General features: G+C 39.6%; 2 protein-coding genes and 2 long non-coding RNA genes across 9 annotated transcripts; 2 read left to right on the top strand and 2 right to left on the bottom strand.

The window, feature by feature from the left end:
• Positions 1-21816: 21816 nt before the first annotated feature.
• Positions 21817-27764, bottom strand: LOC139160842 (uncharacterized). Its single transcript, XR_011558023.1, has 3 exons — positions 27685-27764; positions 23782-23875; positions 21817-22168 (listed from the first exon to the last, which is right to left on the bottom strand). It is a non-coding gene; the product is annotated as an uncharacterized lncRNA (long non-coding RNA).
• Positions 27765-40016: 12252 nt separating this feature from the next.
• LOC139160840 (uncharacterized) lies at positions 40017-73199 on the bottom strand. Of its 2 annotated transcripts, XR_011558022.1 has the most exons (6): positions 72918-73199; positions 71918-71982; positions 70193-70301; positions 69773-69872; positions 68627-68769; positions 40017-40815 (listed from the first exon to the last, which is right to left on the bottom strand). It is a non-coding gene; the product is annotated as an uncharacterized lncRNA (long non-coding RNA). The 2 variants fall into 2 exon arrangements; XR_011558021.1 differs by lacking the exon at positions 40017-40815 and having other exon boundaries at positions 67792-68769.
• A 145-nt stretch (positions 73200-73344) lies between these two features.
• Positions 73345-110353, top strand: SLC25A48 (solute carrier family 25 member 48). Of its 4 annotated transcripts, none has more exons than XM_070739214.1 (8): positions 73345-73672; positions 81057-81100; positions 88116-88187; positions 95241-95493; positions 98866-99123; positions 104467-104600; positions 107556-107682; positions 108671-110353. In XM_070739214.1, the coding sequence occupies exons 1-7, from the start codon at positions 73567-73569 to the stop codon at positions 107673-107675; spliced, it is 987 nt and encodes a 328-aa protein (XP_070595315.1). In that variant the 5' UTR covers positions 73345-73566; the 3' UTR covers positions 107676-107682; positions 108671-110353. The 4 variants fall into 4 exon arrangements, with proteins under 4 accessions (XP_070595315.1, XP_070595317.1, XP_070595316.1 ...); XM_070739216.1 differs by lacking the exon at positions 108671-110353 and adding an exon at positions 92694-92839 and having other exon boundaries at positions 107556-108551; XM_070739215.1 differs by lacking the exon at positions 108671-110353 and having other exon boundaries at positions 73359-73621; positions 107556-108551.
• Positions 110354-120095: 9742 nt separating this feature from the next.
• LOC139160838 (F-box/LRR-repeat protein 21-like) lies at positions 120096-142650 on the top strand. Of its 2 annotated transcripts, none has more exons than XM_070739211.1 (6): positions 120096-120406; positions 122576-122682; positions 134827-135279; positions 137527-137649; positions 139196-139367; positions 141049-142650. In XM_070739211.1, exons 3-6 carry the CDS (start codon positions 134914-134916, stop codon positions 141690-141692), a joined length of 1305 nt encoding a protein of 434 aa, XP_070595312.1. In that variant the 5' UTR covers positions 120096-120406; positions 122576-122682; positions 134827-134913; the 3' UTR covers positions 141693-142650. The 2 variants fall into 2 exon arrangements, with proteins under 2 accessions (XP_070595312.1, XP_070595313.1); XM_070739212.1 differs by having other exon boundaries at positions 120392-120726.
• The last annotated feature ends 1529 nt before the right edge of the window (positions 142651-144179 follow it).

Here is a 144179-nt window from a genome sequence, read left to right as displayed (position 1 = left end):
GGTTGAGGATTTTCACTAATTCCTTGTAAATAGCTGAACTTGGCTTCTTTTTTTTCCCCAGGAAAAATTGAATAGATGTTTTAACTTACAAAGAGAGACTGAGGGAACTGGGCCTGGATAGCCTAGAGAAAAGGAGGGCCAGAGCGGACATGATAGCAGTCTACAAGTATACGAGGGGTTGCCACAGAGAGGTGGGGATCACTTTATTCTTCAGGGCACCAGAGGGCCGGACGAGGAACAATGGCTGGAAGCTGACCAAGGAGAGATTCAACATGGAGATAAGGAGGAACTTCCTGACGGTCAGAGCGATCAACCAATGGAACAACCTACCAGTGAATGTTGTGAACTCCAACACTCTGGACATTTTTAAGAGAAGATTCAACTGCCACTTGACTGGTGTACTATAGGGTTCCTGCTTGGGCAGGGGTTTGAACTCGATGGCCTTCATGGTCCCTTTCAACTCTAACAATAAATAAATAAAATAAATAAATAAATCTTCACCTTCTCTGTCCTTGCTTTAGCTTTTAAGGGCTCCTACTGTCCTTATCATGTAAATTACAACACTGACTGTAGTGGCTGTGTGGAAGTGTCATGAATTTACTTGTAAATGTTCATTCCCAGTCACATAATATACCATTTTTTTTATTTTAAGCCATAGGAATTGTTCATTTTAGCATATGTTCAAGAGCATTGCCTAATTTTAAGCAAAGCACTCCTTGTGTTCTTCATATTTTGCTCTTTGTGCTAAGTTAATCAAAGAAGTGCTTATTGGAAAGGATTTAGATATAGTCTAAGAATCTTCTTAATGAATCCTTAACTCAGAAAGTAATTGTGCAGCTACTTTGAATCGATTTGGTCATTCTTCCTCTTTCCCACTTCTGCAGTGTTACTCAGAAAAACTGATCTTTTTTCTTCCACAGAGTAGAGTTTTCCCATTATGAAAAAAACATAAATATAAAATAGAACTGATAATCTAAATAGACTCCCTTTCTGCAATGTTCCAAAACAGATAAACAAAAGAAAACAAAAACAAAACAAGAACTGGGAAACAGTTTAAAGCAAAAAAACAAACAAACCTCAGGGCAAACCTATCTCTAGCTTGTCTGAACTAGAAATCCTGTCTCCAACCATTTACTTGTTGTAACTGATTTGTATGTACAAGACTCCTTTTTGAATAAGAGGTCTTTCTGCTACCCAGGCTGCAATCCTATACAAATTTACATGAGAATAATTCTCCTACTGAATACCGTGTGATTTACTACTAAATTAACATGCTTGAACTGTGCAGGTCAAATTCTTTGTGGTCAAAGGGAAGATCCTATGAGGTTTAGGGAGGAAGTGAAGGGAGTGCTAGGGAAAATGATGATTACAAAACAGATGTGATAGCTATTGGCATATTATATGGTGCCACATTGTAGTAGAGAAGGTATAGCATGCAGAATGCCACCAATGACTCATGGCCCACACAGGTAACTGGTTGTAGTTTAACATTTAGGTATATATTGGTGACTAACCTGAAGGGCAATAATAGAAATGAAAGTGTCATCTTGACCAATGACCATGTAGCTAGATCCTCAATTCTCTGAAATTAAAGTAAACCACCACATGTTCATACCATCTGCTTTTTATCCCCAGCTAGCTGAATATTATAACAATCTGGAATCTCTTACTGCTACCTCAGAGACAGCAAGACAAAGAACGGCATTCCCAGAAAAGAAGTAAACAGGACAGCTCTTCTGGTTTTTGTTTCCTTTATAATAGGATATCTCAGAATTCTGAGTCTCCTTCCTGAAAACCAGGCTGTTTCTTATTTAGTGGGAACATGGAGGACTTCTGTTTGTTGTTTTTTCCGAATTTTGCTACTTATCCTAAATGTCACTAATTGTTTTTCCTGCATTTGTGACTACTTGAATACACAAACCAAAAACATTCAACTCCCTCGAGACCTCTTTTAATGCTTACTAAGATTCATGGTCAGATTCATCATACGATAGGTGCATGATAGATAATCCCATCTGGAGCATGAGATGAGCTATATGCAATAATGGGCAGCCAAAATTTTTACTACCACACTGTGGGTGTGGCTTGTTTTGTGGGTATGGCTTCATGGTCATGTGACTGGGTAGGAGTGGCTTGGTGGCCACGTGATCAGGTGGGAGTGGCTTGAATAATCATCATCATCGTTCAAGTGAATTGTTAAATCCTTGACTTGCAGCCTTACCAGTGTTGCTCGCTGAGGTGACAATTTGCTTCATGTTTCTCATGCTCACCTTCCTTGGTAGCCCTCTGCCTCAAGCTGGGTAGCTAGGCGAATGGGTGCTTCCAGAAGCATAAATGCTGCCAGCACCGCTTCCACCACGCTTTCTGCTTACACCTCAGGTGGGAGGTGGCCATGTGAGGCTGGAGGGGAGCAAGGCAGGAGAGAGGGAAACTTGTCCGAGGCCAGGAAGGAGGAAAGAGGAAAAAAGCAAGGAGTGCAGATGCAGTATCAGCAGAGAAAAAAAGGAGAGCTGAGCCCAGACCAGTAATCCAGGAAGTGACAGCCACTGATCAGCTGGAGCTGCACACGCACCTTCATTTCCGCTGGTGAAACTGCATTCCACCCCGTCCTGCCTGCCGTCCCACCCCTGGCTATATGGAATAAATGTGGATTGCACACAGGGATGGGTCCCACTTACCTTCACCACCGGTTTGCATAGAGACATTTTGTGCACATGCCCCTTGTGCAATTTTGCTTCTGTGAATGCTCAGTAACTGGAATTGGCCAAAAAACATGGCAGAGGAGATGATCAGCTTGCTTTGGGCAAAAAGATAAAGATCTAGAGGCAGGTAGGAGGCTCCTTTTTAAGCACTGAAAGAGGAGAAGCCATCCAAATAGGAAAATCCGCCCAAGAATTGCCAAAATAAATAAATAAATAAGTAAGTAGGTAAGTAGGTAAGTAAGAAAGTAAATAAGTAAGTAAGTAAGTAAGTAAGTAAGTAAGTAAGTAAGTAAGTAAGTAAGTAAGTAAGTAGATAGATAGATAGATAGATAGATAGATAGATAGATAGATGATAGATAGATAGATAGATAGATAGATAGATAGATAGATAAATGGTGGCCCATCCTTGATGTCCTACTATTATTGATGTGGTCTTGGAGGCAGATGTGAAGTTTTCCAAAAACAACTGAGACCAGGTGTTCTGACACCAGATGCCTAGGATTAGATAAAGGAGGTGAATAAAGGATTAGATAAAGGAGGTGAATAAAGGATTAGATAAAGGAGGTGAATAAAGGATTAGATAAAGGAGGTGAATCAGATCTGTGACATCACCAGCAGTTCACTTTCAGTTCGGGAGATCCAGGAACCCACCCCTGATTGCATAGAACATTATTGTCACAACTATATTTATTTCTTAAATTTATTTGTGGCCTATCTCATCATGGGGCTACTTTTAGGCAGATTATAATAATAAAGAGGAAGAAAAATGAAAAGAAATTAACCATAAGTAGAATAATAATAGAATAATAAAATAAACAATGACAAAGGAACACAATCATTGCTATATATTATTATTATTATTATTATTATTATTATTATTATTATTATTAATTAGATTTGCATGCCGCCCCTCTCCGAAGACTCGGGGCGGCTCACAAGAACAATAAAAAACAGTATAGATAATGGAACAAATCTAATAATAAGAATTATATAAAAACCCCAACTGTTAAAAAAACATACAACACATACATACCAGACATAGAATATAAGAGAGCCTGGGGGAGATGTAATGTAATAATTGTTAATAATTGTGACAACACAGTTGGTGGCTGTGGGTAAGAATTTGTTTACTGACCCTGCAGAAAGGACAATTGCTGCTTGAAGGATGTGAGCATAAGAGATATATCTTCTGGCAATTTGATAAGAATAAGATTTATGCCAAAAAGAAAAAAAGAAAGAAGATAAGTAGACTAGTAGAGCAGCTATGGAAAGGAAAGGTCCTGAGGGTGGCAGGCAGGATCGAACTACAAGTTCTTAAAATGCTTCTGTCACATTGCTGAAAGATTAGTGTCTAGGGATGATTTGTTTTTTCCCTGCTATCCAGTAACTGCTTTCTGTAAATAAACTGAGTCAAATGAAGCTTCTTTCTAGGTTAAGTAAATCTAACATTGCAAGTTTAGACCATTTTCTTCACTTTATGAACTGAATGTAAATCTTGGATGCTTACAAGCAGACTTAACCACTACATCAAACTGCCTCTATTGATTGCATTAGACTCCAAACAACTGGATTGCTTCTCCCAAAAGCTCCATATAAATAGTTCAGTGAGGTGAAGGGGAAGAGAATAGGCTTCTCCAATAATTAAAAGGGAGCAACCACTAAGCTGCACTTTTCCACCTAACTGACGGTTACCATTCTCTAAGGAAGGGCATCCAATCTTGGCAACTTTAAGGCCTGAGGACTTCAACTTCCAAAATTCCCCAGCCAGCCACAGGTGGTTAGGAAATTCTGGAAGTTGAAGTCTACCATTCTTAAAGTTGCCAAGGTTGGACATCCCTGTTGTAAGGAAATAGCAAAATAAACAGCTGATCAACAAGTCAGAAGCAGTGACTTCACACTGTTACTGATGTTCCAAATACAGTGATACCTCGTCTTACAAACGCCTCGTCATACAAACTTTCCGAGATACAAACCTGGGGTTTAAGATTTTTTTGCCTCTTCTTACAAACTATTTTCACCTTACAAACCCACCACCGCCACTGTGATGCCCCACCTCCAGACTTCCATTGCCAGCGAAGCATCTGTTTTTGCACTGCTGGGATTCCCCTGAGGCTCCCCTCCATGGAAAACCTCACCTCCGGACTTCCGTGTTTTTGTGATGCTGCAGGGGAATCCCAGCAGGGGAATCCCAGCAGTGCAAAAAAGGGCGCTTCGCTGGCAACGGAAGTCCGGAGGTGGGGTTTCCCTGCGAGGGGAGCCTCAGTGAAATCGCAGCATCGCAAAAACACAGAAGTCCGGAGGTGGGGTTTCCCATGGAGGGGAGCCTCAGGGGAATCCCAGCAGTGCAAAACAAGTGCTTCGGCTGGCAAAAGGGGTGAATTTTGGGCTTGCACGCATTAATCGCTTTTCCATTGATTCCTATGGGAAACATTGTTTCGTCTTACAAACTTTTCACCTTAAGAACCTCGTCCCGGAACCAATTAAGTTTGTAAGACAAGGTATCACTGTAGTTTCCCATGGGTGAATATGCCAGGTCAATAAGAATGCTCCACCTTGACTAGGAATATACATGTCCGAGAGGGAGCCACGGGCAAGGGGGTGCCAGGTGAAAGCTGTGATAAAGCTGAGGTTAGTTGGGGGAAAGATCAAAAGCAACATGAGAAAATATTATTTTACTGAAAGAGTAGTAGATCCTTGGAACAAACTTCCAGCAGACGTGGTAGATAAATCCACAGTAACTGAATTTAAACATGCCTGGGATAAACATATATCCATCCTAAGATAAAATACAGAAAATAGTATAAGGGCAGACTAGATGGACCATGGGGTCTTTTTCTGCCGTCAGACTTCTATGTTTCTATGTTTCTATAAAAATAAGAGCTAACGGGTGGAACTGGCATACATGATCAGAACATGAGGGGATATGTACCACTATAAGGGGTGTGATGAAGGCCTCATAAAAAGCTAGTAGGGAGGATTGGTTCACGGGCCATTGAGATGATCTTGAAAGTGTAACCAGTGGTTTCGTAAAAGGCACTGTGGGAGGAGTTACAATACATGGGTGTGAAAAGCGGGATTGCTATGCCTTACACTGAAAGATAGAGGATTTCTTGGGAGGGAATAAATCAGTTGGAACAGGATATTCATGAGTGTTAATAATAAGTAATCATGTCCCCAGACCTGCCATCGTTATTATCCCCAACTCATTAGACAATATACTTCTTAATGCCTACACTCAAGATGACCTCCCCCATTGGCCCACCCTTGACGTCCTACTAATATCGATGAGGTCTTGTTGGAGGCAGATGTGAAGTTTTCCAACAACAGCTGAGGCCAGGTGTTCTGATTCTAGATACCTGATACCAGATAAAGGAAGTGAATAAAGGAATTATTTTGATGATTTTCTCCTCTACTTCAAATACCCATAAATAGCAATATTTGGACCTCTTTTGTGAGTTAATATCAGAGAAGAGGAAAGGGAAGAGAACTTGGTTTTGTGTGTTTGTATCCCCAGTGTTTTAGTATGTATTTTTTTTTAAAGATAACACATAATAGAAACACAAGTGCTGTCCCACAAGGCATTTACCAACAATAGACTTTTGTTTGCCACAAATCTCGATCTCCTGCCTCTCTCTTGGGCGGTTACTCATAGACTTTGTGTTCTTCAGCCAGGTTTTACATTCTTGATATTGAATAAGTGTTGTTAAGAAACAAAACACACACTGAGACTTGACATCAAAGTCTAGGACTTCTAGCATTTGGGTGGTCATTTATAACTACTTAAGTCTTCAGGTATTTAAGACTTCTTTTATTAGGCACAAAATTCTTAAAGTTTAATGAGGAAGGCAGGTGAGTATTAATATTACACTGCTGAAATGGGTGATTTCTGGGGATTTAGTGGAGCAAAGTCCCAAATGCCTAGAGCTTTAGGCTAAATTTGGAATGATTAAAAAAAAAAATCCAGGGATTAATAGTAGGCTTGTCCCAGTTTATTTAAAATATTCAGATTTCTCCACTTTAAAATTATGGATAATTCAAGTAATTTACTGACAGGTCATGATGGAATTCAAAATAATAATTTTGTGTCAGCTTGTCCTTGATATAAAGATTAGTGAGTGAAATGCCTATTTACTGCATGACATAAATAGATTAACACTTCATAATATGCTGTGAAGAATTTCATTGGGTCTTTCCTTCTCTCTCCATCTCAGTATAACATAACATCTAAATACTGTGGAATTTAGGATCACAATTATCTTTATAATGCTGCTTTTAATATCAATACCTTTATTCTTTTTAACACACTTTGAGATGCATGAATCCACTTAAGGACTCAAAAATACCACTAGGTTATATAATGGTTAATACATTAATTATGAGAAGGGCAGCAGTCATAATATAGGAAAGATTCATGATATATACTTATATACTATGGAGAGGAGCGGCATACAAATCCAATAAATAAATGAATGAATGAATGAATGAATGAATGAATGAATGAATGAATAAATAAATAAAATAGATTTATAAATTATGATTTATAAATTATGATTCAGAGTGTAGGCTGACATGTTAATAATATGTATCTATCTTGAATTCCTGCCGAGTTAAGATGCATAGACTGTTTAATAACAGAATCTAGTAATGCTAGTGTAGTGTTTATAATTCTATTCATCCAGGAATACTTAATATTTGTTTTACTTTTAGAAGGATATACCTTATGTGGGCATTTGCATGAATGGAGATGTGTGTGAGAAAAAGACACAGACAGAGATTTGAAAATTGAAAATGGTCCCTAAAAATGGATGTGGCACTTTTCCAATGGCACTGCTGTTAGGATGATAAGAAAGCCATTTAAGTGAAATTGATTCCTCAATAAAAATACAGACATCTAGAAACATTAGTGGTTACATAGAGATCCGATCATGCTATTTCAGGCACGTTGTTAAAACTCTCAAGGGAAGTAGGAAAAATGTGGATACGGTATGTCTTCATTCTTTTTCTGAAGACTGCATTATAGATTGTCATTATGCCTGATAAATAAACATTAACCAAAAATAAATCTATAAACATCTTCAAGATGATTAAGACTGGTGACGTCTGCAAATGGTTTATTTTGGAAAAACAAATGTTATGCTATTTGAGGAAAACTTGTTTCTAGGTGATAGGAAGACTTGATTGATGAAAAAAGTCTCTTGGGCATTCAAAATCCAGCAGAATAGGGGCTTGGTCATGTCCAGCTTTAGCTCCTGTGCAAAACCATCACTAAATAATGCTGGTTAAGTTGAAATGTGATAATAATGCTGTCAAGTCAACAAGAAGCCAAAGGAAAGCTTTTCTTGCTGATGTTCCCAAGTGAAGCTTGACCATTATGTTGAAAACATGCTGTGGATGTTCATAGAAGTGGCCCAATGATAATTTGACACATGCCCAAATGTGATTGATTAACAGGTTGATTAACAGTGGAATTAAATTAGTATGCAAAATGATTTGTATACAAAATAACACAATTCTTCCTAAAGAAAGCTAATTTGAAACCTAGTGTGTACTGGATCTAGGTTTGAAAAGAAAAAGTACTTGCTGTTTTAAAAAGTTGCCGAAAATGTGCTGTTGTTTATGTGACATTACATCAGTGCAACCACATAGATTTTCTTCACAATAATGCATTCCAAATCTGATTCTTCGGGTCTTCCACAGCTATAGCTTTTCTTGCAAAATTGGAGAAACAATTTTCTAAACAGGTAGTCCTCACCTTACGATTACGGTTGAGCCTACCATTCCTGTTGCTAAGCAAAGCAGTTGTTCAATGAATTTTGCCCCATTTTGTGGGCTTTCTTTCCACAGTTTGTTTGTTTATTTATTTATTTATTTATTAAATTTGTATGCCGCCCCTCTCCGTAGACTCGGGGTGGCTCGGGGTGATAGAAACAATGTACAATACAAATCTAATAATACGAAGTTAAAAACCCATAATTTAAAAACATGCAGACAACACACCATACATAAATTATATAGGATTGGGGAAGATATTTCAATTCCCCCATGCCTGACGGCAGAGGTGGGTTTTGAGAAGTTTACGAAAGGCAAGGAGGGTGGGGGCAATTCTGATCTCTGGGGGGGAGTTGGTTCCAGAGGGTCGGGGCCGCCACAGAGAAGGCTCTTCCCCTGGGTCCTGCAAAATGACATTGTTTAGTCGACAGGACCCAGAGAAGGCCAACTCTGTGAGACCTAACCGGTCGCTGGGATTCGTGTGGCAGAAGGCGGTCCCGGAGATATTCTGGTCTGATGCCATGAAGTTGTTACGTGAATCGCTGCAGTTGCTGAGTGAATAACACAGTGAAGTGAATCTGGCTTCACTTCACTGAAGATTGACTTTGCAGTCAGAAAGTCACAAAAGATCACCAATCACCTGGCCCTGGGACACTTGCAAATGTCATAAATACATGACAGTTGGGAAGCATCTGAATTTTGATCCCATGGCCACGGGCATTCTGCAACAGCCATAAGTGTAAGAATTGTTACTCAGGGGTGGGTTCTAATTTACCTCCCTGCCGATTCGCTTCCTTCTGTGCTTCATGGGCCATGCCACATGCACAGTGCCTGAAACCAAGCTTCTGCACATGCGCAGAAGCAAAAAACAGCTTCTACACATGTGCAGATGCCAAAAACAAAATGGCTCTGCTGTAGGCCAGTTCCTGGGTGTGGTCTGTTCAGGGCAGGGCCAGGAGAGAGAGACAATTGAGGGGCATGGACAGCCAGCAATCACTTCCAGTTCAATGAGCGGGGAGAAATTTCTGCTACCGGTTCTATAGAACCAGAAGCAAACCACCTTTGCTTTGCATGGTCACTAAATGGATGATTGTAAGTCAAAGACTACCTGCAATGGTATGGATTGAAAATATTGTTTTCCAGGACTTCGGTGGGGTAGACCAAGCAAAGGAAACTGTAGATGCAAGGAAGCAGGATTCTATCCTTTCTCCCCTCAGGGTGATGATGCAACATACCATTTAAGAGCAGAGGTGGGTCAGTGGTTAGAGTGCAGCACTGCAGGCTACTTCAGCTAACTGCTAGCTGTAGTTCAGCAGTTCAAATCTCATCACCGACTCAAGGTTGATTCAGCCTTCCATCCTTCCAAGATGGGTAAAATGAGGACCCAGATTGTTGGAGGTAATATGCTGACTCTGTAAACTACTTAGAGAGAGCCATAAAAGCACTATGAAGCAGTATATAAGCCTAAATGCTATTGCTATTCAGGCCAAAAGTAAGAGAACCATCACTTCAGCAACCTCCTCAGTCAGTCAAAGCCTTTGCTTCTCCTGTACATTTATGAATTACATGGATAGAAAAAGATGCTGTAATGTAAGGTTTAATAGTTAAATGTTTCTTTCTTTTCTCTCTTAGCAGAGGATGGGCTTCAGGCATTGAGTTAATAGTTAAGAGCTGTTTTGTTTTGCCACCTTTGAGTCGGTGTCGATTCCTGTCAACTACCAGACAAGTAGTGGCAAGATTTCGGAAGTGGTTTGCCATTGCCTGCTTCCTAGGGCTGAAAGAAAGTGAGTGGCCCAAGGTCACCCACCTGGCTTTGCGCCTAAGGCGGGATTACAACTATTTCTGTAATGCATGAAGGAAATTAAGTTGCATTTCCTGTCAGTGAATAGATTGACACGAGCAGATCACAAGCCAAATGGTGCAGATGGCTTTTCTATTCACAGGTGTTATTTCCTACAAATAGGAAAAGAAGAAGAGGGAATGTGAAATCCCGAGAATGCCAAGATTGGGACCTGTGAAGATGCTTTTCCTGACAAGATGCCATGTCTCCTTGATGTCTTTGTGATTCAACACTTGCCTAAGATGGGTAGGCTACAAAGTTTTCAATGATTTTTGAAAAGCAAGGGCCACAACTGCTTACACCTATGTATGTTTATCATGTGGGAATTAAAGATGTACCGGTGGGCTATGATCTGCAAAAGTGGGATAGTACACTGGAAAAAAAACAGTATGAACTAGAGAAGTTAAATGACAGATATATATATGGGAACCACCAATCTAGGTCCATAATACTATACTCAACTGTATATCGAATCAGTGGTCACTTTTTTAAAAAATAAAGCTTTGCCCTCCCCCCTGCTTTCACCTTTAGGATGATACTTGGATTAATTAGTAATGAAGGTGACATTTTTCTCCTCCATCTCGGTGTCCTTGTCCTGGGATATTTATAATCCTGGGCCTAGAAAGTTTAGAACCAAGATGCCTTAAACAAGATCTAAGTATTGCCCACAAGATCATATGCTGCAACGTCCTGCCTGTCGGCGACTACTTCAGCTTCAACCACAACAACACAAGAGCACACAACAGATTTTAACTTAATATTAACCGCTCCAAACTTGACTGTAAAAAATATAACTTCAGTAACCGAGTTGTCGAAGCGTGGAACTCATTACCGGACTCCATAGTGTCATCCCCAAACCTCCAACACTATACTCTTAGATTATCTACGGTTGACCTATCCAGATTCCTAAGAGGTCAGTAAGGGGCGAGTACAAGTGCACTAGAGTGCCTTCCATCCCCTGTCCTATTGCTCTCCTATATCTCCTATAGCTTTCTTCTATTCCTATATCTCTTCTTCTATTTTCTCATTGATATGTTCTATTACTATATCTTATTTTCTATTATTTCTTAGATATATTTTACTATGAGTATCTCCTCTATAACCTTCATCATGTATTTTACTATGTGAATATAGATATATACCCACTAAAACCCTCATTGTGTATTGGACAAAATAAATAAATAAATAAATAAATAAATAATACTTCCATTTTCACTGCCATGGACCCTAAGGGCAAAGTATAAATTAAGTTTAGTGGATACTAATGAAAACAATTTTAAGGGAAATGATACTTTAAGATCCCAATGGATTTAAGATAAACATGGCCACATTTATTTGGTTGTCCCACAGAAGAACACCAATTTCATATGGCAATTATTATGGTAACTTCTTAATTACCAGGTTCCTATCTGGTTTCCGAAGAATAATATTTTCATTAATGGAATTGACAGTCATAAATACAGATCTACTTGCAAGTTTTTTTAAAAAAGGAATCCTTCCTTCTTTTCTCTATCTATCCACCCCCACCTTAATGGATATCAGATGAGTAATTACTTCTTTGATGTTAGAGTTCCTTTGGTCCACTTGCCAAAGAGGTGAGGAACAGTGGAATCATCTTTCCGCCTACACTCTGCCACTCACTCACCCTCTCTTTCTCATGTATTTTCTTTGAATTTGCTTTTTGGAAGAATGCCATTTTGTTGTTCATTGACGACGGTGTACTTAGTACATCATACCTATAATGGACAGCTGTGTAAATATAATTAAACATTTTACTATATGGGATTATGCTGGAGAAACATTCATTTCCACATTATTACAAAACAAAATGATTTTGGACGATCTGTCTTGTAATTGTGGGACAACCCCCCCCATGTATACAATTTTTGAATTTAATTGGGGGTTATTTTCCTCCTCTTCTTCCAGCTCCTTGTTCTTCGACCAGTAAGTTGAACATCTTCTGGGTACAGCCAAAGTTAGAGACAGAAAATGACCACCAGATCTGATTTGGGCATCCCATCTCAAACTCCAGATCTCTGGGGGTGGAGGCAATAAATGCACTCAGAGTCCCCTGGCCTGAGGGCTGCTTTACGCTTTCCCTCCAACCACGTCTGCTGGAAGTTTGTTGAAAGCATCTACTACTCTTTCAGTAAAATAATTTTTTCTCACATTATTTCTAATCTTCCACCAACTAACCTCAGATTGTGCCCCATTGTTCTTGTGTTCACTTTCCTATTGAAAACACTTCCCTCCTGAACCTTATTTAACCCTTTAACATATTTAAATGTTTCGATCATGTCCCCCCATTCCCTTCTGTCCTCCAGACTATACAGATTGAGTTCATTACTTCTTTCCTGATAAGTTTTATGCTTAAGACCTTCCACCATTTTTGTAGCCCGTCTTTGGACCCATTCAATTTTATCAATATCTTTTTGTAGATGAGGTCTCCAGAACTGAACACAGTATTCCCACTGTGATCTCACCAGCGCTCTATACAGTGGGATCACTGTCTCCCTCTTCCTACTTGTTATACATCTAGCTATACAGCCAAGCATTCTACTTGCTTTCCCTACCGCCTGACTGCACTGTTCACCCATTTTGAGACTGTCAGAAATCACTACCTCTAAATCCTTCTCTTCTGAAGTTTTTGCTAACACAGAACTGCCAATACAATACTCAGATTGAGGATTCCTTTTGCCCAAGTGCATTATTTTACATTTGGAAACATTAAACTGCAGTTTCCCTTGCTTTGACCACTTATCTAGTAAAGCAAAATCATTTGCCATATTACAGACGCCTCCAGGAATATCAACCCTATTGCACACTTTAGAGTCATCGGCAAATAGGCAAACCTTCCCTACCAAACCTTCCCCTATGTCACTCACAAAGATATTAAAAAGAATAGGACCCAGAACAGCTCCTTGTGGCACACCACTTGTAACCAGGCTCTGCTTAGAATACTAGCCATTAACAACAAACTGCAAATCCACTGAACTATCCAGGGATTAAGTCCAATCTTCACCAATTTATCTATCAGCTCTTTATGTGGAACTGTATCAAAGGCTTTGCTGAAGTCCAGATAGGCAATATCCACGGCACCACCTTCATCCAACACTTTTGTCACATAGTCAAAGAAATCAATGAGATTAGTCTGACATGATTTGCCCTCAGTAAAGCTATGTTAGTTTGGGTCCAAGAAGGTATTGGTTTTTAGGTGATGATTTATCCCCTTTTTGAGTAGAGTCTCCATCATTTTAACTATAACTGAAGTCAAGGTCCTCTATGGTGAGCAGTCTAAAGGAAAGCAATTGCATGGGGGACAAAGGAAGCATTACAAAGACAGCATTACAAAGTCCCTTGATATTGACACCACCTCCTGGGAAACCCTGGCACAAGATTGTTCAACATAGCACATGTTGATCCACCAAGGCTGCCAGACATCTGAGGCCAGAAGAACATTCAGAGCAGTAGAGAAACGAGCACTCCACAAAGCCAGGGCTGCAAATGCAAATGCTGTGACAATGGTGCCTACAATGTCTGCCCAACATGTGGCAGAACGTTTCATGCCCATATAGGCCTTACCAGCCATCTGCAGACACATCGTGTACAGCCCACAAACCATTAGATGTCAAGGTCCTCCTCGAACACGATAGATGAACATCATTCAACTCCTCCAAAGTGTATCAAGTAAATGATTAGCCTTTTATTGCCTTCTGGATGACAGATCTACTTCTCAGATTTTGTATATGATCCAGTCCCTCCCATGTGTAAAGAAGTTACTGCAAAGAAGAACCAGATGGTCCTGTGCATCTTTGTTTACTCAGGTTCTCAAGTAAACAAAGATAGCTTGGGCATTTGAGCCATGGCGGTGCAGTATTGAAGACTAATTCTTACAACTGCCATTGGTTTGATCCTGACCAGCTCAAGGTTGACTCAGATTTCCATCCTTTGAGACTGATAAAATGAGGACCCAGATTGGGGGCAATATGCTGACTCTGTAAACCGCTCAGAGAGGGCAGTAAGCATTATATAAGTCTAAATGGCATTGCTCTTTCTTGGGGTACTTGTCAATGTTACATCTGCATCAGACTGCATTTGAGAGCCTGTGAATTCTTGCTGAAAAGGTATGAAGGAATGCCGAGTCAGGCTAGCTTTTCTTCTTTTTGTTCTCTGCTGATTGGTCCTTCTACATTGGTCTTTCTAAATTGCCATCCAACAAGGAAAACCAGTACAACAAAGAACAGTATTCAAAGAGGTTGCAATTTTGGTTGAGGGACTAGGTCAGTAAATGTCCACAGTAATTATTAGCAAAAAGGTGGAATATTGCCAGATAGATGTAACATGCTTTATCAGGCTGGAGCTATAACCTATCCATAGTATATGAATACATGGATCTGCAAAAGCAAATTGCATGAAATAAGGAAGAGCCACCACATCATCAGTGTGAACTTAATAAATGGAATAAACTAAACCAAATATTATAGATGATCAGGTTGATCTTTTGTTTGTTTGTTTGTTTGTTTGTTTGTTTGTTTGTTTGTTTGTTTGTTTGTTTGTTTGTTTGTTTATTTATTTATTTATTTATTTATTTATTTATTTATTTATTTATTTATTTATTTATTTATTTATTTATTTATTTATTTATTTATTTATTTATTTATTTATTTATTTATTTATTTATTTATTTATTTATTTATTTATTTATTTATTTATTTATTTATTTATTTATTTATTTATTTATTTATTTATTTGATTTTTAGACTCAGGGCGGCTTACAACATGTTAGCAATAGCACTTCAATAGCATTAGGTCAACTTCAATCTAATCCAAATTTAGCCTTAAGAGGGACATCCCTTCAAGTCAGAAAATTATTTTTGAAAGGACATTATAAATTCCCATCCAGGAATAGTTGAAATATCTGAAACACAATATACATATGTACATTGTATACATTTATATACTGATTCATACACATGTATAATTGAAGAGTTCATATTTTCTCAATGAGGCCTCTCTACAAAAGTTTTTTATAAGCTTCTACATATTGTAATCAGATTCCTGCTGCAATGAGAGAAAACATAATAATGTAACAAAATATTTCTGGAGTTAGCCAGTTCTTTAAAGAACCCCAATGCAGACTACATTATGAATAAATGCCACAGGTTTTGTTATTGCACAAACGACATGTAAACATTGGTGGTTTATACAAGTGCTACCTTGTTTTGTTAGAAGCTGTTCCCATCGGTATCTGTTTACATCTAGAAATATTAACCTAATGTAAAATGAAGGCCTACACTTAAAAAAAAAAAAAATCAGTGGTACAAAGGCCAAAAGCTATTCAGCTATGTTTTTATAGGATTGGAATTTTTTAAAAAAATTCAATGATATTCCAGAGAGGTTTGACAAAATGTTTCTATAGCTGTTTCTATCCCCAGTCCAATCCTTCTGTCCACATGGAATACCTTTTGAAAGTTTGGAGAACAGAAACAGAGAAAGGTTTACTATACTGTATGTTGGCAGTCAAAAAGAAGTTTAAGCTTCCCATTCTACTGTGGTGATCAGTTGCTTTCATGACAAATTGAAGCTATATACAGGTTGACTCAGCCTTCCATCCTTCTGTGGTGGGTAAAATGAGGACCCAGATTGTTGGGGGAAATATACTGATTCTCTGTAAACTGCTTAGAGAAGGCTGTAAAGTACTGTGAAGCAGTATATAAGTCTAAATGCTATTGCTATTGCTATCTCATTATTCAAAATATTTCAAGGCTTTGAACAAAAAAGCACAACAAATTATTCTTTCTGCACCAACTCAGGAAACTCAAACTGCCCAAGCAGCTGCTGATGCAATTCTAAAGAGGAATTATTGAGTATGTCATCTGTACCTCTACAACTGTCTGGTTCAGTTCTGCAACTCAAAAAGACCAACACAGACTTCAGAAAATAATCAAAACTGCAGAAAAAACTATTAGTGCTAACCTGCCTTCCGTTGAGGACCTGTATACTGCACAAATAAAAAATGAGGGCCATGAAAATATTTACTGACCCTTTGCATCCTGGACATAAATTGTTTCAACTTATACCGTCAAAATTACACTATGGAGCACTACACACCAAGAAAACTAGACACAAGAACAGTTTTTTTCCAGAATGCCGTCACTCTGCTAAACTAATAATTCCTTAATCACTTTCAAACTATTCATTAAGGCTGCATTATCACTATCAGTCTTCTCATTATTCCCATCATCCATCTCCTCTCACTTATGACTGTATAATGTAATTTGTTGCTTGTATCCTTGAGATTTATATTAATATTTATTATTTCCTGATTGCTTATTTGTACCCTATCACAATTATGAAGTGCTATACCTCATGATTCTTGATAACTGTATTTTTTTCTTTTATGTACGCAGAGAGCATATGCACCAAAGACAAATTTCTTGTGTGTCCAATCACACTTGGCCAATAAAGAATTCTATTCTATTCTATTCTTTGCTAAGTGCGGTGTAGCAAAGCTGCAGAGGAATCCTCAAATGCAAACAGAATCGACAGGGCCATAAAATACAGGTCAAAATATTTTATTTATTTATTTATTTTTAAAAAGAACAAACAACTCCACCATTCTCACCACTACTAACAGGCTAAAGGGACTCAGAGGTCATGTTTTTCAACATACTGAGAAATAAGCTACATTTTTAACTGAATTGAATTTAAAACATTATGATGTGTCATGAGGACCAGCTATTGATAGAGGAAAGTGAAAACATCCTTTAATCTGGTCCAGACCTTTGGGCAGATCAAGCTAATCTTTAGGAGCCAATCTCATTAATGTTCTGTTTCACAATGATGGAGAGATGCTGAAAATATTTGAGAATAATGAGATATATAACACTTTTTTCCTACAAAAAATGATTAAAGAAGATCAGACTGTCTTGTTTGGATTTAGTTAGTGCTTTTGTTTTATTGCAATAAAATGTAAATTTATGTCAAATTTTTATTTGAACACAGATCTTTTTAACATTTATATTTTATTGTGTTGTACTAATCTAGGTGAAAAGTTAATATATATATATATTGCTAGTTCATCTATGAAATGCCATATGCTAAATAAATAAATGCTCATTCAAAAAGACTCCAGAATAATTTACATGTAAACAGTGGGAAGGGAAGAGGAAAAAAATAGAAATCTTAAAGTTTATCAGTTATTCTTGTTTGTTAAGGTAGAAGAAAAGCTAAAGAATTCTGATCTTAAAGCAGAAATGTTCTTTCTGGCAGGAATTTGAAATTTCTGTATCAATGGAAGATACTAGCATTTCAAGCCATCAAAAGCATTATCAAGATCAGCTGAGAGTATTGCTTGAAATAAAAGAATAATTCAAAGGCAACGAATGGCAGATTCCTCAGCTTCATTGCCCAGTTGATCCAACATAGGAAAACTATGTTCTCTTGTACAGATGTGTGTACTGGGTGGGTGAGTGAGTGGGTAGGTGGGTTAGGTGTTGACAGAATGCAGGTGAATGCTTGGTTAGAGGATTTAAGCCAATTGCCCAACTGGCAGAGGACTACCAAGGTGGGCTCTGTCCCTGGTACCTCTCAGTTGAGTGGTTTCTGAAAATAAACCTATTACTGTTTTGAGAAAGCATAAGACTGCCAGACAGATTGTAGGCAAGATTGAAGGGTGTGAGGTCAAGTACGATCAATGTCTACCACATTTATTTTTATTTTAGGATTTTCTTTTTTCTTGTTCACATTTACTACCCACTCAAACCAAAACATCTGCCAAGTGGTAAAATAAGATAAAATTCAGCTCAGCTAATGTTGCAGAAGTTACTCCCATTGTCTTGCCTTCTTTCTCCAAACCTTGATGCTCTACTATCTTTCCTCTCCACCAATCCTTGCTTTTGTGGTGTGTGTGTCTCTCTGTGTGTGCGTGTGACAGAGAGAGAGGGGGGAGGGAGGAGGAGAGGGAGAGAACAAACATGTATGTGCCCTTGATGGGGAGGGGGAGGAAATGTGTGGAAGCTCACCTGTGTGGAATCCACACTGTATATCAGATATTAATACAATCAAAGGAGTCCAGAAATACTTCACAAGAAGAGTCCTTTACTCCTCACGTAACAAATTACCCTACTCCTCCAGACTTCAAATACTAAATCTAGAAAATTTACAACTACCGAACTGATTTAACTGTTGTTCATAAAATCATACATCATAATGTACTCCCTGTCAGTGACTACTTCACCTTTAACAACAACAACAACAACAACACAAGAGCACGTAATAGATATAAACTGAATGTAAATCGCTCCAAACTTGACTGCAGAAAATACGATTTCAGCAATAGAGTGGTCAACGCCTGGAACTCATTACCTGACTCTGTTGTTGCTTCCCCCAATCCCAAAATCTTCAACCTTACATTATCAACAATAGACCTCTCCCCTTTTCTAAGAGGTCTGTAAGGGGCATGCATAAGTGCACTTTTGTGCCTAATGTCCCTGTCTTACTGTCTTATTATCCTTTCTATTACTATGTTCTACTTATGTTATGTTATGTTAATATGTACTATAATACTATACTTGTTTGACAAACAAACAAACAAACAGCAAACAAACAAACAAACAAACAACAAACACACAAACAAACAAACAAACAAATAAAATAAATCTGTGTGTATGTGTAATGTATTTCCTCCTCAACCAATCTCTTCTATTCCCGTTGTTTACATTTGAATTATTCTGAAACCATTTTTGACTGACGGTGGGGGCCAGAAAAGGTTGCTTAACAACCACAAGAACAGCCTCTAAAATGTGAGATGCCATAATTTCTGATCTGGATCTGCCATTAGGCAGTGATTGTATACATAGTCCCATCCACTCTCTTCCCTCCACCATTTCTTCTGCATGGGGAATCCTCACTGAGCTTTTCTTGAAAACCTGGATTTGTGGTAACCCAGGCAAGGAAGAAAAGGAAATCCAGGAAAGGACATCACAGCTATCCCTGCTTACCAACCATACTATTCATCAGCATTCTTCAGAATGATAAATGTATTTATCCCTGGTTAACCTGCAGGCAACAACATAGTCTGGGGCCCAAAACAATATGCAAATGTGAAGGGTTTCTGTAGAGGCCATTGGGAGTGTCAGGGTTCTAAATAACATCCAAAACTAAATCAGAGTCTGAGGCAAAGTATTCTTCAAAGTTCCAATTTATTAGCAGGGCCATGTTGGCACATCTGGGAGAAACCCAAATCTGAAGTTCCCAGGGGTTTCTCCATCCAGTTGAATGTTCAAGCCCTTGAAGTCCATCACATTGACCAATCTTCATCTGCCAACCTGGCAAGTATCCACCCATCCCCTTCAATGCAGGTGCAGGAGTGCGAAGACAAAGGATGACCTTGACTATCTAGAAAGAATTTGTAATGACAACAATGCTGATCCTTCTGCCCTGTGACAGCCCTTTAGATATTTATAGACAGCTATCAAGTCTCCTCTCAGTCTTCTCCTTTGCAGACTAAGCATCCCTAGATCCTTTAACCGTTCCTCATAGGACATGGTTTCCAGACCACTCACCATCCTTGTAACTTTCTTTTGAACTTGCTCTAGTTTATCAATGTCCTTTTTAAATTGGGGCCCCCAGAACTGAACACAGTATTCCAATTGTGGTCGTACCAAAGTACTGTAGAGATGAGTAATTACTATGAGATTCTATGTTCCTCTTGATACATCCCAGGATTGTGTTTGCTTTTTTTGCAGCTGCTTCACACTGTTGACTCATATTTAATCTGTGATCTACCAATACACTCAGGCCCTTCTCACCTGTGCTGTTGCTCAGATATTCCTCCCATTCTATATGTGCTTGTTGAGACTCTAGAAAAAGATGTTCTCTAGAAAAAGTGCAGAGGAGAACAACCAGGATGATTAGGGGACTGGAGACTGAGGACCCGGATTGTGGGGGCAATATGCTGGCTCTGTTAAAAAGTGCTATTGCTAACATGTTGTAAACCGCCCTGAGTCTAAGGAGAAGGGCGGCATAAAAATTGAAATAATAAATAAATAAATAAATAAATAAATAAATAAATAAATAAATAAATAAATAAATGAATGAATGAATGAATGAATGAATAAATAAATAAATAAATAAATAAATAAAACATATGATGAACAATTACAGGAATTGGGCATGGTAAGTCTGGTGAAGAGAAGGATTGGGGAGTCATGATAGAAGTGTTCCAATATTTGAGGGGCTGCCACTTGGAGGAGAGGGTCAAGCTATTTTCCAAAGCATCTGAAGGCGAAACAAGGAATAATGGATGGGAACTGTTCAAGGAGAAATAAGGAAGAACTTTCCGACAGTGAGAACGGTAAACCAATGAAACAGCATGCCTTCGGAAGTTGTGGGAGCTTGAGACTTTCCAGAAGAGATTGGACTGCCCTTTGTCAGAAATGGTGTAGGGCAGTGATGACGAACCTTTTTGGCGTTGCGTGCCAAAAGTCCAAGTGTGTGAGCACTGTTGTGCTTGCTTATGCTGGCACCCATAATGCAATCCACATCCCCACTTGTGCATGTGCAAATGTTCCTCCCATGCACTTCCCATGCACATGCGCCCTACACTGCACATGCACACATGCAAACCCATCACTGCGCATGTGTGTACCTCCATTCTCCTGCATGTACTCCCCACTTCTTCCCAAAGGACCGGTGCGCCTTTTACTGGAGGACAATCCATTCTCTTGCGAGACAAAGCAGCAGCCACTCCCAAGCGGGTGGCAGCTCTCTTAGCCTCACCGCCACGAAAGTGCCATTCTCTGGCCAGGGAAGCTCCAAATGTGTGGCCTTGCCTTGGCTCCTCCCTGCCGGGAACCATCGTTCCCCAGCCGGCAGTCCTTCCCCACCTCAGAACCGCTGGCCAGGAAACTTCAAAAGTATGGACTTGAACCATGCCTTGGAAACTCTGGACTTTTCTAGACTCATGAGTTTTCTTGTGCTGTGGATTTAAGTTTGCCTGGTGGATTTATTTTGTTTGAGAAACTTTCAGGGGCTTTGTGAACTTTTTGGACATTGCTCTGTGGATTAACATTAGCCTAGTTGTGGCTGCACTTATTTAAGAGAGTTCTGTGGGGGGGGGGTTGATGAAGGGAATTGTTTGGGAATATTAATAAACTCATCAACCATGGTTATGTTTGTGTGTGAGAGAGAGAGGGGGGAGGGAGGGAGAGAGAGAGGGAGAGGGAGAGGGAGGGAGAGGGAGAGAAGGACAGTGCACTATTAGTTACCTATACAAACAGATTCATTGTGCAGCAAGAAATGAGGCAAGGGGAGCCAGGCCCTAAGGCAGCTTCCTTTGTTGCTTCACTATTGGTATAATTCCCACTGGGTAGACTGGACCCAGTTATAGAAGTAATTTTATGGTTCCCTTCAGTTTTATTTTCCACGCAGTTAATAAAAAAGACCACAATCCATATATCTTGAGTTCCATGTCATTTGAATTCTTACAATATATTATAACCAGATAATGCAGGAAACATGTCTTCTAAATCTTACAAGGGAGTATATAAATCTCTTTTGATTTTGCACATGTCTTTTTGGGAGTAGGGGGGGGGTGAGTAACATGTTTCAACACATTTTTTTTCTATCTCAACTATCACCTGGCCCTTACCCCTAGCTATGCGAGGCCAGAAACACACACATGAAACAGCTTGTATGGATGCATCTCCTTGACAGCAATAAGACATGTATTTTCCTCAAGTCATCAGGACTCTCTTTGCGCTTTATCACTGATCTTCAGAGAATGCTTACTTTGATAAAGTTTTGTTTGGAGTAGGATCTGGGTTGAGTGAGGGACCTGGGAGGCAAAGAAGTCCTGGGAAACACAAAGCCAACAAACACTGATTAAATCTTGAAAGCATCATCACTCTGTACATGTGAGTAAAAGGATTCATCCTCTATGACAGGGGTGTCAAACTGGCATCCCGGGATGCATCACGCTCAGGCCAGGCCCACCCCAGGTCTATGAAGGGGGGAAATGTCACAATACGTCACATGATGGCACGACAGCATAAATTTGACACCCGTACTTTATGACCAACAATCTTTGCTCTTGATGTTTCCTTTTGCCTTCCATTAAGTCTTGGCATGCTTGCTTTTCTCCTAGTATGGGTAATCTTCAACTTACAATCACATTTGTACCCAACATTTACTGTATGTTGGTGAGTATCAACTTGTAAAGCACGTTTTGTCCCATTTTAGCACTTTTCTCACCTGATTTATTTGATTTATTTGATTTATTTGATTTATTTGATTTATTTGATTTATTTGATTTATTTGATTTATTTGATTTATTTGATTTACAATGGTCCCTTGACTTTCGCAGGTCTGACTGTCGCGGGTTTTCAAAAAATATTAATACTCCATGTTTTTTTGAACATTTTCCCATGGCCGCCTGATGTACAATACTGTGCATTTTAACTCTCGTCCTCCCCCCCACCCTAGCTGTCCTGCTTCTTTAAATAAAAGCTTTGCTTCCACCCCAGCCTCCTGATCCCTCCCCTTTAATTCTCAAAGCGTTGGTACGCTCCACTTGAAGCCGCCGCCTCTTCTTCTTCTTCCCCCACCCACCTAAGCCATCTCCCTTAGTGGTAGCGTCCGACCTCCCAGCTGACCAGCCTGGTAAACCAGGCTACAAGTCCTGGCCTGGATCCCTCTTGCCTTGAGCTTCCCCTTCCCCTGCCCTGACCCTGAGCATCGGTACTGCCACCGCCGCCATGGGAAATGCCAGCAGTGAGTGCAGAAAAGCCCCCAGCTTACTGCCCCGTTGTCCCTGCAGGTTCTGGGAATAAGTAAAACCAGGAATGGATGAGGGAGGGGGAGGAAGGAAGGAAGGAAGGAAGCATCTCTACTTCGTGAAAATTTGACTTTTGCAGTCGCTCTTGGAACGTATCCCCCGCACAAGGGACCACTGTATTTGATTTATATGCCACCCCTCTCCAAGGACTTGGGGCGGCTTACAACATATAAAAGAAAACAATACAAATATCCTAAATTCAATTAATTTAGATTAGTTAATCTAAAATCCCCAGTAACATTAAAAGTCAATCATTGCCATTCAAACAGCAGACATACATTACATTTGTTGACCAGGGGGCTAGAGTCTAGTGGCTGCATGGATGAGTCTTCAGATCCCACAATGCAATTAGATTGCATTGTGACACTATCTTACACTAGACATAAAACAGGCTGGAACTGTCTCAAGCCATATTTCTGCCTGAATGAGTCTCCTTATGTCCCCTTCATACTCTAAAGTTGAGATGAGTGATATGTAATATTAGTCATTTTAATTTCTGAAAGTCTAACAAGCATCTCTCCTTATATTTGCCCATAAAAATACATTAGGATGCAAAATTATAATATATTCAATAACACTTTTTAAGATAAATGAAATGAATATTATTAAAAATGTGTCTATTTGAAAACTACCTGCTTTGTAAATGTTAAAAAGCCATCTTCATTCTGGACATTATGTTCACAGTAGATTCTTTTCAACATTTGATCCTTGGAAAGATCCCACCTCCTAAAATCAAATAATTATAACATACTACATTGTACTCTGCTATTGAACAAATGCATAGTGGCTACACTGATAATACCAGAGGTCCTGGATTAGTATTCAGTGTTTTGCTTTGAATATTTAGTTTTGCAATACAAACAGATAGATAGTTGATGGGTAGAAGATGTGATCTAAACCAGTGTTTTTCAACCAGTGTGCCGCGGCACACTAGTGTGCCGTGGGATATGATCAGGTGTGCCGTGGGGAAATTAAACATGGGTCCCCAAACTACGGCCTGCATGCCAGATACGGTTCACGGAGGCCATTTATCCAGCCCACCACCAGCCGCCTCCATCCGAACATAAACATTCCTCTCACAATCCCTCCAGCTATCAGCGACAGGAAGAGTGGAGGCACAGGGAACACTCACTGATCAATCACCTTCTAGGATTCATTCCGACCACTAGCTATGAACCTCTCATCCACACCTCGAAAGGTCCTTGCTCGGGCTGCCATGCACTTGTCGTTGTGTGGCCACGGCGAGTAGTTGAAGCTGCTACTCCTCCCTATGGTCCCGATTTCTAATCCTGGTCAGGACTAGAGGTAAATGTTGCCACCACTAGATGAAGCCTCAACCTCAGCTGGTTATGTCTATTCTGATGGTGTATAATATGTACTGTGTTAGAGTGTCATTTTGGTTGGTGGTGTGCCCCAGGATTTTGTAAATGTAAAAAATGTGCCGCGGCTCAAAAAAGGTTGAAAATCACTGATCTAAACAATTAATGTTTTTCCCTTAAAACATCTGCTATTCAACAAATGGTGTTCTGGGAAACCATTTCCATAACAGTCTAAAATGCCTCCCTTAATTCTCATTGAAAACTTAACATGTTGTGGCAACAACTTTGTGCCCCAGCTAGCTTTATGGAAATTAAATTTGATGCATAAAAACATAATGCTAATCAGACCAAGTCCAGTTTCTTTTTTAAAAAAAGACTGTTGTATAGATAAAAATGCCATTCTTTGTTAAAGTGCATGTATTTAAATAAATAGCATGGTTTAACATGGAAAACATTACTGGAATTTATTGCAGCATGGAAAAAGTAAAATATGAGTTGGATTCAAGGCACCATTTCAGGGAATATTTTGCCTACAAATTTAATATTTAAAGATACAGTGAATTACTGTATTTTAGAGAGTAATTCAGTTGGAAATATTCAAAAGGGTTATAGATAAAGTCTTCCATAAAGCTAAAGTTACTTTGATGTATAGAAAATAAAGGGTTTCCTAATATCTATCAAATGATTAATGGGGAAATGGCACAAAAGATTTCAAAAATATACCCAAAGTTTTCATCTATGTATGAAGTCTGTACATCAAAATCAGATTCAAGTTGCTCTGAGTAGTTCTTTAGAAAACCATTGGGTGGTTTCCTCCCAGACTTGGGAAGTCCTCATGGCTACTTTAAAATTCAGAAAGAGATGCTTTGAAGGTTCACAAGGAAGAGAGAAGTGGGAGGCATGCTCAACCGCTTGGAAGTGAGTCCTCTCGCTTTGAAGTCAGCGCTGCAATCAGTTCACATGGAAGTATTGAGTCTGAGGGGCTATTGATTCCTGGCGCCGAGGTCAGCTTTGAGCTGAAGTGAGGATGGGAGGCAGCTCAACTATCCTAAGTTGACTAATTAAGTTGATTGCATGAGCAATTACAGCCCTTCCTAGGCATACACAGGTCTCGCCATCACTCTGTGAGCTGCATAGGTTACCAATTGGTCTCCAGACATAATTTAAAGTGTTGGTCATTGTCTATAAAGCTCTACATGGCTTAGGACCAGATTACTTATGGGACCGTCTTCTGCCTCATATATCCCAGCAGCCAGTTAGGTCCCACAGAGTTAGCCTTCTCCAGGTCCTGTCAGCTAAGCAATGCCAGTTGGCAGGCCCTAGGGAAAGACCATTCTCTGTGGCTGCCCCAGCCATCTGGAAACAACTCTTCCAGAGATCTGCAGTACCCCACCCTCCTGGTCTTTCACAAGGTTTAAAAAACTTACCTTTGCCAGCAGGCCTGGGGCCTTTGAGCTTAACATCTCACTCCAGTTGAAGATGTGATTGCATGATTGTATTGTATTACATTGTATTGTCACTTTTGTAAGCCACCCTGAGTCTGCGGAGAAGGGCAGCATAATAATCCAACCAACCAAATAGATAAATAAGTGAGTCCTCTCGCTTGAGATTCACAGCGGGACACTACGCAGTTCCTCTTGGTCACAGCCCACTTATATCCATTATTTATTTATTTATTTTTATTAATTGGACTTGTATGCCACCCGTCTCCGTGGACTCGGGGCGGCTCTCAACAATTATTTTATTTATTTATTTATTGGATTTGTATGCCGCCCCTCTCCATAGACTCGGGGGGGAATTATAAAATGTAGGTGGAGCAAAGAACCTATAGTCCAAGTGATACTGAACTGCAATTCCCAGCATTACTCTAACGCGTTAGCCATATTAGAACTTGCTAGTTCAGCAATATCTGGGTTTACTACCTTAAATATCAGCTTTCAATTAATTCAGAATAATTGGACAAATATATTTTGGACAAATACATTTAATTGCCTTGGACAAGATGGGCAGCATACAAGTTTGATAAATATTCACGTATTACATTTATAAGAATACTGCACCTAAATCGGAACATAAACTGAAAGAAAATGATAGCTTTTGAAGTTTTTAATCTCTTGATTTGAAATACAAGCTAGAATGAGATCTTAAACTTCCACTCTTGAACAATATGCTAATAAATAATGGTTCCAAAAGAAAAGTGTAACATTGGAAAGTTCTTGTTATAAAAATGCTCCCTGCTCATAAAGAAATAAAACCAGTCAGCTCCATCAACAGTATTACTTACTGAGACCAGTCATTTTAGAACTTCCTTGGAATTTTATTTATGACCTCACACAAGAATGCAAACTGCTTCTTTGATGTCACAGCTTAATCTTTCCATTATTCACAGGTTTGTGGCTTAACAGGAGGTACAGTAAGTATGAAAGAGGCTACTTACTTCTCTCTAAAGTACATGAAATAAAGTTACATAAGAAATGTAATGAGGTTATGTGATTAGAGTCTAAACCTCCCTTGAATTGAGATACCCTTTTAACGTCTTCATTCATAGTAGCATTTAAAAAGTGTGAATCTTCACTGCATAGTAAAATATTTACAGGATTAATTGAAACAACCTTCACTGAAATACTGCTCCAAAAATTATAATTGGTAGGGAAAATAAAGAGTTATTTAGGAATGGGTAAAAATCTTCAACTCAAATCCTATGTGAGGAAAAAAAAGGGATCTTTCAATGTTCCTGTAAAATACAGTGATATTTTCAAATTATTGTTATAGTTGAAAGATCAGTTTCATTTTGTTACCACTTAGAAAATAATACAGAAACTTTGTAAATGATTTAAAGATGGATTGAGCTATGCACATTTCTTAGCCTTCAGCTCATTTAAGCTCTCTCATTAGTAGACATAATGATTGAGTTCATTATGATTTAAGCATCTGCTAGGTTAAATCAATGGGCATGTTTAATCTGCAGTAAACTGTGACTTGCTTCCATTGCAAGTGCACTTTGGAGATGGATAGAAAGGCACCAAAGAATCTAATTTCCCTGCGTGCCTATTAAAATATTGAAATCTTTTGTAGGGCAAGGAAAAATTGCAAATAGGATTAAACAAATAAAGTATCCTGGAAAAAGTTACGAGATAATGTTTATAGGCATGGGTAAAACTGTTTTAAGTCAATAAGCAATGCACAATATGATACCATAAATAGATTTATACACACCTGATGGAAAAATGGAAATCTATATTCAGTATTCAGTAACCACCATTTCCATGAATGATTGAATTGAGTGCTGGAAACCTAAGAACAATGAAGGAAAGAGCCACAACAAATGGAAATATGAAATTAATTTAGAGTTAACAACGGCTGTATATTTTTCTGCTTTGCAAGTAATGATCAAGAATTGAATCCAGAAACATTCCTTGGTTGAAGTAGCAGGACGTAATTTCATGAAACACAAACACAAACACACAGAAAGACTTTTGAGATGCTAACAAGCCTTCTGTTTTGACCATATTGTTCTCCTCTATTTCACAAGGGAGTCCTACTGTTAAATCTTTATATCACTTAAATTCCTTGCTTATGTGAAGTTCACACTTACCGTATTCTTTTGGAGTATAAGACACACCTTAGTTTTGGGGGAGGAAAAGGGGGGGAATCTGCCTCTGCCTCCCAGCAATTTGCCTTCCAGCAAACAGCACAGATGATATACACTGCTGTGTATTTCTATGCATGTATGTCTGACCCATAGAAATAGCAAAGAAATGGAGAAACGTATATTATGGCAGTATATTAATGCCAGAAAGTTTTCTTAAATATAGTCACATTAACTCCTCCCAATTATTTAAATAGATCTATTCCAAACATGACTAAGTCAAGGTTTAACTCAGCAGGACACTTACATTTCAGATTATATTTTTACAGATCTTTAAAATTGGTTTGGATTTCTGGAAGTATAGTTATTCTCTGCTATTTAAAATAAGATACAATACCACTGGACCTTTTCAGATCAAGCTTTTATTTTAAAAAGCTTCTCCACTTTGATGTCTAGAACAATTAAAAATAAGTCTAATAATTTGAACATTCTACAGACATTTATAGTTATTGACTTACTTCCTTGCATCCAGTTCAGCCAAAAATAAAAATTGGCATGACTCTCCCAGCAATTTGCCTCCTTGCAGCTAGTTTCACTTTTAGTTTAGCACATGGCCTGCAGCTTAGATATCGTGCCTTTGTGTGGTCAGATCATTTTCTGCTATGGCTTGATTTTAAGGCGCCAATCCTTCCCCGCAGGGAGGCAGAACCAATAAGATGGTTCGCCCCAGATGCCTAATGGACTGACAGCTGGATTGATGGTAAAGACTCGCAGACTGTGATTTTGGCAACATGGAGGCATGTGATTATGAAGAGTTTGTAGTGTTTAAAAAAGATTATTGTGAGGATTTAAAGAGATGCTTTTCGGAGTTTGCAGATGGAGTCAGAAAAGAAAAAAGAGAAAGAGAAAACAAAGGTCTTTGAAATTGTTATATTGAATTTTATGATGATTACACTGGGGTTACCAGTGACAAAAAAAGAGGGTGATGATATAGGTATTGTATATGGCAAACTAAAAAAGAAAGATGAAATAGGGGAAAGGGATTAAGAAGAGATGAAGGAAAACCCATACAAGAGGAAAAAAGGAAAGAGGGAAAGAAGCTGGAGATACAAAGTTAAAAGAAAGTGAGGGTGAGATAAATTAATAAAAGGAGAATGCAAATTTAAAGAAAATGGATGATTATTTTTGGGGGAAAGAGAGAAATTCTTTTTTCCATTATTATACAATATTTGTTTATGATAATGAGTAGTAGTAGTGAAAAAAAGTTGACAGAGAGAAATGTATTTTTTAAAATACATTATTCAGCATGTTTGTGCATGAAAATTATCATTGATAGTGAATAAGATCTGTTTAAATAGTTAAACTTTTAACATAAATACTTATATGAACAGATGATACTTTTGGGAAATCACAACCATATTATAGATTGTTATAAATCATAACAAAAAATGATGAAATGAGTTAATGTGTGGAACTTATGGAATTGAATAATTATTATTTCCTTTTTCATTGTACAGGATACTAATTTAAAATAATATACAAAGAACTTAATATGAATCAATATCTTATTGCAACGTATATAAGTAAACATTGATTTTTTATGGGGCATTTAGTTATGAGAAAAATAGGGATTAAGAAAACTGAATGGTGAGTAAAGAAAATAAGGAAGAGAATGAAGCATTACAGCTTGGATTTAAGAAGCAAGAGATATAATAATTAACACAGGAAGTAAGTGATAGCGGTAATTTTAGTCTGAAGATTTGGAATTAATTAGTGGTATTTCCAGAAGACAAAACTAGATTTTTTAATGGAGGTAGCATTAGAAAGGTACATATATCTAATGCAAAGATATAACAAAATGGATATGGAATTAAGACCTAAGAACCATGATTATAAAGGGTAAAAATTTAGAGAAGTTTTCAGTCTATCATGATAGAAATAGAATTATCTACTCAGGGAAGGATTAGAGGGTGTAAGAGGAAGTAGAAAAGAAGGAGAGAAAGGAGAGAGAGAAGAAGGGGAGATAGAGAAGGAATGAGGAAGGAGGAAGAGGTGGTAGTAGAAAAAGGGAAACAAAGTGTAAGAAAGTAGGTAGCAGAGGTGGAATAGCCATCTGAGATAGAAAGACGGGAGTAGGAAGAGGAAAGATCGAGACAGATTGAATAATAAAAAGTAAAATTGGAATGTAATTTAGATTATTGTATTCAAGATTTGATTTGTTATTGATTTGTATTGAAAGTATATGTGATGTTGTGTATGATTCTAATGCTTGATTGTAAGGAAGACTTATAGATACAGGATCAACTCTTCTCCCAGATCTCTACTAAGGACTCAGTCCAGGGATTAATTTTGTGCAATTGATATAAAGTTTATATTTTTCCAACCCATATAGAATATCAGACATAATCCTTTCTACAATTCTATTTAATTGAGATGAATATACAAAAATGTTAAATATCCTGCACGATCCAATATGGAAGACTTTGAGACTAGGCAATACATTGTTATATACTGATGTCTAAATAAATTATTTGTTTTGATATTTTTGTCCACCTTAAAGCTGGTCAAGATGAAAAAGGAGAATAATGTAGAAGTGAATGAAAAGGCCTACAGCAAAAAAATGAGGTACAAATTAATGATGAGACAAACAAAAAATGGAATTTCTCCATGGCAGAAAATTGAGAATAAAAAGGTATGAAATATTTTCTCTAATTCAGTATTAGAAGGTCTTACTTTTTAAAAATTTCTCTATCAGCATTTAAAATATTTATTTGTAAGAATTATATTTTGCCTTTCCTTCAAGGGTGTAAAGTAGCCTGCTTAGCATACCTTTCTCTCAGGTTTTCCCACATCCATCACACTAGTTAGACTGGGTTGAAAGAGAGTAACTGGTACAAATTCACTTCTTGATCTCCTAACTCTAACTCTGACTACTGCTTTCTTGCTCAAAATGCTGCATCCTATTTATTGAAATCTTACTGACACTTATCAGCAAACAACAGATGATATCCTTTTTCAGAATTAATAGGACATATATGTTCTGTTTTAATTTCCCAGTGTACTTTCTCTTGTGCTATCTCACTCTCTGTGTCTCTCTTTCTCCAACATTATGAACATATATGATATTTGCACGATTGAATGCAGTTGCCCTCAATTTACAACCACCATGACCCTGAGACACTGTAACCATCATAAATGCGAGTCAGTTGTCAAGCATCCAAATTTAAATCATGTGACCACTGGGATGTTGCAATGGTCATAAATGAAAACGGGCATAAGTCATTTTGTTCAGTGCCATTGCAACTTCAAACAGTCACTAAGTGAACTATTGTAAATTGTACTGTTTATTGCTGTTGTGAGCTGTCCTGAGTCTTCGGAGAGGGGCGGCATACAAGTCTAATAAATTATTATCATTATCATTATCATTATCATTATCATTATCATTATTATCATCATCATCATCATCATCATCATCATCACCACCATCATCATCATCATTATCATGATCATCACCATCATCATCATACAGTATTTTGATACCCCTCAGTTTCCAATCAATAGAATATTTAGGATTCCACTGAAGAGAAATAACAGCATCAATAGTACAGTATATTGCAAGTAAAGCATTCTAGATTCAATGATTCATGACAAAAGCTGAAGAAAAGTTGGCTTCTTAACCAACTAATGTTGGAGCCTTCATCCCATACCAATGAACCAAGTCATTTATTCATTTTATAGGAAGACACTTATCATTAAACTAAATTAGATCTCCCAATGGCTTCTAAGGGAGAAGTGATACATAAACTCATTTGCCATCCCACTTCACACTTAATATAATAATAATAATACATTGCAGATGTTTGTCTTCATTTGTTAATATTTTCTAGAATGGCATCCATAATCTTCAGGAAAGAAATGAAATCACTCCAACATTAATCAATCCAGAAACTTCAAAACCCATACCAGTATCAACTGAAGACAGTGCTGAGGATTTCAATATTGAGTTGACACAATTTAATGATCTGGTGATTAGCTGTAACCCAACAACCTGTTCTGAATATATGCCTTATTATAGAACTGATACCAATCTTGTGAAAAGCCCTTCATGCATAAACTCAGAAATGAAAAAGAACAGCCCAGAAGGAGAAGATAGAGTTCAAAGCAATTGCTGTGTTTTAAAGTTAAAATACAAAGAAGAGTCCACAAATGAAAGCGACCTCGACTCTGAATATTTCCCATATTATCGAACATATGAAGAACATCTGACTAGCTCAAATCCCTCTGAAGAAATTAAAAGTAGAGAGCAGAATGAAGAGGCTAACGCTAACAGAGATGAAAAAATAAGGAATGAAGCTGTCTCGAATGCTGAGACTGAATATGCTAATACAGTAAGTTGCACAAGAATGGGAAAATTATTTATTTTGGATCCAATGGTGTAACTTTCCCAATGTGGTGATCTTCAGATGTGTTGCAGCTTAATTTATTATTAAATTTATTCTAGAATTAACAGCCAGCAAAGTTGCAAAATTGTATTACAACTGCTTTTTTCAAAGAAAAAATGAAAATTACCAATATGGAAAGTGTATTTTCTATTGACTTAGGGAATTAGAATTAAGGCATTCAATTATTTTTACAGATCATTCTTCATTTTCAAATTTGGCAGTCATGACAATATTTTATATTGTTATAACTATCAGAAATTATTTCAAAAATTTAAAAAAATTGAGCAATCACCTTCCAAGTTGAGTTAGACACTTATAGTTTGATAATCCTACTCTTTGAAAGATTGGCCCATTTTAATTTTAAAACACATTTTAAGAACTAGTTGTTAGTTCACATAAAACCCATTTTGACAATTTGTCCATTTTTTGTTTTTAGGACTTTCAGGAAAGCAGTATAACAAATGAAGATACTGGCCAATACCTTGAGAATTTTGATTTCACTGAAACCCTTTTATCCACTAAATCCACAATAGATTCTGGTGATTCTGAAAATTTTCTCTTAGAAGAAATATTAAGCCAGAATCAATTACCTCCTTCTTCCAATGGCTATTTTCCATACTATCGGACCTATGGTAAATTAATTGTTACTCCAAAACACTCAATTAACTTCAGCCCTAGTGGCAATACCTTGGGATAATTTGGGATGAAAAGGGAAGATATTAGAAAGGGAAGCTATTCCAGTTGTCCATTGTGTTGACTCCAGTGAGACAAAAGTCACAGACATTATTTTAAAGATGTTTGCCTTATTACAGGCCTAATTATAATTAGTATTTAAATCTTCATATATGAAATTGTTATAGAATCTCAGGGAATGTTTTTTTAAAGAACTTAGAGAGACATATGAGTTTTATCTTGCATGATCTTGATCTCAATCTCTTTTGCAGAACAGAGTGGAACAGACAACAGTAAAAAAAAATAAGCACTTTCTTTATCAAAAACTGTAGAAGACAAAATATCAGTTAACAAGGGAGAGAGGTTTGTTGTCCTGATTGGGCATGTTCTCAGAGAAAGATGATTTGAGGTTTTTAATTGTTTAAAATAATATGAAATTCCATAGAAAGGAAAGATACTGTAGCATGTTTTTAAAAAAATAATAAAATAAAAATAAAAGATAGAAAGTGAGATGCTGTAGGTGAAAACAAAGGTGCAATACATAATTCGGTAGCAACTTATTTTATTTTTGCATCATATTCTACATTATTTAATCTCATATATCAACAATTCCACAAAAATGGTCCCCGAAAGCCCATCTTTCTTTTATTCCACCAAATAAAAAAGAAACAAAAAAGAATTTTCTGTACATCAGCTATTTATTTGTGCTGACAAAAAGTCGCTTCCATAAATTTTGAACTTTTTTTTTCTATTTATTTTAATTTTGGCTATCACAAAGGGAATTAACCTTTCTGGGGAAAGATATGGTTTAGCTCCTGACACTCAACCAGAGGCTTGTCTAGATCAAGCTGTTTGCTGTTCCATCAACTGTTAGTACCTGGAGTAACTGTATCCAACCATATCCTTTAGGGCAGTATTCAACCTTGGGCTTCCTATAAACCGGACTCCGTGGTGTCAACCCCCAACCCCCAACATTTTCCACTTAGACTATCCACGATTGACCTCACCAGGTTCCTTAGAGGTCAGTAAGGGGCGAGCATAAGTGCACTAGTGTGCCTTCCGTCCCCTGTCCAATTGCCCCTCCTATATCTTTTGTATCTTTTCTTCCATTCATATATTTTTTCCTCTATTCTTCATTGGTGTATTCTATTCTCATATCTTTTCTTCTATCCTTTCCCTGATATTTACTACTACATGTTTTTATTCTCTTTAACTTTCAATTTGTATTGGAATAAATAAATAAAATAAAAAATAAATGACCAGAATTGACAATTCTGAAGATTGAAGCTCACATGTTTTATGTTGAGAAACATGCTCAATAGAAGAAAGAAGGCTTTTCATTACATTTTTCTTGGCATTTGTTTAGCTGAGTTTTGTCCCTGGGGTTTGCAAAATGTACAGAGGAAATTTGGTGGGAATTCTAATAAGGAGGTGAGACTGAAAAGATATTGTTAGTCCTCAACTTTTAAACCACTAATTTAGTGACCATTCAAAGTTACAAAAGCATTGAAAAAGTGGCTTCTGACTATTTTCACACTTACAATATTATTCATTCATTCATTCATTCATTCATTCATTCATTCATTTATTCGATTTCTAGGCTGCCCTTCTCCAGAGACTCAGGGTGGCTTACAACATAAAAATAAATGCATAAACATAGAAATAAAAGTTAAAAACTAAACCAGTTAAAAACCTAAAACCCATTAGACATACTAAAGTTCAACTTAAGCTACCCTAAAAACTCATGTCTTAAAAACCATTCAGTCACATTCATCCAAATCTCAGTCATAGCGTAGGCTGGAGCAAAATATCTATGTTCGACAGCACCAAGCCTGCCGGCAAAGATGTGTCTTCAGTATCTTCTGGAAGACCGGGAGAGTGGATGCAGTGTGGATCTCCAGGGGGAGTTGATTCCAAAGGGCCTGAGCCACCAGAGACGGGCATGACAGGAACTTTATAAGCCTCAAATGTTCCTTTCTCTTCCTTCTCACTAAGCAGGATGTAGCAACAACTCCCCAACTCACCCCTTTTAACATATGTGTTGATCATGTTGAAGAATGGAGATATTGCTTTTCTTCTTGCTGATTAAACTCTTGTTCAGAGTTTTGTTTTGTTGTTTACCTACTTCTACCTGAAGACTTAAAGTTAAGGGAATATTGTCCTTGCTAACATTTAATCATGTTATCACAGATAACTGGCAAAATGTGTCGGAGTAGTTAAGAGTTAATGGCATCTCATTTGGATCTCCATTGAGACTTTGAATCAGATTTCAAAGATGAGGTGGAAAACTCATATTTGTGCGTATGTTGCCTTTGGGATAGAGGCTTCAATTTGGATACCAAAGCACCAAGAGGGGCTTTGATTTGTTTAGAACCCGAGTTGCTAGGTACATGGAGAGAATGGAGGAGGGCTAGCTTGTACAAGCCCAATCTTTCTGACAATGTGTGCCAAACTTTCTACTTTCTGGGGATGAGCTCAGATTGTTCTTGTGGAAGCTGCAATCCATCGTGCGATGTTCTGTTGTAGAGTTTGGGCTTACTTTCCCACACCTTTGAAACATTAATTTTGGTAGCTACGTTTTTCATTTTAGGGCAGGACAGGACATGACTTCTTGCCCTTCTGGATTGCTTAACTCTATCCTTAACTTCAACTCCTCTTTCCATTCCTTTTTCTGCTGTTTCAACTCCTACTTGAAAAGTAGGATTCTTCATTGCCAGATTTGTCAATGGAATGAATAACCAAGGTTCAGACATTTGGGGAAATTAAAAAAAAAATGGTCCCAGTAATAATTATATTTTAATATAAAGTATAAAAATAAAATATTTATACTTTAAGTTTGTACTCTGCAAAATTAGTCCTATTTACTAATTTAGCTATTATCAAACAGATTAAGAAGTCCAAATCAGCTTGCATCTGGTTTGCAAACTATCCTGACATCCAAATGTTATATTTGGAATAATCTCTGCATAAAATTTCATTGTGTGCTGTAAACAGATCATTTTCTGGGCATACCCAATATGTACAAGTAGTTTTAAAGTGTTTGCACATCCTTATAAAACAAAACATGAAGGGGTTTGAGTCAATATTGTTAACTAGTTGTTTTCAATTATTGCGTCCAAATCCCTTACAGCTACTCCAAAATCCATCATACAAATGAGCTGGAAAAGCAAACAGTGTCTATTCTCATAGTATATTTCAAGGAGGTAATCATTTGTGTTTTTATTACATGTTCACCCTTTTAAGTGACACTTTGTTGTTTACAATAATTGTATCCTTCCTACAAAATCTCCATAGCTTCAAATATATAAGGACAACCTTTGAAAAAAAAATGAAACCTATTTTAAGATTATACTGTATCAGGGCAGCCCACCAAGATTCATTATGGTTTATGAGAAAGATTGTGCAAACTGATCTTTGACAATGAACTCATCAGCCAATTGTACAAAGTCGACATCTATTCAATAATCTTATTTATTTTATTTTATTTATTTATTTATTTTGTCCAATACACAATGAGGGTTTTAGTGGGTATATATCTATATACACAAAGTAAAATACATGATGAAGATTATAGAGGAGATGCTCATAGTAAAATATATCTAAGAAAGAATAGAAAAGAAGATATAGTAATAGAACATATCAATGAAAGAATAGAAGAAGAGATATAGGAATAGAAGAAAGGTATAGGAGATATAGGAGAGCAATAGGACAGGGGACGGAAGGCACTCTAGTGCACTTGTACTCTCCCCTTACTGACCTCTTAGGAATCTGGATAGGTCAACCGTAGATAATCTAAGGGTAAAGTGTTGGGGGTTTGGGGATGACACTATGGAGTCCGGTAATGAGTTCCACGCTTCGACAACTCAGTTACTGAAGTCATATTTTTTACAGTCAAGTTTGGAGCGCTTAATATTAAGTTTAAATCTGTTGTGTGCTCTTGTGTTGTTGTGGTTGAAGCTGAAGTAGTCGCCGACAGGCAGGATGTTGCAGCATATGATCTTGTGGGCAATACTTAGATCTTGTTTAAGGCGTCTTAGTTTTAAACTTTCTAGGCCCAGGATTGAAAGTCTAGTCTCATAGGGTATTCTATTTCGAGTGGAGGAGTGAAGGGCTCTTCTGGTGAAGTATCTTTGGACATTTTCAAGGGTGTTAATATCTGAGATGCGATATGGGTTCCAAACAGATGAGCTGTATTCTAGGATGGGTCTGGCAAAAGTTTTGTAAGCTCTGGTAAGTAGTGTGAGATTGCCAGAGCAGAAGCTACGTAGGATTAGGTTTACAACTCTTGAAGCCTTCGTGGCTATATTGTTGCAGTAGGCTTTGGCACTTAAATCTTTTGTTATTAGTATACCAAGCTCGTTAACTGAGTTGGGATTATCTGTGATAATTTGATTATTCAGTTCGTATTTGGAGTTCAGATTCTTCTTCCCAATGTGTAGGACAGAGCATTTGCTAGCTGAGATTTGGAGTTGCCATGTGTTACAGAGTGTTTTGTTCTAACTAATCAAGAAATACCTATTCCATGATGGAAAGTGAGGATGATCTTGGAAGACATGGAGGAAGAATTAGAGATGCTGCTTAGGAAATGATTAGATAAAAGGGAGCAGAGATCACAATTTTGCAGGAGAGGCGGAGTAACGACACGGACACAAGAGCTGGATTTAACTGGGTCATTTTTAATTAAATTAAATTAGCATAATTTATTCAAATAAATTAGCATAAAATTAGCATAACAACTATGACCCAAACAATGGACCTGCAGGGTCAAACAATTGCTTCCGGGGCGGAAAAGTTTATGTCACATAAACTTCCTGGGCAACTTATGGGCGTAGCTCGATGCTAGTCCAGGTGAGGGACCCCTCCCTCACCTGAGACCCTGCCATGCACTTGCATGAGGGGGGTCACGCTGGCTAACCCCTAACAGGGGACTTAAAGGTGCGTGACCCAAAGACAGGTTCCCCCCAACTGCTCGGGTCGCTTCCACCACAAGCTTGGAGAGAACCTGTCAATCATCCCCAAAGATGCCCAATGGAGAACGCGCAGTTGCTAAACCACCACCCAGTTTTCCGCCCCTAACCTGCCTACCCAAATGACCAAAGGTAAGCCAATCAGCCTAATAAGTGCAAGCACCCCCTAACCGCACATCCATCATCCCAGTGTGGAATGGGCAGGACCGCAAAAAATTCCCATTCGGCCCCCCTAGGGGCGACCCACCTAGCACACTGCAAAATAGGGAGGGCGGGCGGGTGTCTGCTCGGGGTGATGGTCCGGGCGAAAAGGCTGAGCCTCCGGCCTGCCCGCCCTTAAATAGGGCGAGCAAGCCCCGCCCGGACCAATCAGCAGCCGGGCCTATGCAGGCCCAACTCTCGGGCGAAGTCTCGCATCGCGAGACTTCGCCCAAGAACCAAGATGGCGGCTGCCATGGGGTCCGGTGTCTTCCCGGCCCCTCCCGCAAACACCGCCAGCGGGTAAGTCCGCCGGCGCTATAGTAATGAACAGAAAAAGAAAGTTACAAAGGACTCATTTTAACTACCAGGCAATAAAAAGAGACAGGAGAGACTTATAGTTTCAGACTTGCAAGATTCTATTAATGTAACCTCATAATAAAGTTTGTGTGTTTAGTTTGGCAAGCATATATGAGAAAACTATTATACGTATGAACATAACATATAAACATATGTATAAATAGGTAAATTATATGCATAAGAAATAAGTATGAATAATGGGATCATTAGGACAGGGATGGTAGGCAAGCAGGTGTGCTTATGCAGGCCCCCCTATAGACCTCTTAGGAATGGGGTGAGGTCCATGGTGGACAGATTAACTATCTTCTTGAATTTCTTGTCTGGTCCACTTGAGAGGCTGAAACATTCTTATCAATAATATTTAATGCTATTGACATTCTTAATATCATACAATCTATCTATCAATCAATAGTAACCTTGTTTTCCCGAAAATAAGACCCTGACTTAATTTTTTTTTTGAAGCCTGAAATAAGTGCTAGGCACTGAAAAGCCTGATTGGGCTTATTATCAGGGTATGTCTTATTTTGGAGGAAGCAGAGTATATGCTAAGTCTAAGTGTAAATGCTAAATATGCATAACCTGCTTTGAAATAATAGCAGCAGCAACAATAAGTTATCATTTTAAGTTTTGCAATTAAGCACTGAGATTGGGTGGAATGTGCAAAATGCAGTGGAAACATACAGTTTAAAAGACAAGCAAGTATTGCCGAAGAGACGGAGTAACGACACGGACACAAGAGCTGGATTTAAACTTGGGTCATTTTTATTAATAATAATTTGCATAATTTATTTAATTAAATTAGCATAAATTAGCATAAATCAGCATAAAATCAACATGCTTAACTATGACCCAAACAGTGGACCTGCAGGGTCAAACAAATACTTCCGGGGTGGAAATGACATAGCAATCAACATTCCTGGGCAACTATGGGTGTAGCTCGATGCTAGTCCAGGTGAGGGACCTCTCCCTCACCTGAGACCCTGCCATGCACTCGCATGAGGGGGGTCCCGCCGGCGCACCCCTACCCGGGGACTTCAATGTGTGGGACCCAAAGACAGGTTCCCCCCAACTGCTCAGGTAGCACCCCACCATGAGCTTGGAGAGAACCTGTCAATCATCCCCAAAGATGCCCAATGGAGAACGCGCTGTTGCTAACCACCACCCAGATTTCCGCCCCTAACCTGCCTACCCAAATGACCAAAGGTAAGCCAATCAACCTAATTAAATGCAAGCACCCCCTAACCGCACATCCATCTCCCCAGTGTGGAATGGGCGAAAAAACGGCCATGCCTAATGGGCGAAGACGCAAAAAAATCCCATTCGGCCCCCCTAGGGGCGACCCCATAGTAGCACACTGCAAAATAGGGAGGGCGGGCGGGTGTCTGCTCCAGCTGCCGGTCCGGGCGAAAAGGCTTGGCCCAAGGCCTGCAGGCCCTTAAATAGGGCCAGCAAGCCCCGCCCCCGACCGGCAGCAACGTCAGGCCTCGTAGGCCTGATTTTCAGCCGAAATCTCATCTCGCGAGATTTCGGCCGAAAAACAAGATGGCGGCCGCCATGAGGGAGTCCGGTGTCTGCCCGGTCCCTCCGGCAAATGCTGCCAGCCGGTAAGTCGACCAGCGCTATTTTCATTGCTACCAGGAAGAATTGGAGCATCTCTTAACCCCCTGCTTAAAATATCATGTCTTTGAGAATGAACTAAAACTTGACAAAACATATAGACAGCCTTTCTCCTCCAATATTAAATGTGTTTATTCTGGCATTGGAAATAGCATCATCATTTATGTTAAACATAATTTATGTTATGTTACATGAGCACTAGAAAATTAAGTTAGTTTGTTTTCCTTAGCACAGTGATCAGCAAGATCATTTAGCAATGATAGCAAGAGCTGAAGTTCAACCTCTTCACTTTCAGCAACCTTGCATTTGTAGAGCCAAAGTTCTCAACTTCTCTCTCCTTGTTTACCGTATATATTTACAAAACCTTTTAAAGAATTGGCAGTCTTCATCAGAAAAATTGGCAGAAGTCAAGTGGTAGGGCTGCAGCCATGGGTCTTTGGGGCTGGATTCCAAGACCAAGCTCATCTAATGAATTTTGTTGCAGAATTTCTTCACCAGCTTTCTATGATCAAAGGCAGATTAAACAGTTTTGGAGGGGGTTTAAACTACATTTATTTACCAAGGCATTTTAATTAGTCTAGTAGCAAATGTTTTCAACTGCTTTAATATTGACTGTTGTGTAATATGTGGAATCATTTGAATGTTTTAATATTTGGTTTAAAGTGCACTTTTGTTTTAATTGCTTTTCTGGATGCACCCTTGAGCCATTAAAGGCCATACATATGTTCAAAAGAAAGCAACCAGCCAACCAACCTGTTCTCCCAGTTGTAGTAGGAGTGATATCAATATAAGTAAAGAAGGCTGACTCCAATTCTCACTTCTTCAGGTTTGTTATAGTTGAAGACCATTTACAATGCTCAACTCTTGATGTATTAAATGCAAGGATTGAGGGGTCTGAAACCAAAGGAGAATTATTTATGTAATCACCAACCCCATTGAGAGAAATGCAGTATTTCATAGATTTGAGCAAAACCTAGAATTTGGAGTTTTGTCTCTTTAGAAACTTAGGTCTATGTGCCTTTGTCTCAGGGGATTTGTTTTTCTTGATATTAATCCAAGCAAGAGAATAATTCAGGATTTTGAGAATTCATCTTCCATCCCCATTCTTGAGATGGTTCCACATTTAATCCCATACTGTACATTTGTTATTTTATCTTCTGCATAGCATAGTTATTAAACAGTAGTTCCATTTTCAGATCAAGCAGGGCAGTTCCATTCTACTATACCACAGAAACATAGAAACATAGAAACAAAGAAGACTGATGGCAGAAAAAGACCTCGTGGTCCATCTAGTCTGCCCTTATACTATTTCCTGTATTTCATCTTACAATGGATATATGTTTATCCCAGGCATATTTAAATTCAGTTACTGTGGATTTACCAACCACGTCAGCTGGAAGTTTGTTCCAAGGATCTACTACTCTTTCAGTGAAATAATATTTTCTCACGTTGCTTTTGATCTTTCCCCCAACTAACTTCAGATTGTGTCCCCTTGTTCTTGTGTTCACTTTCCTATTAAAAACACTTCCCTCCTGAACCTTATTTAACCCTTTAACATATTTAAATGTTTCGATCATGTCCCCCCTTTTCCTTCTGTCCTCCAGACTATACAGATTGAGTTCATTAAGTCTACCATGGAGTTGAACTTAGGCTGGACAAACTATCCTGAAGATAGCAGATAATATGACAGTAATTACTTATTCAAGGAAGTCAGTTACATGTCCTTAGTATTCATAAAAATCTGTTTGCCAATTCCAGTACAGATTATGACAGAAGAGATGGTTTATGCTTAGCAAATTGTACTAGCTATACAGTAGTCCCTCGCTATACCGCGCTTCACCTACTGCGGCTTCACTTCATTGCCGGTTTCTGAGGAACTCGATCGGCAGGGGTTTTTTTTATATATATATATCTAAAATTGTAAATACTGTAATTAAATACTGTATCTAAAATAAATACTGTGTGGGAAGGGTTTATAAACACTTAAAACAATGAAAACGTACCAAACAATTACAATATAAATACTTAAATAAGTACTATCAGTCGATAAATTCCCCATCGCGGATTTCACCTATTGCGGCCAGGTCTGGAACATAACACCAGCAATAGGTGAGGGACTACTGTACACTAAAACAGTTTGGATTTGCCAGAATACAACCCAGGAAGACTCTTGTAAAGAGGTCAGGACAATTGGAGAGTGCAACAAAAATTGCAGTCTATCTTCTGTTCCTAACACAGAAAGAGTGGTGTACAATTCTGCTAATATGGTGTGATATGGCTTCCAGCTTAATTGGCCAATGGTAGGTGTGGCTGGCAGTTGTACTTTAAAGCCACATCTGAAGATCAGAACCTCATCTCTTCATCCCCAAGATTTGGATAGCCACAAGGTTTTCCAGGATCCTGCAAGTCACAGTGAGCAGATTTTTGGCAATTAATTGTTTTAGAAGGACAAAAGCTATAGCTTTTGCTTTTTTGCTGAAATGTCCTTCTCAAAATCCCATTTTTAAAGAATCCTTTCCCACTGTGTAGTTTATGCTCCAACATCAAATAAAAATATAGTGTGTAGCTATGAGATAGGTCTAAAATTAGTTTCCCTGCACCTGGAGTTAAATTTATTGCTAGTTTTCTCAATCAGGAAAAAAAAAGAAGAAGCAAAACTATTGCAATTTCTGCAATATAGAAGAAGCTATTTATTTCATCCATAGTTGTGCAGTGGAAGAACAGAAAAATAAACAAAGTGCAGTTAAGTTCCTTATTTTATTACCTAAATGTATTTGTATTCATATTTCCCCTTCCATTGTTTGTCACCTTCCATAGAATTTATGAACAACAATAAATACTCAATACACAAATACAACAATTTAACACAAATGTACTTCACTGGAGACAACGTTGAAAAAGCACTCCATGGCTTAAAACCTTCCCTGTCAATCAGACCTGATGGACTATGTGCATACTTCCTAAAAAAGCTATCCACAGCCATAGCTGAACCACTAAGCATAATCTTTGAAAAATCCTACAGGACCAGTTCATGGATTTGGGGCTGCCTATCTCATGCACTAATTTTGGCATCAATCCCAGGAATTGTCAGCCACTGAGGCGCTGAGGGCCAGCAGCAGGTTGCTTTAAATGCAGGGGATGAACTGGCCCATGTTGCAGATGCAGTAACACAATATGCAAGTGCTCCTAAATGATCTTTGGGATCACATTACAAGCAATTGTGTTCTTTTCGCCAATGATGTAAAACTCTTCAACACCATCGACAACACCGCTACCCTCCAAAAAGGCTTTGACTCTGTGTCAGAATGGTCAAATATCTGGCACTTCCAAATCTTAACCAACAAATGCTCTGTCCTGCACATTGGCAAACAGAATCAGAACACCAAATACAAGCTGAATAAACAAGACCTTGCAGATGACCTTCACTCTGTCAAAGATCTTGGAATATTCATATCAAATGACCTATGTGCCAAAGCCCACTGCAACAACATCACCAAAAAGGCTTCAAGAGGTAACCTAATCTTACATAGCTTCTTCTCCCGTAATATCACACTACTAACCAGAGCATACAAAACATTCGCCAAACCAATCCTTGAATATAGCTCATCTGTCTGGAATCCACACCACATATTGGACATAAATACATTTGATATGGTCCAGAGATACTTTATTAGAAGAGCTCTCCACTCCTCTACTTGTAACAGAACACCTTAGCAACCAGACTTGAAATCCTGGGCTTAGAAAGCATAGAACTATGTTACCTTCAGCATGACCTAAACATAGCTCATAAACTACTGTCAACAACTACTTCAGCTTCAATCACAACAATACATGAGGACCCAACAGATACAAATTCAAAGTGAACTGCCCCAAGCTTGACTGTAGAAAAGAAGACTTTAGCAACAGAGTGGTTAATATCTAGAACTCACTACCTGACTGTGGTTTCATCACCAAACCTTCAAAACTTTACCCTTAGACCATCCACTGTTGACCTTACCCAATTCCTAAGAGGTCAGTGAGGGGCATGCATGCCTACCATTCCTGTCCTATTATTCTCTCTTATCAATTGTTTATAAACAATGTTATATCTATATATATTACAAATAGGTACTTGACAAAGTAAATAAAAGAATGAATAAATGAATAAATAAGGCCTCAAAATTTTCTCCATTTGTTATGTTCAATCCAAAAGAATATCATGCATCCTTTTGCCAAAGAAAATGCCTCACTAAGGGAATGATAAATATTTTGGTAAAGGCTTGCCAGATGAAACATATTTACTTTTATGTTTCTATCTTAAATATCTACAATTATTACTCTGAGACCTCAATATTTTAATAGGGCCCTTTCATGTTTGCAAAACAATACACAATTGCTTAGGAACACATCATGTTGTTTTCATTGATCTTATATAATCCTTTAATTTCAGGATTCCATGACGTTCATTCTTCAAAACAAGCCTAAACAAAATATACTGTTTTAATAATGAATGGGACATAGGGTGTATTTGTATTTTAATAATGAAATTATTGATGTACATTGGCGAATCGTCAGACATCTTTTTCAAGAAGTTAGGTCAAACTATATTTTGAGACATATATAAAAAAATAATCTTTTGTTTTTGTATGGGATAATACTTTAACTAAACCTATCTCAAAGTTTCTGAAAAACTCTGCAGCGATTTGTCCAGAGTGACTCTGAGAACCAAACACAATTGAATGGAAGGATAAAAAAGAGATATCAGCATGGAATATATTTTAGAAGATATTCCTTAATTATAAGAAACTTTAGTACTAGAAGATGAAGTTTGATCAGCATTGCAATCATTATTAGGTTGGAGAGTTATAAGGATACCCATTGAAATAGGGAAAGCAACAGGAGAACCCATCAAGATTCTAACTAAATTATGCCAGAAAATTTAAGAAAGTCACATTGACCAACTGTTTGGGAGAGGTCAATCTACATTCCAATACCAAAAAAAGAGACATAATACTTTATCTCAGGGACCGCCTTCTGCTGCACGAATCCCAGTGACCAGTTAGGTCCCACAGAGTGGGTCTTCTCCGGGTCCCGTCAACTAAACAATGTCGCTTGGCGGGACCCAGGGGAAGAGCCTTCTCTGTGGTGGCCCCAGCCCTCTGGAACCAACTCCCCCCAGAGATTAGAATTGCTCCCACCCTCCTTGCCTTTCGTAAGCTGCTTAAAACCCACTTCTGCCGCCAGGCATGGGGGAATTGAGATACTCTTTCCCCCTAGGCCTTTACAATTTTATGCATGGTATGTCTGTACGTATGTTTGGTTTTATAATAAGGGTTTTTAACTGTTTTAGTATTGTATTATTATTATTTATTTATTTAGTTTATTTATTTATTAGATTTGTATGCCGCCCCTCTCCGAAGATATGCTGTTTTATTGCTGTTGTTATCCGCCCTGAGTCTGCGGAGAAGGGCAGCATACAAATCAAATCAAATCAAATCAAAATCAAATCAAATCAAATCAAATCAAATCAAATCAAATCAAATCAAATCAAATCAAATCAAATCAAATCAAATCAAATCAAATCAAATCAACAAACAAACAAACAAATAATGGCATGTGCAAACTACCATACAGTATCCTTAATTTCACATACTAGCAAAATAATGCTCAGGATCACCCATCACAGCTTACAGCCTACATGTTCAAGTTGGTTTTAGAAAACTCCAAGGAATACAAGACATTATTGATCATGCCTGCTAGATAATTGAGAAAGCCAAAAGAATAAAGTATACCCTACACAATTATAGAAAAATCCTCAACTGCGTCAACCACATCAAGCTTTGGCTCTGATGTTGGAAAAGGTGGAAAGCAAGTGGATATTCAGCAGCCAAATGGACTCAGTTGCAGCGGTAATGACCGCCCTGTTGGAAGCCCTGAAAGTTCAGGTATAAAGATGGATTGTCATGGAGAAAATCTAGGTTATCAATAGAAATTTTAAAAAATGGCACAAAAACATTGATATAAATAAGAAAGAGGAAATTGGGAACCATTGCAAATCAAGATATAGCTTCTTGCTTATGAAAACAGTAGATGCCATTGACGTTTATCAGATTTACTTTGCCAAAGATACTAATTAATTAATTAATTAATTAATTAATTAATTAATTAATAGAATTCTATGCCACCCTTCTCGAGGCGACTCAGAGTGGCATGCAACATTAAATATAACAATACTGTATATATATATATATATATATATATATATATATATATATATATATATATATATATATATTTAAAGAGCAAAAGAGATTTACATACTCCAATAAGTTCTGCAGCGGTCTGTTTGGGTTTAGTTTAGCATTGCATATGCATCTAGACAACCATGGTCTATTGAATAAACTCTGGTTTAAAATGATGTAGTAAGTCAGCAGAACTGTGGCTTGCAATATTTACCAAGAGAATGAAGTCCTCTCCAGCACAGACTCTACGTAGTCAAGCTAATCACTGCCCTTGCCCAGTGAGAAAGAGTTATGTATTAGACTTCAACTGACATTTAAACTGAGCAAGTATTGATTCCAATAGAGTTTAATGTAGTTTTCATTCTTTGGCACAACTGCTGAGAGTAACATAGGGAAGGCTTAGCTTTGGAATCACACACGACTGAACCACTTAGCTCAGATTGTTGTGGGCAGGGGTGGGTTCCACTTACCTTCATTACCGCTGGGCGCATCACGACATTTTGCGTGCACATCCTCTCATGCAATTTTACTTCCATGCATGTTCAGAAGGTGGTTTCAGCATGAAACACAGCTGAGGAACTGCTCAGCTGTGCTTTGGATGAAGAAATAAAGGTCAATATTAACCCGGGAATGGGTGGGAGGGTTTTCTTCAAAGCAGAGGACAAGAAGCCATTTAAACAACAAAAAGTTGCCCTAAATTTCAAAACAAAAATGGTGGCATGCATGGACCAGCATAGACAGACCTGGATCCGTGATGCCAAAATTACATCACCAGCAACTTGCTAATGGTTTGGGCGATCTGGTCTGAACTGGGAGGCACCCACCCCTGCAAGAGGATATTTCACTCTCACTCTGAATAGCATCAACAATTTTAACTTTTGTGTATAGAGTCCAGCAAATTGCCTGAATAATAATGACAAATAATTTAAAAACTTTGTTTTCTTATTATAATAGATTACTTCCTTCTATTCCTCTCCCTCCTGAATCGCTCAATCGGCTTTTCCTAAACTATTGCCTTCCAGATGTGCTAGAGGATAACCCAATCATCTCCAGCTCTGCATAGCTGCTGGGATCTGTAATCTAACATATCTGGAGGATAGGAGGCTGTGAGCGGGGTATGTGTAATGCTTCAGTGTACTGGGGCTTGAACATAGCACCTGCTTTTACTCCTTCAACAAAAGGATTTCCTCAGGATTGCAGAACAGCTGGGAAGAACAGGCATATAACTGAGGGAAGAAGCATGGCTCCTTGAAGGAATTAGAGGTCAATGGTATATTTGCACACTCCGAAGAACCTTTTCCAGCTTCAAATTGCTTCACAGGCTTTATTAATTCATTTCAATATCTATAGACTGTCCTTTATTAAGGGAGAAGGGTTTGTGTGCGATAAAACTGCAAAATGCAATCTCAAAACTCTATGAAAGGATATGAAATATGTTGCAGAACAAAGTACACTTATAATAACATAAGAGAATTGTCATCAAACCTCCCTCCCCTGCATTTTTTATGAATTTTCCCTTTCTCATCAAACTCTGGATTCCCATTCTAAGCAACTTTACTACCCACTGTTAACCTCTTCCGATTCCTAAGAAGTCAGTAAGAAACATGCATAAGTGCACCAGAGTGCCTTCCGCCCCCTGTCCTAATGTTTCTCTTTTGCTAGTATCATGTATATAAATATTGTTATATCTTTGTATATTACCAATACGTACTTGACAAAACAAATTAAATAAATAAATAAATAAATTTCACTACCTCTGTTCTGAATTAATGGCATATATCTGAATTAATGGCAGATATTCAGAACAGAGGTAATGAAATTTATTTATTTTTTAATTCTTCCATAATTATGCCTACTTACTGATCTTTTGTATCATCTCCACTTAATTGTCCAATCACATTTGGGCAATAAATAATTCTATTCTATTCTATTCTATTCCATTCCATTCCATTCTACCTTCCTGATTCTGGGAGAGATGATTACTCATATTGCAGATACATGAGTTTATTCAAAAGCATTTTATTTTCAGTAACGTGTCTAAGAAACGACATAGTGTGTTGGCTCTGTTTCCAATCATTAAAGGGAGATTTTTTGGGGGGAGGGGTTATTTGACATCCTTAAACCATATATCTAAAAGAGCATATTTCCATTCCAATAAGTACTGAAGTTAATCCCCCAAGCTTCAGTATTTCCCTCTTAACACCCCCCCACAAGTTTAAAAATTAAAAGCATAAAGACAATTGCAGTAGATTTTATTAAGGGCCAGCCTTGTCTGTTTTAAAGCAATTTAGACAACAACCCTGTGCCCATTTACACGGGAGGGAGCTGCACGGAGCTCTACAAGGCAAGCTGAGGCATTACGTTTAAAATTGTGCCTCACCTGCTGAATCCGATTTAATAACTTGGCTTTGAACTCTTGTTAGAAGCTCAGCTTTTGGCATTTTAAATTTATCACAGAACAACAGAACTTGACATTTAACAAAAGAGGCTTATAGAGATTTTTTGCCTTTTCATTTCATGCAAAAATGGAAATGATTCATTCTAAGGGAGTTAATTTGCTCCTGGAATTTTCCTTCCCAAGCTGATTTAAGAAACTCGCCAAGTTGATTTTTTTTAAAAAAAAACACACACCGTATAATACCATTTTATATATTCATTTATCCCTGAAATGTCTACATTGAGAACATTTCTGGCTTTCTTCACCAAGAGCTGCTTGAATATTTAAGTGAAGTACATAGTGACATATTCACCAAACCTCAATTTATAATAACATTCCCCTTTTAGTTCTTGTTCACATGAGTGATTTAGGTTTTCTCCTGAGAATGGTCATGCAAATGGCTACAATTTGAGTTTAAATCTGAGCCATTCCCCATATACATCTGTATGGAAAATCTGGCCTAATTCCCTAAAACCCTCATTAGGAAAGAGAGTTATTAAAATAGTACATGATCATTATTCCCATGAATTGTATTCACAGTATGAAGAAAGGTATAATTACCACTAGAAGAGAATATTTGTTACTCATGGTTGAACTGTGGAGTTGTCTCTGAGCTCGGCTGTTTTTTTGCAGAAATAAATGCACTGTTGATGTTACCTAGTTTGGTAATGAAATATCTGCAAGAGAACAGCTTAGCTCAGAGAGCTTCAAGAACCCCATAAGTTATGGCGGGAGCCACGGAGCTAGCCATTCCAGGGGAATGAGAGACTGCTGCTTATTTATTTATTTATTTATTACTTAGATTTGTATGCCGCCCCTCTCCGAAGACTCGGGGCGGCTTAATAGTGATCCCGCGTTCCGGCTCTGTGAACTCAACCCAGGGTACTGGTGACGAGTGTAATTCTGGCCCTGGGCTCAGACTGCTGCTATTCAATGCCAGGTCGGTGGTAAATAAAGCTCTCCTCATCTGGGATTTGATCCTGGATGAGGAGGCCGACCTGGCATGTGTGACTGAAACCTGGCTGGGCCCAGAGGGAGGAGTTCCAGCTGGGTTTCAGATATGGCGTCAGCCTCGACCCCAGGGAAGGGGGGGAGGAGTGGCTATTATAGCCAGGAGAGCCTCTGCCTACGTAGACTCATTGCTCCACAGCAGTGGTCCCCAAACTACAGCCCGGGGGCCGGATGCGGCCCGCTGAGGCAATTTATCCGGCCCGTGGCAGCCCACGAGATTTTATCAATAGATATAATAAGCTCCCGAATCTCCTGTCAACTCACCGCGGTCTGCTGCTGAGCGAGGAGGCAGTACAGAGGCAAAGGGCGGGGAGGATAGGAAGGAGATAGAGAGAGAGGGAGAGAGAGAAAGAGTGAAGATACAAAGAGGGAGAAAGAGAATGAGTGAGAGAAAGAGAGAGAAAGAGGGAGAGATAGAGAGGAAGAGAGAAAGGGGGATAGATGGAAAGAGTGAGTGAGAGAGAAAAGAGAAAAATGAGAAAATGATGGAGAGAAAACGAGGGAGAGGAAAATGAAACAAATGAGAGAGAAGGAAGAAAAGAGAGAGGGAAGAGAGAAATGGAGAGGAAGGAGGGAGGGAGGGAGAGAAGGAAGAATGGAGGGAGTTTGTTGATTTAAGTTTAAATTTACTTGTTAATAAAGAAGTATAAATTACTTTATTACTTAATTATTTAATTACTTCTTTATTTTAAATATTGTATTTGTTCCCATTTTGTTTTTTACTTTAAATAAGATTTGTGCAGTGTGCATAGGGATTTGTTCATAGGTTTTTCTTATAGTCCGGCCCTCCAACAGTCTGAGGGACAGTAAACTGGCCCCCTGTGTAAAAAGTTTGGGGACCCCTGCTCCACAGATTGCAGGTTGTGAGTCCCTCCTGATAAAGTTAGACTTAGGGGTTCAGGTGGGCTTGTTGCTCACGTACTTGCCTCCCAGCTGCGTGTCAACAGCCCTGCCTGTGCTGCTCAAGGAGGTAGCCTGGCTGGCGGTGGGTTTCCCCAGACTTATTGTCTTGGGGGACCATAACCTACCATCGCTCGGTGAAACCTCTGGGCTAGCACAGGAGTTCATGGCCACCATGACTCAAGTAGTACAGGGTTCAACTCACGAGGAGGGACACGCATCCGACATGGTATTCCTCTCTAAGCAACTGAGTAATGGTCTGAGACTAAGGGGCTTAAAAGTATTGCCTTTGTCATGGTCAGACCATTTTCTACTGTGGCTTGATTTCCTGGCTTCAATCCTCTCCCTCAGGGAGGCGGAATCAACTAGGTGGTTCCGCCCCAGATGCCTGATGGACCCAGAGGGCTTTCAGAAGGTGTTTGGGTTATTCCAGATGCACTCATCCACAGTTCGGCAGAGTCTCTTGCCGTGGCCTGAAATAAGGCTGTGACGGAGGCTCTTGACCGGATTGTGCCGTTGCGATCTCTCTGTGGCACTAGACCCCGTAGAGCTTCATGGTTCAACAAGGAGCTCTGGGAGTTGAAACGCCAGAAGAGACGTTTAAAGAACCGATGGAGGAAGAGTAAGTCCAAATCTGATTGAACACTTGTAAGAGCTCATATTAAGACTTACAAAGTGGTGCTCAAGACGGCAAGATGCGCGTATCATGCCACCTTGATTGCATCAGCGGAATCTCGCCTGGCCACTCTGTTTAGGGTGACCTGCTCCCTTCTTAACCAGGGGGGAGTTGGGGAGCCCTTACAGAGTAGTCCCGAGGATTTTAACACATTTTTCACTGATAAAGTCGCTCGGATCCGGGCAGACCTCGACTTCGATTGGATAACAGAGTCGACTGACAACGAATCAGTTGAGGTGACTGGGGCCCATCCTTGTCCATCTGTCTGGGAAGAGTTTGATCTGGTGACACCTGATGAAGTAGACAAGGCCATTGGAGCTGTGAGTTCCACCACCTGTCTGCTGGATCCGTGTCCCTCCTGGATGGTCTTGGCCAGCAGGGAGGTGACGTGGAGCTGGGTCCAGGAGATTGTCAATGCTTCTTTGAGGAAGGGGTCCTTCCTGGCTCCTTATAAGGAGGCACTTGTGCGCCCCCCCTCCTCAAGAAGCCTTCCCTGGACCCAGCTGTGCTTAATAACTACCATCCAGTCTCCAACCTTACCTTCATGGGGAAGGTTGTTGAGAAGGTGGTGGCGCTCCAGCTCCAGAGGTCCTTGGAAGAAGCCGATTATCTAGGCCCTCAATAGTCTGGTTTCAGGCCCGGCTACAGCACGGAAACTGCTTTGGTCACATTGATGGATGATCTCTGGTGGGCCCAGGACAGGGGTTTATCATCTGTCCTGGTGCTTGACCTTTCAGTTGCTTTCGATACCATTGACCATGGTATCCTTCTGCGCCAGCTGGAGGGGTTGGGAGTGGGAGGCACAGTTCTTCAGTGGTGCTCTTCCTACCTCTCCGGTTGGTCACAGTCGGTGTTAGTGGGGGGTCAGAGGTTGACTTCTAGGTTGCTCCCTTGTGGGGTGCCTCAGGGGTCGGTCCTCTCCCCCCTGCTATTTAATATCTACATGAAACCACTCGGTGAGATCATCCAGGGGCATGGGGTGAGGTATCATCAGTACACCGATGATACCCAGCTGTACATCTCCACTCCATGACCAGTCAACATAGTAGTGGAAGTGATGTGCTGGTGCCTGGAAGCTGTTAGGGTCGGGATGGGTGTCAACAGACTCAAACTCAACCCTGATAAGACAGAGTGGCTGTGGGTTTTGCCTCCCAGGGACAATTCCATCTGTCTGTCCATAACCCTGGGGGGGAATTATTGACCCCCTCAGAGACGGTCCACAACTTGGGTGTCCTCCTCGATCCACATCTTACATTAGAGAACCATCTTTCGGCTGTGGTGAGGGGGGTGTTTGCCCAGGTTCGCCTGGTGCACCAGTTGCGGCCCTATCTGGACTGGGACTCACTGCGCACAGTCACTCATGCTCTCATCACCTCGAGGTTCGACCACTGTAATGCTCTCTATATGGGGCTACCTTTGAAGAGTATTCGGAAACTTCAGATTGTGCAGAATGCAGCTGCGAGAGCAATCATGGGCTTCCCTAGTTATTGCTCATGTAACACCAACACTCCGCAGTCTGCATTGGTTGCCGATCAGTTTCCTGTCACAATTCAAAGTGTTGGTTATGACCTATAAATCCCCTCATGGCATCAGACCAGAATATCTCTGGGACCACCTTCTGCCGCACGGATCCCAGCGACCGGTTAGGTCCCACAGACTTGGCCTTCTCCGGGCCCTGTTGACTAAACAATGTCATTTGGCGGGACCCAGGGGAAGAGCCTTTTCTCTGGCATAAAGTTCGTCCGAACTTGCCAAACCCGAACACCATTGGGTTCGCCCATCACTAGTTGCGGGGCTCCAAGGCTGCCTGCAGTATCACATTTTGTGGAAAGAATATCCCATGATGGAGGCTTTATGGGTTCCTTGCCAGCACATAATGGACAGTAGCCTCATTTCCCAGTTTCACTGACAACATCCTCAGAAACCAGGTGTAATCACATAGTTGGCTCTTTTACTATCTATCCTTTTTTTTCAGGTTACATAGTGGTAGTGGGGTTGCGTGTCAGCTCTGAAATTGCTGAGCTGCCATTCAGGCAGGGAGAGGCTCTCATCGCCCACCAGCTTCCATAAATCATTGGCGGTTTTCGTGGAAGCTGTGTCTGTTCTAGATGCTTCATTGTGCTGCTGGGGAATGGTGACGAGCATGCACACAGCTCCCTGGAGACTAATGAATCGTGGCTTGTGTTGCGTAATGTCGGGGGAAGGGTGGAGTTGCACCATCACTCTGCAGTCTGCATTGGCTGCCGATCAATTTCCGGTCACAATTCAAAGTGTTGGTTATGACCTTTAAAGCCCTTCATGGCACTGGACCAGAATATCTCCGAGACCACCTTCTGCCGCACGAATCCCAGCGACCGATTAGGTCCCACAGAGTGGGCCTTCTCCGGGTCCCGTCAACTAAACAATGTTGGTTGGCGGGCCCCAGGGGAAGAGCCTTCTCTGTGGCGGCCCCGACTCTCTGGAACCAACTCCCCCCGGAGATTAGAACTGCCCCTACTCTCCCTGCCTTCCTTAAACTCCTTAAAACCCACCTTTGCCATCAGGCATGGGCGAACTAAAACACCCCCCCAGGCATGTACAATTTATGCATGGTATGTTTGTGTGTGTGTGTGTTAGTATATTGGGGTTCTTTTTAAATTTTTTAAATATTTAAATTTATTTGGATTTGTTACGATTTGTTTGTCTTGTTGTGAGCCGCCCCGAGTCTGCGGAGAGGGGTGGCATACAAATCTAAATAATAAATAAATAAATAAATAAATAAATAAATAAATGGGGAATGTGATATCTTTAAATTGGTGGCAGGAATACTGGGTGTTAGCTGCTGACAACAAACTCACTTGTGTGGAACACTGAATGATTGTTAATTAGTGCCAGAGGCTTGGAAATAAAGGTTGCATTTGACTTACTCCCTGGTCGAGCATTCCTTTCCAGTAGTTTTCCGGAACCTGAACATAGCATACAAGCCCAGTGTCCAAGGTTAAAACAATAATCACTCACATAGAAACACCTGAAGAAAATATTTAAAATCCTTTCTTTGGGGTATTATTTGAATTCACCAAATTCATGGATGCCAAGTGTATCGGTGGCTATTGAAATGGATGTCCAAGTGCCACCTCTATGTTGGTTGAGGCAGGCAGGATTCCCTTGGGTACCATTTGTTGAGGTCAGGGGAAAGGGAGGATTTTGCCTTCTCTTTCTGCTCAAGATCCCCAAAGACAATTGGTGGGCCACTGTGTGACATAGAATGCCCAGCCGGCGACTTAACACCAGCCAGGATTTGCGGCAGGGCCAGGGAAATGCGGCGCCTGGCCTCTGCCACCATCTTGAATGGCCAGGATCTCGCGAGATTTTGTGAGATCCCGGCCATGCCTGGTCATCGGTCATGGCCGATGACGTTGCCAGGGGTGGAGCCTGCCAGCCCTATAAAAAGGGCTGTGCAGGCTCGGGGCCTCCTTTTTACCCCTGACAATGAGCACACGAACACCTGCCCTCCCTCCCTATCTTTCAGTGTGCTACTGGGGTCACCCTTTGGGGGCCGAATAGGAATTTTTGGCGGTCTCGGTATTTTCTGCGACCGTTTTTCCGCCTATTCCACTCTGCGGTGCAGGATTGGATGGTTAGGGGGTGCTTCGCTCCCCGATTAGTTCTAATTGGCTTACCCCTGGTCATTGGGTTGGCAGGTTAGGGGCGGAAATTGGGAGGTGTTTAGCAACTGCGTGTTCTCCGTTGGGCATCTTTGGGGATGATTGGCAGACTCTCCAAGGGCTCATGGTGCCTTTTAAATCGATCTGAGCAATTGGGGAGAACCTGCCTTTGGGTCTCGCCCATTTCAATTCCCTTTCAGGGATTGGACCGCAAGACCTCCCACATGCATGGCATGGCTGGGATCCAGGTGAGGGCACGGCCCCTTCACCTGGATCAGCATGGAGCTACGCCCTATGTTGCCCCGGAAGTTTTTGTGATGTCATTTCCGCCCTGGAAGTATTTCAGTTGACCTCTGTGGGTCCATGTTAGGTTGAATTAAATTAATTTTAATTTAATTAATAAAAATGACCCAGTTTTAAATCCAGCTCTGTGTTCGCGTTGTCATTCCGCCTCTGCTGCAATGCTGGACTCAATGGGCTTTGGCCTGATTCAGCATGGCTCTTCTTATGTTCTTATGTCCCAAATAATATCCCAAAGGAAGGATTTTGAAGATTTTCTTCATTGTTAGCATCCAGATTTGGGGATTTTAAGTTCTGTAACCATCAGGGATTGCTACCAGCTCTCATTTGGGGTTATCTGGAATGCTTTCAAAGGCCACACTTTTCACTACATTGGATATGAGAGGAGCTTACAATTTCATTTGAATGAAGGAGGGCATGAATACATTGCAGACTTTCATCAAAGTCAAGGATGAAGCTTGGTGTTGGTTGGTTGGTTGATTGATCCCTCTGCTTCAGTCTGTTCCCCTTTGCCATGTCTGTTACCCTGACTGACAGCACACAAGCTTGAAGGAGGAGAAAGTACATCTGAACCTCTTAGCCAACCCCACTTCTACACCTGTGACCTGTCAGCTGGGCTATTTCATAACACAAGTCTAGAATTATTTGGAAATAATGCCAAAACCTCATCCAAAAATGACTGTTTCAAAAGTCCCACAAAGAGAAGTGAAGAGTGGGATGAAGTGAGAGCTCCAGATACAAAGTTATGACTTGGGCAACTTGAAAGGTGGCTGTGTCTTCAATTCCAAGCACCTGCCCTCTCTAGTCCAGGCCTGCTCTAGCTCCTATTAAAAACAAGAATTGGTGGTTATTTTCTAGCTGACAGGTGATGTATGTTGGGAGGGGAACCAAAAGTCAGGGAATCTACCAACTGCTTTTTAAAACTTTTTTTAACTTGCTTTAGAACAGTAAGGATCACATTAGTCACCAGTCTCATTATTGTGGCTTGGCAGTCAAGGCAGTGCAATATATTCTAATTCATGGACTGGAGGATAGCATGTTAACATGGACAACTAGCTGTGCCCATACAGAAAGAACACTCTCTCAGCCACAAAACCAAATGGAATCTGCAAGAACAGCCCTATTGAGCTAAGATGGATGGCAACCACACAAAAAAGCAATTGCCCGCAGGTTGCTTAACTCTTGTTATTTTGCTTTCTAAATAAATAAACGCTGGCTCTCGGAGTTATTGGTGAAAAATTAGTCTTATGTCTATCAGTCTTCATGACACTTAAATGTGATGTTATTGTATACTTGAAAAGAGACAACTGAGGAAAACATTCTTTTCTTCCACTGCACTATTCCACAGCCAAAATCAAGGAATAACCAAGAGGGTGCAGAAAAGAGCAATTAAAATGATAAAGGGACTAGAAACCAGGTCATACGAGGAAAGGTTGCTGGAACTGGGCATGGATAGTCTAGTAAAAAGAAGGGCTAGGGGGGACCTGATAGCTGTATACAGGTACTTAAGGGGTTGCCACAGAGAGGAGGGGGACACACTGTTTTCCAGGGCACCAGAGGGCCGGACGAGGAACAACGGTTGGAAACTGACCAAGGAAAGATTCAACCTGGAGATAAGAAAGAATTTCCTGACAGTGAGAGCGATCAACCAGTGGAACAGCCTGCCAGTGGAGGTTATGGACTCCCCAACTTTGGACACTTTCAAGAGGAGATTGGACTGCCATTTGGCTGGGGTGATGTAGGATTTCCTGCTCAGGCAGGGGGTTGAACTTGATGACCTGTAAGGTCCCTTTCAACTCTAATAATAAATAAATAAATAAATAAATGAGTGAGTGAGTGAGTGAGTGAGTGAGTGAGTGAGTGAGCGAGCGAGCGAGCGAATGAATGAACGAACAAACAAACAAACAAACAAACAAACAAACAAACAAACAAATAAATAAACATCTCCATAACCTCAGTATCAAGACCTTCCATCTACCCATAGGCTCCAGTTAATGATCATTCATAGCTTGGTTGTGCAATACACACAGGGTGTTTTATCAAAATTTAGATAGGTCAAGACAAAAGCTACCTTCTGCATTTTGGATCCTGCCATAGTCTTGAACTATTTACCACGTGAGGGGGGAAAGTGGCTGTGTTGTTACCTATCTTATTTGTAATTAAGGGCCTACCCCCATGATGTCAGAGAAATAAATACTTATACTGAACTGTCAAGACAAGCTGGATATTCTTCTTTTATTCTGGCTGCCCTGCTTCCCAGTGGAAACTTTCTTGGGGCTCCTTGACTTTGCCACTTGGCTGATATCCTTTGGTGATGAGTTACTACAATCTCATATCCTGAGGGAAAGAAAAGGAACAGCTATGCAGTTCAGAACCTTCATGGTAGCCATGCCTTGGTATAGATAATCTCTGGCCCATCACACATAGGTAGACACAATTTGAAACTTATTTCCTAAATAGAATATAATTCTTTATTGGCCAAGTGTGATTGGACGCACAAGGAATTTGTCTTGGTGCATATGCTTTCAGTGTACATAAAAGAAAATATAGATTTGTCAAGAAACATGTGGTACAACACTTAATGTTTGCCTCTCTTTTCCTCAAAGCTGTGATCTGGGAAAGGAGGACATCTTTGCCAGTCCATTGCATGGTCAGATAACTTCCTCATCCAACTGAGATCGCCAGCCATCTGAAAATTTGGTGGAACCGAAAGACCCCTTAGGAGGATTCTTTCCCCCCACTTGGGGTAGATCAAATTTAAAAGAAAAAGTTCCATTTTCTTACTTCAACATTCTTACTCCTAGAGCAGGAGTCAGCAACCCGGAACTCCAGAAGGGCATGTGGCTATTTGCCCCGCCCTGCTGTGGCTTCCTGTCCTGTCACTGGCTGGCCATGGCTCCCTCCCTCACTTAGCCTGAGAAGGTAAGGGTGATGTCATGAATGCAGAAGTGGCCATGGCTGATTCTCTGGCACTGGTTGAGGAACATAGCCACCCCCGGCTGAGGCTTCCCTTCGGGTGACCCTCCTCCCCCTATCATGACTCCTTTGCTGGCTGTGGTGGGGCCAGGAGTCTGCGTATGTACAGGGAGGCTCTCAAGCAAGTGTCAAGTACAGCAAAGGCACTCTCAGAGGGTGGGTGGTGGGTGGTTGCTTTCTTAAGGAGGATTTTTGGACATGGCTTATCTCTCGCCATAAGGATCTGGCCTTGCCATGTCCTATCCCGCCCCTTCCCCCTGCAGCTCTTCAGCCAAGCAGGGTGGGCATAAGCTCCAGCCCAAAGTGGCAGGAAGTGAAGGCTTCCTTTGCTCCAGTGATATTTCTCCCCCTCCTTCTCCTCTCATGTATGTGTGTGTGTGTTGGGAGGCATGGCAAGGTAATGACCAGATCCTTAGCGGAGGAGAAAAGCAGCCCTGTAGCTGCTTTCATGCCACATTTGCATGTAAGGCAGCCTTCACCTCCTGCCGCTTCAGGCTGGAGGTCATACTCTCCCCATCTCGGCCAAAGAACTGTGGCAGGGGAGACAGGACACAGCAAGGCAATGACTAAATCCTTAGGGCAGGAGAGAAGCCACAACCAAAGACCCTCCTTAAGTGATCAGCCGTCTGTCACCTACCCTCTGCACGCACCTTTGTCGCGAGAGGGGGAGGAGGGTCACCTGAAGAGAAGCTGGGGGTGGTGATCATTCCTCAGCAAACACAGAGAGAGAGAGAGAGAGAGAGGGAGAAAGAGAGATGGGAGAAAGACAGAGATGAGAGAGGGAGAGGGAGAGAGAAATGGGTGGGGAGGAAGGGAGAAAGAGATACCGAGTGAGATGGGGAGAGGGAAAAAGAAAGAAAGATGAAAGGGAGAGAAAGAAAGAGAGGAAATACACATACACACACACCTTTTTCTCACAGAAAACAGACACACAAAACTTGGATAGCTGTAGTTGGGTGGTGGTGGTCATGTGACTCAGTGGGAGGGATGTTGAGTCAGCCATGCCCACTCGGGTTTTGTGGCTCCAGGTGTTTTTTTCCTCTGGGAAATGGTGCCACATGGCTCTTTGAGTTTTTAAGGTTTCCAACTCCTGTCCTAGAGGAATACAGGTCTTATTGAAATAATAATAATTTAATAATAATTTATTGGATTTGTATGCCGCCCCTCTCCGTAGACTCGTAGAAATACTGTAAGCTGAATGACTAATCCGCGAACCAGTGTTTTTCCTATATTAAACATTCCTTCAATTAAAAATGCAAAGAGTTTTTCTTTTCTTTTTTCTTAAATTTCATTTTTTTAATGAAATTTAAGCACATACTGCTGCCTAAAGGAAATAAGTGGAATGACTCAGAGTTATGGAGAAAAAAAAAGTTCTCTGGAAAACTAAACATGAGAAGGTTGATACATCTGCATGTCATTTCTGAAATCAAACATGTTGGATTTCATTATGATAATTACACTGCCTTTAATTATTCTACCAATTGATACTTTAATTATACATCTCAAAAGTTATGGGGGCAATCTTAAATCTGCATATATTTTTCTTCAAACTGATCACATTTCCAAGAGTGTATTACACTTGATCACATGTTCTTGAATGATAATGTTCTTGTAAGTCAATACTTTTACATAAAATAGATTATTCAGTAAAAGCTGAAGTCTCCTTCATGGGACAGAATATGAGAAGAACTTTTTTGAACAGATCAGAACCTACCTAGATCAACAGTCCCCATTCCCCCACCCTAGTGGCTAACTAAATTTTCAGGGATGTTGACATTCCCTCCCTTGGTAACTAATATTCAGTATAAGCTTTGAATGTTGTGTAAGAAATTATGTATGAGGATGGAGTTAGAGAGGAGATTAAAATGCTAACTGCTTTGGGAATAGACAATGATAAATCTTAACTCTGTGTCTATCTATGTGAATAAACATTCATTTAAAAGTAAGGTAAGTGTTCTCGGGTAAGTGTTTTTGGGTGGGCTGCACGAAGGGAGGCTCATTCAATTTTATTATACACATGTTGTGCATTGTCAATAAAGGTTTGAATTGAATTGAATTGTAAACTATACCATTATCCCTAGCTCCAAATTTCAGGAAAAAACAGTCTCTGTAGGAGATGACCAGGCTCAGCCTGAGGGAGGGGTCAAACATGTCATCAGTCTCAAATCCCTTTGTGCCTACAGTCCACCGTAAATTCTACTGACTCTTATCTACTGCCCATTTGCTTGGACCATTAGCAGTTCAGATTCTTGTGGAGAACAAAAGCTTGCAATAAACCTTTATATTCATTTGAAATATCCGAAACTTGTGGTTTTCCTGGTGCTTGACACTAATATTATGACAACTTCAAGCTAACACTTACTCTCTAGGTTAATAAAGTGTATAACGACCTTTATCCAGAGATTTATCTAACCACCTTTAAAGCCATCCAAATGAGCAGTAGTGCTGCATCTTATCTAAACTCTGCATATTGACAATGTGTTTATGAAGAGATAAATTTTTCCTCTCTATCCTAAACTCTCCCATTCTTCATTACAGTGTTCCCTCGATTTTTGCGGGTTCGAACTTCGTGAAAAGTCTATACCACAGTTTTTCAAAAATATTAATTAAAAAATACTTTGTGGGTTTTTTTCCCCTATACCACGGTTTTTCCTGCCCAATGATGTCATATGTCATCACCAAACTTTCATCTGCCTTTAATAAATATTTTTTTAATAAACTTTAATAAATAAACATGGTGAGCAATAATCTAAATGGTTGCTAAGGGAATGGGAAATTGTAATTTAGGGGTTTAAAGTGTTAATGGAAGGCTTGAGATACTGTTCATAGCCAAAAATAGTGTATTTACTTCCCCATCTCTACTTCGCGGAAATTCTTTCGCAGGAAGTCTCGGAATGCATCCCCCGCAAAAGTCGAGGGAACACTGTATTGAGTATTTCCACAGTGGTGGTTAGAGTGCAGTACTGCAGGCTACTTCTGTTGATCACCAGCTTTCAAGCAGTTTGGCAGACTGAACCTCACCAGGCTCAAGGTTGACTCAGAGGTGGCACCAATTATTATTATTTTTTTGTGGGGACAGGGAGAAATCCTCTGAGGCATGCCCCTGAGTATGTGTTTTTAGTTCTATATAATAGCAATTTTGGCAGTGCGATGGTGAATGGCTGGGTCACATTAGTCCCAGAGCAAGAGTTATGATCATTTATATATGCCTGTGAACTAAATGATCCTCAGTGCCATTCTGCTTTGTATTTGTATGGAGCGTTTCTTCCCATGGACTGTAATTAAAGTAATACTTTTAAAAATATGTCAGCACATTTGTATTTTAAATACAAATAAAGTTCTCCCTTTTCTTTTCATTGAATTTTCAGTAAATTATCTCCAAATGTTTTGTCGTGGTTCATAAACCCTGAGCACTTTAGCCTGCAAAGCACATATTATGCTTTGTGGTAGAAATCAGCTGTTGTTTTTAATAGACACAGCATCTGTCAGGAGCGTTTCTTGTTAAAATTTCACAGATACACATACTTCTGGTTTTGCAATGACTTCCCATGAAAAAAGAATTGTTTCATTTGATGATGTATGGATTGGATTGGATTTTTTTAAAAATCAAAAACGTGGAAGAATTAAACTTATCCCTTCTTTACATTCTGATCATACAGTTGTATTTTAAATGCTATTTCATTCTTACAAAGTGCAAGGCACTGTGGGCAATGTTTATAACATTCTGAGTAATTACAATGCTGGGTATTTTAATTACATACACTCATCGTTTTAGCCACAAGTACTGTAGCAGTCCTGCCAGCAGCATTTGCAGAAAGAATAATATAAAAGATCATGATGCATACTGCTGTTTTTAGTATGATGGGAGGCAAAATTTACTATTAGCCCCAATCACAATTAATAAGTGCTAATTGACATGTTGGAAATGAACACTGATACTAGTGTTATGACAGCTCGCTCCCATATGGAGCGGACCAAATACTCTTTATTGAATTGCAATTCTATTCAGGTGATGTGCAATAAATGGAATTTTGCAACTGCTTGGAAAGGATCTTTTTCTTTGAAGTTTGATCATATTGCAGTATGATGTAATCTTTTGCTTGTTAAAGCAATATGTTCATGCTTTATCTCTTTGTAATCTTTGTGTTTCTCCTTAGAAAGAAAAGATTACTCTGAATTCTGCAAGGCACAAAGGGTTATATTAATCTATGTGTGTGAATCTACACAAGGTATGCTGCCAAAATTTGAAACAAAAAAGTTATTTAGTATTTTAACTGTGAAGTTAGTGACTATGTTCATGGGATGTGAATAATCTTGTTGCATTAAGCCACAGGCAGAAAAAAATGCTTCTGATAGATGAATTGGGGCTCTTGTTGCGATCCAGGTGGCTTGCTTCTTCCACTCTTGTCAAATTTCCAAATTTCTTGCCAACCGATTCAAGAGATTGTAAGAAAGGTGCTCCATAATAGCAAAAGGTATTGGTAATGAAGATAAATGCATTGTTAAAATGGAGGCTCAAAAACAGCTAGAATTCAAGAATTTTATATTGACAACCTGGCCTGGATTGGCTCACTCTATGACCCAGTAGGATGGTAGATACCCTCAAGGAGAAATGGTCCCACAAATAAACTGACCTTGTGTCATATAGGACTATAAAGGTAACAACTAGGAACTCTTTATCAGCATAAAGATGAGCAATAACTTTCTGTGTGCTTAAGTTTCAATTGGCTGTTTAAAATCGTTAATAGCAGTTCATACCTGTAACTACCCTTTGCATTTAATTCATCACATTTTAATTACATTTCCATTTGAATTTCACTTAATTGTTCTGTTCTGCCAGAAACAAACACTAATGTTGAAAGACAACCCCATGCATGATTAATTCTCTGCTCTGTGAATTTATTTCTTGCAATCTCATCTTGAAAGCTATTATTTCTCTTACCACCTCCATTTTCTCCTAGGCCAACTGGAACTAGCACAGATCAAGTTTTGTAATAAAGCACCCCCAGCAGGTAGATGTTATTGTTTCACTTTTCCATGAGCTGCATAAGGTAACAGTGGCTGGAAGAAGATAAGTCCCACAGAGTTGGCCTTCTCCAGGCCCCTGGCGGGACTCAGGGGAAGAGCCTTCTCTGTGGCAGCCCCAACCACTCCCCCCGGAGATTAGGAACGCCCTCCTTGCCTTTTGCAAACTCCTTAAAACCCACCTCTGCCCTCAGGCATGGGGAAATTGATTCCCCCGGGCCATTTCCGTTTTACACAAGGTTTGTCTGAGATGTATGATTGTTTTTATATTAAGGGTTTTAAATTGTTTTTATCATTAGATTTGTACTGTGTTTTGTGTTATGAGCCGTTCCGAGTCTCCGAAGAGGGGTGGCATACAAATCAAATCAAACCAAACCAAACCAAACCAAATCAAATTAAATCAAATCACTGATAGACAGACAGACAGACAGACAGACAGACAGACAGACAGACAGACAGACAGACAGACAGACAGAAAGACAGACAGACAGACAAACAAACAAACAAACAAATAAATTCTAAGTCATCTCAGTTGGAGCTCTTGCATAGCAACTGATATTTCTATGAGAAATTTGGGAACAGCAACATGAAGAAGATGTAACACTCTTTGTTCAGTTTGCCCTGATTAATAGCAACTGGAAGATTTGATTTTCTCAGACTTATATTTAAGTATTGTTTCTTTAAATTCCTAATATCTAATTGCAGAAGCCTTTCACTTTTCTGTTCTCAACTATTAACTTCTTATGAAAGGGATGGATAAACTCAAGATAAATTGATCTTGCCAACAGCAGATGGCAGTGTGATAACATTCTTCCTTTAAAAAAATGAATATGTAATTCATGTCTATATTCACAGAGGATTCAGAGCATGTGCTAAAAGTGAAAATTCAAAACATTAACTGATGACCTTTAATCTGTCATCATTGCATATTTCTTTTTCTAGAAGTGAACCATAAACTAAGGTTATAGATTTACACAAAGGGCAGGAAACTAATATCTAACCCTTTCTCTTTTCCAGGTTTTGAGAGGGAGGGTTGGAGATTAGTGGCCTGTGGTAACTCAACAAATATTTTTAAAGGATATCTTGAATTCTTAATTATTTGCATGCAGAAAAGTATAATCATAATTGTAAACACAATTCTAAAATATATATACCTGTTTCATGATGTATACATATGTTAATTATTTAACAGGATGAGTTATTTTAAATTTCTTAAAAATACCTACCTATTTGTACCCAGCAAATTATTTCAACCCAACAATGAGTTCAGGAATTATTTATTAGTAATAATTGGTGGTAAGTGATTTCTGACAGTCTCAGAATGGGTGAACAGTGCAGTCAGGCGGTAGGGAAAGCAAGTAGGATGCTTGGCTGCATAGCTAGAGGTATAACAAGCAGAAAGAGGGAGATTATGATCCCGCTATATAGAGTGCTGGTGAGACCACATTTGGAATAGTGTGTTCAGTTCTGGAGACCTCACTTACAAAAAGATATTGACAAAATTGATGGTCCAAAGACGGGCTACAAGAATGGTGGAAGGTCTTAAGCATAAAACGTATCAGGAAAGACTTAATGAACTCAATCTGTATAGTCTGGAGGAGAAGAAGGAAAAGGGGGGACAGAATCGAAACATTTAAATATGTTAAAGGGTTAAATAAGGTCCAGGAGGGAAGTGTTTTTAATAGGAAAGTGAACACAAGAACAAGGGGACACAATCTGAAGTTAGTTGGGGGAAAGATCAAAAGCAACATGAGAAAATATTATTTTACTGAAAGAGTAGTAGATCCTTGGAACAAACTTCCAGCAGACGTGGTTGGTAAATCCACAGTAACAGTAAATTCAGTAACTGAATTTAAACATGCCTGGGATAAACATATATCAATCCTAAGATAAAACACAGGAAATAGTATAAGGGCAGACTAGATGGACCATGAGGTCTTTTTCTGCTGTCAGTCTTCTATGTTTCTACCGTGTTTCCCCGATAGTAAGACCCCCCCGATTGTAAGACATATGGGGGTTTTCAGGGGGGTCGGCTAATATAAGCCATACCCCGAAAGTAAGACATATGTCTTACTTTCGGGGAAACATGGTACTAAAAGCGAGGGAGGCGTCGGAGCAGTTCGCGGCGCTGGCGAGGGAGCTTCGCGCCCAGGAGAGTCTCCCAAACCCGGCGCGGATAAGGACTCCTCGGCCGGTGGAGGAAGCGCGGCGGCGGCAGCAGGCTCCGGAGGGAGCTCGGGCGGTGGCGAGAAGACGGGATTCCAGGTGCTGAGCGCCACCTGCCCGCCGTTCACGCCAAGGACAGGCAGCCCCAGTACCAGCACCTCGGCCTGCTCGCCCAGCCTCTTGCCCGGCGGGGAGAGCAAAGGCAGCGGCGGGAGTAGTGGAGGCAAGGCGGAGAAGAAAGAAGCGTCAGATAGCTGGCGAGGCGCCGGCTAGAGGGCTGGACCCCGCCGCTTTGCCGCCGCTTCCGCCGCCGCCTTTGCCTCTTGCCCGGCGGGAAAGGTGACAAAAAGGGCTATCGGGTCCCTTCCAATTGCCCGGCCGGCGTCGTCTTAGTCAGCAGCGGAAAAGCAAAGGAAGCAGCAGGAGAAGCGAAGTTCTTGAATGGTGGCGGCGGCCCTTGATCGCAGCCGATGAGGTTCGGCCCTCTAGCCGGCACCTTGCCAGCTATCCGCCGCTTCTTTCTTCTCCGCCTCACCTCCACTACTCCCGCCGCCGCCGCCTTTGCTCTCCCTGCCGGGAAAGGTGACGAAAAGGGCTATCGGGTCCCTTCCAATTGCCCGGCCGGCATCGCCTTAGTCAGCAGCGGAAAAGCAAAGGAAGCAGCAGGAGAAGCGAAGAAAGCCGAACCTCATCGGCTGCGATCAAGGGCCGCCGCCACCATTCAAGAACTTCCGCGAAAGACGCAGGAGCGGTGGCGATGGCGGAACACTGCTTGAACCGCCCCGCCTTCTGCTTAAAACCCTCGGTTCGTGCCTTTCCTGCCCGCCTCCACTCACCCGCGCTTCTGCCACTTCTTTCATCAAGCTCCCCAAACCAAGGATGATGAGCAGCTCAAAGGACCAATCAGCACTTCCTAGCACCAGCTACGGTGGCCAAATAAGACCAAAATCTTCCCGCTTCTGAGTCCTTAAAAGAGGTACAGTACTGTATACTTAAATGATTTATCATGCAGGCTACATTGCCCCCCCCCCCCGGCAAATTGTAAAGTCTAGATTTTATTTATTACATATTTCAAAATAAGAAATTAAAAAATTGCCCGGGACAATATAAGACATACCCCCAAAGTAAGACACAGTGGGGCTTTTGGGGATAAAAAGAAAGTAAGACACTGCCTTACTTTCGGGGAAACACGGTATGTAAATTAGCACAAGCTTCAATGATGCATCTGCACAGAAAGTGCATTTAGTATTACAGTCTTGGAATATTTAAGACTAGCAAAACTTTTCTTTCAGCTTGAGGTTTCTCTGTCAACAGTCCTTCTCAGTCAATCTGGGTGACTTTAACTTTGGGAAACCTTTAATTCAAGGAAGTAATAAATTAAGCTTATTCAAAGTCTTATCTTGGTGCTTTTAATCTTCTTAGATATTCTTGTGATATTATCCTTGCCAATAACTATCAATAACAATAACTGTCATCAGGGCACTTGGGATACCATGTCCAAGAATTTCACAACTCACATCAAGAAATTGCAGCTTTCTGCAATAACATCAGAGCAACCAGTCAGTGGTATTTGTGATACTTTTTAAAATGTCCAGTTGACTGATTTTCACGAATTAAAGAGGTAATAATACTAATGATGATGATGATTATTATGATTATGATGTATGTAATTTATTGTCATGTGCAAAGAATCAGGGCCATTTTGTAAGATAGTAGCATAAATGATCTACTGAAGCCTATTCACAAAATTCTAGTCAACTATCTTATTTTATTCATTCATTCATTCATTCATTTATTAGATTTGTATGCCGCCCCTCTCCGCAGACTCGGGGCGGCTCACAACAACAATAAAAAACAATGTACAGTACAAATCTAATATTTAAAAATATCTAAAAACCCATAATTTAAAAGACATACACACAACAGCATTAAATGGATACTATATAAGAGTTGATGGAATACTATATATGAGTTGATGAAATACAAACCCATAATTTAAAAGACATACAGATATCAGCATTAAATTGACACTATATATGAGTTGATGGAATACAATCAGAGCTGGACTTGGATTGCTTTTGGCAATAAAAGAACGCTAAACTGATGATGGATTTAACTCCGCCATCCTGCTTCATCAGTTTAGCGTTCTTTTATTGCCAAAAGCAATAAAACACACTGGTTAGTGGTAACTGTAACTGGTTCACAAGTTACTCAAGACCCACCTATATCGCCAGTCATGGGGGAATTAAGACATCTCCCCCAGGCTTTCTTATATTTTATGTTTGGTATGTATGTGCTGTATGGTTTTTAAGTTTTTGGGGTTTTTTAATATAATTTTATTATTAGATTTGTTCCATTATTATACTGTTTTTATTATTGTTGTGAGCTGCCTCGAGTCTTCAGAGAGGGGCAGCATACAAATCTAATAAATTGAATTGAATTGAATTGAATAGTGACCCACACGACTTGTGATTATGATGGCAACCAGAGTTGCCATCACTAAATGATATGATTACATGACATCACACCAACTATGAACCTAGTCCTAATGCTACCTGTATCATCCCACAGGAGATGTACAAATCAGAAGAGTGGCTGCTGTTTATCATAGCATAGTATGGCCATATAATGGTTCACCTTTGGTGACAGATAGATACTTGAAAGCAAATCAAGTTCAATTATAGAACTTTTATCCATGGCTTTAAAACAGCTATTTCCAGTCCTATATCTCATGGCAAGTGCAGAGAGTAACCATATAAATCCGTTTTAAAGAATAAAGATGGATGTATATGTTTGCAGGGCCACCATCAGGAATTTTGGGGGCCCATACAGCCTAAGTGTCTGCCCCCCCCCAGCCATTTTAAAACTATTTTAAGTCGCCAAGCAACTCCATCCCCCGGGGATCATTTCCCGCTTCACTCCAAGTGAGGCGGTCCCATAGGCCAGTGTTTCCCAACCTTGGCAACTTGAAGATATCTGGACTTTAACTCCCATAATTCCCCAGCCAGTGAATGCCACCTGCGAGGAGCTGGAAAGGACGAGGGGAGAGAAAAAGCAGGGTACCAGCAGTCGGGCGGGTGTCTTGAGGGGGCACTCCCATCTGGAAGGAAGGGAAGAAACGTGAGGGCGAGCTATGAAGGAAGGAGGGAGGGTGGAAGGAAGGAAGGAAGGAATGTTAAAAGGGGTGATCAAGAGAGGAATGGGTGAATGAATGGATGGAGGGTGGGAAGGAAGGAAGGAAAGAGGGAAGGGACAGGAACAGAGGAAGGGTGCAAAGAAAGCAAGGAAAGGTGTGAAAGGGGAGAGTAAGAGAGGAAGGAGTGAAAGAAGGGAGGGAGGGAGGGAGGGAGGAAAGAAGGGAGGAAGGAGAAGGAAAGCAAGAAATGGAGGGAGGGAAGGAAAGAAAGAAAGAAAGAAAGAAAGAAAGAAAGAAAGAAAGAAAGAAAGGGGGAAGGGACAGGAACAGAGGAAGGAAGGAAGGAAACTTATGAAAGGGGAGAGTAAGAGAGGAAGGACTGAAGGAAGGGAGGGAGGGAAGAAGGTAGGAAGGAGAAAGAAAAGAAGAAATAGAGGAAGGGAAGGTAAAAGAGAAAGAAAAAGAAAGAAAGAAAGAAAGAAAGAGAATGAAAGAGAAATAAAAAGAGGGAGGGGGAATGAAAGAAATGGAAGGAGGGAAGGAAGGAGAAAAAGAAAGAGGAAGAAAGAAAGCAAGAGAAAGAAAAAAGAATGAAAGAGCAAGAGAGAAAGAGAGAAAGAAAGAAAAAATGAAAGAAAGAAAGAAAGAAAGAAGGAAAGAAAGAGGAAAGAAAGAGAATGAAAGAGAAATAAAAAGAGAGGGGGAATGAAAGAAATGGAAAGAGGGAAGGAAGGAGAGAAAGCAAGAGAAAGAAAGAAAGCAAGATAAAGAAAAAAGAATGAAAGAGCAAGAGAGAAATAGAGAAAGAAAGAAAAAGAAACGAGAGAAATTGTGATTTTGACTATGCCGGCTCCTTCCCTCCCCCGCTCCCCACAAACCACCTACCCCTCTACCGCAAGAGGGAAGCGCCCGAGGCGCCGGGTTCTTCCCTTTCTCCCTCGCCCGCATCCTTGCCGCGGTGACTCACCAGGAGAAGGCTGGAGACCCACGCGGCTCCTCGGGGGGCCTTGCAGAAGGTGGCGGCGGAAGCCCCCATGGCCGGTGCTGGGTGCGAGGAAGGATGCTTTCTGCACAGGCAAAGGTCGTTACGAAGCCATGGAGGCCGAGAGCTGAGAAGGGCGCGCCTTGCCCACCCTCGCCGGAAGAGCTGCCCATCTAGCAGCCCCACTGCCCCATTGCCCGGCAGGGGATGATGGGCAAGGGACGCCTCGGGGAAGGAGGGCAGGGCGGCGGGAAGGGAAGGAGGGGGCTGGCAGGGGTTTAGGAAAGGGGAGCTCGCCGGGCGTGCCACCCGGCCAGGGCCCGGATGAGGCGAGCGCCCGGCCGCCCAAAAGCCTCGTTTCCAATTCCCAACGCCGCGCCGCCGCCACCCCGAAGGGGCTCCTACCTTGCTTCGCCGCACGCACGGCATGCTTTATTTCGGGACTGGGACCGGGACCGGGAGGACCGCCGTGCTGCCAAAGGCTCCATGAGTCGGGGCTTCGAGTTCTGCCTCGCTACGAGGAGCAGAGCAGAGGGCGCGCCTTTTACTTTGCTGAGGCAGGCGGCCGGCAACAGAGGGAGGGTACAGTCTGCGCATGTACAAGGAGCTGCTGACTTGGCGCCAGGAGGCCAGCCGGCGGGGCCTCCTAATTGTTCAATTTGGCCGGGCCTTTTACTTTGCTGAGGTGAGGCCCTCACCTCAGCAAAGTAAAAGGCCTGGCCAAATTGAACAATTAGGGGGGCCCGCAGTCAGCAGCTCCTTGCACATGCGCAGACTGTACCCTCCCTCTTTTGCCGGCTGGGCCGCCTGCCTCACCGTGAGGCAGGCGGCCCGGCCGGCAAAAGAGGGAGGGTACAGTCTGCGCATGTGCAAGGAGCTGCTGACTGCGGGGCCCCCTAATTGTTCAATTTGGCCGGGCCCGTGACACCACTCCCAGTAGTACCGGTCTATCGGCGGCCCTGTATGTTTGCATACACACATGCCCTGCAGTATCATCTTAGAATCAAATTTAAAGATGGCACAGACCTATAATAAAAGGTCTTTTTACATCTAGGGCAATAAATTAACAGACTGAGTCGGTTACAAAATACAACTGAAGAACAATAAGGAAATACTACTACTATTGCTTAAAAAAACCCTACATGTGCCATAAGGCTTGATCCAGATGGTTATCAAATGATTAACTTGATAAACTCATAAACAAGATTATTTATGATATTCTGCCTGGAATCAGATATCAGAAAAGATTTAGGGCATGGCAATTAGAAAATCAGGGAACAGTGGAAACAGTTTAAAAGCAATAGTAATTAACAAGGTACTGGGAGATGGCTGCAATTTAAAAAAAACTATTATATTTTTAACCAATTGCTTTTATTCGAATTAAAACAGCTAAAATATAAGATAGACAATTTTAACTTCATATAGTCTGCTTTTGTATCTTACAACTTAATGTCAGATTCCATGATAGAATGGTAAAGAATAACTATGAAGAATGACAGATACCCTGTTTCCCCGAAAATAAGACACCCCCAAAAGTAAGACATAGGTGACGTATACCGTAGTTTTACAATTTGATATAATTGATTTCATAAGGTTAATTTAATCAATAAGTACTTATATGAATAAATAATAATAAATAAGATTTGCTTATTAAGATTTGCTAAGAACTATTATAATTTACAACTATAGTATTAGGAATCCTAGGGTATATCTAGTTTAATAATTCTTTCACACTGAAATAGATTACCTTTGGGAAAAATCATACAATGGAGATGATCATGCTATGAAATCCATTTTCCCTGTTTATGTGTCACTGAATCTGTACATGTTCGGCATAAGAAACTGTGAATGACATGATGAATTGTTTGAACAGTTTGTTTATTCCTACTTGCACAGAGACAGGACCTTGCCAGACTAAAGTACACTGTCCATAACTATAAGATTTATCCTGTGAAGGTTTAGGAAGAATCCCTCAAGGGCCTTTTTCCATATTCTAAGAGCTCAAGGCTGATTTGTCTCTTAGCCCCTTGGGAAAGAACCCCTCCCTCTTACAACTCAATGTCAGATTCCATGATAGAATGGTAAAGAATAACCATGAAGAATGACACTTCTGATAGGTTGGTTACTTACTGTAAGTCCATGAGGCACTGCCCTCTCCCATTCAAAGTACAGTATTATTTTAGAACTCTCTGGATCTTGTATGCACATATTTGGGCCACAGTAAGGTATAAAATTTTTAGATTGGAAAAGAAAGGGGAAAAAAAAGAAATTATCTTCAAGAAGATAGGTATTTTGTGAAAATTATGCAGATCGTTTATATCATTTTTAATACAAATTTAGTACAGATTGCTTTATCTCATTTTTTAGTTACCATATTTTTCAGAGTATAAGATGCATCCCCCCCCCCCCAAAAAAATGATGGAAATGTTGGTGTCCCAAATACAGCCATTTTTGCTGTCCTGAAGCCCCATCCCGGTCTAATTTTTGTGAAAAATAGGTTGGGTTTTTTGCAAAAATGGGGTGAGCAAAGGTTCTGGGAAGCCTGCGGACAGCTCCTGGTGAGTGGGGGAAGGCAAAAATGCCCCCATTTTTGTGGCAAAAAATCCAGGCAAAAAACAGCCCATACTGTATATAAGTCAGAGCCTCAGGTTCAAATCCCAGTAAGAGTGTGGCTACCTGATGAGGGCAAATAAGCCTGAAATAGATCTATAGTAGTCTCCTTCCTTTTCATTATCAGCAAAAATATGTTACACACACATACACACAGAGAGACAGAGATATATATCAGCAAAAATATGTTACACTTATAGATTATAGTTGTTGGCCATAAAAAAAACTTATCTGCCTTTAAATATGGCCCCTAGTGGGATTGAGAGGCAAAAAGGAAGCTGTAATGCTCCTTCAATATACCACGGTGATTTAACAAAAAAATTACAGAAGAATTAAAGAAATCTTTGAATTTTGGTATTAGAGAAAACTCCTGAGAGTACCATGGAGAGCTAAGAAAACAAATGAATGCACTATTATTTAACACAATTTGTATTGATATGCCTTTTTTCTCTTCAATTCCTATGAAAATACTGTCAAAATAGCATATCTTCTCAATGCTTTGGGCTACATCTTCCATTACCCAAGAAATCTTTTTTTCATCTTTTTTCTCCTATCCTTGGCGATTCTCAAAATCCGCTTTAAAAGTTCCTCAATTCAACAGAACAGTTTTGAAGAACACAGGCTTACTCTTTTCCAATAGCAGATGCTGTTCCATCACTGGATCCATTTCATCCATTGTAAATTCATCCTAGAGAGGAGTATCATAAAACCTTCAGGTTATAATATTTTTTTCATCATTCTTCTGAAATACGGTAGTCACTTGGATGTTTTCACTCTGAACGATTTAGTTTCCCCATATACCATTTTGGTTTGATTCGGTTTGGTTAGAAAACTAAATATACAAGACATAGTTCATTATTTTCTATGTTGACCATGGATTAGCTATTTGCCTTTAATTAGTAACATGCTAGAGTGACTTCTGGAACCTGTGGTTCTTATTGTACTGTCCCTTTAAGCTTTGTGACTATGAGGTCACTTTGTGCTTTGAAGGCACTTTTCCCGGGAAGAGAGAGAGAGAGAGACTGGAATCGAGTTGTTTGAGTTCTGAGCCTGTTGAAAGTTGTCAAAGAAACCACTGCTCTGCGGTCATAATAGGATATTAAAAAAAAAACAGATTTAAAGGAGGCACACTGAGACTCTCTTCTGTTGCTTGCCTGGTGCTGAAGGAGATGAATGTAACCACATCACCCAAGACTAAAACTGAACAGGACTGCTTAAAATATGGTAAAACGGGCAGCTTTCAGTTGGATGATTTTATAGCTGGATGGGTAGGAGGTAAGTGATTCATGTGAAAATGCAACAAAGGAGCATTAAAAAGGGGGCACAGATTTAGCTGAACGTTGAACAATTCTGAATTTAACAGTTTGCACACATAGAGCTCAGTGTATTTCTCAGCCATTTGTATGGATCTGTGAGTATAATTTACCCAAGTACTGAAGAAAATCTCTTCTGAATTAAGCAGTAATTCTCATTATTAACATTCAAAGATACTAGATCCATAAATTACAGTTGGTTCTGGAGAGAAAAACACAAGCAGGATTAAGTTTAATGGAAAATTGCTCCGGTTCCTTCCCCATTTTACTCATGCCTCCAATAAAGATTCAATAGAGATCTCCCATTTAATTGAGCTGTGGAGTCAGATCCTGATGTTTAGACAGCTGGTCTAATATTGACCAGTCAGAAACCTCCATAGAGCCCCTCCTTTCATTAACTGTTAGTTTCACTAGAGCTCGAGATAAGAAGATGTGGAAAAATACCAAGATTGTCTATTTTACTGCTGGTCCCCAACCTATTAACAATCTAATGCTCTTATGGATTCAAATTCTCTAAACTCCTTAACTCCTGGAGAATGACAACAGAGTATCACTTGGCAATCACAATGCATTTTCCGTAGTTCAAGTCTGTGTTGAAGAATTGCAAGGCATTTATAAAATCATTATATGATCTCCCAGCTATAGACTCATCTATTATGAAGTACATTCCTTCAGAGTTAAGGTTATAAATGCAGATAGCAAGCAGCAAATACTGTATAGGAGGTGTTAGTTTTAAATTCCCAAGTTGTATCATGGTTATTACAGAACTGAAAAAGATAAGTTGTATATTTATAAATCACAAAGGCTTTGGTGAAGAAGAATGCATCTGCCCATAGATCTAAGTATGGCAGAGGCAGGAGTTTATTTATTTATTTATTTATTTATTTATTTTATTATTTATTGGATTTGTATGCTGCCCCTCTCCGTAGACTCGGGGCGGCTAACAACAACAATAAAAACAGCATGTAAATCCAATACTACAACAACTAAATAACCCTTATTTTAAAACCAATCATACCTACAAACAAACATACCATGCATAAATTGTAAAAAGGCCTAGGGGGAAAGAGTATCTCAGTTCCCCCATGTCTGGTGGCAGAGGTGGGTTTTAAGGAGCTTACGAAAAGCGAGGAGGGTGGGGGCAATTCTAATCTCTGGGGGGAGTTGGTTCCAGAGGGCTGGGGCCACCACAGAGAAGGCTCTTCCTCTGGGCCCCACCAAACAACATTGTTTAGTTGATGGGACCCGGAGAAGGCCCACTCTGTGGGACCTAACTGGTCGCTGGGATTCCACATCTTTCATGTCAGGGGGGGGGGTTTCCACTTACCTGCCATTACCGATACGCCCACTGGGATCGTCACAGGCATGCATGTGCTTCTTGGCGTGAGATTTGGTTTCTGTGCATGCGCAGCAACCAAGATCTCGCACGAGGATGCTCTCACACACAAGATTTTGCCAATTTGTGGCGATGTTTTTGCTTCTGCGCATGCAAAATCAGTAACATCTCGCACAGGAGATCATCTTCACATGAGATTTCACTTGCTGAGCATGTGCAGAAGCCAAATCATGCATCGGGGGCATGAAGATGTGTGCGCATCTCAATTCCCGCCACTGGAACTTCGATCCCAGCCAACCCATTACTGATTCATGTGCTTTTCAAAAGGAACAAGTATTCTGGCATGTCCACTACAATCCATCCTTACCTCTTTCCAATTTTACTTTTTTACTGCTTTTTGTTGCTAGAATAGACACTGCATTCTAAGTTTATAACATTTTGAACTTAACATGTAATATATACTCCTAGTATTAATAGGACAGTTAATTCAATGCTACAATACTTCAAGATAGCATGCTATGATTAGGGCATTTTCAATTTGGAAATCTATCCTGTAAAGAAGTTTCATCTACAATGCAATTTTTAATATCTTTCCTTTATAGTTTTACTAGTAGTTTAGTTTTAATGTGTGAACGTTTTCAAACGAATTAGACTATCTGCAACACTAGATTCCATGGGGAATGTGAAGTTCTGTTTCTCCACTTTCACATTAATGTCTTCGATTTCATATTCAATAAAGCATTTAATATTCCACAGTGGTGTGGGTTGAGAAATATGACACACTCCTAAATTGTAATTTGGAAATCATTTCTATATTTTTTTCAGTTAAAACATATCCTTTTCTGTTATCAGTGATTCAGGGGAGATTTTTGTGTAATTAGATCCATATACATATGGAACAATTAAAGATAATTTGCAGAGTATTCAAATGGACCAGCATCTATGGGATTAGAGACTTTTTGGAAAGTCATAATGGTCATAATGCCAGTACTCTTGGTATCTAAATGTGAATTAAAATCCCATTTACTATATTTAGAAATATGAGGCAAGGGTAACTTTATGACCAATCCTTGCATTTATGACCTTTACAGATTGGTAGAGCAAAGGAAAGCTAAAATAAGATCATAAACACAGTTGCAGTTTCATTAACTTCTGCTTTGATTAAGAGCTGAATTGCTGGTCCCATTTGTGGTCACTAAACAAGGCCTTCCTGTGATGTTAAGTTAAAATTATCTATTACTCTCTGTACATCTTACTGAGATATAGCAGCCTTCCTAAAACATTTTATGTTATTTAGCCTTGGTTTTAATATTCTGGTCTAGTGCCGTGGTGGCGAACCTATGGCATGAGTGCCACAGGTAGCATGCAGAGCTCTCTCTATGGGCACATGGGCTGTTGCACCAACTCAGCTTCATCGCACATGTGCATGTGCATCCCACTGGCTAGATGGTTATTGGGTCCTGGCTGCACTGATTCTTGACAAATGTATCTTTTTCTTTTATGTACACTGAGAGCATATGCACCAAAGACACATTCCTTGTGTGTGTAATCACACTTGGCCAATAAAGAATTCTATTCTATTCACAAGTGTGGGGGGATGAATGCACGGGGGGAGTGGGCAAGGGGAGCACAGGGGGTTGCATGAATGGGGGGGCAGGGGGAACATGGGGGGGGGTCACACATGCATTGCAGCAACAAAAAAGTTAGCCATCACTAGCCTAGTGATTCCTTTTTCTTTCCCCTCCCAGCGCTTCTATTTTCTAGGGAGTCAACTATCCTAATTATAGTCCTGACTATCTACTCTACTATGTTTTCTGAATGTCTGCATATTTCTTCTCTTCAACTCAGAATTATACACAGGCATCACCCATATTGAGTTATATATTGAGCTTCAATGTTGGAAAAAGTAGAGTTGTACATGGTGACATGATAAATAGGTCCCTGAATAATTTCCATTACTTGATGAACTTGCTTCCTTAATAAAATAACTCTGGAGAGAGACAGTTATTAACACATGTGTTTGAATGAAGTCTACCTATAAAAATATATGGTCATGTTCATATGATTCTCTTTTAATCTTTTCACCTGAGAATTATTGTATCTTGTCCAGCATGCTTGGCGATACTGGTTATCCTTAGCTTTTTAAACTAATACTGGTAATAATAATTTACCAGTAATTTACTGGTAATAGTAATTTATGCTCTTTATCTATAAAGTCTGACATTAAAAGCTGGCAAGACTCATAGCTGGCTTGTGGCTTCATGATAGCATGCATTATGTATTAGACTCCAGCCCCCTGGCCCATGAATGTCATGTATGGTTGCTGTTTGAGTGGATATGACTGGTTTTTAATTAAATTGGGGGGTTTAGATTAATATATTTAGTTTCAAATTACTTGAAATTAGATTACTATATTGTATTGCTTTCTTTTACGGAGAGGGGCGGCATACAAATCTGATTAATAAATAAATAAATAAATGAATATATATTGTAAGCAGCCCTGAGTCCTTGGAGAGGGGCGGCATATAAATCCATCAAATAAGTAAGTAAGTAAGTAAGTAAGTAAGTAAGTAAGTAAGTAAGTAAGTAAGTAAGTAAGTAAGTAAGTAAGTAAGTAAGTAAACAAACAAACAAACAAACAAACAAACCCTTATTATTTAACAATCCCAGTAAGACTATTTTTTTAATAAATTGCCAGTTGCCTTTGATTGCAATTTATGTAGAGTTTCTAGCAGAAACTGTCAGAATATACTTAGGTTTGACTGCAGTGAATATAGAAAATTGGGAGAGAAATCTGGATTGTCTTAGCAAATGAAAAATTACTATTTTTCTGTTTCTTCTCTTCATTAAGCAGATGACCCATATTCCCCCATAAGTTTGGAAAGTAGGGATTCAAAGGCTCTTTTACTTTTGGGAGAGATAAGAAAATAATCCTTGTGTTTTCAAATCCAAGCTATATTACACACAGCAGTCTCAACTGCTCCTGATCTGTATTCATGCTGTTTTAACTTTAAGACGCTTTAAGACAATACTGTTTACTCTGAGATACTTTTTCAACATTCTTGCAGGGCAATCAGCCCAGACAGCAGATCAACATGCCCTTCCATTACACCAAGAGTTTCCAAACCTGGTCACTTTAAGACTTATAGACTTCAACTCCCAAAATTCCTCAGCCCAGTGAGGGTGACCCTTTTTTGCTGGGTGCCAAAAGGTGTGCGTACACAATATAGCATTTGTGACCATGCCCAAACCCATAATTTATTTGTTTGTTTGTTTGTTTATTATATTTGTATGCCGCCTTTCTCCAAGGACTCAGGGCGGCAATGCCCTCCCCCCGCACATGTGCACAAGCCCTGTGCTGCCACACTGAGTATGGGCACAGGCTGATTGAAGCCCATGGACTTCCGGTAGGCCCATTGGGCTGTTTTTCGCTCACCCCAAGATTCAGGAAAGCCTCCTGAAGCCTGGAGAGAGAGAAAAATGGCCAAATGGGCCAAACAGAAGTTTTCTTGGGAGATGTAATCGGGTTGTTGAAGTGTGGAACTCATAACCAGACTCCGTAGTATCATCCCCTAACCCCCAACATTTTACCCTTTGACTATCCATGGTTGGCCTCTCCAGATTCCTAAGAGGTTAGTAAGGGGCGTACATAAGCGCACTAGAGTGCCTTCTGTCCCCTGTCCTATAGTCTCTCCTATATCTCATATTTCTTCTCTACTATATCCTCTATAACCTTCATTGTGTATTATTATGTATCGGACTAAATAAAATAAATAAAATAAATAAAATAAATAAAATAAATAAAATAAATAAAATAAATAAAATAAATAAAATAAGTAAAATAAATAAAATAAATAAAATAAATAAAATAAATAAAATAAATAAAATAAATAAAATAAGTAAAATAAATAAAATAAATAAAATAAATAAAATAAATAAAATAAATAAAATAAATGTTGTATAGATGGCCTGTTTCTGGTATTCTGGATTGTTGCAAGGGAAATCCTAGAAGCTCAGCATTCAGATAAATCAGCCACCAAGCAGAGATGATCCAGACAAACAATCAAGGAAATTACTACCAAGAAGAAAAGTACACCAACACCAATGCTGGCTAGGCAACTTACTGTATATAAATAGGAAGCAAGTCTTATATTCACAAGCACTGATGATATTACCTAGTTGACTAATGAAACATCTGCAAACAAACAACCTATCAATCTAAACAGGTCACATTTATTAATACCTGGTGACTCCTTAGACAATAATACTGTCAAGATGTAAAATGCTGTGGAATGAATGCTTTGGAAAATATAAATGACCTATCACTTTTCCAATACAGGAGTGTTTCCCAACCTTGGCAACTTGAAGAGATCTGGACCTCGAATGCTGGCTGGGGAATTCTGGGAGTTGAAGTCCAGATCTCTTCAAGTTGCCAAGGTTGGGAAACACTGCAATACAGATAGCAACAGTTACATTGATCAGTCATTAACAGCAAATGTCTTTTACTCATATAGCCAGAAATAATCCTCTCCTTTATAGAAAAGGGTCTACCTTGAGGGTTATCCTTTATACAATAAACGTACTATGTTCTCATACAAAAAAGTAATACCCTCTTATAGATCAGATTAGGAAAGGCTAATCTAACCAATTAGATCTTTAATTAAAATTATGGGTAGTCATTTCTAAAGCTTACTAAAAGATTAAACATTACCCAGCAAATTACCTGAATCACAAATCCAAGAAAGGAAAATTTAAAGAACATGAGTAAAATTAAACAATGGAAAATTTATTTAGGGAACCTTCCTGCAGTGAATTAAAATTGACCATTTGTCCCTGATCATAGGAGTGGCTCTCCAACTGAGAACTGTAGGTGTGGAGAATGTTGTAGGTGGCAAAGAATCAATGAAAATAATCTTCATCCTTGTTCCAAAGTTGGCAAGTTGAAGTCAGCACCTAAGTTTTTTAAATTTTGAGTGGCAGAGTTGCAATTTCTTCTTAAAGTAATGCTTTGTGACAAACTTTCTGCATTTGGTTATGGACATTGTGTTACTGAACTCTCAGTGTGTATGCGTGTGTGTGTATATACAAACACACACACACACACACACACACACACGTACTGTATATATATAAATAAAATATTTCTGGTAAACATAAAAAGGAACAAGCTCACATGTTTCCTAAAAAAAGCTTTAAAAGCCACATGACCTTCCATACAAAAAACTTCCTTCTTTCATATTTCTTAGAAGTTAGGTGGAAACTACTGCTTGGGGGCTATAGCCCATATCTCAACATCACTCCGCGGACTGCACTGGCTGCCGATCGGTTTCCGGACACAATTCAAAGTATTGGTTATGACCTATAAAGCCCTACATGGCATTGGACCAGAATACCTCCGGGACCGCCTGCTGCCGCACAAATCCCAGTGACTAATTAGGTCCCACACAGTTGGCCTTCTCCGGGTCCTGTCGATGAAACAATGCTGTCTGGCGGGACCCAGGGGAAGAGCCTTCTCTGTGGCGGCCCCGGCCCTCTGGAATCAGCTCCCCCTGGAGATTAGGACTGCCCCCAACTTCCTGGCTTTCCGAAAAAGTTTGAAAACTCATCTTTGCCACCAGGCCTGGGGCTACTAGATCTCCCCCTCTGGCCAAGGAATGTGTTTAGAGTGACCTATTGAGTGAATGATAAATTGAATGTTTTTACAAATAAAATAAAATCAAGTCAAATAAAATAAATAAATAAACAAACAAATAGACAAATAAATAGACAAATAAATAAATAAATAAATAAACAAACAAACAAATAAATAACCTGTACTGGCTCCTATGGGCTTCTCTACTGGCCATCTATGGTTCCGATTGTTTCATCAGTCACATAATTCTGACAGTGGGAGCAGAACAAGGAAGAATTGTGATTATTATGTTGACAAAAATGCTGGGAGTTAATAAAAGAATGTTCTTTTGTTTCTTTCTTTTTCATGAAACTCTTTAACTGTTATTTTAAATTTCAGGAGCTGCAGGTGTTATTGTGGGACATCCTTTGGACACAGTAAAGGTTAGTGTATGTATGCATATAATTAATGCAATTCTTACACATGTAAAAAAAAATCATTTAGCATGAGGGAGAACTGAGATATTTTCTCTAGTAGGGCATATTTTGTGTGATTAAAACAACCCATAAAAATTCTGCCCTGATTTAATTACAGAGCACCTTCAAAAGGTCATATGTAGTATGTGATTGTGCACATTACTACTTTGAGGTAGATTGGGGGGATCTGATACTAAGGTAAATATTTAGAATTATTAAAAAAAAAATACTGGCAATGCAGAATACAGATAGGTCCAGAGTGACCTTGCATACGTTCTATGTTCTACGAAATTAATAAGCCTTTATTGCCTCTTTTCTGCCAAGGGGATTAAGTTTATGTTATATTGAAACTGATTTTTATTTGGAAGCTTATTCCTTTTGGGATGTTATTGTAATTATGTGAAATTTGTTTTTTACACTGGTAGTTACACTATACCCAGGAAGAAGTTTTCTTTCTTTCTTTCTTTCTTTCTTTCTTTCTTTCTTTCTTTCTTTCTTTCCTTACTTACTTACTTACTTACTTACTTACTTACTTACTTACTTACTTACTTACTTACTTACTTACTTACTTACTTACTTACTTACTTACTTATTTGGATTTGTATGTTGTCCCTCTCCGAGGACTCGGGGCGGCTCACAGCATATACAGAAAAACAAGAATAATAGCAATCCAATTAATACATTAAAAAACCAGTCTTTAAAATTCTAATTAAAAGTTGACTTCTGAATAAGTATGTTCCATCAGAGTTCAGATTCTTGATTTAGCAATTTAGCACCCTGACACCAGCAGTTTATTTGGATGTATTGTGGTACAACTGAAGAATCACTTTGGTGCATTTGGATGGCACCGCCGATTAGAAAGAAACGTTTATTAATGTGGGAATAAGTCCTGAGATTGTAACAAGCAGTTTATTTTCTTCATTCAGGGTCTCATACACTTTGTGGTGCACATTGATGCAATATGTAACAATTACTAGGTTCCCATGAATAGGACAGGGGTTCTGTGTGCTTGGAGGATTTTAAAGACAAAAGTGCCAAAGTACAGTGTTTGGTTGAATGCTCGCCTTTCCTGTAATAACTGTGCCAAAGAACTAATCACATTTGTGTATTTACAATTTGCTGTGCTGTCCGTGAATTTGTCTGGAAGGGAGGTCTGAAGGAATATGTGCCTCCCAATCCTGCCAAATGGATGGTTTTACTGTCATTGCTGGTAGCGCGTGCTAGGAGTCAACAATAGACCTTGTGGGAACATTTTTGCTACGTTTCCTACTTTTGCTTGGGCACAGCCAAGAAACAAGCCACACATCGTTCAATACAACTGTCAAGCTGGCCCCTTCTTTACTATTGGATCTCGATGCTGTTTGGGAATGGCAACTAGGCAGCTTTGTTCCATTTCCAAATCAGCAAGGGAAAGGGAAAGATCTTAAGCATTGAATTAAGAAGCAGAGTCACAGAGCAATTCAGTGCTTACTGATTAAGTAGCAAAGGTGCATCCTGAGGGAATAAGGGAATGAGAGCAGAGAGCTGTGCTGAATAGCTCAGTGTATTTGAATGTGGATTATGTCCTAGTACAGCAAGTCTCCTCAAATCAACAAATAAGGCATAGAGACCATACTCGAAGTGAGTACTTTGACTCTCTGCATAAAACTTTGAGCCCCGGTTAGAAACATGACAGATTTCAATAAACAAGAAAATAACATGATGGTCAGGGAATAAGAAGGATTTGGAAAGCACTTTAAGTATAACCTGGATTATAACATTGCTAGTTATACATTGTTTCACAATGATTGTGTTGATGATCTGATGAATAACAAACCTGCTTCCTAAAAATGTGCTGCTTTTTTTGGCATAGATCTCAGTGCAGTAGTTAATGTTTACATTTCTTGTAGGTCATCTGCGAATACCCTATACAAACATTCTGTGAAGTATTCTTTTCCTACATAAAAAAGGGGGTGGTGGCAGTGATGGCAATAAGTTTGCTTTTTCCAATATTGTGTCATTGCAAAAGCAGTAGAGTACAAATAACATTGATCACTAATTAGTTGAGTTAGTGCCAGTATCTGTCTAGCCCTGAACTCAGACCACCCACTCTGAGCAGCGAAACCCCTTGGCGCTGTTTCTCCTCCTTTGTTGCTGAAGTTTTCTGGCTGTTTCTCTCCTTCAGATATCTGGACAGCAATAAAGGCATAGCCCACATATATTCTCCTTTATAATGCGCGATGAGGGTTCAGGGATAGGGCAACAAACTGAGTGAAAACAAAAGGAGACAAGTTTGTTTTGTAGCTCTCCAGGATCTCAAACTGATTGGCTGCTTAGTACATTTTCCTTATTACTGCTGGCCTTCTGCTAATAAAACTTATTAATGGATTTTCTCTCCATAGATATATTGAGGTATTTCTTGATAAAGTCCAGGAAGACATTTGTATGCTTAAAGCAACCATTTTCTCTACTGGTATCTATCTCTCTCCATCTCTCTATCTTCTATCTATCTGTCTGTCTATCTATCATCCTTCCTTCCTTCCTTCCTTTTTTTTCTTTTTTTCTTTCTTTCTTTCTCGAATTCATTAAGTTTATATCAAATTTGTTTATCAGAACAGCTATTTGGATTAGTATGGTGATACACATCAGTATACAGATTTATTGTAAAACCAATGAAATGCTAGGTTAATCCTCCCAACTGTGAAGGCTATATAGCAATTTTGTACCTAACACAATGACATAATGGTCTATATGTAAAGAGAGGGAAAGAGGTTTATAGGCTTTGCAATGTCTGCTAGTGAAGCGGTTTTGCTGAGAAAACGATTCTTTTCTTTCCCACAATTTATCCCAGGAGTTTAAAATACATAGGCCTCCTTTTTATCCTCACAATCATTCTCTAAGATAAATTAGGCTGAGAATTGGTGATGAGCCCAAACTCACCAAAAGAGTTTTATGGCTGAATAGGAACTTGAACTGGGTCTCCTATTCTAAATCAAACTTTTCTAAAATAGCCAATTTTGCACTCATTGAAAGGATCAGCCTTAACTTGCAATTATTTGCCACTCAAACTAAGAAACTTGTTTTCAGAATGGCCCAAGATAAATGATTCTTGACTACAGAGGTCAGGGAGACATTCTGATAATGAAGCTTCTGTCCAATCCTTCCAGGCTCAATTTCAAATAATATTATTGTGAGCTGTCCCCAACCACTGCAGGAACTAGGGTGCTTAAGAGAGAGAGAAGACATACTCTGATGCCAGCCAATCTTCTCTTCAGTAAGAAAAAAGAAGCAAAACATTCTGGCAGTATTCTGCTTGCTGAGTGGCATTTCTTCATCTTCTGTGCTGTAATCATTGCTGATAGAAGTATTTCCTTTCAAACTAGTACCCCATGGGAAGCTGGGACTTGGGGAGCCAGCTTTTCCACCAATGGGAGCACAGACCATTTCTCATTATCATTATTGTTATTCTGCATATGACAAAAGAAATAGGAGCAATATGCATTTGCAAGAATGTCAACTATGGCAAATAATCTGATTGATAGGGCTTACTGCATTCTGTTATAGAGTTCAAATATCAATCTGCAACTGCTTCAAGATTTTTGCGTGATTCTTGCAGTTAAGAAGACTTGTTATTTATAGCTGTGCTATAATTTTATACCTTATTGATAATCTCACACAGGGATTTCTTTGAGGGTCGCATCAGGGTTGTGTTTGACCTTGGGGGGGCAGGGGAGGAGGGGTTGGTCAGGGTGGGTGTGTCCAGCTCTACACCACTTGTGTCAGAGGAACCTGTGCCCAAGTGCTGTGCCAGCAAAAACAGGCACCCGAGCTTCATTTTTGTCTATGACAGCCTCCTGCAAACCTCTTCTAAGCTCAGGATGGTCACGAACTCTGTTTTCACTGGTAGAGGCACTGCAAACCGGTCCTTTGCTGTTTCCATGGCGGCCCTGGGGGCCAGATCTGAGCACCTTGTTGGCCCTGCTCGTGGGCCTTGAGTTTGACCCCCCTGATCTAACAGAACAAATTTTCTCCCACCATTTATCTTTTCACCAATCCATTTTTAAATTAAGACTGTACTAATAATAAACATATTTTTTGCGTTACAAATTAAACCAAACATGGTATTCAACCATATTATAAATTCAAACTGTGAGGAAGGACATATTAATGTAGTAATAATGCAAGAATGGGCGATGAATTTCTCACAACCACTTTACTTGTATTTCCTTTGATAATGTCCCTACTCAGCATTTCATTCTTACCTTTTCCTTTTGTGTGAGCACATATTTTATTTTCTGCCCAAGTAAGGCAATTATTCTTGATCAGTTTTGGAATGAGATGTTTAGAAGGGTTTTCTATTTTTCCTTTCAAACCATGAGTCAATACATTAAATGGCACTAATTTTGGCCCACGGCTTTGGGGTGCCTCCTTTGTTTTAGAACTCTTGCCCATGAGCAAAACTCAACGCAGAGCATAAGATTTGCCTACAAAAAGTTGCAGGTTCAGTTCAGATTATGGCTGGATAAGACTCATAGCTAGAGGTCCCCTACTAGTGACTATAAAAAGTAGTGAGCTGGAAAAACAGTGATCTGGTTCAATGCAAATAATTTCCTATAGGGCCAATCATAATTTGCACTTATGTAGTGGAGAATATACAGGTGAAACTTGAAAAATTAGAATATCACCAAATCAACACAGACTGTGGAAACTTTTGCATCTCATTTGGAAACCAATGTCCCAGAGTATGGAGGAAGTCTGGAGAGGCACACACTGCAAGATGCAAGTCCAGTGTGAAGTTTCTACAGTTTATGTTGATTTGGGGAGCCATGTCATCTGCTGGTGTTGGTCCACTGTGCTTCATTAAGCCCAGGGTCAATGCAGCCATCTACCAGATTTTGGAGCACTTCATGTGTCCTTCCGCAGATGAGCTTTATGGGGATTATTATTATTTATTAGATTTGTATGCCGCCCCTCTCCGTAGACTCGATGCTGACTTCAATTTTCCAGCAGGACTTGGCACCTGCCCACACTGCCAAAAGCACCAAAACCTAATAGCCATGGGATTACTGTACTTGATTGGCCAGCAAGCTTGCCTGACCTGAACCCAATAGAGAATCTATGGAGCATTGCCAAAAGAAAGATAAGAGACATGAGACCAAAGAATGCAGAAGAGCTGAAGACCTCTATCTGAATCTTCCATAACACCTCAACAGTGTCACTGGCTGATAGCTTCCATGCCACACTGCACTGAGGCAGTAATTGCTGCAAAAGGGACCTAAAGTCCCTATGCATGCTTATATTTTTCAGTTGTCCGATATTGTTCCATGTACAATCCTTGTTCTATTGATTGTTTGAAATATTCTATTCTTTTCTGAGATAGTGGGTTTGGGGTTTTCATGAGATGTACCCCATAATCATCACAATTATGACAAATCTGGAACTATCTTGCTTTGCATGTAATAAGTCTCTCTCATATATTACTGCACAATATTCTAAATTTTTGAGTTTAACTTGACCTGAGCTGCCTTCCCTCTATAAATACTGGTGGGTGGGTGGGTGTGGATTGCTGGCTCAACAAGCTGTGTTGAAACTTCCTGGTCCACACAGCTTGCAGCTGCTGAGCCAGCACTCCACACCCACCCACCAGTATTTATAGAGGGAAGGCAGCTCAGGTCTGTGTTTGCTCTACCACAAGGACAAAAGCACCAGTCTAAAGATGACAAGTGGGACTTCGTCGAAATGTCAACAGAATTCTCTGAAGAAACCCGAATATACATTTAAATATGTTAAAGGGTTAAATAAGGTCCAGGAGGGAAGTGTTTTTTAATAGGAAAGTGAACACAAGAACAAGGGGACACAATCTGAAGTTAGTTGGGGGAAAGATCAAAAGCAACATGAGAAAATATTATTTTACTGAAAGAGTAGTGGATCCTTGGAACAAACTTTCAGCAGACGTGGTGGATAAATCCACAGTAACTGAATTTAAACATGCCTGGGATAAACATATATCCATCCTAAGATAGAATACAGAAAATAGTATAAGGGCAGACTAGATGGACCATGAGGTCTTTTTCTGCCATCAGACTTCTATGTTTCTATGTTTCTATGCCAAGACCTTCATACCTGTACCTGTGAAAATCTATGAAAACAAACAAATATATATATATTCTTCAACTGAATTTTAAGAAGAGTGGATTACAATAGAGATCATCTATCAAATGATGGGAATGTGCATAGGCTATTGTAGAGAATCATAGAATCATTGGAGGGGACTTCTGATGCAACGCCCTGCCAAAGATAGGAGCCCTTAGTCAAATGGTATCCAGACCTGGTTTTCCAATAGAGAGATGGCTACCTAGATCAGTGGTGTTAAACTTGCAGCATTACATTATCATCACATGAAGTATCACAACTCTCCCCACCCCCTTTGCTAAACTGGGGGTTGGCATGGCCAATGCATGATGCATCCCACTTGCGGGCTGGGAGTTTGACACTCCTGACCTAGATAGTTTCAGACCATCTGGTATTTGCAAGGAAGCTGTTTCTTTAAAATTGAATTAAATGTAATTAATCTGGATATTCTATGTAGAAGGGTATCCATGGAGTTCCCCAAACTTATGGATTCTACAAAATTTTACATTGCAGAAGTGACATTGTTTTACTAAACAACTGCAGTGATACTTGCCAATCATAGGAGGTGTTTAAGCATAATATTTATGAAAGCTGAACAGATTATTCTGAAACAGAAGTGTGCAAAAAAAAATTAGGAAAACAATCATAAATCAAGTATATTTGCATAATACTCACAAATGACAGTGAAGATTAAACTCTTATATACACTTTTTATCTTTGGCAGATACTTGATAGAATGCATGTTTTTCTTTCATTTCCTTGTTTTCTCCTCTTTTGGAACAAAGCAAAGATTGGAGTAAAATACAAGCCTTCTTTGTTTGTTAAATGTGAGCTCTCAGTAATTGCATTTCATAATTGTATTTTTCTGTAGACTCGTTTACAAGCTGGGCATGGCTATGGAAACACATTTAACTGTATCCGCACTGTATACAAAAATGAATCTGTAAGTATGCTCTTGTGTCTGAAACATAAACATACATAAACATACAGAACGGGAAGATTTTGATGTGCATTAATTTATAAGCATTGTTGCCAGACAAATAATATTCAACTAGGAATGAGATTCCTTTAAACCGGTATCACTTGTATAAATGTTTAAGCCTGGGAGTTCAAAACTGTTTGAATCTAAATTCTTGAAGGAATCCAGTCATCTAAAATATTCAGAGAAAGCATCAAGTAAAATTCTATATCATGGGTTAATACCATCTGTACTACTCCCTATATAAATGAAAAACTTTAATATATTAATCAACAAATTTATGTACCAATGGCACAGTGCTCAGATCATATAGCGAGAACACTCAAAAACAATTCTGATTTGCTATTTTGTTTGTACATTGTTTATCAAGTAGAAGATTTATGGCTTTCAAAATCTTTGTGATGACAAGTGCGATCTAGGTAAAATGTCCATGAAAAATTCTGAAGAACTGAAAACAATTCAGGTTTTTTGTATGATACTGACAGCTTAATTCCCTCGAAAACTTATCATAATGTAGATTTGAAAATATATTGATATTGTGCACACCTTTATCACACCTTTACATCATTTAGGATTTCTGAATGCCCAAACACATGAAGGAGTGAAGCATAGTGTGCCTTTTTATTAATATTTTCCATATTTGCTTGTTCCTGTTCTCTAGGAAACTCATGTAGTTTTACAATGTATTCTAATTGCATGAGTATTCTATGTAGTATAACATAAGTAATCGATCATGGTATAGATATGCAGTAAAACAATCTTTTCATTTCAACTGTAAGAGAGATTATGATTGATTGATTAATGGATAAATAGGATTTTGAACACAGTGTTTTCTCAGCTCTCTCCTGACCTGACTTACCCATGCAGTAAGTACTCTGGCATGCATTTTGCAGACTGTTGGCTCTCCCAGACAGGTGTTTAGATCTAATACATGAACTTCTGCTGCACGAATCCCAGCGACCAGTTAGGTCCCACAGAGTGGATCTTCTCCGGGTCCCGTCAACTAAAGAATGTCGCTTGGCGGGACCCAGGGGAAGAGCCTTCTCTGTGGCGGCCCCGGTCCTCTGGAGCCAACTCCCCCCAAAGATTAGAATTGCCCCCCCCCTCCTTGCCTTTCGTAAGCTGCTTAAAACCCACCTCTGCCATCAGGCATGGGGGAATTGAGACCCTCTTCCCCCTAGGCCTTTACAATTCTATGCATGGTATGTATGTATGTATGTATGTATGGTTTTTTTTATATTAATGGGTTTTTAATTGTTTCTAACATCAGACTCCTATTGTACACTGATTTATTGTTGCTGTTAGCCGCCCCGAGTCTCCAGAGACGGGCGGCATACAAATCCAATAAATAAATAAATGAATAAATAAATGAATAAATAAATAAATAAATAAATAAATAAATGAATGAATGAATGAATGAATGAATGAATGAATGAATAAATAAATAAATAAATAAATAAATAATTTCCCCTTCACATGCCACTATTGCTGGGTATAAGCAGTCTTTCAGGTTTCAGCTTTCTCCTGCTTTAGTTATAATAGTTTTGGCCAAATCGTACAACTGAAACAGAAGGAAAATAGAATACATTCAAATCTATTAATAATAATGGTGTATGTGGAGCCGTAGTGGTGCAATGATGCATTACTGAGGCTAATTCTGGAGTTTGCTTCTAATGGGTCTCGAGATTGACTCATACTTCCACCCTTCCTTGTTGGTAAAACGAGGAACCAGACTGTTGGAGGCAATATGCTGACTCTGCTCAGAGAGGGGTGTAGAGCACCATGAAGCAATATAAATCTAAGTGCTATTGCTAAGTGATATATGTGGAATAATGTCACATCTGGAAGGCCCAGGGGTGGGATTGAAAAATTTTAGCAACCGGTTTTCTTCCCAGTTTCTGAGTGATCACAGCCATGGGGGCATGGCCTACTCAGCCTCCTGTATTGTGGCAAGGAAAGTATGTTTTTCACCCTCCCCAGGCTCCAGGGGCTTTCCTTGTGCTTCTGGGAGGGTGAAAATGGCCTCCCCTGGGCTCCGGAGGACATACGAACGCCAGAAACAGGGCAGTTTCTGGATTTCTGGTAGGCCTGTTTTTCGCCCACTCAGAGCCTTCGCAGGGGCCCTGCACTTACTTGGCATCCAAAACGGGCTGTGTGAAGACTCCTGAGAGGGGCGGGGTGAGGTGAGTGAGGTCAGCCAATCCTTGCAACTACTGGTAAAATTAACATCTGGTTCGCCCGAACTGGTCCAAACCGGCTGGGAAGGCCCCTAATTTTTTCCTCACTATTGGGTAGCTAGTATTTTAGAACAAAAATCATAAACCATCATAGAGTTGAAAATCTTCACTATTTTTTGAGCAGCCTGCTCTACCATAAATAGTTGAGAGTGTTAGAAAAATTATTTTTAAACTTAAGCTGAATTACCCTTCCTTGACATTTGAAAGTCAGGAGCAGCAAATAAATTCATTCCGTCTTCCATGATTTCTTCCTTCAGATATGAAGATACCTACTACATTAGCAAACCTTAACAATCCCTTGAATATACAAAATATAATCAAGCTTCCCATATAATGTAAACTCAACACACTGTATAGTTTAATAGTTAAATATACAAACCTATCCACTATCTGTAGTATTATGAACATCCATAAAACATTTCCCTTTCCAGTTTAACAATACCATACAATGTACCTATTGTGTTTTTGTCTTCATTTTATGCAAAAGGCAGACTTACTGATAAAAGAAAAATTCAAAGCTTTTTATTTTACCTTAAATAGAACTATTACTTATCAATACATTCTATGCATGTCTGGGTTTCTCCCCTTGATATTATAATGCATCTTCTTCATTCTTTTTTCTTTTACTCTTAGCATATCTCATATATATATATATAACTAAGCTCACTCTGATGTGAAACACTCCTAACATGCTTTACAAGTTTCTGCTATCAGATTTTCTTTGTTAGTTTGTTCTTCCTCACTAGAATGGAATTGCACCTTCAATATGTACAATATGATTGATTGATTGATTGATTGATTGATTGACTGACTGACTGATTGACAGGAAGATATATTTCCCCACTTGAACAATAACAAAAAAGCTCATCAAAACAAAATTAAAACATAGAAAAATGAAAAGTGTAAAAATGAAAGTAAAGAAACAAAACAACTTTTCCCTATGAAGTTGTCTTGACAAAACATCCCATAAAAAGCAATGAAAAGAACTAGGAGCATTCAGTCTTGAGAAGATTAAGAGAGACAATAACTCACTTTGAATACCTGAAAGAATTCACATGGAAAGCATTGAACATCTCTATTGTTTCAAAGCATAAGACATGGAATAGATTATCCAATTAAATGCTATAAAACAAATTCTTAGAATTAAAATAAATTCCCCATAAAGAAGTGGACTCCCCTTTACTCAATAAGTTCAAGTAGAGGCTAGGCATCCTTCAGGATGATATTACTTTAATGTGGACTTTGCTTTGAGTAGGCAGCTGGATTGGATGGCTTAAATTGCCTCTTCTAATTCCATGATTCATACCGTAGTGACTTCTAAAGATGCAATCTGCTTTTCATTACTAATACTGCCATTCTTTCTGAAAGTTTGGAAATCTGGTACAATATGGCATCATTTTGCATTCTTAGTTATCTTTGATATTCTACAATACTCTATAGCTCTCTATAGGCACAATTTATTAATGCTTTTAAGTGTACACATCAACATCTGATTATAACATTAACCTTCCCTTTTCAACTGACCTATTCTTTTTTAATATGTCATTACGCTATTATAAGATTCAATTTCTACATTTAAATTCTACCTGTCATCCTACCATCTTGCTCTATTTATTACTGATGTATTTATAAACCATTCATCTTTTTTCAAACACATTGCATGCAATTGGGTGAAGGAGATGTGTTGGAAACCATATGTATTTATTACGGTAATTTTTCTTGCATTTTGGGAGTTCTTCCACTGTCCCTGTGGTTTTATACATGTTTCATTTTCCAACACTTAGAATCATGCTAGGGTAATTTTTCAAATTTCTTTACTCTTGATCAGCTCACGCCAAATGCATTTTTCTGGTCCTTGTAAGAAACAATTCTTCTTATGGTAAATATTTTTTCATCACAAATATACAAACACATCCAAGAAACAAAACTTTTTTGAACAATATTATTTGTGCAGTCCTCTACTCCAAGTGTTCCCCTATCATCTTAGAATATGCATATAATAGCATATTCAGAACCTAACATAAGGTGACATTCTGGCCAGTGGAATATTCCCTTGTCAATTAAGATCATATCCTCCTTGACAATTTATACAGATATTTTTTTTTTGCTGTTAATAAAAGACTGAAGACTATTTTAACTAGGTGACTATAAATTAGGTTTTAAGATAAAGCAATCCAGTAGCTGAGATCTCTGTAACCTTATTCTGTTCTCTTTCAATAAATCTTATTAAAAGAAACTCTGGGAGAATCTTGCTTTCTATGAAAGTGGATTGCCAAGAGCTTGACAGTGGCCTTCAACAAGAATGTCAAAGAATATGATTTCTGGAGTACTACAAAAAGAATTACAAAAAGAATTCAGAAAGATCTGCTAACATTTCAAGTAAGAAATCCTTCCTTAACAGAAGTCTATTTTCATGCTTTCCATTTTTAATACCTTATATATTTCTAATAGATAGTAGTGGTGCCTCTACTTAAGAACGCCTCTACTTAAGAACTTTTCTAGATAAGAACTGTGTGTTCAATATTTTTTTTGCCTCTACTTAAGAACCATTTTCTACTTAAGAACCTGAGCCCAGAAAAATTTCCCAGGAAATTTGAAAGTGGCACAAAGGCCCGGCCAGTTTCCTGCCATTCCCCCTTTAATCCTGGCCATCTCGGGCTTTTCTGGGCTGCCAGAGGAGCCTTTCGGTGGCGCTTAGGGAGGCTTTGGCAGACCAGAGTGAACAGAGCATTTTCATAAACCACTCCGCTGTGGTAACTCCCTCACACTGCCTCCCATACACCTGGCACGAGGTTTCCTCACAGAGCATCTGGGTGCAGAAAGGCAAAAGGGGGCACTTCGCCCCAGCCAGATCAAGTCAGCTTCAGCCAAACCGAGGAGTCATCACAGTGAAGGAAAGGCGCCGGCTACAAAGCGAACGAGCGAGAGGAGAGGAGAGCCCTTCAGCATGGGAAGGAAGAGGCAGCAGGTAGCAGCAGCAGCAGCCGCTTTTGGGTCAAAGGAGTGGGAGGTTACCCCCTCTCGCCTGCCTGGGTTTCTCTCTCTGGCACCGTGTATGAGAGGCAGCCTCGCACTGGGTATATGGGAGGTGCATGATCCTCCGCGCCGCCTCAGAGTCTCTCTTTTTTTTAAGCCATAAAGTTTTGCTTTTTTTTTAATTCCCCTCACCTCTCCTTCTTCCTTTGGCAGCAACTGCCCTCCTCCTCTTCTTCTTCCTCTTCCTCCTCCCACCCAAATTCCCAACTTTTATTTCTTTCCTAGTGGGTTTGCACGCATTATTTGCTCTTACATTGATTCCTATGGGAAAAATTGCTTGTACTTAAGAAGGTTTCTACTTAAGAACCTGGTCAGGGAACAAATTAAGTTCTTAAGTAGAGGTACCACTGTAGTTGTAATGCCAGAATGTACTGTATGTAGAGGTAAGCATATGTATCTTTCCCTTTCTTTTTCACATCCCCTTCCTTTCTTCTGCATCTCTTCAGAAGAAAGCACAACTGATGAAGAGAAAAAGGAAAGTTAGAGAAGCACAAGAGCATATATGATGATGCCATATAGTACAAAGAGGTAGTGACTATGTAAAGATCATTAATATGGACAATTAGGAACATATATTCTTTTCCTACCTCTGTTGTTGAAAACACTGTAGTTTCTAGCCCTCAGTCAGCACCTCTTCCTAAGTACATGAATGTTTTATGGTTTACAAATCAGAGGCCCTACACAAAAACTTACGTTCACATCAACTTCTGCTTTGTCATAAAAAATAATGTTAGGGAAATTCTTAGATAAATTCTTAATAATTTAACAAGTTAATATATAATTCCCCAATACAATGTATCCCCCAATATAATTAGGGGATGTCTGGATGAAAACCAGAAGTTCTCTAGAAACTACATAAACTACTAGAATCCAAGAAATCTGTTTCTTATATCCTCTATGTTGTTCCTATATGTAACTCACAGTAAATTAACTCATCACAATTTTCTATATTCCATCCACTTTCTATATACTTTTTGTTCCCATTAAGTCCAGCCTATTGATAACAGAGCAAACTAGAGGCAAATTTATTACAAACACTCATAGGCTACCTATTTCTACTAGATATAGAAGCTAACTCAGTTAACAAAACTCCGCATTGGTGACAGGAAGGGCATCCAGCCATTCAATCACTCTGCTAGCTCCATTTAGTTACCCAGATTCCACCCCTAACCCACAAGGGATTATGGGGTCATTAAATGATGATGATAGTGATGATGATGATGATGATAGACACTAACTTAGTGCGATGGTTCTACTAGTTCTCAATCCTTTCAAGATCTTTCTACATGTTTACCTTTAGAAAGAAATTTCATGTCTAACTATGTATATTTATTGAACCACTTTTTTTCTATTTTAATGTAAACAACACTTTCTGCTTTAGATGTGGGAAGGACTGTAATTAATCAATTCTTTGATATTGTTAAACTGCATTGACTGCAAACTTTATCCATCTATCATTAGCAATATTCAGTTCTTAGATTTTATATGTTTGTGCCCTTCAGAATCTCCTCTAGTTTGCTAATTTAAAATCTTAGTGGGGATAAAGATAGTATTTTTTAAAATTAAAAATTTTAAGGCAATATCCGGAATGTGGAATATAAGTTTTCCAGCAAGAATAAAAACCTATTTAAAAGCTGTCATTTGGATCTTAAAGAGGCAATTAAAGAAATGTTATTTATTTAAAGTTACAGGCTGCCCAACTCCAGTGGAGCCGTATTCACATCCTATTTTACTTTCCTTGCAGGTTACTGGGTTTTTTAAGGGAATGTCTTTCCCATTAATCAACATTGCTGCTTACAATTCATTGGTATTTGGTGTCTTCAGCAGTACCCAAAGGTTTATTTGCCAACATCGTTATGGGAAACCTAATCAACCTCCTGCACTTACAGATATAACTTTAGCAAGCATTGTAACTGGGGCTTTCTCAGTAGCAATTGGTTGCCCGGTTGACCTAGTAAAAATAAGGCTACAGATGCAGACACAGACTTTTCCTAAGGGTAAGTCCAGAATTTACCATTGCTTTTTATCATACCAGTTTAGAAAACTTTCTTTTTACCACCCTGGAATTCCTACATTTAGGATAGAATTGGGGCAACTGGTTGGAGCTGAACATTTACTGGCTAAATGCAGAGTTCTGAGCAGACATTTTTCTTTGTGCCCATCTGCCACTACCTAGGATTGAACACTCAACCTTCTGAAAGAGAGGCAAGCATCTTTCCCACTAGGCCACCACACTTCTCTTTTCTCTTACGAGTTATGTATAATATAATACAGTGATACCTCGTCTTACAAACGCCCCTTCATACGAACTTTCCGTGATACGAACCCGGGTTTTACGATTTGTTTGCCTTGTCTTAAGAACCATTTTCATTTTACGAACCTGAGCCCAGGAGTGTGGGTTCTCTTACTGCGTGTGCGCTCTCGTACTGTGCATACGCTCTATGACTGCCATAGGGATTTCCATGCCTTGTGATGTCACCCCCGGGATTTCCCATTTGATTACAGCCCCCGCCGGGATTCCACGTTCGGAGAAAGCCTTCTCGCAGCCGCTTCGCTGGGAGCACTTTCTCCGAGCAATTCTGGAATGCCTGCCCTGCCCCTCTCGCAGCCCCTTCGCTGGGAGCTTTCATCAAGGGCTGTCAGCAAAGGGGCTGCAGGAGAGGTGGGGTGGGCATTCCCAAAGTGCTCAGAGAAAGCGCTCTCATAGCTGCTTTGCTGGGAGTGCTTTTGTCCAGGGCTGTCAGCGAAGGGGCTGCAGGAGAGGCAGGGCGGGGCATTCTGAAAGCGCTCAGAGAAAGCACTCCCAGCGAAGCGGCTGTGAGAGAGTTTTCTCCGAGCACTTTGGGAACGCCCGCCCTGCCTCTCTTGCAGCCCCTTCACTGACAGCCCTGGACAAAAGCGCTCCCAGCGAAGGCGCTGCGAGAGGGGCGGGGTGGGCTTTTTCATTGATTTCTATGGGAAACATTGTTTCATCTTATGAACTTTTCACCTTACGAACCTCGTCCCGGAACCAATTAAGTTTGTAAGACGAGGTAGTACTGTATAATGGCAGGACAGGACAGTGATGGCAAACCTTTTTGGCACTGAGTGCCCAAACCAAAACGCATGTTCATGTGGATGCATGTAAGCATGTCAGCGTGCCAGAAACCCAAAGACCAGCTGGCCAGTGCGCACATGGCTATTTTGGGGGCAGTTTTCAGGCTGTTTTTTGGCTAGTTTTTGGAAGGAAATGGGCAGAAATCAGCCAGGAAATTGGCCTATTTTGGGGGTATTTGGGGGCAATTTTCCCAAACCTGTTTTTCAGCGTTTGGCCTGAAAAACAGCCCCCAAATGGCTTGAATATGACCCTCAGCTCCATCATGGGTTTTGGCCATTTCCAGGCCATTTTCCACTGCTCTGGAGCAGCAAAGATCAGCTGACGATGGTGGGGGGCACCCTCAGAGAGGGCTCTGTGTGTCACCTCTGGCATGCGTGCCATATATTTGCCATACCGGGGATAGGATGTAACATGTTATGACATTATGACAGAAAACCCAAAATTTATATATTTCTATCCAATGCCAGAATACAAGTTTGTATGGGCAGAATTTGCATCCTAATATCACAAAAACATGTGTCATCATTTTAACATAACTTTACTTTGATTTGCACCTTGATTATTCCATACAATTATTCCTAAAGCAATAATGCAATTATCTCTGAAAGAATTGACTTTTGCAATTCTTAGTATATAAACAATATTGAACTTATTAAATAAACCTTATTTAATGAGATTTGCCAGTTGTAACACAATTACACTTTTTATTCAGTGTGAATATTGCCATATTGGGTTAAAATCGCATATCATTTATTTTTAAAAAGGTTATATTGACCTTTATTTTAAAATATTTACCTTTTTTTTAATATGAGTAACCAATTGTATTGAATAAAACAAATTTTATACACAACCAGATTTCTTTGAGAGAGAAACAGGAATGGAAGAAATAAACAAACAAATATACTATCACTTGCATGGGTACAATTGATACCTAAAGTCAAAAGGAAATTAGTTCGTTAAAAGCAGTTCTAAATGAAGTGACAAGTATGAAAGGATGAAATGTTGGTGTTTGAATTCCATGAATCATTTTCCTTTTTCTGATTTCTGGTAGCACAAAACTAGGTAGAGCCTTAAAATAGAAGCTATCAATCATCAATTCACTGTTATATCTCCCTTCTTGCAGAGGTATCCTTACTCTTTTAGGTTTCTGGAAGGCTGTAAAGATCTGGCATCTTTCCCCCAACCCCACCAGCCCAAGGATGCTAGGATGGGAGTTTAGCTGGAAGCCTGGTTGGTAGGGCCCTGGGAAGAAGGGTACTTAGGTTTTCATCATTGTTTATATGGATTGTGTTGTGGTTAGCTCTGGCCCAGCTCCTGCCCCAAGGACTGTGGATGTGGGGGAGACATCCACATGCTGCAGGCCTGTTTTGCCCCCACCGGTGGAATCTGCTGATGAAGGCTCCTCTGACCAAGAAGACATGAGTGACAGGGAGGAGGAGAGTGTGGCAGACAGCTCAGAAGGAGATCAATTATCTAGCTCCTCCTTGGATTCAGAACAAGAGTTAATGATACAGCCACGCATGCGGAGAGCGATGCATAGGCAACAACAACTGAGAGATTATTATCAAAGAAAATGAGGCCACCTGTGGTTGGGTGGGGCTGTGGTAATTAGTGAGGCTGCTATAAAGAGCAGCCTGTGGGTTTGGCCATTGTGGAGGATTATCTGATCGTTGTGCTTCATGACTGCTTTACTGACTTTGACTTTTTGGGTGCTGATTTTTCCCCGCTTTGAAACTAAACCAGAGCAAAGTGTGTTTCACTTTGTGAAAGAAGAAGGACTGTGAATTGCCTCACAGCTGCAAGCTAAGTATCACAGAACTGATAAGGGACTTGTACAAATTACCAGTTTGGTTGGAGACGAGTGCTCTTTGCTATACCAAAAGAATTTTCATTATAAAGAACATTGTTTTGAATTTTCAAACGTGTGTGTGTGTGTCTGAAATTTGTACCTGTGAATTTTTGGAAGGAGTCTACCAGAGAGCCTGACAGAACATATTGTTGTGAACTTCTTGGAATAATTGTATGAGATAAGTGACTACATAAGCAAATAAGCAAAATGAATACATATGCAAACCAGCTTTCAGTTATTATAAAGTAGTGATATGAAATTCCCTTTGCCTCCATGGGTATTAGGCAGAAGAAGAAGAAAGCAATAGGAAAGAAGAAGAAATCAAAACAAATCTACCCCCTTCCCACTAAGCCAATATACATAGCAAATCTCTGAGGAATTATTTGTGTCTGGTCCTGAAATCTCATTTTACTTCTTTTCTAGCCAACCTGGAAATAAAGCACCGAGCAACTGGATTTTCAATACAGGCTGCCTACCGAGGTCCAATTCACTGTGTCGCTACCATTCTTCAGCAGGAAGGTTTGCCAGGACTCTTTCGAGGTGCGACAGCCATGCTTCTGAGGGACGTCCCAGGATACTGCCTCTACTTTATCCCTTATGCACTGGTTTCTGATTGGATGACTGCAGAAGAATGTCTTTCTCCCACTCCCTTTGCAGCATGGATGGCTGGTGGCATTGCAGGTATGAACTTATCTCTCCATATGTTATTTGGCTGGGTTCACGTCATCATATAGGACCTTTATATGGTTGGTTTGCTCTTGCATTGGAATGATGCATAAACTAGAACAAATTAAAATATTATTTAAAGCTCTTAGCACAGCATTATGTATGCATGAATGAATGCAGGTGCTGAGCTTTTTGCCATTTGTTTTGGAGGACTGTTTTTGGGAAGGATGCTCCATGTACTCGAAAAGCATGTTTCCTCCTCCTCCTCCTCCTCTTCTTTTTCTCCTCCTCCTCCTCCTTTTCTCCTCCTCCTCCTTCTTTTCTCCTCCTCCTCCTTTTCTCCTCCTCCTCCTCCTCCTTTTCTCCTCCTCCTCCTCCTCCTCCTCCTTTTCTCCTCCTCCTCCTCCTCCTTCTTTTCTCCTCCTCCTCCTCCTTCTTTTCTCCTCCTCCTCCTCCTCCTCCTTTTCTCCTCCTCCTCCTCTTCTCCTCCTCCTCCTCTTCCTTTTCTCCTCCTTCTCCTCCTCCTTTTTTTCCTCCTCCTCCTCCTCCTTTTCTCCTCCTCCTCCTCCTTCTTTTCTCCTCCTCCTCCTCCTTTTCTCCTCCTCCTCCTCCTTTTCTCCTCCTCCTCCTCCTCCTCTTCCTTTTCTCCTCCTCCTCCTCCTCCTTCTTTTCTCCTCCTCCTCTCACTTTCTCCTCTTCTTCTTGTTTTAAATATTATATCACCACTAAGGGTCACAGCAATATTTCTTTTTCCTCCAAATTTCCTTAAATGTTTTGTAGGAAGAAAATCACAATTTAAAAGCAGGGAGGATATGAAGGAAGAGAAAAATCTACTGACCTATCTCAGAAATAGAGGCTCAAGGGATGTGAGAATGGCAGGTTTTACATGATATACTGTTTTTGGTTATTTTTTTTTCAGAGGGCAGGCGGCACCACAACTCTTATTAAAAATGTAAATTTATTTAAACAAAATTTTCAAGGCCTGGACTGCTCCCTGAATGCTTGAAGGAAGTTTCTTCTTTGTGTTTTATTTTGAATTGGTCATTCACGACAGAAATGAAAAAGTATCTTTTCACCCTTCTATCTTACTTCTCATCTCCTTGCTGCAATTTATGCACAATATTCTTAGCTTTAAAAAGGAGAACCCGTTGAAAAAAAAAGACCTGAGTTTCAGTTTTTAACATGGATTTTTAAACAGCTTCTAGCATGACTGTACAAAGATCTCTGTGATAAATTGAATGAAAAAAGGATAGCTACAAAAAATGGAAAGAGGGACACATAAGGCAGAATATCAGTAGATGCTTGGAAGAAACTTCCAGCAGACGTGGTTGGTAAATCCACAGTAACTGAATTTAAAATGCCTGGGATAAACATATATCCATGCTAAGATAAAATACAGGAAATAGTATAATGGCAGACTAGGTGGACCATGAGGTCTTTTTCTGCCATCAATCTTCTATGTTTCTAACAATTTCTATTAAAGGATGGTAATTTCTGGTATATGCCATTGCAGGTTGGTCTACTAATATATTAAATAACACGAAACTATTTGACTACTTCTCTCTTTTGCTGTGTCTACTAATTTACTTTGAATGATAAATAGGAGTTCTACTAAAGTCAGTATTTAACCAGGCAATCATTTTCAAACCTTGGCACTGTCTCACATAAAAGCAAAGCCAGTTATTGGTTAACATGAATAGATTTTTTTCCAAAATTTCACAAGAGTAGCACAACCTAACCGCATTCCTCCAAGCCAGTGCTCTGTAAAAACATTCATGGACATAGAGCAATGTGCAAAACATAGGTTAACTTATAACATACCCACCATTTATTTGAAACTCTAGGGGAATTGTGTTTAAGGTATGTGGAAGTCTAAGATTATACCGTGTTTGAGTGCCACTCATTTATTTTGAATGTAAAACTTTTACAGGTAGTCATCAACTTACAACCAAAATTTATTTATTTATTTATTTATTACTTAGATTTGTATGCCGCCCCTCTCCGAAGACTCGGGGCGGCTCACAACATGTAAAAACAAATCATAAGTAAACAGACAATTTAAAAAATATTTAAATATTTTAAAAAGCCCCATATGCTAACAGACACACACACAGACATACCATGCATAAATTAAACATGCCCAGGGGGAGATGTTTCAGTTCCCCCATGACTGACGGCAAAGGTGGGTTTTAAGGAGTTTACGGAAGGCAGGAATAATAGGGGCAGTCCTAATCTCCGGGGGGAGTTGGTTCCAGAGGGCCGGTGCCGCCACAGAGAAGGCTCTTCCCCTGGGGCCCGCCAACCGACATTGTTTAGTTGACGGGACCCGGAGAAGGCCCACTCTGTGGGACCTAATCGGTCGCTGGGATTCGTGCGGCAGGAGGCGGTCTCGGAGATATTCTGGTCCAATGCCATGAAGGGCTTTAAAGGTCATGACCAACACTTTGAATTGTGACCGGAAACTGATCGGCAACCAATGCAGACTGCGGAGTGATGATGAAATATGGGCATACCTAGGTAAGCCCATGACTGCTCTCGCAGCTGCATTCTGCACGATCTGAAGTTTCCGAACACTTTTCAAAGGTAGCCCCATGTAGAGAGCATTACAGTAGTCGAACCTCGAGGTGATGAGGGCATGAGTGACTGTGAGCAATGAGTCCCGGTCCAGATAGGGCCGCAACTGGTGCACCAGGCGAACCTGGGCAAACGCCCCCCTCGCCACAGCTGAGAGATGTTGTTCTAATGTGAGCTGTGGATCGAGGAGGACGCCCAAGTTGCGGACCCTCTCTGAGGGGGTCAATAATTCCCCCCCCAGGGTAATGGATGGACAGATGGGGTTGTCCTTGGGAGGCAAAACCCACAGCCACTCCGTCTTATCCGGGTTGAGCTTGAGTCTGTTGACACCCATCCAGGCCCCGACAGCCTCCAGGCACCGGCACATCACTTCCACCGCTTCGTTGACTGGGCATGGGGTGGAGATGTAAAGCTGGGTATCATCCACATATTGATGATACCTCACCCCATGTCCTTGGATGATCTCGCCCAGCGGTTTCATGTAGATGTTAAATAGCAGGGGGGAGAGGACCGACCCCTGAGGCACCCCACAAGGGAGAGACCTAGGAGTCGACCTCTGACCCCCCACTAACACCGACTGCGACCGGCCAGAGAGGTAGGAGGAGAACCACTGCAGAACAGTGCCTCCCATCCCCAGCCCCTCCAGCCTAAAATTTCTGTTGCTAAGCAAGACTGAGTTTTGTCCCACTTTACTTGTTACAGTTATTAAACAAATCACTGCAGTTGTTAAGTTAGTAACACACTTGTTAAGTGAATCTTAAGTCTTCCCCATTGACTTTGCTAGTCAGATGGTCACAACAGGACTAGTGTCCCTAGTCTGGTAGGCTTCAGCACATTATTCCATTCCCTGTTAAGGCTTTATAAATGGTTTTAGACCATTCAGCTATGTGGTCAAGGTCTTTTTGAAGGGTAGCAATATTATCAGTTGTATTAAATAGTTTAACATAATCTGCAAAGAGAACACAATTGCTAGTGATGCAATCACAAATATCATTTGAATAGTGTTGGTCCTAAAACATTGCCTTGAGGAACACCAATGTTGACAGGAGCAGGAAGGGAAGTGGCACTTCCTATTTTGACCACTTGTTGTCTGTTAGATAGGAATGCTGTTAACCAATCATGTAGTAGTCCAGAGATGCCATAGGATTTAAGTTTCAGAAGTTTATTGTGAACAACTGAGTGAAAGGCTTTGCAAAAGTCGATATAGATTGCATCAATTGAATTACCTTGGTCAAGTTGAGTGGTCCAAATGTTTTTACAGTGTAAGAGTTGTAGATTACAGGATTATTTTTTCTGAAACCAAATTGTTTATTGGAAAGTAAGTTATTAGCTTCAAGGTGGAGTGTAACGGATTGGTTTATGATTGATTCCATGACTTTGCAGATGACACAACACAAAGAGATAGGTCTGTAATTTTCAACGTTGCTTGGATCTCCTTTTTTGAAGATAGGTATGACTGTGGCAAGTGACCGTAGTGTGGGTAGGGAGATAGTACTGAAAGATTTATTAAAAATTATGCTCAGAGGTTCAGCCAAGGTGGAGGAGAGCTTTTTTAAGAAGTATGCACAGTCCATCTGGTCCAATAGATAAAGATGGTTTTAAGTTGTGTAATGTCTTTTTAACATTATCTTCTGTAAAATCAATTTGTGTAAAATCATTGAGGTTATTTGTGGGGCGAGTAGGAAATGTTGGGCATGAGCCATTGTTGTTAACAAAGACTGAGCTGAAGAAGGTGTAAAAGAGGTTGGCTTTGACTGATTCATCATTACGGTCTATGCTGTTTGGTCTTTTAAGTGCCCTTTAAGAGTCCTTCTAAAAGTATGCTTAAACATTTCAAGTTGTGTCCCATCAGAACACAGCCAATACAAAATAGTCTGAGAACCTGAAACAAACAAGGTTAACATATTGAATAGATGGTTTTTCTAATAAAGCATTATCTAAAGAGGCATTGTTGAGATTCTAGAGAACTTTTAGCTATATTTCAATATAAATTAATTCTCTCAATTATACAGACTTAGATTAATGACCACAATTGGGACCATCAATTTGATAGCTAAATGATGTAATCAATAAGCAAAACATCACTTCACTATGATGGACTCATCTCCTGTCAAAAATGCAGGAACTAAAAAGGAAATATTGAAATTTTAAAAGATTGAAAATTTTAATAAAAACATAAATTTACATAATTCTAGCATAATGCTAGGGCATGATGAGGGCAGGAATATTTCCAAACAGCAAGTCATTAATGGTGACTGTGATGGACTAATGACCTCACTATTCTGCAGTCATTAAATGTGTCACCTACCATCATTAAGAGAGACATCATATAATTGCAACTTGGAATTTTACTGCCAGGTTCTCCATTGATAGTTTGACAGAAGCCAGCTATGAAGCATGCAAGTGGTGGTCACATCACTGAGAGTCATTACAATGGTTGCAAAAGTACCCACCAATTGTGTGGTGTCCAAATAGTGATCCTATAATTGTGAAATGCTGAGATGGTTGGTTGTAAAGTAACTTTTTAATTGCCATCGTAACTTTGAATGGTTGTTAAACAGGGCAATCATTAAACAAGGATTACCTATAGCAATTTCACTATTCTTTCCCCACCTTAGCAAACATGCTTCAAAAACAAAATGTTTTGCTCTTACTATTCTCCCATTTTTTAAAAATTCTCCAATTCTTTCATTCCAAAAGATACTAACTCAGCTATTCTGTTTCATAAATGAATTCAAAATGTATTGTCCATGTAATGACTAACATCTACCAATTTCTCCCTAGGAATAATATCTTGGGGAACAGCAACTCCTATGGATGTTGTGAAATGTCGTATCCAAGCAGATGGAGTTTATGTAAACAAATACAAAGGAGCCATTGACTGTATCTATCAAAGTTACAACACTGAAGGTTTAAAAGTAAGCACTAACCTTTTCAGAATGCCACCTTATTATTGGTAACAAACTTAATATGTATAAATCATCAATGGGAAGTGGGGGAGCACATGGGTTCAGATTGACAAAAGCACAAACTTTAGGCATGCATGAATATCATGTAGGGAAAAAAATGATACCAAAATGATTTCATTGGTCCGATCCCTTTATTATCCAACCCATGTTCTTGGTGAAAGAATGCCATTTCCCTATTAGACAAATCCTAACATGGAATGTGATAAATTGTTTAAAATAACATGATTGTACCTGTCTGGCAGGTGGCCTTGGAAAAGTTAAGTTTAATTTTGGATGGGTGGATAGATAGATGGATACATGGATGGATGGATGATCTTCAGCATTCAAAGGTGTTCCAGATATTTTGGACTAAATATTCCAGAAATCTTATTCAGCATGTTTACTTTGGAATTGTAAACAGTGGAAATCACCAGGTTGAGTAAAATTGGTATGTACCTGAAAATGCAGCTGCCTCCTCCTGAATTCCCACAGGAGAGAAGTGCAGGGGGGAACAGGTGACTGGATTTATATGAGGAAGACAAAGGTGCTAATCTCGCCCTGATCACTTTGCAGCATCATGGTTTTAATCTGAACCTTTTTGAAGGCAAAACATTGCTTTCTGGCTCATATTTTGATTACAGTGATTCATCAAACAAGTCACAGCAACAATATTTATGATGTGGTTTACAGAGTTATTTCTAATATTATGTCTACATCTGATTTATACTTGCTCTGTCCTGAGGGTAGCTGTTTCTCTTTTTTATCTTCACTTCACTTCCCCTATCCCCTTAGGGCTTCACAATCTTTTGATAAATTAGTCCCTACTGAAAATCAGAAACATGGAGACATTGTTTCTTACAATTCTTAGGCAGTAAATTAACCCCTACACACATACACCACAACCCTCCCCCCCCAAAACAAGAAATACTAGAAAGTAGATCCTAAGCATATATATACAGTGTGTGTATATATACCCATATACAGTGGTACCTCAAGATACGAACCCCTCGTCTTACGAACAACTCGAGATACGAACCCGGGGTTAAGAAAAAAATTGCCTCTTCTTACGAACTTTTTTCGTGTTACGAATGCCAAACCCAAACTTCCGGGTTTGGCGTTCAGAGGCTGCTGGGAAGCCCCCCGGCTGTTTTAAAAGGTCACAGCCGGGCAGCGGGGCTTCCCAGCAGCCTCTGAACGCCGAACCCAGAGGTTCGGGTTTGGCGTTCGTAACACGAAAAAAGTTTGTAAGAAGAGGCAATTTTTTCTGAACCGTTCGGAGGCTGCTGGGAAGCCGCGCGGCTGTTTTAAAAGGTCACAGCCGGGCTGGGGGGCTTCCCAGCAACCTCCCGAACCCCGAGCTTTTGCCGAACTTCCAGGTTCGGGGTTCGGGGGGTTACTGGGAAGCCCCACAGCCCGGCTGTGACCTTTTAAAACAGCCGTGCGGCTTCCCAGCAGCCGCCGAACGCCGAACGTGGAAGTTCGGGTTTGGCGTTCGGCTTCGGGAGACAGCTGGGAAGCCGCGTGGTTGTTTTAAAAGGTCACAGCCGGGCTGGGGGGCTTCCCAGCAACCTCCCGAACCCCGAACTTTTGCCGAACTTCCAGGTTCGGGGTTCAGGAGGTTGCTGGGAAGCCCCCCCAGCCTGGTTGTCACCTTTTAAAACAGCCACGCGGCTTCCCAGCAGCCTCCGAACGCCGAACGCCAAACCCGAACTTCCACGTTCAGCGTTTGGAGGCTGCTGGGAAGCTGCGCAGCTGTTTTAAAAGGTGACAGCTGGGCTGGGGGGCTTCCCAGCAACCTCCTGAACCCCGAACCTGGAAGTTCAGCAAAAGTTCGGCGTTCGGAGACTGCTGGGAAGCCCCGCCGCCCGGCTGTCACCTTTTAAAACAGCCTGGGGGCTTCTTGGCGGCCTCCCGAACGCCGAACCCGGAAGTTCGGTTTTGGTGTTCGGCGTTCGGGAGGTCGCTGAGAAGCCCCCAGGCTGTTTTAAAAGGTGACAGCCAGGTGGCAGCGGTTTTTTTTGCATCTTTTTTTTTTGGTTGTACGGATTAATTGACTTTACATTGTTTCCTATGGGAAACAATGTTTCGTCTTACGAACCTTTTGTCTTACGAACCTCCCCCTGGAACCAATTAGGTTCGTAAGACGAGGTATGACTGTATATACAGTGTGTGTGTGTGTGTGTGTGTATATATACACACACACACACATATATATTCATAGATTTATACGAAATTTATACTTTGTTATATATATATATATATATATATATATATATATATATATATATATATATATATAACAAAGAGAATGATTAAAAACAACTCTCCTGAACTGTAACACCTTTCAGACACCAAAAAATCTTTGCCTCCTTCACATCTGTGATCAAGTTCTTCTCTTTGCTCAGCTAGCTTGTGTGTGTGTGACTCTTGCCTCCCAAATCCACCCCTACTCTAAAGGATATTTTAGAGAAAAATCTGAGGAAATAATTGCTGATATATTCTGCTTTCCTTTTATTTTTAATCAGTAAATAAGGATGGCCGATTCCCCTTCCATTTATTTGGAATTAGATCAGCAAATTATTTCCTCAAAACACTAGAGCCAAGAAGAAAAAATTATTTCCTCAAAACACTAGAGCCAAGAAGAAAAAATTCAATTATAGGGTTTTATAGGTTTATAGAATTATAGGTTGCATATTTTCCCCTTGTAATTGTAATATTGGATGTTAAAAGGACAGGAATTTATGCCAATACATACAATGCAGAAACTTGTGGAAAATCATTTAGCTAAGCCCACTTTTCGTGTTTCTTGTAAAATAATGACGGAAAAAATAGACCTTTCTCGATATCTAGGTTTTCTTTCCTGTTCAAATAATTTCTTCAAAAAATATCTGATGGACATAACATTCTCTTTTTTCTTATAATCAGGTCTTTTTCAGAGGTCTTACAGTGAATACAGTGCGAGGATTCCCTGTAAGTGCTGCCACATTCCTTGGATATGAACTTTCACTCAAAGCCTTAAGAAAAGAAGCAGAGACAAATCCTTAAATTCCAGGTCAGTTTCACGGAACCTCCAGCACTTCCAAATATGCTCCATCAGTACAATCATCTGAAAAAGATGAATGATGGGGTAGGTATCATGGACAGTATCCAGTTGTTCTTCATTCTCACAAACCATGTCTTCAGCACTTTAAAAAAACTTTTTAATTGTTTGAAATTGTGTTATTTGTGGGGGAGGGAGAACACACAAAGGTAATTTAACAATAGTTACTTCTAGGCACCTTGCCGACCCTCAAGAAATTTTTTAAAAGTAATACAGTGATACCTTGTCTTATGAACTTAATTGGTTCCAGGATGAGGTTCGTAAGGTGAAAATTTTGTAAGACGAAACAATGCTTCCCATAGGAATGAATGAAAAAGCGATTAATGCGTGCAAGCCCAAAATTCACCCTTTTTGCCAGCCGAAGCGCCCGTTAAATGCTGCGATTTCGCTGAGGCTTCCCTCACTGGGAAACCCCACCTCCGGACTTCTGTTGCCAGCGGAAGCGCTCATTTTCGAACTGGTGGGATTCCCCTGCTGGGATTTCCCTGCAGCATCGCAAAATCCAGAGGTGGGATTTCCGATGGAGGGGAGCCTCAGGAGAATCCCACCAGTGCAAAAACAGGCATTTTGGCTGGCAACGGAAGTCTGGAGGCGGGGCATCCCAGTGGCGGCAGGTTCGTAAGGTGAAAATAGTTTGGAAGACGAGGCAAAAAAATCTTAAACCCCGGGTTCATATCTCGAAAAGTTCGTATGACGAGGGGTTTGTAAGACGAGGTATCACTGTATATGAAGGTTAATGAAAAGCAACATCTCTACATTCACAATTTTAATTTAATTAGTAATACTGTAATTAATAAAACAGAGATTATTCTTGAAATGAATCCTTTTGTTATCAGTATTTATTAATAACCACCATTTGCTGCCTACTTCTACCATTGATGTGATAAGCTGCTTAAAAAAATAAACAAAACATCTCATACTTTTTTGTCTCTGGAACCAGATCCTGGCAGTCTTTTCCATTTCTTGAGACAAACAGATGCCAACTGTTCCTTCGATTTGGGAACAAAGGTGGAGGTCAAATGGTACTAAATCTACTCTGATATGAATACCATATCCAGAGCTGTATCTACTATCCTGCATTGGGCTCTGGATGACCTAAGATAGGCCCATAGCTGCCCTGAAGCCCATGAACGCCCAAGCCATCTCAGACCTCATTCCTAGGAAAGCCAGATTTAAGTTTTCCCCAAAACTGTAAGTCTGAAAAACTCCCATCACCAAACCAGATATGGATTCAAGGAACAGCAGATAAGAAAGCTGCTATGCAGAAGAGAGGCAAATACAACAGCAACAGTTTTGTCTGATCACTAGAACCCAACTTAATGAACAAGGATTCAAATCTGGAAATAGCACCCATGAAAACAATAAGGAACTCTCAGATGAAAATAGCTTCACTTTTCTAAGGAGTCAACAGAATCATCACTATAAACCATAAAGTCACCATAAAGTCATATGTTGAAGTCATACAAAAGAAAGGACTCTCAAAATTCAACTGTGTCAGATTCAATTGTAATTGTTGTTGAAAGCACAGTGATATAAAAAATATTTTTTTTAAAAATCTACCAAGATTTTGTTTTACATATAGAGAAAACGTATGGACCTATATTGATAAAGGAACAGGGGTAGGTTCTAATTTACTTAGCTTCCAGTTTGCCTTCTCACATACTGTGTGGTATGCGCAGCATAAAAAATTTCAAAAAAATTCCCTCAAAGAAAGCTAAAAACCAGATGGCAGCACATGCACAGTGTCAGGAACTCAGTTTCTGCACATGCACAGAAGAAAAAAAATTAAATAAAATTTTAAAAATAAAAAAGATGGCGGCGTCCACTGGCACCAACCAATCTGGTGCTGTAACATAATTATGATGTCACCAACAGGTTGCTACTGGTTCAGATGAACCGGTCCAAACCAGGAGGAACCCACCTCTGTAAAGGAACTCTCAGAAACAATTAGAAAAGAGCAAATCATTAAAGTTTGGGTGAAAGACTGGGTAGTGTTAACTTAAACATCCGAAGAGCCATTTGGATCCGTTTCCCACAGAAAAAACCCCCACCAGGAGCCACAAAACCTGGGTGGGAGTGATCCACTTGCCATCACTCACTTCTACCCAGTCACATGACCCCACCCCTAGCCATGCTTACTCAGACAGTCAGTTGGACACAAAACTGGGAACCAAAAAACCCTTTTCTCTTTCTCTCCCCTTCTATGTCACTCTCTCCCCCCCATCTCTATATATCTCCCCCCCTCTATATCTCCTTCCTCTCTCTGTATTTCTCCCCTTCTTTGTATCTCTGTATCTCTGTCTCTCTTCCCCTCTCTCTGTATCTATGTCTCTCTCCCCCCTCTGTTTGTATCTCTCTCCCCCTCTCCCTCTCTCTGTCTCCCCCTCTCTCTATATCTCTATCTCTCCCCCTCTCTTCCCCTCTCTCTGTATCTCTCTGTATTTCTGTCTCTCTCTCTCCCCCTCTGACAGATAACATTACAAACATTGGTTTTTCTCAGCATGCAGTTCATATATGAAATGTGTCACAAAGCAGTTCTGATATGTGTTTCCCTTATTCAATAACATTGTAATATATTGAAAACCGGTGTTTCAATTAGGAAGGTCCACTGCAATTATTGAAACAAATATCCAAAAAATAAGTCTTAAACTATTGTTTTAAATGGTGTTTAAAATAAATACAGTGATTAAGATGCATCTTTCTCTCTTTTCTGAACAGTCCTTTGTTGGTGCTCTCTGAAGTTTGTTTTCTTGCAGACATTTAATTATCTAACCAGGTAAAAGCATCAGCGCGATCTCATTTTAATCAGGTCAGCTGTGATTTGGCCTTGCAGGCTATTTGATCACAGTCACTGGACTATCAGCATAGATGCGTCTGCAAAATTCAATTTTGAAGCCAAATTGTGGGCATTTCATTATGCTCCTCACAAACTACCCATCTCCCTTAGCAGCCCAATTTTAGACAGGCTACCCTCATTCTGTGAGCCCCCTCCCAATATAATTTAAAATCAAGACTTGACTTGTTTCTGACAAATGTTGATAGATTAGGCTCAGATGTAGCATAAAGCTCTCAAGGCAAGAGCTAATCAGAATGAAGCAAAATCCTCCACTGTTTCCTGGCAGAAGACCTCCTGATCTCTAGCAAGTGCCACTTTTGAACAAGCAGAAAGTCTTCCAAATAAATTGGAAGATATCTGGCTGCAAATGGATCCAAAAGATCAAAACCACCAGCAATTTCCTCCCTCCCTCCCTCCTCTTTCCAACTGAAGAAGCTTCTTTGATGAAAGTGAAAAATTTCCAAAGAAAAAACCAAGAAAGACATATTTCCTTTTGGAAAAGCACTTTTAGGACAACCATAACCTTGTTGACTGAAAATCTCCATCGACATTAGAGATTCTCTTTTCAACGCAATGCAGCATAGCCGTGAAACTAAAACACTCCTGCATTTTATTAAAATACAAGGTTTGGACTCAGGAAATGGGAATCACTTCAATTCAAACTTCATGTATGCTACCCATGGCACAGCTCCTTGCTTTATTTCATCTTTTCTTTCCAAGTAGTGCTTTTGTCACTACTTGGTGAACTTTGTCACCACTTTGTGAACTAAACTCGGACTACATTTCCCAGCATGCAAAGCCGTGCACCTGCCCTTTTTGCTCCTGTGGGCTTCATGAGCAAGGGAGGGAATGTTAGCAACAAAACTTAGATGGTGGACTTAAAACCGGGTTCAGTCCAGCCGTTCAGGAATTATACCTCCGTGGGTGCATGACAAGAGGCAGAAAGACAGCAAGGCGTTCTGAGGAGAAATGTAGGAAGAGCAACGGGGCTGGGAATGTGGGATGTGTGTACAGAGAGGAAGAGAGCCTCGGCAGCTTGCATGTGTGGGGTAAGAGTTAGTGGGGTATAGAAGTTTATTCGAAGTTTATTGGATTTGGAAAGACATAATCTGAGACTTGAGTAGCGTGATATGGTATGGTAAAGCTGAATGTAGACTTAATCCATCATTACGTTGGGTGAGCTATTTTTAGAATGTAGAATAAATATAAATTCAAGGCTCTGCTCCAAAACACCCTTATAATTTTCACCTCAAGAAACATTTTAAAATCAAGAAATGACACCCTAACTAGAATTTTCTCAACGGGATTTTAAAATGAAATTAAGAGAAGATTTGATAATACAAAGATATTGTTGTCAATGGCTTCCTTATGTACAATTATCAAAGGATTAAAGGGGGATACAGGATTTTATGGTTTTGAACAAAGTAAGACTGAGTTGGAAATATCATTATGTACTAATGATGAACATGTTATAATAGAAGGGAAACTTACCAAAATTGCAGATGATGCTAGACTGGCAGGAATAGCTAACACCTAGAACCGTGATGGAGAACTTATGGCATGCATGCCACAAGTGACACACAGAGCCGTATTGGTTGGCACGCCAGCTGAAGTCCGGCACCATGCATGTACCAGCCAGTTGATTTTTGGGCCTTCTGGGCCCACTAGGAGTTGGGAAACAGCCTGCGTTCAGCCTCTAGAGGCAGTGGAGAAGGTTTTTTGCTCTCCCCAAGCTCCAGAGTCTTTCTAGGAGCCTGGGGATGGTGAAAATGGCCTTCCTCACCCCTCCTGAGGTCCTCCGGAGGCTGGAAATGTTCCATGCAATAATTCAGAAGATTTTGAAATACCACTGAAATCAGATAATTTTCTTCTGGGACTAGCAGAGAAGGTTTATCATTACATATAATGGAAGTTTGGATAAGCTTTTATGGCTTAATTGGTCCAAACATCACGAGAGATAAGGTTATCCTTATCCACATTTCCTGTAATTTATTATAACTATCAGGTTAAAGCTCTGTAGGAATTTAGTACCCACCCTTTGCTAAAAGAATGAAATATTCTAGGAAATATTAAAAAGGTAGAATATTATACTGCCCTGGATGAGAAAATAAAAGACATGTTGGTGGAAAGCCACCCCCACCTTTGCTAACAGCCCCAGAAAGACTGGTACCAATCTATCTACAAGATAGATTGGGCCAGTTTATCTACAAAACAAAAGACCTTCATCCTCAGGATAGGATAGGATTAACCATCACTCAAGATCCAAATCAGGACAAAGCCATTAAGCCATAATATGAATTGCCTCTTCATTACATCACACAGCAAGATTCAACTAGTTACCCCTGCGTGGCTCCATGGGAGTCTGGCTACCAATCAGAATTTCTTTTACAGGAACAGGAAGCAAGTTCAAAGCCCAAAAGAGGGTATAAATCTCTCTCTTTCTCTCACTCATGTACTCAATTGCCCAGGACCTCAAACCTTGTGGTCCTGTCCACCATTAAACCATCTTACTAGTCTCCATGTTTCCAGTGTCTTTCTTCCCACTTGGAACTGAACCCAGATGGACATTTCTTCCAATAGCTCATTCATTGTACTTTTTTTTTCCCTTAGCAGATCTGCTACAATTGACTAACAGATTTGATTGACTTTTTTGTGCATAATATATCCATGCCAAAAAACAAAAACACATGTAGGAAAATTGTTATGGTGGGGTTTTTTTGTGGGAAGGGAGGACAGTGGGGCAGAATGTAGAAATCTATAGATTTATCCTCATATATAAGAATACAGTAGTTCTATTCATTCATTCATTCAATTTCTAGGCCACCCTTCTCCTGAGACTAGGCCAACTCTGCTTGTTCCAATTTGGAATTAAGAAATTAAGAAATAACAGTTATCTTGAGTTGTGCATAGGATCTATCAAACAGTCAACTAGTTTCTCAATCTGGGAAAAATTGTACAATGAAATTTTGCAAACTGCACGCGGCTGAAGGGAGTCTGGATTCCCAGGAGGGCGGGAGTATATTCCAAGAGAACAAAATACTGAATTTTATATAGTTTTAGTGGGACAAAAAGAGTCAGAACAGGTCCTTCCTAAGAGTTCTCAAGTACACCTTTAATGATGCAAATAATTTGTATTAGGTTTTAGTTCAGTTTTGCAAAAACACTTGAGAAGATAGGAACAAAATACAGAAGAATCTTGACAAACTTGAATAATAGGTGCTATCTAACAAAATGAAATTCAATGGTGAAAAAATGTAAGATTCTACATTTAAGCAAGAAAAGCAAAATGCACAGGTACAGTATATGTGGTACCTTGCTCAACAGTAGTAAGTATGAGAGGGATCTTAGAGTCGTAATGGACAACCATTTAAAAATGAGCCAGCAGTGTGCAGCAGCTGCCAAAAAAGCCAACACAGTGATTGGTCTAGTTTTCCCAAAGAATAGATCAGTTCAAACTTCCAACTTTTTCTTAGTGATTATAAAGCAAAGGCAGAGTAATTGCTAGCTGTAAATGTACTAACTGAAATATAATACTGACATCTATTGGTTTCCACCTATTATAGCACCCTTTGTTAGAGTTTGGCAATTAGAAGGTGGCAATTTTAATACTTTGTTTTACTATATACATTGCAAAAAAAAAATGAATACGCTAATAGCTATAGAAAAATAGGTGTTAAATGAGAATGCCCTTTAACAGAGATAGTGAAACAAGAGAAAGACACTATTAATCAAATTTGGCTGCTTATGCAAAGCTGTTTGATTTAAATACTTTGTTGTCTTGCATCAGGAACTTTTTTGTTACAAATTACTCATGTTTTTAATGTAGCAGCATTGAAAAATTGCCTAATTACATTAATAATATGGCAGTACCCTCCTGTGATCTAACACAGCATTACTGTTTGTAACAGGAAAAGAAGAACAGAAAAAGATCAGATGTCTGGATGAATTGTTGTATAGAAGAAAAGTTAGGAAACTTTTATGAGTATTCTTTGCCAGATTAACACAGTTCCAAATCTCTGTGTTCCCAATATCAGCAGAACTGAAAAGCTAAAATGGTTTATTTGAAAATAGGACAGAAAACATATTTAAAATTAATCAAAAATGCTTCTGACCTCAAATGAGCACATCTTTCAGATTTTATTAAAACAATTGTCTTTTTTCTTTTCTCTTTCTTTCTTTCTTTCTTTCTTTCTTTCTTTCTTTCTTTCTTTCTTTCTTTTTTGCAGAATTCCATTTGAATATCATTAAAACAGCTACATCTCTTTTTAGGTCATGTGTTAATTAATGGTCCCGGACTACTGAATACTTCCCCACTTTTCTCCTCTCTCTTTTGAAATTGGGGGTGCAAGGCTTTTTATTGCATCTGAACCTGAAGTAGTTTGGGCCAGAGAGATAATTTCCATTATTCTTGATATTTCAAGCTAACGGAAGACAATTACTATTCAAAGAACTTCTGAAGTTTTCAAGAATGAAAAGCATAGGACAGATTAAAGAGACCTAAACATTATAGAAGAGGTAGAACTGTGTACAGTGATCCCTCGAGTTTCGCGATCTCGATCTTCGCGAAACGCTATATCGCGATTTTAAAAAAAAATATTAATTTAAAAAAAAACCACTTCCGGGTTTGGCTTCGGGAGTCAGCCGGGAAGCGGCGCGGCTGTTTTAAAAGGTTGCAGCCGACCCCTCGAGTATCGCGAGGGGTCTTGGAACGTAACCCTCGCGATACTCGAGGGATCACTGTATATCATAGATAACTCATCTTCAAGTTAAATGAGAAACTTAAACGTAGTACTGTATCTTGAATTTAAATGAGAAATTCATTCTCTTTGTTATGCTGAGAATATTGCAAGGACTCAACATGAACAGCCCGGGTAAACTGCCAACAACAGATGCAAGGCCAATATGACTTGACTGGCTATTTCACATAGATGGAATTGTAGAATCATAGGGCTGGAAGGGATCTCGGAGATCTTCTAGTCCAATCCTGTCCTAGACAGGAATCCTTATTCCATTCCAATCTTTTCTTGAAAACCATCAGCGATGGAGCACCTATAACTCTAGGAAGCAAGGTGCTTCCTTTTATGTTATATGCTACCCAACCCGGGTTCGGGGGGGTGCTGGGAAGCCCCCCAGGCCGGCTGCGACCTTTTAAAACAGCCGCGCCGCTTCCCAGCTGAGTCCTGAAGCCAAACGCGGAAGTTCGGCGGACGGACAAGCGGCGGACAAGCGGCGGACGGACAAGCGGCGGACGGACAAGCGGCGGACGGACAAGCGGCGGACGGACAAGCGGCGGATGGACAAGCAGCGGACAAGCGGTGGGCGGACAAGCAGCGGACAAGCGGTGGGCGGACAAGCAGCGGACGGACAAGCGGCGGATGGACAAGCAGCGGACAAGCGGTGGGCGGACAAGCGGTGGGCGGACAAGCGGTGGGCGGACAAGCAGCGGACGGACAAGCGGCAGACGGACAAGCGGCGGACAAGCGGCGGCCGGACAAGCGGCGGACAAGCGGCGGGCGGACAAGCGGCGGGCGGACAAGCGGCGGGCGGACAAGCGGCGGGCAGACAAGCGGCGGGCGGACAAGCGGCGGGCGGAAAAGCGGCGGGCGCGGCAGCAGCGAGGAGCCGAAGATCGGAGTTTCCCCTTTGCTGCGCTGCCGAGCAGATCAGCTGCTGGGCGGCGGAAGGAACCTTCCCTGGGCCAGGTGCGGAAGTAAAAACACCATCTGCGCATGCGCGGCCATGGAAAAAAAGGGCGCGCATGCGCAGATGGTGTTTTTACTTCCGCACCACTATATTGCGAAAAATCGAGTATCGCGAGGGGTCTTGGAACGTAACCCTCGCGATACTCGAGGGATCACTGTATATCATAGATAACTCATCTTCAAGTTAAATGAGAAACTTAAACGTAGTACTGTATCTTGAATTTAAATGAGAAATTCATTCTCTTTGTTATGCTGAGAATATTGCAAGGACTCAACATGAACAGCCCGGGTAAACTGCCAACAACAGATGCAAGGCCAATATGACTTGACTGGCTATTTCACATAGATGGAATTGTAGAATCATAGAGCTGGAAGGGATCTCGGAAATCTTCTAGTCCAATCCTGTCCTAGACAGGAATCCTTATTCCATTCCAATCTTTTCTTGAAAACCATCAGCGATGGAGCACCTATAACTCTAGGAAGCAAGGTGCTTCCTTTTATGTTATATGCTACCTACTCAGCTGACTGAGTTGGGTGGCCTTATAAATCCTAGAATAATTTAATTTATCCTCACTTCTATGAGTGAAGAGACATTTTTCACATATTCCTAAGCTTTTTCACTTCAAATGCTGCATTTCTTGCATGAATATACTCAAAAATTATATTACTGCCAACCTAATCCATTTTAAAATATGGGAAAGTATGGCAATTATTTTCAAAAACAGGTCAAGACGAAATAACATCAATTTTACAAATAAAACCTTTTTTTTTCTAAAAAGCTATTCAGAACTTATACAAGGTTGGGTATTTTAAATCTTGACAAGCAATCCAAATACTTGCCTAGGTTTTTGTTTTTTTAAATAGAAGCAATTGTTTCTTCTAAAAATAAAGACCAAAACAAATTGCCTAAACCATTTGAAGAATATTTCTAGTCACAGGGTCTTGAAAATTGCTTGGTGACTAATAACTCTATTAGGTACCTTCTTGAATGTGACATACTAACCTACTTCAAGGATATTTATGTTGTTCCCATTTCTATCTCTGACAATTCTAACCCAGTAGAACTGCAGTATCTAATTATGGTAAGATTTAGTTATCAAGAATTGGATTGATATTTTAAGTTAATTCTGCTACTGTTAAGTAGAATAAAATGATACAAAGTAGAATAAAATGATACAATTTTGCACAAACATGCATTGCTTTCCTATTCCAGCCCAATAATGAGCATTTGTATTACTAAGATTTGTCTAGTTTACAATACACCCCATTCTATGACTTGTACCCAAATATACATCATTGGTGTATTGAGGATGTCAAGGAAGTTCTTTTTTTGCAATGTATTTGCAGTAGAAAGTACAGGTTTTTTTCTAATTTCAAAATTCAAGAGAAAGCTGAGACCATTTTTTTTAAGTGGTTTGTGTTAGATACAGTGGTTCTCAACCTGGGGGTCAGGACTCCTTTGGGGGTCAATCAACCGTTTCACAGGGGTCGCCTAAGACCATGGGAAAAGACAAATTTCCCATGTTGTTAGGAACTAAAGCTTCTATTCTGGAGCCTTTGAACATATTTTCACAATCCGACCAATCAGGTGTTTACAGTGGGGGTGTCCCTCTGATCTTCCTGCCAATCAGCTTAAAGCTTTGTTGGGAGAATTGGCGCTAGACTTATGGTCGGGGGTCACCACAACATGAGGAACTGTGTTAAGGGGTTGTAGCATAAGAAAGGTTGAGAAATTAGAAGAATAAAATGAAGCTATTCTGTAAGAAATCCTAGGATACTGCAAAATGTCCTAGAAATCTGTAACTAATAAACACTCATTTTATGTTCAGCATGTATAACTGAATAAATAAATATTGTCTTCAGTGACCTGCTTCCAAGGAAAGCCAAGTGCCGGCACTACTGAAGCTCCTCACAATTCAGAGATGAATGTACAAATTTAGCTATTCCGACTGGAGTAACCCAGAAACCCATATAAATATTCACTGACCTTTTAAATGTGTAATAAATACAAAGTAACCCTCCCACCTCCAAAATGCAGACAAAATGCTCTGTTAAAAAGTGCTATTGCTAACATGTTGTAAGCCGCCCTAAGTCTAAGGAGAAGGGCGGCATAAAAATCGAAAAAATAAAATAATCTGGGTCATGTAAGGTTGTTTGTTCATCAATACAGGTTTCCTGAGGTTCTTCCTCAACTATGAAAGATTCAGGCGCTTTTGGAATCGGTAGTCCTTCTCCATGTGGTACTGGACGTATTGCTGATAGAATGTTTGGATACTCCACAAACAACTTTTTTTTCCTTAGTAAGACCTTTCTCAATTGGCGGCGCCATATAAAAATAACAATTACTGATATGGTCTGTTGCTTCTCTCCAAATCATTGGCACTGTGAAAGGCATAGAAGGCTTATTCTCATTCAACCACTGGACAAGTCTTGATCCACATGAATTAAAGCATATGTGTGGCATCTAGTTTGTGGCCCGGTCACCTATTTTGCAACCGAAATACAAGTTGTAGGGTTTCCTTATCACGGTTGTGATCCATCGTTTTTGGGATGTACTTTATCTGTAAAGCAGATAAACAAATTATCTGCTTTATTTAAACAGGTTCAAGGCATAACTAAATTTACTAGCATAAAACAATGTTTAAAACACTGTCTAACTTGCCAATCAATAGCTAATATTACATCATGTGACTGTTTTTACTTGTTGTGAACCGCCCCGAGTCTTCGGAGAGGGGCGGCATACAAGTCCAACTAATAAATAAATAAATAAATAAATAAATAAATAAATCATCTTGGTATGTGTGGTAGTTTTCTATTGGTCACCAATACTAGCTATGTAATCTATGTTGTAAGTTGCATCAGGCATTTTATAACCCTTACTTCATTAGCTGTTGCTTATATTATGGAAACTAGAGCCAATATACATTTTTAAATGTTATTTATATTTTCAGCATCCCAAAATTATGTAAGAACAACTGGTGCAAAAAAGGTTGGGGACCTCTGCCCCATAGGGTAGAAGTTTGATTTTTAATGGGGGCAATTGGAACCTTGTTTACACCATGTTATTGGCCTTTTAGGTTTGCTTCGCACCAGTAGGAGTTACTTTTTGAATAATATATGGCATGGCATGGATGGGCATCAGGATTTTAGAGATGCTTAGGTGGGGCATGGCCAAAAAGTTTGGGAACTACTGATAGCCTCAATTTTTTGAAGGCTCCCTATAAATCAGGTTTGACTCTTGGCAAATGACTGGAATAATTCATATGGTTTTCTGGGCAATGTTTTTGGAAGTGCTTTGCCATTGCCTACTATCTAGGACTAAAAGCCAGAGGGACATACTAACCGCTTTCTCCTTTCTAGTCTGACACCAAACTGGTTCTCTTATAACCTAAATTACCAGCGACAATTTTACAATAGCGTAAGGCTTGCAAGCTAATTCATGAGTAAACCCCCTGAACTTAACAGGTGTTTTTTTAAAAAATATGCAATTTACTGGTTTTTAAAACAAGGCCCGCCTTTGAGTCTTGACGTTTTCATTCCCTCTTTACTATCACATTAGTATTTATTTGGATTTATTTTTGAACTGCTCAGCATATTCCCCTTACTTCTCATGTTTGTTTACAGATTCTAACCTCACTTTAAAAAGGGGGGGAGCAAGGCGACCCGCTAAGTTTCCCGACGGGACAAAAGCGCGCTACCATCTTAAAACGCCCACAAAAAACCCACTTCGAGCCCAAAATGGTAGCAACGGTCACGTGACGACTTGACCCCCCTCCTCCTCCCATCCCCGAGCTGCGCGCATGCGTTGTCTTTCTCTCCTTTCTACCGGAAAAGAAGCCGAGGCGGCGGCGGTAGTTGGGAGAACATAGTTACCTTGGACGTCCGCAAGGGAGCGGAAGCGAGCGTCGAGAAGCTCGAGCTCCCGAATCTGGGTCAACCCAGATGCGTTATCAGGCAAGCGCCTGCGCGGAAAGAACACGTCGGTGGGCGGGGGCAACGGCTGTCAAACGGCAACGCCTACTCCTCTCCGTAGTCGCGGAAGTGGGTCTCGGTGGCGTCGCGTAAGGCTCCTTTGCACTCCCCCCTTTCTCAACCGGTATACTGCCTGCATCCCGGCGGACCAGGAGCGCCGATCAACGTAAGTTGCGGGGAGTGGGGGGGGGGGGGGAGAGGCTATCGTCGTAGGCGAGAAGATCTGGCTTCTGCGCAGAAGCCTGGGCCTGGCTCTGGGTCCGCGGGGGCCGGTGAGGTCAGCAGAGATTGGAGGGTAGCGAAGGAGCCCCGGGATGCCTTTGGTCATCGCCAGTTGGCTTGGAAGTCCGGGATAGCGGCGGTGAACGTAGCTCGGGTGGGAAACTCTCATCCTGATGTTGATGAGCTTTCCTTGCCAGGCTTCCAGGTCTAAGGGGTTTCGTTGCACTCTGCCTTGGCGGCTGTCATTGGTGGATGGCCAGTAAGGTAAGCCATCCCTAAGAATAGCTTCGAGGTGGTGGGAGGGGGAAGCAAATAATTTCAAAGTCGTGGTTTGCAAGAGAGGCCTGGGACGCTTTGTGTGGCTCGTCGGATGCCTGCCTTCTTTGCGATGATGTCTCCCCGCCAGGAGAAGAGAAGGTAAAAACGGTAAACCCAAAACGAACGGCTGAAATGGGGCATCTCTAGCCTAGAAGCTTGTCCTTGGCACCTGTTGTTTTGTTTAATATCCCTATTAGGTTATTAAACGGGAGGGGGGAAGCAAACAATCAAATAAGGCCAAAATTGTGAGTTTTGAGTGTTGTGGTGACATTTGCACACTGACAGCATGGGCACCAAGACAAATTTCTTGTGGGTCCAATCAGACTTGGACAATAAAATTCTGTTCTATTTTATTCCCTATTCCTATTTATTTATTGCTTGTTTGTATTTATATGCTGCTCACTCCAAAACAAACTCAGAGCGGCTAACAGCAATAATAAATACAATAGTAATAAAAGGAGCAATAAAATACTGTACAACAATAAAATCTACAATGCGATAAAAGCTATCATATAATAAAAAACCATACATACTTGCAGTCAATACTAATTTCTATTCTATTCCCTATTCTATTCTATTCCCTATTCTATTTTATTCTAGTCCCTAATCCATTCTATTCTATTTCCTATTCCTACTTTTCCTATTTCTTATTCTTATTCTATTTCTTATTCTATTTCATTCCCTATTCCTATTCTATTCTATATTCTATATTCCATATTCCTATTCTATTCCTATTACTGTATTCCTATTTTTATTCCTATTTCTTATTCTATTTCTTATCCTATCCTCAGAACCCTAATAAGTGTCCAAGAAGTGGCAGGGAGGCCTCCATGGGGCTCATGGAGGGAAAAAAAGAAAAGTCATGCAGTAGCTTAAATAAGCAGTAGCCTGTCAGCAATCATCGCAGTCTGTGATTCATTATGAATTGAAAATCTGCTTGGTGTAAAATTCCATGTGTGTGGCTATGCTTTACGCAGCTGTTTGTAAACACTGGTACAGCTGCTAGACATAACTCTGTTTTCCTTCCCATGGGTCAGTGCATCTTGAAGATGGGTAAAGACAATACTTGGGTGCTTTCATTTTTATGTCTTTTATTGCTAGCATGTTACAAAGGTTCATGGTGCCATTGTACGGTATTATTTTGAAATATACATATGTATATGCATATACAAAGATATAGACATAGACATTTTCATCATGAAAGAATACATCTAAAATGGTGGATACTGTTTGTCCTGGCAGTTTTTGAAAAGGTGCAAACGAAGGAATAATCCAATGCAGATTGGAGTATGCAAACAGACCTTGAGAGAAAATTTGTGCTTAGTTTATCAGACAGTGTCAATACAGATGTATATAGATATAATTTGTTTTAAAACGCACTTTCAATTTTTTTAAAAAAACTGAACTGCCCTTTTAACACAAATTACAGTTATTGAAGATAAACAATTACTCCAGTAATCCATTTAGTTCTCCCCAGGGAGGGTGCAGAAAGAGATGACGCCAAATGCCAGAACAGAGTGAGGCCAGTAATATGAAATAACTATGGGGCAGTACAGTTTGTATCAATCTGCTTGCCTGCTATCTCAGATATAACAGGCTAGCATATTAACCTGGCTGTAAGGAAGAAATTATAGAATTTATTTTTTCAAGATGAAAAAAAAAAGAATTCTTTATGTAAATGAGACTTGAGTCAGTTGTAATGATGATTACATTCTTGCATTTTCTGAAAAGTTGAGACACTTTTGAAGTAACATTTTGGGAGATTATAATATAATTTCTTTACTGTTTTATATAGCATAGAAGTGCAAGCAGGCAGATGCAGGTGATCGTCTCATGGCCACAATTAACCATTGGGATGAACATCATTCATCCAGCATTGTGTAACGTGGACCAACATTTTAGGTAAGGAAAAACTTCTACAGAGTTTCAAAGCCTCACTTGAATTTAATTTAATTTTACTTTACTTTATTTTATTTATTTATATTTATATTTATTTATTTATAATTATATTTATTTATATTTTAATTAATTAATTAATTAATTAATTAATTAGATTTGTATGCCGCCCCTCTCCGCAGACTCGGGGTGGCTCACAGCAATCATAAGAACAATATATAGTAACAAATCTAATATTAAAATCTAAAATAACAATTTTACATTAAAAAGCCTAAAAAGCCCAGTATATAAAAAACATACACACAAACATATCATACATAAAACTACATAGGCAAGGGGGAGATGTCTCAGTTCCCCCATGCCTGACAGCAGAGGTGGGTTTTAAGAAGTTTACGAAAGGCAAGGAGGGTGGGGGCAGTCCTAATCTCTGGGGGGAGCTGGTTTTAGAGGGTCGGGGCCGCCACAGAGAAGGCTCTTCCCCTGGGTCCCGCCAGGCGACACTGTTTAGTCGACGGGACCCGGAGAAGGCCAACTCTGTGGGACCTAACCGGCCGCTGGGATTCGTGCGGCAGAAGGCGGTCTCGCAGATATCCTTGTCCGGTGCCATGAAGGGCTTTATCACTTTAATTAATATCAAAATATTATCCACAAAAGTTTGCTTATATGTTTCTCTCCCAGAAATATGTATGCTGTACCTAACCATCATCTTGATTCTGTTTCATTGCTACAGTATGTAAACAAAAAGGTATTTTCTGTAAAATTATCATATATCTTGGAAAATATTGGAATGGGAGATTCCTATAATTCCTATAATGAAATTATATTAATTTAACTTTTTGTTACTCTTCCTAGTTCATTTAGCATTTAATATACAGTATTAATAAATATTACACCCAAAATGTCATGTCTACCCTATAGCCAGTTTCTACACTTAGATATATATTTACTCAAAACGAATCTGACTTTCGGTCAAACATTGATATTTGGGGTTTTTTCAGTTATTAAAAGAAATAACTGATCTCCAGATATATTTACTAAATAACATTTTAATTACTGTGTATCTTTTCAATCCTGTGCTTCGGTATGTGTAATTTCACTTTTTGCCAAACCCATTGGTAATTCTTGGTTAATCTCATATTATTCAGAATTAGGTTCTCAACATTGATTTCCACTGACAGGGCAAAATCTCATGCCTTATAACTTAAATGTCTTTAATTATTAACTAGATTTATATTTTGATTGTTTTTTAATTCAGAAGATAAACACAAAAGTATTTTAGGTCTGCCTCCTCGTTTTTCCTCCCATAACAACCCACAGAGATAGATTAGACAGAGTCTTTCTCTGTCTAATTGGTCCAAAGTCACCTAAATGAGCTTCTGTGGCAACTCTTGTATCCACAGTGCATGTCTTAACACCGTAGCAACTTCACAACACTGGTTGTCATCATTTTAAGAATATTTACATGGAATAAATCTACATAAATGTGCAGTTTAGTCTTTGATTATCCAACAAAAGTATTCTTATATTATTAACAAACTTCAACATCTTGAATCCTAGAATGCTCTAGCAAGCCCACATAGATGGCATAAATATAACAAGCTTTTTCCTTTCTGTTCTCTAAAGATACTCATTGGTTTATTGCTTATGGACATAAATGTTAGCATGGCCATAATGATTACTAGCTATTGACATACGTAATTTAACTAATTATCTTTTAAAAATATTTAAATAATGGCTACCGCTAAATTTTATACCAACAAAATATGCTGTATGTATTTCTTTTTTTGCCTATTCTGAATTTCCTGCCAATTGTCTAAAATTAATTTTAAGTTCTAATGTTTAGTGGAGAGATAATTTTCTCATCTTTTTTTCTCAGTGTGTAATTATATAAATGTATCATTAGGCTAATTTTTTATTTTTTTTGCAATGCAAAAAGGTAAAGTAAAATGAGACATATATTTTAGGAATCCCATTTTTTATGTTGCTCAAATTTTGAAATGCTTGTTAGGTTGTAGTTTTAGTTTCCTTATTTTTATTTATGCTATAGCAACATACATAGGAAACCTGAGCATCACGTTTTCAAAATGTAATCAGATGAAGCTAGTTGAAGAAAATAAATCCTATAGGACCTGGACTATAAACATCCATATGACAGATAATAGCAGTGAAATGTGGATATTCACTTTGTTGTCATGTACAGTTGGTACTCAATATATGACTTGTCAAAGGTACAGCCAACCTGAAAAGGGGGATTTATAATCTCAATCTGAAGCTCCCCTTGTTGGAGCCTCCATGCCATCGTGACCACATTTTAGATGCTTGGCATCATGGCCAAATTTACTTCCATTTGCAGTATGCTGCGACCGAGTGACTGCATTTAACAACAGTTTAACTGAAAACAGTTGCTTCCTATTTTTGACAAAACCATGCCCATTGAACCATTGATTTAGCTGTTTGTTTAATGACCCCTGGAAAAAAGTTACAAAATTGTTGTAACTTGTTGTAACTGACTTGTTTTACAACTACTATGAAGGCTTCATTATGGTCATAAATCAAGGACTATAGTGAATGTTTCAATTTTCGTAGCCGAAATCTGATAGCCATATCCATATGTTACAAAACTGACATTCTATAATAAAAGCCTTGAGAGCTATTTTCTAACTCTTTGTTTTTGTTGTTGCTTTTGCAGATAAATGATTACAGTCTAATGTTACCATACAAAACTCGATGAGTTTAAATGTGTGTATTTACTTTTTCACAAGTAAAATTTCCACAAAGAAATTGGAAATGTTTACTTCTTCTCTCTTTGTTGCTCATGAAAGCTTGTCAGTCAGTCACCATTATTGGTCAGAGACATCATTATTGGTTTTCAGGTAAAGATTTGAAGTAGGCTTCTTTTAAATAATTGTAGTTAAAATTTAAAAAATGCTGAACTTGGATGCAGTATTAAATTGTATTTAGCCAAATAAAAAATAAAAAAATAACAAAAGCAGAATCTTCCAAAGTGGGTTAAGCTGAAGCAGGTTTGCCTAGTCTGTCAATGAGTTTCTTATGCACCAATGAAATTGCTCTCTCTCTCTTGCTTAAGAGGACAAAAAGATGCACACAGTATAACTGTAGCATTACACTGTATTCCCACAGTTTGAGAAACGCACTACAAAGTGCTGAAGGAAGGGTGTTAGGCAGCAGTGGGATGCTACTGGTACGATAGGGCAGTGATTTTCAACCTTTTTTGAGCCATGGCACATTTTTTACATTTACCAAATCCTAGGGCGCACCACCAACCAAAATGACACAAAATGACATTCTAACACAGTACAAATTATACATATATCGTTAATAATATAGTATCACCCTCTGCGGGGGCCTCTTATAAAAAGAAAAAGGCCAAATATCTATATACACCATCAGGATAGACATAACCAGCTGAGGCTGAAGGCTTCATCTAGTGGTGGCTAAATTTACCTCCAGTCCTGACCAGGACCATGGGGAGGAGTAGCAACTTCAACTACTCGTCGCGGCCACACAATGACAAGTGCGCGGCAGCCCAAGCGGCGACCTTCCTGGATGTGGATGAGAGGCGGCCTGCTATTGGTTCGTCGCTAGTGGTTGGGATGAATCCTAGAAGGTGATTGGTCTGTGAGCGTTCCCTGTGCTTCCAGTCTTCCTGTCGTTAATAGCTGGAGGGATTGTGAGGGGAATGTTTGTTCAGATGGAGGCGGCTGGCGGCGGGCCGGAAAAATGGCCTCCGTGGGCCGTATCCAGCACGGGGGCCGTAGTTTGGGGACCCATGTTTAATTTCCCCACGGCACACCTGACTATGTCTTACGGCACACTAGTGTGCTACGGCACACTGGTTGAAAAACACTGCGATAGGGGGCTGTGCACTGATAGTGGCCCGCAGATTACGCAATTTGTGCGTGACCACTCTGGTGGCAATCCTAAGGGCACCACCACGATTTTTGTTCAATTTTTTGAATGTTTTGCTTCGTGCGCATGCACAGAAGCAAAATCGTACAAGGAGATGCGCGTGCGTGCAAGAGTGGTGATTTTTTTGCTGAAATCTCTTGCTGAAATCTCACATGTTCGTGTCCCCTTGCAAGATTTCAGCGCGTTTTTGCTTCTTCTGCATGTGCAGAAGCAAAAATATACTGGGGACACGAACGCATAGCACGCACGCACCCACACCCAAGACAACTGAAGCTGCACGTGCAGCGCACCAGTAGCAGCAGTAATTGTATTCCGCCCCTAGTGTTAGGGCATTTGCCATTCAGCCCTCACACAGTCAAGAAAATGGGGGTAACAAATTGCTTGGGTGTGTTAAGTTATTTACAAATTATCCTAAACAAACATCTATCTGTGACACTATTGGGAGATGAATTCTGAAAGTCACAAGAATGTTTAAAAAAAAAAATAATAATAATCTTGTTTTTTAAATTTGCTCAAAATAGTAGATGGATTGGGTTTTTTAAAGCTTCCTTTCCTAGAATTTCCAGATAATATTGTAAAATTATTAACACTAATGCTAGTAATCAAATATTAATTAAAGTGCATTTGCTTGAAGAACTATATTGGATTATTGCAGATTTGTTCATTATGTAATATAATTTGTAATATTCTTGTACTGTAATATCATCAGTGCAATCAGAACAAATAATGATTTGCAGATAAAATGTGCAGTTCAATTCACTATACTATATATAAAAGAAATTAGAACAAATTTCGTTCTCCAAGTGTTGTCATCTTTAAAGAGCTTAACAAAAAAATATCAGAACTTTTTCTGTCAGCAAATATTATATACATAATATAGATTTTGTAATTTTTCAAGCATGCACTTGAAGCGTATCATCCGTAACATCTTTATGAATATAGGCAATCTGCTAAACCACTGTTAAATAATTCAAAGTACTTTCATTATATCTTTCAGTTATGTCTAACTGAAAGATAATAATGGAAAGATATCATGGAGTTTCTTCTTTAACTGGTGATGTTTAATATAGTTAATCAGTTTTGGATATTTTTGTATTCAAAACATGAAATAATCTGCTTAAACAAGCATTGGTTCCAAACTCTAATTTAGTCCCTTCTTCCATGTGTGTCCTGAACTGGGCATGTCAGTTTTCTTTGGTGGATGACGTCACAGGTCAATCATTCTCCTGGGATTCCACCCTGCTGTCCAGTTAAATGCTTTCATTCAATCAGAAAAACTCAATGGGATGATGTTCAGACACCAGAACATTGTTTGTGCTAGGCTGGAATTTCCACATTTTGTGAAGTATATATGTGCACATGTACCTCTAATTAAGGCCAGTTGATTTATGAAACTAGTCTTCAGACTGGAGTGAATTTTAACTTACCGTACTTGAATATATTTGGGTATATATTGTTATATAGTGTTATATGTGAAATATTTGTGTTTTATTTATTCTGAATAAGATACCAGGTAAAGATTTATGATGTACAGGTCATCTCTACAATATTCTGCTCTGTGCTTAAATTGGCTGAAAGGAAATATAACAGTTTTCTATATTGCAGGACCTAGCCAGTATTTTATGTCCAAATATAACACATAATATCACTGAAATACAAGTACAGTATGTATAATATCTTACTTAAAGCATTACTGTAATACACTGCTAAAAAAAATAAAGGGAACACTTAAACAACAGAATATAACTCCAAGTAAATCAAACTTCTGTGAAATCAAACTGTCCACTTAGGAAGCAACGCTGATTGACAATCAATTTCACATGTTGTTGTGCACATTCAACTTTGTACAGAACAAAGTATTCAATGGGGATATTTCATTAATTCAGATCTAGGATGTGTTATCTGAGTGTTCCCTTTATATTTTTGAGCAGTATATTAAGAGTGGTATAAGCATTACCATGCATTAACAGACACCACAGGGGAGTTATTAATGTCCTCAGTGCTAGAGTGGCCCATGTGATGTTTTCTGGAGGGTTTTATGATGGAATTATAATGTGTTTTCCCCAAAATAAGACAGGGTCTTATATTTTTGCTCCAAAAGATGTGTTAGAGCTTATTTTTCTGTTAGCCTTATTTTGCAGGAAACACAGTAGTTGATGCTTTGAGGCCAAATACTACAATTGGGAATGCAGAACCATGCAACCAATCTGTGGACAAAAATGGCATCCATGAGTACAGAATTTCTGTTGGGCTTTTTTTGAAGAGTTAAACTTAAGGCCACATTATTTTTCTTCCCAGTTAAATTATTTGCTGACTGGAAAAGCCAAACATGATTTTGGGGATAAACATCCTGGATCCAGAAGGGTATAGTATGGAAAACTAGTTGGTTGGTTGGTTATTTATTCATTTCATTTCAGCGAGTCTGCTGTAAGCTTCATTTAGTTTTTTATTTAATTTATTGTATTCAATTTTAAAACTTTGAAAAAAAGCAGAAAAGTTTATGCAGGGTGGATTTTCTGTTCAGTGTCTACATAGCATATTAATATAGTCAGATTTTAATCAAAGGATGAGATGATAAAATATTGGTGGGTGTGGTGTTTTATATTTTGCTTGATTGTATACAGGAGTTGTATGTTGACATAGCAACCCTTTCAGGGCAGGGCACAAAGGTACCCAACTATGATTCATACATCAGGCCCATTTGATTTTATAAATGCATGTACAAACATGCATACTTGTAAGGATTATATAACACACAGAAACACACACACAGACACACACACTTCAAATATACTCTCTTCAAAATATTTTTAAGTGAACTTAGTATATGCAACAGTTGCTGGAGTAACATCCCTGGTGGCTGAATTCCTCTGACCACACAGCATATATAGCAATGATGATAGCAGTAGCAATGTTGTCTCTTGGTTGAAGGTAACTGCTTTTCAGAACAGCCTGAATCTTTGGATTCCAGTCCATCTTGCCTCCAGAAAATACCATGATTTGGGGTAGTAGGGAACATATTTTAGTATTTCAAAAGTATTTGGCTACAGTGTTCCAAGCTTTAAAAAGGATAACGGGGTCTGGTGATCTGAAACTGTAGCCTTGTTAAGCTCTGTTATCGGTCAAACTTAAGCCATTTCTCCCCGCCCCACACAAACACACGCAAAAAGTCTTATATGTATCTTTCTTACTATTTGTACAAACGATATTATTTTACTTATATCCCAGTATTAAGTATCCCAGTATATCCCGGTATTGAGGTTTTCACCCAAAAAGAGATTTAAAACTATGAAACTACAACTATTAATCATTTAATTGGCACTCTGATTTCAAAAGGGAAAATGGCAGCTTTGTTAAGGAACTACCGTATTTTTCGGATACAAGACAGACCTTAGTTTTGGGGGAAGAAAATAGGGGAAAAATCTACCTACTTTCAGCACATTATTTTATCCCATGGTTAGGGCTGAAAAAATCTTTTTCAGAGAAAGTAGGAATGAAAGCAAGCCTGCAAAGACTTAGAACAGGGAAAACTGCTTCAGAGGGAGTAGGAATTTTAAAAACCTGTAGCAAGTCCAGAATACCTCCGGGATCGTCTTCTGCCACACGAATCCCAGTGGTCAATTAGGTCCCACAGAGTGGGCCTTTTCTGGGTCCCGTCGACTAAGCAGTGTCATCTGCCGGGCCCCAGGGGAAGAGCCTTCTCTGTGGTGGCCCCAGCCCTCTGGAACCAACTCCCTGGAGATCAGAACCGCCCCCACCCTCCTTGCCTTTCGTAAGTTGTTGAAAACTCACCTTTGCCACCAGGCATGGGGAAATTGACACCTCCCCAACTACTGTTTTATGTATGGTTTGATTTGGTTGTGTGATTATTTTATTAATAAGGGTTTTTAAATTGTGTTTTTAGATATTGGATTTGTACATTGTTTTATTGTTGTGAGCCGCCCCGAGTTCTTGGAGAGGGGCGGCATACAAATCTAAATAATAATAATAATAATAATAATAATTATTATTATTATTATTATTATTATTATTATTATTATTATTATTATTAGCACCGTGTTAGGGCTGAAGATCACCGCTTTTTCAGAGGAAGCAGGAATGAAAACAAGCCTGCAAAGACTTAGGGCTGGAAAAACCTTCTTCCGAGGGAACAGGAAGCAGGGAAGATCATTAGCACCTAGTTGGGCTGGGGGGGGGGGAAGGTTAGAAAAAGCTACATTCAGAGTATAATGCACACCCGAATTTTCAGCCTCTTTTAGGAAGGAAAAAGTGTGTCTTATACGCCCAAAATACCATAATAAATTTGTGTATGGCAGTAGTTGAGTTTACTACTATTACTGTACTGTATTAATAAACTATATTGTTTTTATTTTATTTATTTATTTTATTTATTTATTAAACTTATGTCCCGTCCATCTCACGAGAAAACCTGATTATTTAGATCAGTGTTTCCCAACCTTGGCAAGTTGAAGATATCTGGACTTCAACTCCCAGAATTCCCCAGCCAGCATTTGCTGGCTGGGGAATTCTGGGAGTTGAAGTCCAGATATCTTCAACTTGCCAAGGTTGGGGAACACTGGTTTAGATTGAGGTCCGATGTCTTATATCCCTGAACTTGTTCTTCTATAAAATGTTCTTTTAGAAGGTTGACAAAGATAACTAGTCTTTTGGTTCTATTTGGTATTTATTATTTTCTATTATTAGTTCTCTGAATATTGGTCTGTGTTTGGGGGGTGCTATGAGTAGGAAGGATGCCATTTCATGGCCTGCAGTAATTGGACTAATCATTTGTTTTGTTCCTAGGCTATTCTTATTTTTAATGTTTTTCACTAGTAATCTCAATGAGACACATTTAATGGATCTGGCATCAAACAATTAGGCTTACACTTGCCCTTATCCAGTTTTTGAAAAAAATGAATTTCAGTCATAGCACTAGGTCAGTGTGTCTCAGTTTACTTTGAAGATAACTCATAAAATCTTAATTTTTAACTTTGATATATATGACATATTGCCTTATAGGATTTTTAAATATATATACAGTATGTAAATACTTTTTAAAAATAATGCATTTATAGATTATATTGACAGAATTATCCCATATGTGATCATCTATTATTTGAATGCTCTATTATGGAGCCGGTTTGGTATTGTAGTGAACTCAGGTCTAGTCCTCCCATAGGAATGAAAGATGGCTGGATGAGTTTCGGTCAGTCACTCTGCCTTAGCTTAACCCACCTCACAGTGTGATTGTTGTGGGTAATATAGGAGAAGGAAGGAATTCTATGCGAGTTCACTGCTTTAAATTATAGTGGTACCTCATGATATGAACCCCTCGTGATACGAACCCGGGGTTCGGAAATTTTTTGCCTCTTCTTACGAACATTTTTCGGCTTACGAACCCACCGCAGATTGAAAAATGGCACTCCGCTGGGCACCGCCACCCGTCTGTCACCTTTTAAAACAGCCGGGGGGCTTCCCGGCGTTCTCCCGAACCCGAACTTTTCGGGTTTCGGACGCTGCCAAGAAGCGCCCGGCTGTTTCAGAAGGTTACAGCCGGGCGCCCCCGAGAAGCTGAGCGCCGTTTTTGCGATCGGCGGCGGCGTTTTCAACCGGTCGGACGTCTTCGTGACGTCAAAGCTCCGCCTATGGAATTCCCTATTGGGATTCCCCACCTCCTTTCTGGCCTCCAGATCGGCTGAAAATGCCGCTGCCGATCGCAAAAACGGTGCTCCGCCGAGCGCCGCTGCCCGGCTGTAACCTTCTGAAACAGCCGGGTGCTTCTCGGTGGCCTCCGGAACCTGAACCGGAACCCAAACCTCCGGGTTCGGCGTTCTGGAGAACGCCGAGAAGCCCCCCGGCTGTTTCAGAAGCTGACAGCCGGGCGGCGGCGCTTCTCGGCAACCTCCCGAACCCGAACTTCCGGGTTCAGCGTTTGGGAGAACGCCGAGAAGCCCCCCAGCTGTTTCAGAAGGTGACAGCCGGGCGGCGGCGCTTCTCGGTGGCCTCCCGAACCCGAAAAGTTCGGGTTCAGGAGAACGCCGAGAAGCCCCCTGGCTGTTTTAAAAGGTGACAGCCGGGCGGCGGCGCCCAGCGGACCGCCATTTTGGGATTATTATTTTTTTTGCACGGATTAATCGCTTTTACATTGTTTCCTATGGGAAACAATGTTTCGTCTAACGAACGTTTCACCTTACAAACCTACTTCCGGAACCAATTAGGTTCGTAAGACGAGGTATTACTGTATTTTAAAAAGCCAAATAAAATCTAATAAATAAATATCTCACTTATGCATGGAATTACATTGTTGGAGGCATTTTATATAACATCAATTCTGAAATAGTGTGCATAGAATAGCTTTAGAACCTGTGCTGTATATCAAACTTTCTATATATTTCATAGGTCAGACAGATGCAGATAGGGTTGTGTATTCAGATACAACTTTTCTATTGTGTTTTACCATGTGTACACATACAGTATAAAGTTGTACTGTAATATATGTAGTCTTAATCACTTGTTTTATTCACTGGATTTAAATTTCAGACTATCCATTAGTCATGCTATAACTGACTAAACTGATAATGAAAGTCTAGTATAATTGATAAGATGATGAATTTATTAAATTTGAAACCATTAATCCTAATATTATTTGATTAAAAGCTTTCCATCAGGGGAAGTGAGAATGCCATTTTGAAGATTTTACTTGCCAGCTGCAATTTAACATGCAACTAATTGGACAGTTTTAGTTAAATATTCTTACTTAGTCAATCTAACAAGTTAATAACCCCTGGAGCCTAAAGAAATATCATTAACATAAATACTATAAAAAACAAATGTCTCTATTACTAGCAGTTTTTTACATTGTAATTATGAACGGGGAAAGAGGAAACAAACACTTCAATTTTAAAAAAAATTACATAATAGCCAGTGGTAAATTAATTTTCTATGAAGGAGCCTAAAATGGAAAATAACTTAAGAATCTGTTATACCAGGGATCCCCAACCTGTTGGTCACTGGGCCACACATGTGGCAAGCCAGTGTGTGGGCATGTGTGCGTCCACATCCCCTCTAGCACTAGCATCACCACGAGCGACATGCAGGTGCTAGCATCACCATGGGCAGTAATGTCTATGCAGGCATCGTGTGCACACTCACGACCCCATTTGCGCACACACATCCACCCCCCTCCAGGATGCCAACCCAGAAAGGTTGGGTAATTTTGTGTTATGCTATGGGTGCAGCAGTTTAACCTGTAGCGACCTTTGTGGCTGCCTGGATCTCTCAGATATCTCAGATTGCATTGCCAAAATTCAGTGACAAAATAGCTGAATTTGATTGCCAACTTCGTAAAAAGAAATGAGGGCAGGAATCTTTTGAGAGGTAAACTATCTATATTAGATTAAATTAGATTAGATTTATTGGATTTATATGCCGCCCCACTCCGCAGACTTCTCACCCTCACTACCATTTTTAGCACAATGATAAGCCTTTGTAAAGAAATAATAAGGGAAATTTAAGAAGATGAATAAATCAAGTGTGATAGAATATAGTCTGGATTCCTTGGAAGGAGGGGATGCAATCCAGAGTAATAAGAGGGAGCTCAGTCCAAATATTTTGTGTGGGAGAAAGAAGGTGAAGACAGCTACTCCCTGATATTTCTCAGAGTATATGCTTAATATTGAAAGAGTGTTTGGTTTGGCAAGATTGATGTCAAAGGTAAGAAAGGCACGTGATTCTTCCAAGCACATTTCTTTAATATTCTGCACCTGGAAGGCAAAATCTGATTCCTCTGGAATGCACTGGGAATTAAGACTGCTACATTCCATCACCTAGGAAATCACTACTAGACAAACTGTTTTCAACTTCTAAGCCCTGAAAAAAATCCTGAAATTGGCATTTTTAAGACTTGCCTTGAATGTAACAGTGGGGTTTGAACAAAGAGCTGTGAAATGGGTAGCTATATAAATGAAATAAATAGCTTTCCAAAGGCCTATGGTTATGGCTTTACTATATCCAGAGAGTGGGAAGTGATCTTAAAGTCAGCCACAACTTTTCTTGGATGTCAATAGAAAACATCCAACTGACTAGAATAAAATTGAATGGTATCAATTGACCCCTCAGATAGTATCTAATCTTTCTAAAAATAAGGATTTTATAAATATTGATTAATATAGTCAGATTTTGAATTCTGAATGTTCTTTAATTCTGTCCCTATTTTTCTAGAGATCAGCTGTATTTGAAAACTTACAGAAAGCTTTGTCAAGTCTACACAATTCAACGGTATTTGACGTGATATTTTTTGTTATCGGTATGAAGAGGATCAAGGAGACAGTTAAATATGAAAATCCCATCCTTCAAACGCTAGAGAAAAAGCAAAAAACTGGTTTTTATAGCTCAATGTTTGCTGCATCTCATAATTTCAACTTGATTGACTGGGGAAGCATGCCAATCCATATAGTGTTGCAAATCTTTCAGTACCTGCCTCTTGTTGATCGTGCTCGGGCCTCTTCAGTTTGCCGGAGATGGAATGAAGTATTTCATATCCCTGATCTTTGGAGAAAGTTTGAATTTGAACTTAATCAGCCTGCTACATCTTACTTGAAGTCCACTCATCCTGATCTTATTCAGCAGATTATCAAGAGACATGCTAACCATTTGCAGTATGTAAGCTTCAAGGTAAATAATGTTTCCTAACTCTGAATTTTGTTGTATAATATACAGTGGTACCTCAAGATACGAACCCCTCGTCTTACGAACAACTCGTGATACAAACCCGGGGTTCAGAAAAAATTTGCCTCTTCTTACGAACTTTTTTCGAGTTATGAACCGGCGTTCGGAGACTGCTGGGAAGCCGCACGGCTGTTTTAAAAGGTGACAGCCGGGCGGCGGGGCTTCCCAGAAGCCTCCCGAACGCCGGTTCGTAACTCGAACAAAGTTCGTAAGAAGAGGCAAAATTTTTCTGAATCCTGGGTTCGGTTCGGGAAGTTGCTGGGAAGCCCCCCAGCCCAGCTGTCACCTTTTAAAACAGCCGCGCCGCTTCCCAGCTGTCTCCCGAAGCCGAACGCGGAAGTTCGGCTTTGGTGTTCGGCTTCAGGAGACAGCTGGGAAGCGGCGCGGCTGTTTTAAAAGGTCGCAGCCAGCTTGGGGGGCTTCCCAGCACACACCCCCAAACCCGGGTTTGGGGTTCGGGGGGGTGCTGGGAAGCCCCCCAGGCCGGCTGCGACCTTTTAAAACAGCCGTGCCGCTTCCCAGCTGTCTCCCGAAGCCGAACGCGGAAGTTCGGCTTTGGCGTTCGGCTTCAGGAGACAGCTGGGAAGCGGCGCAGCTGTTTTAAAAGGTCGCAGCCGGCCTGGGGGGCTTCCCAGCACCCCCCCGAACCCGGGCTGTCTCCTGAAGCCGAACGCCAAAGCCAAACTTCCGCGTTCAGCGTTTGGAGACAGCTGGGAAGCCGCACGGCTGTTTTAAAAGGTCGCAGCCGGCCTGGGGGACTTCCCAGCACCACCCCGAACCCCGAACCCGGGTTCGGGGGGGTGCTGGGAAGCCCCCCAAGCCGGCTGTCACCTTTTAAAACAGCCGCGCGGCTTCCCAGCAGTCGCCGAAAGCCGTTTTTTTGCGGGGGGTTTTTTTGGTTGCACGGATTAATTGACTTTACATTGTTTCCTATGGGAAACAATGTTTCGTCTTACGAACCTTTCGTCTTACGAACCTCCTCCTTGTACCAATTAAGTTCGTATCATGAGGTATTACTGTATATACTTTTGCACCTTGGATTTGCATTTTCTTTGGTGGGGTTTTTGTGGGAAAGCTTTTTTTATATACTACCTACTTGAAGTATTGAAAGAAAAATACAACTTAGAAGTGTTAAAGTAGATTTGGGGATTCCAGTTCAATCATTCCCTTATACCCTTTTCCCTTCAGCCCTGATGTGATTCACAATATCCCACAGTTCTTAATTTATTAATACAATTTATGTCAATATATATTGCTAGCACATGTATGATATGCCATACGCTAAATAAATGAATAAATCCCCCCATCCTTCATAGCAAAGGGTTTGGAAGGAATTGCTGGCAGCAAACAATATACATTCAGCACAAGTGAATAGACATATTTATATACAGACAGAAGCAGAGTGAAATACGGATCACTCATTCTTTCTCATCGCTATTTCTAACTTTAGAAATCTGTAGTAATAAATATGTACGGGACTGTCTTTGACTTTCTCTTGATTGAAGTCTTAGTGTACTTTCTTTAAAAATGAATCAATCTTGATCACCTGAATGGTATGGCAGACATATCCTAGTAAGTGCACAGTGACTCCTTGTATCATATTTTTAAATGTACATGTAGAACTTGCTTAACAACTGTCTGTTTAGCAAAGATTGAAGTTACAATGCCACTAGTAAAGTAAATTGATAACCAGTTCTTGCATTTGCAATTATAGCAGTATCCTTGTGCTCACATGATCAAGATTAAAAGTTTCATAAGCAGCAGGCTTTTATAATTGTTGCAGCATCCCACAATCACGTGATCATTATTTGTGGTGCTTCATAGCTGGCTTCTAACTAGCAGAGTCAATGGAAAAGCCAGCCTTAAAATTTCAAGTTGTGGTCACGGGATGTTTTTCTTAATGACCATATTATTTTAGTTACCAGGCCCATTTGTTGCAAAGCAAGGACCACCTGTATTCACTTTATGTGTGCTTGTCTGAAGTGCTGTATCAGCTTCTATATATATTTGTACACCTTTCTCTTCAAGAATGGTAGATGATGAATGGTGAACCTTAATTAACTGATGAAAAACAGTACTTAGTAGTGCTGAGGATCAAAGGATTCCCATATGCTTTAAAGATAGCAAAGAGGCATAAAAGGAATGGCAGCATGAGATAATCTTTATCTTGATGAAAAACTGTTTTCCCCCCAGGTTGACAGTAGTACCGAATCTGCAGAAGCAGCATGTGATATTCTTTCTCAACTGGTGAATTGTTCTATCAAGACACTTGGCTTAATTTCAACAGCAAAGCCAAGTTTTATGGATGTTTCTAAGGTATTGCTTGCAAAGACATGAAGTTGGAAAACTCATAAATACATTTTTCACCCATGTGTCACCTATAAGAATAATTCATTGATTTGGTTTGCTTTAAGAACAATGTTTGGTATACAGTGATCCCTCGAGTTTCGCGATCTCGATGTTCGCGAAACGCTATATCGCGATTTTTCCACCCGATGACGTCACTCTCTTCCTTCCTTTCTCATCTTTCTTTCTCTCTCTCTTTCTCTCTCTTGCTTCTTCCTCTCTCACACTCTCTTCCTCCCTCTCTCATCTCTTTCTTTCCTTCTCTCTCTTTCTCTATCTCTCCCCCTCTTGCTGGCGGGCGGCGGGCGGGCGAGCGGGGGCATCAGCGAGGAGCTGGGGTTTCCCCTTTGCGTGGGCGGCCGGGAAGACCCAGGGAAGGTTCCTTCGGCCGCCCAGCAGCTGATCTGCTCGGTAGCGCAGCAGCAGCGAGGAGCCGAATCGGGGTTTCCCCTTTGCGTGGGCGGCGGGGAACGCAAACTCCACCATCTACGCATGCGCGGCCATAGAAAAAAGGGCGCGCATGCGCAGATGGTGTTTTTACTTCCGCAACCCTACATCGCGAAAAATCGATTATCGCGAGGGGTCTTGGAACGGAACCCTCGCGATACTCGAGGGATCACTGTAATAGGAACCTCTACAAATTGGGGAAAAAGACTTTTCTAGTCCTCTTTATGCTAGAGTTCCTTATCATTTCTAGAAGAAATAGTTTTGTGAGAGCTGGAATAATATTCAGGTGATATAATACCACTTCTGAAAATCTTAGTCGTTTGCCGATTCATTATCTACAAATGTTTACAATTGTACTCCATATTTCTGCTAAATTAGATAAATAAGCATTCAAGATGGTATCCTATAATTCACATCACTAGCCACTGTGTTGACTAGATTTGGTAATAAATAATAAAATCTACAAGAAGAGTCTTTTTTTTAATAAAAAAAATCCTCCTGTCATTGGACTCCTTTCAATATAATTCCAGTGAACTTCCACTCAAACTTCCACTTCTTCACAGTTATTTCAAATTGGTTATTTCATAAATTGATGTACGGTAATTATAATTACTTCACAGTAATTCTCTTCCCACAATTCATTTTCTGTATGCCTCTCAAATGTATTTCAGTCAATATTCAACTCACCAGATGGAATGAGGGGGAGTAATCTATTGCTCAACACTTTTCTATAATCTAAATGACATAATTGGTTATAATCTTTTGGCAAAATTATGCTATTACCACAGTATTTGAATTTGATCTGCCAAGTAGTCCATTATTGCATTTAGGCCTAGTGTATTCTTAAGGATGTACTCTTCAATATTAATATCTCTAAACCATCTACCTTATGTGTATTTTTCAGTAATGACTCATTAAATATTTCTAGATAAACATCCATTTTGAAAAACTTCTTCTTAAACAGCTTTTTAGAAATATGAACCAATAGTATTATCTCTTTTAAGAAAAAAACACAGTGAATTTATAGGAGATATATGTAAAACTTTTCCTTTCTAATTTGTTTGAACAGGCTCATTTTGTATCAGCACTGACAGTAGTATTCATCAATTCCAAGTCATTATCTTCCATTAAGATTGAAGATACACCCGTAGATGATCCATCCTTGAAGGTCCTTGTTGCTAACAATAGTGACACTTTAAAATTGCTTAAAATGAACAGCTGTCCTCATGTGTCACCTGCTGGTAAGTAATAAACCCAAGTAAACAAAATACAACACTGTTGCAAGTGTTCCAGGCCATTTTTTTAACTCTTGTCATTGCCGTTCTTGGGTTCATTTTTAAGTAGAAATTTTGAATCGCTTTTTGGATGTAGCAACTGAGGCTATATCTTTTAAATAAAGAAACAGGTTTATTATTTTACAGTTTGGTAATGTTGATCTGTTGTGGAGGGTTCTGAATTTAATAGAATCATAAAGCATAAGATCTGAAGGACTTTGAAAATCATCTAGTCCAAACCGCTGCACCATAATGGCTTCTTAAATTCTTCTATCTTCTCATTGGAGTGGTGTGTAGTTGGTCCTATTCTGGGCACATTAGTAACTCTCCTATATATATTCTTTAATCTTAGGTTGTCTCAATAGAAAGGCATAGTGAGGAACTTTTCAATCACATTCTTAATGTGAGGCAGGAAAGAAGTACATTTCTCTTCATACGTTGACAGGTTGTTACTTCAGTATGTTTTGATAGGAGCCGTGGTGGTGCAGTAATTAGATTGCAGTATTTCAGGCCAGTTCTGCCAATTGCCAAGCAGTTCGATCCTCCCTGGCTCCAGGTTAACTCAGCCTTCCATCATTCTGAGGTCGGTAAAACGAGGACCCACTTTGTTGGGGCTAATTTGCTGACTCTGAACTGCTTAAAGAGGGCTGTAAAGCACCGTGAAGCAATATGTAAGTCTAAGTGCTATTGCTAAAGGGTGTCTCCAATCTTCAACACTTAATGACTTCATTCTTTTTGGGGCAAAGAGAGAAACAGTTTCCATTCCAGAGCCTGTCCTCTTCCTTAGCTTTGCATCCAGTTGTTCTTTGTTGAGGGATCCAGAAGCACCATAAATGGAGAGGCTCTGGAATCACCTTTTCATCCAAGCGGCCACCAGCCTGCTTGAAACTTGCAACAGATGTTCTTTTTAAAAAAAGATGATAACAAACATGGTTGTCCTGTGAGAGTCATGAGAGTTACTATTTTGATTTACGTGTTTTTTCAGTTGAGAAGATGGTTGATGGAGCGTTTTGCTCACTAGATGAGCTGATTTTTTTCATAAATTCCTAGTTAAACAGGCATTTATTTCATTTTCAGATCAAATAAGGCAAAATTAGAAATTAATGATTGGAGAAAACTTTCACAAAAATGTCTCTATGGAAATGAAATGAAATTTCTCAATGGATTTCATTGTACAGAATTAAAGCTGCATAAGTAATGGAACACAAAACCATCCTTGTGTCACATTTTTGTCTCCCTGGCAGACATCATATCTTTCTGTGACCAATTAAATCATTGCAGATTATCTCTATTATGTATGGTTTTGGACTGAAGCTGTATTGAAATAAATTTTATTGATTTTAAAGATTTTTTAAAAAAATGATTAACACTGTTTTTGTTTAAAACTTGTCACTGCAGAGAACCAAAATATTAAATGATAACCCACTGAGATATTCATAGTGTTTCTTTGTTAAATTTGCAGATATGTTTCTGAACAAACAGAAAAAACAATGTAGAACTTTTCCCCATCACTTTCATGATTTGCCCCCTCCATTCAAAATACATTAAAATATTTGCAACTTTGCTGCTGCAAATGAGCACTATAGCATAAAAAAAAAATATATGGATATGTTTTATATGCTTACATTGAACTTTCTGTCTTTTTTAGGCATTCTTTGTGTTGCTGACCAGTGTCATGGCCTTAGGGAGTTGGCTCTTAACTACCACCTACTAAGTGATGAACTGTTGCTGGCTCTTTCAAGTGAGAAGCATGTTAATCTGGAACATCTCCGTATAGATGTTGTAAGTGAGAATCCTGGACAGACTGAATTTCACACCATCAAAAAGCAAAGCTGGGATGCGCTGATTAAGCACTCCCCTAAAGTCAACATTGTGATGTACTTCTTCCTATATGAGGAAGAGTTTGATGTATTCTTCAGAGAGGAAACTCCTGTAACTCATCTTTACTTTGGCCGTGCAGTAAGTAAATCAATGCTTGGCCGCATTGGATTGAACTGCCCAAGGCTGATTGAATTGGTTGTCTGTGCTAATGGTCTTCAGCCCTTGGATGATGAACTCATTCGCATTGCTGAACGCTGTAAAAATTTAACTGCCATGGGACTTGGTGAATGTGAAGTTACCTGTCGAGGCTTTATTGAGTTTGTAAAGATGTGTGGAGGCAGACTCACGGAACTGTCCATTATGGAAGAAGTCCTCATTCCAGATAGTGACTATAATCTGGATCAAATTCATTCTGAAGTTTCCAAACATCTTGGAAGAATGTGGTTCCCTGATATGATGCCTACGTGGTAAACTGATCAAGCCATAGCCACAAGACTATACTGGTCAGACCTAGCTGTACAGGATCTTGATTTCTATGCAAACAAGGAATTCTGAATCTGAGATGTACGAGTGAATTATTTTTTACAGTACTCAATGATGTAGTGGCAATACCGTGCCCCTTGAGAAATGGAACATGGACTGTACTAAAGCATATAGATTGGAAGTGCATCTCTTAAATATTAAGTGCTTAGAGTATTCTCCAATTAATTAGAATAATTTAAAATTGTGTCTTCAATTGTCACGGACATCATCTAGTGCAAAGTGCTACAGTGCTAGTATTGTATCTGATACAATTGGCTTTCTTTGGTGTCCCAAATTTTAAACTAAAGCTTGTTTTTTCTTTTCCTCTAATGAAAACTGATGGCAATGTACAAACTTGTAAAAAGCAGCAGTAACACTATTAGAACTGTGGCAACTGTATGACTGTGCTACAAAAGCTAGTGTTATAAAAATCTACCTAAACATTCTGTATAACAATAATAATCTGCTTCTTTGGCTGCAAATTGCAGTAATGTAAAATTCCAGATATTGGGGTTCTGTTACTGACATTTAATTGAAGAGAAGTATAGATCTGAGAATTAAGGGTTCAGAATAAAGGGAAGAATCTGTATCTCCTGATGAACCTCTTAAATTTCAAATCTTGTAATTTGCCTTACTGAATTACTGAAAGTAACAATTGTTAAATGAAAAAAAAACATACTTGAACAATTATCTAAACTTCAGATAAAGCTATCAATGTGTAACATTCTGCATTATGGAAAGATCTAGCAATTTAATTGTTGGTGTTTAAAACAAACCCAAGTCAAGTCATCTTATCATTTCTTTTTCAGTGAGCAGTTTTGTAATTACCAGGTTATAATGCTATGTATAAAATAATGTGAGAATGTTGATGTACACATACAAAAATAAAAAAAATCTATGACCTTAATGTATTTTTTATTATTTTCTCATATATTAACAGATATTTATCCAGGTGATAAATCTAAAACATTAATAGGTATAAAATAAAAAGGATAAATTCCCTACAGTTAATAGTTAAGATGTATCAATTTATAGATAATGAAACTGCAACCTTTCAAATAAACAATGTCACATTGTGGAATGCAGGAAATATGTCTACTCTGTTACCATTTGGAAGGATCTCCCTGCAGACATTTCTGTGGCTCCTATTCTTCTGTTGTTATTAAAGACCTGGCCTTGGAGACAAAGTGATTATATAGCTCCTGATTTAGTTTTATTTGGTTCTAGTAGATTTATGATCGATGCTTTGCTTTTCTGGACAGCTTTGTTCTCTGATAGATTGGTTTTTAATTGTAAACATCTTATAATCATGAAGTATGATGTTTAATTGTTTGTTTGGTGGCACAGTAGTTAAAGTGAGTATTACAAGTAAACTCTCCCCACAGTCTGGAGTTCAACCCTAACCGGCTCAAGGTTGAGTCAGCCTTCCATTCTGCTAAAATTGGTAAAATGAGAACTCACATTGTTGAGGACAGTAGGCTGATATTATAATCCGCCAGAGTGCTGTAAAGCACTATGGGGCAATATATAAGTCTAAAGTGCTATTTATAACTGGTTTAAAATTGAGCCAAATTCTGTATTTCTATTTTATTTTAGAATTTAATGTATTGAGAATTTTTTTCGTATTTTGAATTTATTTTAATGATGCCCTTGCATTATACTTTACATTTAAATATAAACTGTTCAAAAGAATCAGACAAAAGAGGAGGTGGAGTTTCATTATATGGTTAAAAAAATCACCACATCTCTTCAGAAATGCATAAAACCAAGGGTATGAGCCTCTTTGAATGCAATCAGCCTGACATCAATACCTGAGAAGAACCTGGAAGAGAGAATCAATCAACAGATCTGCAATCAACAGATCAATGGAAGCGCCTGAAAATCTCCCCGATGGTTCTTCAGTGGAGGAGAGAAAGAAACCACCCTTTTCCATTGAATGCAAACACCTAAAAAAAAGCAAAGTTATAACCAAAAGCCAACATGGGCTTGTCAAAAACAGTTCATGCCAAACATATCTTATTTCATTCATTGATAAAGTAAATAAAGTAGCAGACCAGTGAAATGCTGTGGACATAAATATACAGTGGTACCTCGTCTTACGAACGGCTCATCTAACAAACTTTTCATGATATGAACCTGGTGTTTAAGATTTTTTGCCTCTTCTTCCGAACTATTTTCACCTTACGAACCCAAGCCACCACCACTGGGAAACCCCACCTCTGGACTTCCGTTGCCAGCGAAGCGCCTGCTTTTGTGCTGCTGGGATTTCCCTGAGGCTCCCCTCGCTGGGAAACCCCACCTCCAGGCTTCTATGTTTTTGCGATGCTGCGATTTTCCTAAGGCTCCCCTCGCTGGGATTCCCTTCATTTTTGCCGGTGCTGCTTTGAATCCCAGCGAGGGGAGCCTCAGGGAAATCGCAGCATCGCAAAAACATGG

Source organism: Erythrolamprus reginae, chromosome 2 (assembly GCF_031021105.1).
Source record: "Erythrolamprus reginae isolate rEryReg1 chromosome 2, rEryReg1.hap1, whole genome shotgun sequence".
Lineage (NCBI taxonomy): Eukaryota > Metazoa > Chordata > Lepidosauria > Squamata > Dipsadidae > Erythrolamprus > Erythrolamprus reginae.
The sequence above is the reverse complement of the archived record's forward strand: the minus strand, read 5'-3'. Positions and strand labels throughout refer to the sequence as shown.

Excerpts from the sequence above, each read along its gene's own strand:
- LOC139160838 (XM_070739211.1), top strand. The coding sequence starts at position 134,914 with ATGAAGAGGATCAAGGAGACAGTTAAATATGAAAATCCCATCCTTCAA. Across the intron at positions 135,280-137,526 it reads TGCAGTATGTAAGCTTCAAG|GTTGACAGTAGTACCGAATC; the intron begins GTAAATAATGTT and ends TTTTCCCCCCAG. Across the intron at positions 137,650-139,195 it reads GTTTTATGGATGTTTCTAAG|GCTCATTTTGTATCAGCACT; the intron begins GTATTGCTTGCA and ends TTGTTTGAACAG.
- SLC25A48 (XM_070739214.1), top strand. The coding sequence starts at position 73,567 with ATGAATGTAACCACATCACCCAAGACTAAAACTGAACAGGACTGCTTA. Across the intron at positions 73,673-81,056 it reads TATAGCTGGATGGGTAGGAG|GAGCTGCAGGTGTTATTGTG; the intron begins GTAAGTGATTCA and ends TTTAAATTTCAG. Across the intron at positions 81,101-88,115 it reads ATCCTTTGGACACAGTAAAG|ACTCGTTTACAAGCTGGGCA; the intron begins GTTAGTGTATGT and ends ATTTTTCTGTAG.